Genomic DNA, 124,963 nt, shown 5'->3' with positions numbered 1-124,963 from the left:
TGGGGCTATGCCCGAAGCGTCCCTGGCTGCCCCCGGCAGCAGGAGCCGTGTTCAGAGCCGCCCTTGGCCCCGTTCCTTCCGGGGAGCAGAGGTGACTGCGGAGGGCAAAGTGCTGAGGAGCAGCTGCCAGGAGAGATCCCGTGGGGAATCTGGCTGGAAATGGGACAGGAGTCTGCCCTGGCATAGACCCTGCTGGGTTTGCCCTCTAAAACAAAACAGCTGGTGGCACTGAGGTACTTCTGGCCCCTCCACCTGACACACTGCCCACTTGTGTTTTCCACACCAGCTGAGATGTCTTCAGTGTATGTGAGATGGGAATTGATTAGATTGATAAGAAGGATCCAGATAGACTGAGTCCCACAAGGCTCTGCAGTGGTGTTTTATTTGTGCCTAACTTCAGGTGCCTTTCTCGGCTGTCTTCCCTGGAGGTTTTATGCACATGAGGGGCAAGACATTGGTTGCTGCTGGAGCACAGCTTCCACAAACAGCGTTTTCCTGGGCTCTGGGGTTCTTGCTCACTGTCACTGCTAAGAGCAGCTCCTGCAATTTCCAAGCGAGCCCTGCTGCAGGCTGTGAAATGCTCCATGGCAGAGCCAGTCCTTAGCCTGGGTTCAGCAAACCGGCAGCAGATTGACTCGGAGATAAGGAATCCGAACATCCCAAATGAGATGTGAGGGGAGAGCAGTCCCTGCCCCTGCATGCAGCCGAGCTGCTGCCTCTGCCCAGCTCTGCACAGGGAGCCAAGAGTTTGATTAATTGCTGAACACTGGACCTGACAAAGCTGGGTTTGGGGCCGGCTGCTGCCAGCCGAGCTCTGCCACGGTGCTTGCAGCTCCATGCAGAGGTAATATTTAAAGGCTGAGCCCTCCCAGGCTGTGAGCAGCAGGTCGTGTTTGCTGCTCCTCGGGCAGGGAGAGCTCCGAAGCACTGCAGGGGAAGGCAGGAACATGTTTGTCAGCAGATCCAGGACGTGAATAATCCCTTTTCTCTCCCTGGATGGCTGGAAAAGTGGTGACCCACTAAGATGATGCTGATCAGTGCAGACTGGTTTTTATTAATTTAGGGCTTGCAGAGCAGGAGGAAGCACGAGATCCTGTGCATCCAACAGATCCAAAGTGAGTTTTTCCCATTCCCGGTATTCAATAGTGGATCTTGCCTGTACAAAAGATGCTGATGCCCTTCCCAGGATTCTGCCCATTGACAGGAAACATCTTAGAGCCCAAATCCCTGCCTGACGTCCAAATCTGTCCTATCCAGCACCAGGCCAACCTTGGGTGGCTCTTAGCCAGGCTGCAGGTGCTGCCGTGTCCCCTCTGCTGTCGCCTGCAGCCTGGAACACAATCAACTTCTCTGACGTAGCAAAAAGCCACGTCTTTATCAGATCCAGAGGGGAAGCAGCAGTGGGAAAAAGGAGAAGGACATCTCATTTAACATCCCCCAGATGGCCTTTGCGCTGGTTAGGGGCTGAGTGACTGTTTCCAAGCTGACCATATCCTGTGTCAGTGATATTTGTGGGATGGGAGCAGCTGTGAATAACTCACCTCCAGGGAGTGACCTCCCTCCAGCAGTCCCTGCATCCAGCTGTCCCTGCAGTGCCACAGCAAGGAGGTGGCATCACCACCCCCACATGAGGTTCAACTCCTCTGTGCACCCCCAGACTGTGCCTGGGTGCTGGTTGTTGTTTTCAGCTTTTATTGGAAGAAAAGCCAACATCCATCAGTGCTACAGATCTTTCTGGGGTTGCCTAGGCAGAATATTTTGCATTATTTCTGTATGAGCTGATTCTCTTGTATTGATCCAGGGTCTAAGGGTGGGAGCAGCTGTGAATTGATGACTCTTTCCTGCTGTAGCCTCCATTTTCCCTGAAGAAAAGGGAAGCAAACGAAAGAACTTCAGTGAAACCAGCATTTTCAAAGCGTTATTAACATCAGGATTTGCAGGGGGCCAAGTTGAGCAAGGCTTCAGCAGCATCAGCCTTCTTACATCATGTCTGGTATTTGCTAAAAATTTGTCCAAAATTAAAGGGAAAACTTCCTCTTTTGTTCCTGCAGATGACCCACGTAGACTCTCCTCCCCTCTCTCTCCCATGCCCACTTACAAAACCTGAGGAGGAAAGGGGGTATTTCTCATTTTATCCTTTGCTGTGCTCCACAAGCTGCTGGGGGAAGGGACACCAGCCTGAGACTGCAGCAGGAGCCACTCCAGCCCCCTCCCTGCCGATGGTATTGCATCTCCTCCCACAGCAGGAAACCCTTCTGCTGCTCCTCCTCTCACCTCTGCAATACTCAAGGTGAAAGAGTATTAAACACTTTTTTTTGCCAGCACGTGGCAAATCCTAAATCCTCCTCTCGTTTCCAGTGAAAAGTTGGCTTTCACTGCACTGTGATGAAGCAGTGCAGAGTCACCTCTGCTGTTATCTGGGGATATCACCGGGGAAAGGAACATTTTTGCACGTGCAAAAGCAGCAAGTCTGTGGCTGTCTCCTTGTTCAGCTGATTGACACCACTCCAAGGACCTGATTGTAGTCTTCAGTTCCCAGAGGGAGCCTGAAAGAAAGATGGAGAAAGACTATTTGCAAGGGCCTGGAGTGAGAGGACGAGGGGGAATGGCTTCAAACTGACAAGGAACAGGTTTAGATTGGATATTGGGAAGAAATCCTTCCCTGTGAGGGTGAGGAGGCCCTGGCACAGGTTCCCAGAGCAGCTGTGGCTGCCCCTGGATCCGTGGGAGCATCCAAGGCCAGGCTGGACAGGGCTTGGAGCAGCCTGGGATAGTGGAAGGTGTCCCTGCCTGTGGCAGGGGGTGGGACTGGATGATCTTTAAGGTCCCTTCCAGCCCAACCCATTCCACGATTTCTCCCTTAGAAAAGCAACCCCAGTTGCCAGGACTGGAAGGTTTGATATATGGAGAGTATTTAGACATTTATTATTCTAATTAATTGCCAGAGGGAGCTCCTCTCTGAAAGGCTAGCAAGGTAAAGTGTTGTTTTCCCCTCTCCACAGCAGCAGGGATGGAATATGAAAGCACCTGGCAGCCATCCAGCCATTCCTCTGGAGCCAGGCTTCCCACTCCTTGTCTCCCTACCCCGTCTCCTTTGCTTGCAGCAAGACAAATGCCTGTGATGATGCCAAGGGAAGGAGAGCAGAGGGGGCAAACACAGCCTGGCACATTCTCTTCCTGCCGAGGCTCTGCGGGGAGGGCGAGATCGGTGATTCCCTGAGCAGGGGGAGCCCTGGGATGGGAATCGCTGCCCACGGGGAAGGAGTGCTCCTGGGAGCTGGCAACTTCAAGGGGCACCAGGAGGGAGAGAAAAGCACCTGCAGAGAGCAATCCTCAGCCTGAAAAGGTGTCCCAGCTCGGTGGATGAGTCACTCCCAGGAGCGGTGAAAGCACCTCCGCCCCACACCTTTGTGCCCCAGCTCCCTGACAACGGCAGGATGGGGTGAGTGTGATAGTGCAGGGCACTCGAGGTCCTTGCAGGAAAGGTCCAGACTATCTTCTTGCTGAGGAGGGGTTTCAAAACAGGGCCCTTCAGGACCTCTTTGTGGCAGGATTTCACCCGTCCCATCTCCATGTTCACATTTGTAACACTCACAAATCTTTGCATTTAAATAGCTCCAGCTCTTGGCAGTGGTGTGGGACATAACCCCACATATTTACAGTTCCTGTAAAGCAAAAGAACAACTAAAACATCTGAAACAAAACTAAAAATGAAACGTAATTTCCCATTTCCATAGTTCTTTGGATCTCACATTTCTTTAGCACAGGCTGATTTTTTCCTCCATCTTCTGGTCAGATGGGATTTCTGTTTGTGGGACATTAAAGTCACCCCATCTTTACATCCCAGGCTGTTTGGGAAGAGCTCCTAATGCAATGCTTATTAAAAATACTTCAGAGCTGAACATATTAGTAGGAGAAACAGATCTTTGCTTGACTGTCATGGCAAGGTTGTTGTCTGCAGCCAGTTCTGTTTCAGCCCTGTGTCAGTTTGAAGCTTCAGACCAAACCATTATGGAGGAGCTGGAGAAGCAGAGGGAGGGCCATGATCCATGTTCATGGTCGTGTGCCATGATCTGAGCACAGGATGGATTCCAGGAACATCGGAGCACTAAATATAGCAGCTGTGCTTGCTCAGCAGCTTTGGGTCCAGCAGGCCTAAGGGGAGGTGTAAAATTCAGTCTCAATCACCACATTAGCAACGCTTCCTGAGAATTCCAGGATCCCTCTTTTCCCTGGTTTATGTCTGGTTGGAATGCTGGAGAGAATAATGAAATCATCGGGGGGGGGAAATAGAACATTAATTTACAGATATTGGAAGCATGGGCTAAATTCTTCCTCTGTCCTCTGTCTTCCAGCAAACCTCACAGTGTTTGTAAAAGCATCTGAACACAAAAAGCATCATACAAGTGTAAATATCAGATCTTTTATTTGTTTGGATTGAATAAAAACCCCAAAGATCTGTTGGGTGCGTTGGGGAAATGCTGCTCCTGAGACACCTGTACAGACCAGTAAGCCCAGAATGCCTCCTTACAGGGTTTCCTAGGAAAAGTGCATGGAGGCAGGCAACTCCCTGAAGGGTTTCAGCTCAGGGTTGAGAGTATGGTCATGGTGTATCATCACTCATGATGCTTTTCTCCCCAGTTTTGCAAATTCTACCCAAAATCTCCTCCAGAAAGGGCGATGCTCTAATTACCAAGACCCCAAAATTCTCCATCACTTGCTGCTGCTTTCCTGCAGGTCCCTTAAAACTTTTAAATGAGCTGGATTAATAAAATATGCTCCATCTCTCTCATGCACACATTTTAAATTAATAATGGCAATGCTGCTGTAAATTCACGCTGGAACAAACCGGACCAGCATACCCAGTCCTCGTGTCCCCAGCCGGTGTGTCCCTGTCCAGCCCGTCCCTGCCCAGCATCTCCCCATCCCACATGTCCCCATCCCACCTGTCCCTGTCCTGCGTGTCCCCATCCTGTATGTCCCAGTCCCACGTGTCCACATCCACCTGTACCCATCCTGCGTGTCCCTGTCCCGTGTGTTGCAGTCCCACATGCCCCCATCCTGTGTGTCCATACCCTACTTGTCCATATCCCATATGTCCCCGTCCCGCCTGTCCCCATCCCGCCTGTCCCCATCCCGCCTGTCCCCGTCCCTCCTGTCCCCATCCCTCCTGTCCCCATCCCGCCTGTCCCCGTCCCTCCTGTCCCTCCTGTCCCCATCCCTCCTGTCCCTCCTGTCCCCGTCCCTCCTGTCCCCATCCCTCCTGTCCCTCCTGTCCCCATCCCGCAGCCCCCGGGGGGGCCGGCAGGGGGCGCGCGCGGGCCGCGCAGCCGGGGCGCTGCTGCGGGAGCGGGGGGGACTCGGGGGGGACACGGGGGGGGACACGGAGGGGACTCGGGGGGGACACGGGGGGGACACGGGGGGGACACGGGGGGGGCTCGGGGGGGACTCGGGGGGGACACGGAAGGGACACGGGGGGGACACGGGAGGGACACGGGGGGAGACACGGAAGGGACACGGGGGGGACACGGGGGGGACACGGAGGGGACTCGGGGGGGGCCCGGGGGGGATCACGGGGGGGGACACGGGGGGACACGGGGGGGACTCGGGGGGGACACGGGACCTTCCCCCGGCCTGCCCCGTCTTGACGGCCCCTCTGCTCCTGCCCCCTCTGAGCCGCCCCAGGTCGCGCCAGGTGAGAGCCCAGCGCGCCCCGCACTGCGGCTGGGAAGTGGCGGAGGGAGAGGGACGCGCAGGTGGCGATGGTTTCCCAGCGCCGGCTCTTCATCCGTTCCTGACTCGGGGAATCGGGAATGGGTTTGGTCCTGGGCATGGCCAGGGGATGCAAGCTGGGATGCAGGGCTCCAGCCACCTGTAGGAATGGGACTGGACCCTGCCCGGGCTGTGTGTGGAATGGAATGGAATGGAATGGAATGGAATGGAATGGAATGGAATGGAATGGAATGGAATGGAATGGAATGGAATGGAATATCCTAAGTGGGAAGGGAACCACAAGGATCATTCAAGTCCAGCACAGACACTCCAACAACCCCACCCTGGGCATCCCTGGCAGCGCTGTCCAAACGCTCCTGGAGCTCTGGCAGCCTCGGGGCCGTGCCCATTCCCTGGGGAGCCTGGGCAGTGCCCGATGCCCTCTGGGATGAGAAACTTTTCCTGAGATCCAGCCTGACCCTCCCTTGACACAGCAAGATTCACTGGCTCCAGTGTGACAGAAAACACAGGGCAGGGAGCCTGGGCAGTCACAGAAACTGCACCCAGCCTCTTCCTTCCTCCCTTCCGCAGCGCCGTGGCCGTGCTGGTGGCACCCAGTGCAGAGCCCAGCCCCTGCCCTGCAGAAACCAGTGCCATGAGGAGCACATCTCACAGCCCACAGCTTCACCATTCCCAAGGCCTCCTGGAGCCCAGGGTGTCCCACGGCAGAGTGGGATCAGCTGGATGCTCTGGGCAGGTTTTTGGGCACTCTGCTTCCCTGGAGCCTCGTGGTTGGCTGGATGTGTGCTTGTCCCAGACCTGCTGGGCCCTGGGAGCAGTTAGCAGCCCCTGCTGGTGTCACCTCTGCCTGGGAACCGTCCCCTCACACTTGAGACTGGATTTCACCCCATCAGCCAGCCCTGGTTTCTGACTTCCTCGCAGGATGCATTTCACAACCCCTGCCTCGGTTTGTGTCTCAGCTGTTGCTGTAGATACCACCAGCTTCTGCCTGTGCGTGTTTGCTTGTTTTTCTCATCTTTCTACAGCCTTACAGACACAAAAACTGTAGAAGCACATAAGTTCAGGGTTTCCAAAGGAAGCTGTGGTCTGAGACACGCAAAGAAATGTCAGTGGTAGAGAGTTACACTTGTGGTTAGTGACTGTTTATTTGTTTTGCTAAGTAGAAGCAGGTGTTACAGAGGGTATTTGGGGAAAGAGGAGAAGGGTTGTGTTGCTCAGAGGGTTGAAAACCTTCTCAGCAGTGTTAACTGTTGTTTTCAGACACAAAAAGGACTCTGCTTTGGTCTTTTGACATTACAATTAAAATCTTTCAACTTTCTCCTTTCATTTTCATTTTGTGTGTTACAACTTGAAAACTTTTTTATCAAGGACTGCACAGAGATGATAGTGAAGCAGTGACAGGAGCCCAAATGTGTTCACAAAACCCCTACAAGTGCTCAAGGAGAACCATGAGAGGTTACTAAAATGCCTCAAGGTGCTGCTGCAGGATTGAAGCATAGCACATGCAAGCCCCTTGTGTATCTAAAGGGTTACTCTCTGCCATTTACTATGGACTATTTTAAAATTTACTGTCTGACAAGGAACTACCAGTGCACTAAAAATTCTTCTCTGGAAAGCTAATGTTTGTATCTCTTGGCTGACACCGGTTGCTAACATGATGCTCAGTATTTGGTCTGTGCTGAAGCCGCCTGTATCCAGGAATGTTTGTCTTCATCACTCTTGAATGCTCCTAAATCGAGTTGGGGGTGTGCTGTGGGATCTGCCCAGAGCTGTCCAGGGAGAGCAGACAAGTCTGGTTGCATCTAAGATATTTCACCATGTTCAGGAGAAAATGCCTTGAACTTAAACCAGGTTATTTACATGGTTTCTCTCTTACTGTTTTGTTTTTTTTTTTTTTTAAATCAGGTTCACAGTTCCAATGGGTGCTTTTTGTGAGAGGTTTAATTTCCTGTGTCAGGATGTTTTTTGTAATTACTGTAACCAGGATTGGGGCAGGTTTCCATTCTTTACCTCTCCCAGGTAGGACGCTTCCTGCTCTGTGCTGGCAAATTGACTCCCCTGTACCTGGGCCCCAAATCAGGCTGACAGGGCAGAGTTCCCACTGTGGGCAATTTTCAGCACTAATTTTTGCTCTCAGCTTCACAGATCAGCTTTTTTTCTCCCTTCCTGCCCTTACATACTGTGAACAATTAACTCCTCTAAAGCATGTGAATTCTGCTGTTAGAAGTCCACCCCAGAGTGCATCCATATGCATTTGAAAAATGACTCCTTTGGAATAGAATGACTTAATGCATTTTAATATTTACTGCTATTGTTTCCTTGGTCGACAAAACAGAATTTGACATAGATACAAGGTTTAAGTCCAGTTCCCACTTTACACACTGAGCAGTTTGGCCTCTCTGCTGGGCTGAAGGGGCTTTTAACCAAGGAGAACTCCACAGGTAGGTCAGGCTGCAGAGTCAGTGTCTCGTCCTTGAAGACAAACACTGAGGTTGGAATTCTTGACTCACTCAAAGCTGTGCAAAGGAGGCTGAGTGAAAACCTTTGAGATGTGATGCTGCCTGTGTAGCTCTGGGGAGGACTGAGGCTGTCTCCATGAAAACACTTCATGAACTAAAGGTTGGAAGGGGTTTTGTGTCTATTTGGGTGCTCTGTTTGCATCAGGGTTTGCTGTAAGTGCTGATGGGGGAGGGGGTTCACCTGCTGGGTTCTTTGTGCTTTTTATATTGGCCAAAGCTGGGAACGGCTCTGACCTCTGTCAGTAGAGGCAGGAGGAGAAGGGCAGCAAACAGGAGAAGAAAGAGAGAAGTTCCCTTTGTGCCTGCAGACCCTTTCCAAGGTATAGTTTGTTTAATATATTTTTCTTCTGGGTGGGGAATTGCTGAGTGCCCGAGACGGGGGAGCTGCGCAGGCCCAGTGGGTCTCTGTGGACATGAGCATTGCTGAAGGTGCAGGTGGGGTTTGTGTGTGGGCACAGCAAAGCCCTGGCTGGGCTACGAGCAGCTGATGTTGGGCAGAAACACCGTGCTTGTCCCCACTGTCACCCATGGGGGAGGATGGTGGGGCCAGGCCAGCAGGGCCTGTGGGCCCCGATAGCCCTGGAGAGCCCCAGTGCAGGGCAGGGCTGTGCCTGCCGGGGCTGATAAGGCTGTGGTAGCAGCCCTGGGGCGTGAGGATGGTGCTGACACAGGGAGTGTTTGGATACAGTCATGGTGAGCTCAGGGCTCGCAGCAAGAGGAGGGGAAGGGAGTGATTTCAGGGCAGGCAGGGAGCCTGTGGCCTGTGGCAAGGACAGGGCTCTTCTGGGGTTCAGCTCCAAGCTGTTGCTCCCTGTTTCCAGTTTCCCAGCATTGCAGTGCTTGGCAAAGGCTGGCTTGTCCCCAGTGTGCTGCTTTTGTAGAAGCAGCAGAGGTACATCCCATCCTGCACCCACAGGGCTTCATCCCGTCCTGCACCCACAGGGCTTCATCCCATCCTGCACCCACAGGGCTTCATCCCGTCCTGCAGCGAGCCCGGCTCCCCTGCTGGGGTGTGGAGGGCACCTTGCTCTGCTCTTCCCTCCTCTCTGTGCCAGCTGGGCCCAGCTCTCACTCCTGGTTCTCCAATGTGGGAATGTCGAGGTGCAGCAGTTGCCGTGCCAGCTCCTGCCTGTGGACACGTCTGGAGCAGGAGGGGCCGTGTGTGTCACAGTGTCCTCACGTCACCCCTGTGCTCCGGCTGCCAGGGCCGGCTCTGGCCAGGACACAGAGCCATGGGATGGTCACTGCCAGCAGGGGAAGTGGGGTCAAGGACCTGTGAGGGGAAGAGTTTGGGCATCCAGAAGGCTGAGTGATAAAAGGCTCCTGTGGCAGGTTTGTCCAAGTGGCAGGGTCAGAACTGGACCTTTTCGTGTATCCCCATCCATCATTATTTAATCATTCATTTCCAGTCTATACCCACTGAGGGGAACCTTCCCTCCCCTCAGCATGGAGGTGGAGCCAGGGGGTTAGGGCACAGTGAGGGGAGCTGGACTGTTCCCTCCATCCCCAGAACAGTGCTTGCGAGGGTGCCCAGCAGGATTTAGGAGGGTGCTCACCTTAGGCAGGAGCATCCCCCTGAGCTTGTGCATGGGCAGCAGGGGGAATGCAAAGCCCCCACCCCCAGCAGTGCTGGTGCCCCCTGTGCCTGTCCCCTGCCATCCTCAAGCCCCAGGTGTAATTTCACAAACGGCCTTGGCTCTTCACTGCGGAATTTGGGTCTTTGTCTCATTTTGCAACATGCGAAAAATAAAAGTACCTGTCGCATCACAGCAAAAGGCAAAAGCCCAGAAGCGCTTAAAGTCCTGAATTGTGATGACTTCCCACAGCCCAGGCCCAAACCGGTGGGGATTAAAGTGAATCAGTGGAGCAGAGGCAGATGGGAGGTACCAGCCCCGCTGGAAGAACAGGTCACTGAAGCAGGAGCACGGGGTGGTGCTCAGCACCCCCGTTTGCCCTCACTCCACTCACCCCACCTCGTTGCTCTCAGGCTCTTTGGGGCTGGTTTGGGCTGCTCCTCTGCCAGGCTGCCTGTGGCCAGCACTCGGCAGAGGATAAAGCAGAAAAAGCGTTCACAACATTAATGAAAGCTCTGACAAAAGGAAGTGAGGGGAACTATTGTCTCCTTGGCATTCTCCTCAGAGTGTCTGTGTGTAATGAGACTTTTGGTTATGCTTGTGGCTTCTGTGACAAAGCTGTGATTTAAGGGCTGTCTGTACCGAGGCAGAGCTGCTCACACAGGCCAAAGTGCTGGTGAGTAATATTTTACCACAAATTGTTGTAACTGGAGCTCGACGACTGCAGTAGGAAGGAGGGGGGGGATTGCATTTGATTTATTAGATGACTTAGTACAATTTGCAGAGTGAGCTTTGTGCTAGTGTGGCCGTGGATTTGCAAAGTCCTGCAAGAAAAAGTCCATGGGAATGGGTCCGGGGAGGGGAAAGCTCTGTGGTTTGCTGCCATGATGTCCAGAGGAGGCCTGGATCAGTGGGAGGCACCGTGGCTGCCAAGCAGCTTTGGGGACCAACAGCAGCTGGGGATGCCCAGGAGCCCTCCCTGTGTGTGTCCAGTGGGAAGCAGGAGTCATAGAATGGAATTGTTAAGGTTGGAAAAGATGTCCAAAATCGAGCCCAACCTTAGATCAAACACCACCTTGTCAACTAAACCACAGCACTGAGTGCCACGTCCAGGCGTTCCTTGGACATCCCCAGGGATGGGGACTTCCTGAGCAGCCCCTCCCCATGCCTGACTGCCCTTTCCATGGAGAAATTAACTCTTCCTGAATTTCTTCCTGAAGGGTCCTGCCTTTTAGCATGGCCATCACGTGTAGAACAACCCCTCTGGGCAGCAGTGCTTGCTCTCCCCGCCTTCAAAACCAGCCAGAAGTTCAAGGGATGTTTTCCTAAACATGGGGGCTTTCCTAAACTCAACCTGTGAAGCATCTTTAGGATGAGTTTTGAGGAGGAAGGAGGCATGGAGGGCAGGCTGCTGCTGGGCTTGCATCAGTGTGAGAATTCAGGTCGTGTTTACTACAGGCAGCTGGAACAGGATGATCTCAGATGGTAACGAGTAACATCTGAGAGGACGCGTTAAAACATTCAAGCTGTTTTGTAAGCACCTACTTTGCTTTCTTTCCAAACCCAGTTTAGCTATTTGCAAGGATTCATTTGTCCCCTTAAGAACCTGGTGTCATCTTGTTGAAATAAGTGAAAAAGAACAAGAGGTTCCCCTTCCTTTTAATTTCAAATGGAAAAATGGTTTTTGTCTTTTTTGTTTGGTTGGGTTTGTGTTGTTGTTTTTCTTTTTTTTTTTTTTTTTTAAATTCTCCAAAACAACAAGCAAAGCCCCTCAGTCCAGCTTCCTTTCTGCTCCAGAAAGGAGAGATACCTACGGCCTGAGGGCTTCTGGCCTCTTGCAAGCTGACCTTGTGTAATTTCCTCTATTTACATTTGGCCAGCACTGGCCTCATTGACTACAAGAGTTTATACAACTCCTTTTGAGAGGAATACCACGGATTGCTGAGGCACGTCCTGCCCCACATTCTCCTATTTACCAGGGTGCTAAATAAATGAACAGTGCTACTGAATAAATATGTCCTTATCCTATTTTGTTCTGGCTTTAATGCCTTTGTACCAGGATAGCAGAGAAGGTCACAGGCAATTAATTTAAACGAGGTGGGAAAAACGACTCTTAAAATCTTTCTGCACAGGGAGACATCTGACAGTGCTCCTGTTAAATGTGCTTTTATTTACGTGAACTGTGTGCAGCCTTTGTAACGCCTTTTTTGGGGGAGGTTGTTTTTGAGGAAACTGTTGCAAATAATGTTTGTTCACTGCTGTAAATGAGCCAGAGTGGAATTTGGAGACAGATTAACTTCCCTGGACTTTGGTGTTGGCGCTCAAGCCTGCTCTGCTCGCATGCACGGCTCACCTCTGCTCCAGGACTTTTGCAACCAGAGTGAAAACAGCTTGTACTTAATACACATCAGTGGCGTGATGATTCCTTCAGCAGGCAGAGCATTTGCAAGCCTAATGCATGCAGTGATATTTGGGACGTGGCAGCACTACTCCTTGTAGGGTTTGGGGATGCTGGGAGTTATGGGGTGGGCAGAGAAGAGCGCATCAAGAAATTAGGTTTGAGAGAGAGAAAATTGCTCTTCAGTGTGATTAATCTGCTATTTAGTGGCTTTTGGGGGGTTTTTTAAAGTAGATTTTTCTGATACACGAGTTGCTTAGCCTGGCATGGAGAAAGTATTCAGCAATTGAGCGACGATAAAATAATTACATGATTGAGTGCTTGGTGAAGACAGGAGGGGAGGGTAATGCTCCCAAGTGCCACCAATTCAGGCACCACTCAGGAGAAGAAAAGGCTCCCTCTAATCAGGGCTCCCGGGGTAAGGGTTTACAAGAGCACCCTTGAGGTCAGCACTAATCCACAGCTTCCAGGCAGCTCATTTAAAGAGCTGGGATTGCCCAATGTGCGGGGAAAGCAAGCCACTTCACACTGGAGGAGTGGCATGTGACAGCTCGGGAGGGGAAGCAGCTCTGGACCCCACAGCAAACCCAGGGAATGCCCAGGGATGGAGAAGAGGGAAAGGAGAAGTTTCTTCATGGTGTTTATTATTAAAAAAGAAAAAAGGGGAAAAAGAGGAAAAAAACAAAGAAAAAAAAAGAAAAAGTTTATTGCAAATCTCAGTGTTTAAGAGTATTTCCAGAGTCCACTCAGTAACGTTACAAACAAATCAGTAAATCCTGCTTGTGCTGTGCCCTCACACACACACACTCACCACTCGCTCCCCTGCTCGTGCTGCGACACAGACAGGAACAGAAACGGACTGTGAGGTCAGTGACAAACGTATTATTTGATCTGTATTGGAAACTTGTACAAAAAAAAAAAAAAAAGAAAACCAAACAAACTAAATACAGTAGAACCTCGCAAATCTGCAGAACAGGGAGCTTCCACACACACGCAAAACCTGGAGGCCTTATTCCACTTCCAAGCAGTTGTAATAGCAAAGTGCTGTAGTGAGGTCTCGTATCACAAAGACTTCAATAACCTTACAAGGAGAGGCTACAGAACATTTACCAAAACGCTTGAAGTATCATAAATTAACAATAAATAAAAAGCACATCGTAATGCAACGTGGTTATTTGTTCAATGATCACTGATTCACACAACTCTAGTTCTCTGTAAGGGATCTTCCAGTCCTGGGTGCAACACAGCGAGGTTCTGCTGGCCGTGATAAAGTGCTGAGGCAGAGGAAGGACACGAGACCGCAGGTCCCGGGCAGTGAGGATGAATTGCTCCAGCCACTTGGTTGCAAGAGTGCCTGTTTCTTTTTTTTTTCTTCTTTTTTCTTTTTTTTACCTTTTTTTTTTTTTTTGGACATCTAAGACAGAAAAAACAAATCAAGCACCTTCCCAAAAAGAGGTTGTTCTTTTTTTTTTTTTTTCTTTTACAGATTGTCCCACATTTCTATGGCTGGTAAAACACAGACAGGTCAGCGTAGCAGTTAATGGATGATGCCACTTCCACTTAAATACACAGAAATGGTGGCTTGGGGTTCTTCCTTTCCCCCAAACCAGAACAGACTTGTTTGATTTGTCCCCCTGAGTTGCCTAGAGGCAAGAAGATGCATATAGGTGGGGTAAGCAAGCTCGTGTCACCGTGAGCAGGAATCTCTCCCGTTAAGACTGAATGAACAGCTCAAATGTTGTCTTTAATCCGTCCCTTCATGCACAGGCTCCACTTCATTTCTCACTGAAGTCAGCAGCAAAAAATAAAAAGCCCCTTGCTGACTTTCGGGGAGAGCTGGGGAAGGGCGTGCAGCTCAGCACAGCCACCCCAGGCCCCCGTGGCTGGCAGGGGTGGGGAGCAGAGTGAGAGGGGAAGGTCCTCGGGGAGCCACAGGCAGCCGGGGCTGCAGCAGAGATTTCCTTGTGCACCTGTGAGCGAAGGTTCTGGGTACATTAAGACATCCTGGGCCAAATCCTCCCTGCGGGTGGGCTGGTTCCGGCAGCGGTGCCAGGTCTGTGGGCACCAGCGGAGCCTTTTTCCATGGAAAGAGATGCTGGATCTGTAGTTCATTTTTTTTTTTTCCTTTTTAAATGACTGGGTTACTTAAGACTTACCTATTAAAAACAGCTACACTTTATGCTGTAAGAGTAATTTCCCCAACAATTTCACAAGCAATACAAGATAAGCATTGAAGAGATTGATGTAAAGGCAGCTTTCCGTTATGCAGAAGATCATTTTTCCTCTCCAGTTATTTAAGCTAACCTCCTTTAACAATATCAGAATAAATTAATAAATACTAGTTAAATTAGAAACAGTACATCAGATCTGACTATGAACAGAAAACAGTTCTAAGGATCCCGGTCAGGAGAAGAAAAATGATCTTATGAAATACGTGCAGTAATAACTGGCTGTAAAGAGACACGGAGCCTTTGATTTCCCAGCATTTGTGACATTCAAGTTAAGATCATTAGCAATGGTTTCTAATTGTCAGCTATCTAGCCTAGCCTCCTCCTCCTCCTCCAAGCTAAAACATGAGTCTGTATCCCTCCAGAAGAGGATTCAGTTGGCTACTGGTGGTGTATGAAATGCTCGTCTCCAGTTCGGATCATCGGGTTTTCGTCTGCGTGGAATTTGTGGTAGGGGATGGGTGACAGTCAGAGGCTGAGCTGCTTCTGCTGTTGCTGTTGTCAGTATTTATGGGATCAGTTGAACCTTTACCTATGCTTGTTATCAGGAAAGCAAGTGTGCATCACATCTTCATGCTAGACAGAAGTTATTCTTAGGTGACTATCCGTATTTTCTATGGAGCTTTCCATTGTTGGTTAAAAAAGTTCTGTCTAATATTAAAAAAAAAATAAAATTGTTGGTAGCAACTGTTCACATTTAAAATTTCACATTCCCTTTAGAATGGAGTTTTAAAACGTGGAGCAGAGCTGACATTTCCCCCAGCCTTACACTGAGTACATTAGATGGAGAAGGAACAGGGTTTTTTATACCACGCTGTCAGAGCCTTTTCCTGAATTTTCTGCTTTTCCAATATCCATGTCTATAAAGTCATCTGGTAGTTCTGGTGGTGGCCCCGCCGTGCTCTCCTCCACCTGCTGCTGCTGCTGCTGCTGGTGGCACAGCCCAGTCTTGCACGGCCTCACCAGGGCCAGAAACACAGCTCCCAGGACCATGCCAGCAGCACAAGAGTAGAAGGCTGAGCTGTAGTTCTTTGTCGTATCCACTAAGACACCTACAAAAAACATTCACAGCAGTTAGCCACAGCCCACTCCCCCCTGCCCTGCTCTCCTGGAGGGTTTTAATCTGTATTTTATCTGCAGCCAAAACTCGGTGACAAATGGATGCCATGTTAAAAAAGTAAACCCATTGTGTTCTGGGGTAGGCAGTGTCATCTTCAGGCGAGTCAGAAGCCCCTGGGCACCGCAGGGATGCTGAGCCCGAGATGCATCAGGCATCTGTTTGTTCTGCCAGACTTCACCTTTCTGCAGCGTGTGGCACAGGCACAGCGAGAGGGATTCGCCTCTGCTTGTGCCTGAAGTGATGCCAGGTTTGGGTTTCTAACAGGATCAGGGTAGCACTGCAGTATTTCCCTTCCCTCTGAGGTTCCTCAGTGCCTCATCCGTGGGACTCTGCAGAGCTGCATTGCAGTCTTCTGGCTCTGAGAGACTCCCAGTACTGGTTGCAGGGCTTTTAGGGGAGTGCTGTGATCAGTGCTGCCAGAACACTTTCTAGACAGAGACCAGCACCAGCAGCTGTCAAACACCTCCAAAACAAAATTAAGACCAAAGTTTTAGTTACCTGCAAGGGGTGGTCCAGCCAACCCAGCTAAGCTTTGAATGAAGACGTAGACTCCAGCTGCAGAAGACATCTTCTCAATGCCAACCACATCGTCTTCAGCCAGGAGGGGAATATGTGTGCCCGCTACCGTGCCGAGCATGAACCCAAAATAAACGCTACATATCATCAAGCCCCAGAATCCAGAGGCAAAAGGGAAGGCAACCAACGCTACCGACAGCAGGATGACGCAGATGAGCTCGATGTAGATCTTGCGGATCGGCTTCTTGTTGAGAACCCAGCCTGCAAAAATCCTCCCAAAGACCTCGGCGATGGCCATGGCTGACAGGATGTAGGCAGAGTGGTCTTTGCCGATGCCGAGGCTGCGGCTCAGGGGGATGATGTAGAGGGAGGGAGCGAAGAAGCCCAGGGTTGCAAACAGGCCAAAGAATGCATAACAGATAAAGCTATAGTCTCTCATCACAGAGAAGTCCAGTAGTTTGCTTTTTGGTTCTGCAGGGGTGCTGTTATTTTCAACGGGATTCTGTCCGTGTTGCTTTGGTTCTTCACTTTTCGGCTCTGCTTTGGTTTTTCCAGGCACATTGCTGGGTGAGGTAGTTATATCGACTCCTGAGTCTATGGACTCTATTGAGGTGCAGGTTTGCTCGTTTTCAAGCATGTACTTTGTCTCCGTGGACTCCTCTGGAGGCTGTGCTTTCACTTCTTCTTGCTCTCTGATGACGATGGGGCGCAGCAGCGATCCGCAGGCGGTGATGCCGAGCTGCAGCACCCCGACAGACAGCATGCTGTACCTCCAGCCAATCTGCTCCTTCAGGGCCGTGATTGCTGAGGGAAGAGGAAAAGTGTAACTGGGAAAGCCTGTAGTTACGCCAAGGGATTGAATTTACAGCCAGGGAAGTGACTGGACATGCGCCACTGGAGGGTTCCAGGCGTGTCTGGAGAAGGCTGAGCAAGGGTCCCTCCTGCCCAGGGGTCTGGCACCAACCTTCCTCCCCTCTGCTGCCGCAGACAGAAGCTAAAATCTGTGTTTAGCACCTGGCTAGCAGATGCCACCCCCTTGGTAGCCCCTTTTGAGATTTCAGCAAGTTTGGGGATAAAGCAGGTGCTGTTTTTAGTGAAGGAGAGCAAACTCAGTGCTTGAGTTTTCTTTCTCAGCTGCCCCCACCCTGAAACCAGCTAGCAGAGGAAGTCTCTTAGCCCTGCTCAAAGGTTCACGTCACTGCTTAACTACCAGCCTTCGTTTGCACCCAAAGCAGCTTTGCAGTGGGTATTAGCCCAGGGTACATGAGCACAGCAGACCACATAAACCTCCAAGGGCAGGCGGTGACAGGGCCGTGACGCCTGGGGACAGGTCCCCAAAAGGCTGGAGCACTTTGGCAGCCCGTGCCGAGCACAAGCCCACTAACCTTTAGGAGCAGTTCTGTGTACTGTGTGTGTTTTAAATAGCTGAAGTTGCTTGGGCTTATTTTTAGCCTGCCAGATCTATATAGGGAGCCCGCCGGGCTGCGTATCAGCCAGGCACGTCCTGCGCTGGCACAGCACACCGGGGGGGCTCGGGCAGCGTCACCCCAGCCCCTGGGACTGCTTGTCACTCTGCCTGCAGGGCACGAGTGCCACGGGCACGTGAGCAACCACCTGTGGGCACCGACTCGGCCTCTGGCTCCCGTTTGCTTGGGGAAAGGATGGCAACAGCGCTGTGCCTTGGGCATGGCACGTAAGGACTCCCAGCATGTGGGCACCGTACCTGGTGCGAAGGAGAAGACAGCGAAACATTCCCCTGTGGATGCCACCGCTGTGACCAGCGAGCGTCTTTTGTCAAAATACTGTGATAAAATGGTGACAGTCGGGAGGAAGGAGAGGCAGTATCCCAGGCCTGTGAATAAATGCCAAAAATTGCCATAACAACAAGTAAAGGAGGGGGAAACACCGATGCAAGAACATGTTAAGTCGGCTTTCCTGGTGGTCATTACAGTATCATTTCGGCCAACAGCAAGTCACCCTGGAAGAAAATCATTGGGGAAACCAGAATGTTATTTTTTTGTAAATTTGAGGGAGGAAAAGAAAAAAAAGAAAAAAAGGAAAGTAAAAACCCAAATCAAGAGTCCCAGCCTCCCAAACCTGCTAGATAATGCCTTCTGCTCCCAAACAGCCAGCAGGGCCCACTTTGAGGACCTCATCTGCTTAAAGTATTTGAGCCTATAGCAACTGTTCCCTTAAGCTAGGCAAGCTCCTGGCCACAGACATGAGCAGGACACCCAGGCCAAGCTGGAGAGGGGGAAAAGTACCAGGAAAAGAAACCAGAGACAGAGGGAGCATCAGAGAATTTGATCCCGGGCACAGCTTTGGTCTCCCCAGCAATCCCAGTCCATCAGAAGTACCGGTGCAGCTGCACGAGTGCAGGACCGGGTCCAGGGTGATGCCCGGGGTGAGACAGGGCACAAAGCCAAGCCTGGGGCCCATCCCCGCTCCGGGATCAGCTCAGGAGGGGCAGCAGTGCTAAGCACACCCCGTGTGTGGGGACCAAAGCCTCGTGGCTCGCGGGAAGCCGCAGGAGGGAGAGTTTGGCAGGTAGGGGACAGGCCAGGCCAGGGTGACTCACCGGAGACGATGCCGATGGTGACATACATGTCCACCACACTGCGGGCGAAGGAGGCAATGACCATGCCGGTGCTGACCAGCAGCCCTCCGGCCATCACCACCAAGCGGTGGCCGAAGCGGTTGCTGAGGACCGTCGACAGAGGAGCTGGAGAGGGAGAGAGCCGTGGTCAACACCCACCTCAGCAACTTCACAGCCACCATCTCTTGCAGAGACTCTTCTCATACTCCTGCCCAGGTCCGCGCGAGGTGCCACCTCCCTGCACAGCACAGCGTCACCCTGGAGCCACCCTTGGAGCACTGCACAGCTCACAGCATTTAGGACGTGCTAAAAAATCACCAGAACAGACTTAAAGACGAGCACGTGGCAGCCTGGGACAAATCTGCAGCCACATGCCCAGACACCACTGGATTTCAGCAAGGCTCAAGTTATTTCTAATCCTTTTCACTGCAAAGTTTGGTTTGAAAACTCTGGGTTTTGCCCCTTGCTGGTGAGACCTGAACAACTGGGTCAGGCTCAGTGACACGGACCATATCCCTGCACCATCCAAGGACATGAGTCGGGGCTCAAAGGGACTACCAGGGTGAGACTGATATTTCTTGGCATTTGTGGAGCAGCCTCTGAGCTTTATGGCTGTGATTTAATTTATAAAGGAGCCATTAGAGGCACAAAAGTCCTAGGTGCCAGGTCCTTGCGTGCTGAGTCAGCAGCACGACTGCCCCTTGCACCTGCACCGAACGCTTGCTCCTCTTACCTGTGAAGGTCTGTACAAACACACATATGGATATAATCCAGGATATCCTGCTGTTGGTTTCATCAAAGCTTTCCATCAGGTCATTAAAGAAGACTCCAAATGATTTTATGATGCCATATGTCAGGGCTTCCACAACAAAGAACGCAAAAGCGACTGTCCAGCCCCATCCTCCGTCAGGCACTTTAGTATAAACGTTTGCAGAGGTGCACGGCATCTTTACAGCTTTGACCGTCATTTTGGATCTGGAAAAGGAGGGGACAGGGAGCCAGGCATCAGTTTAAGCTGAATTTTGCTGAAAGAGGCACAGCCTGGGAGCTGTAGCACCCCTAAGGCACCGCGAGCCGGACCCTGTGCTGCCGAGGGATTGAGTGTGGGAGTTGGGCTGATGTTTCTGCCTCTGTCCCTCTGTGGGCTCCTTCCTGCTGGTGCCCTGTGAGCCCAGGACCAGAAACTCTCGGCTCAGCACCCGGGTGAGCTGTTCCCAGCAGCCAAGCCCAGGAGCTGGGAGCTGTCATCCGTCTGTCGGTGCATGGGGGTGGATAGATGCAGTTCGTGAAAGATCCACCGCGGAACCCAGCGCGGGCTGGACTGGTGGAGCTGCAGGAACCCCTGGGGCACCTGTCCTCCCCAGCCTGGCTTTGCATCCCCAAAATGGCAGCTCAGGGCTGCCCACACCTCAAAAAGGGGGGTGGGGACACCCCCGCTTCCAGCAGCTCCCCTGCAGCCCTTGGCACCACTGCCACCCCCCAGGGCAGGGGGGGTTGGAGGGGGATCACCCCATAAGACACGGGGTGTCCTCCACCCTGCCCCGTGTCACCCGGGGGCTGTGGGTGTGCAGGGGTGGCTTTGATCCCACATGGAGCTCCCCATGGAACCCCAGCACTGCCACAACTGCACAGGGGGGACAGCGCCGGTGTCACAGTCAGGGGGAGGACACTGCTGGGGTGACCGCCACACCCGCACAGGGGGGACAGTGCCAGGGTTACAGCTCTGGGCTCCCTGCCACACCTGCATGGGGCTCCGCAGTGCCAGGGCCACCGCCACACCTGTGCAGGGGGACAAATGCCAGGGTCACTGCCACACCTGTATGGGGGGCTGAGCCGAGGCCACTGCCCACCACACCTGTGCAAGGGGACAGTGACAGGATCACCGCCACACCTGCGCTGGGGGGACAGTGCTGGGCTCACTGCCACACCTGCAGGGTGCCATGGTCACCACCACACCTGTGCAGGGGGACAGTGACAGGATCACCGCCACACCTGCACTGGGGGGACAGTCCTGGCTCACTGCCACACCTGCAGGGGGTCCGCTGTGCCGGGGTCACCGCCACACCTGTACTGGGGGGACAGTGCCGGGATCACCGCCACGCGTGCGCTGGGGGGGGACAGTCCTGAGGTCACCGCCACACCCGCCCGGGGGGTGCCAGAGTCACCACCGCACACCTGCACGGGACACAGTGGAGTCAAGCCCCGGCGCTGGGTCCCGGCAGCCGCCCCGGGAGGGCACCGAGCGGTGGCCGTGGGCGGCCGCCCCGTGTGCGGCCCCGTCCCGCCCGGACCTGCGGCTCCGGCGTGCGCTCCCCCCGCGCCGCCGTCCCCGGCAGCCACCAGGCATTTCCCTCCTCCATTTTAGACTCGGCTCCTCGGCACCACGTTCTCGGCGCAGGGAGCCCGGGCGGCCCCGGCCGCGCCGCCCCAGCCCACCGGGAACTTCGCACGGCGGAGCAGGCGAGTGCGCGGCACCGGCACCGGGGCCCCGCGGGAGCTCGGCCGGGCTGGGAGCCCACGCGAGGGGTCCCCGAGCCGGGCAGGGGGGTCCCCACGCCACGCAGCCCCTCCTGCGGTGCCGCATGGCGGGTGCGCGGCTCCCGGGGGATCCTCTCTGCCGGGGATGGAGCGAGGCGTGGGATCCTCCTGCATCCCTGCGGTGCTGCCGCGCCGGGCTCTGCTGCAGCCGGGCAGGGCGAGGGGCACGGGCGGGACCCTCGGCGGTCGCCCGAAGTTTGTGGGAAGTGCCTGGAGACCCCCCGAGAGAGGGGACGGAGCTGCCATGAATTCCTGTGTCACTGCACGGGGAATCGGGGGAAAAGCAGATCGGGAGGAAGCACGCTTAGGGGACAGAAAAAAAAAAAAATAGAAAAAAGGGAAAAACAACCCAGCGAAACCGCAAACCTGGGCGTATGTTTTGTACATTTAAAGATTAAAAGAAATAATGATGGCGGGGGAAAAAATTGAAAATGAAGAAGCCGGAGCGCAGGGGCCCGGCGTGGCCCCCCCTTCCCTGCATCACTTTCCCAACATTTCAGCCCTGATTCCTGCATCGCCGGGGCCGCGGGCTAAAAATACAGGGATGCAGGCGAGGGGAGGTGGGGAAGGAAAACGCTGGAAAAAATGAAAAAATAATGTTAAAAAGAGCCCCAAAAGGGGAAAAAAAAATTAAAAAGGGAAACAAAGCCCTCCCCCACCCAGCTCCCCCGGAATCCCCGGGCGGGAGCCCCACTCACCCGGTGCTGCGGCGGGGTCAGGGGCTGCCCATGGCCCGGGAGGGCGAGCGGGCGACCCTCGGCGAGGAGGCGGCCCCGCTGCCCGCCGGCCTCCGGCCGCTGCTGCTCCCGCTGCCCGCGGCGGCGGCTGCTGCTGCTCGGTGCTCGCTCGCAGCCCTTTTATACCGGCTGGAGCCGGTCTCCGCCGGCGGCTCCGCAGCGCCCATGTGCGCGGCGCCGGGCCCGGCTCGCCCAGCGGCGGCACCGCGTGTGCGGGAGGGGCGGTGCAGCGCGGCCGGAGCGGAGCGGCCCCGGGGGTCCCGCAGCCCCCGCAGCCCCCGGCCCGCACCTGCCCCGCACGGGGCGCTCCGGCAGGTGCCGCCGGCGGGGTCCGGAGCATCCCCGGGATGCGGTGCCTGGAGCATCCCCGGGCTGGGCTCGCAGCGGTGGGATGCGGGGAGCACATGCCGGAGCCCCCCCCCCGGTGCTGCTTCTGGGGGTGGCACAATGTGTTTGTCCCCTCCGAGCTTTGGGTGCTGCGCGTGGTGCGGTTTTAGGGGAAATATGCCCCCTGCTTGTATTTTTCAGGACAAAACATCTCCTTTAGTTGCATTTCTAAGGAAAAACATCTCTCTGGGTTGCATTTTTAGGGGAAACCATCTCCTTTAGCTGTATCTTTAGGGAACACCATGTCCCTTTGTTGCAATTTTAGGGGAAAACACGTCCCTTGGTTGCATTTTGAGGGTGAATATTTTCCTTGCTTGAATTTTTAGGGGGAACCATCTCTCTTGGTTGTTTTTTTTTTAGGGGAAAACATCACCCTTAGTTGCATTTTTTTTTCCTTAGGGAAAAGCCTATCCCTTCGTTGTATTTTTATGGAAAACATCTCTTTTAGTTGCATTCCTAGGGAAAAATATCTCCCTCAGTTAAATTTTTAGGGGGAACCATCTCTGTTAGTTGCATTTTTAGGGGAAACATCTTGGCTGTATTTTTTTGAGAAACCATCTCCTTTAGTCAGATTTTTGGGAAAAACGTGCTTTTTTGTTGCATTTTTAGGGAAAACATCTCCCTTGGTTGCATTTTTTTAGGGAAAAACATGTCCCTTGGTTGAATTATAAGAGGAAAGCATTCCCCTTAGTTGCAATTTAGGAGAAACCAACTCCCTTAGTTGCATTTTTAAGGGAAAACATGTCCCTTATGTAGGAAGCTTAAAAAGTAGGGATTTGTGAGTCAAACAAAGCAGGAGAGACCGACTCACCACCTACAGGGATGGGCAGGGAGGGAGCAGGGGTTCAGTCATCCTAAAATTACAGAACATTCCGAACTGGAAGGGACCTACAGGGATCATCGAGTCCAACTCCTGGCCCTGCACGGACACCCCAAAAATCCCACACTGTGCGTCCCTGAGAGCATTGTCCAAACTCTCTTGGAGCTCTGGCAGCCTCAGCTCACTGCTGCTGCTGCATCCTGCTCCTGCTCTCCGTGTGCTGGCACAGATGGATGCTGCCAGGAGGACTCGGAGTCTTGCACCATTCATTGTGACTTGTGGGCCAGTGACTTTTACCTGCAGGGAGCAGCAGAGGGGTCAGAGTGGGTGGGTGACCACACCTCTCCTCACCTGCCCTCCTGGGATCTGCCCCCTGTGCTGGCCCTGGACCCCAGCACAGTGTTCTGGGTTAATGTGGAACCTGCTGATCCTGGTTCATACCCCTGGAAAAAGCACCCAGGTTGAAATGTTCTTGCACTGTAAGGGCTGCTGTGTTTGGTTTGGCCAGAGTCCCTTCTGCTGCTTTTCCCTTCCTTTGTCCCAGTGGGATCGCCGGTGGGGCAACACAGCCAAGGGCAGGAAGTAGCTGGGACAAAATTCTGCAAATTCCCCAAAATGAGACAAGTTGTCAGTTGCTTTGCTCAGGAACTTTGGGAAAGCTGCTGCTGGTTTCTCTTGGCAATGCTGGTCCAACAGCCACTGCCTCCAACAAGTGCTGGTGCTCTCAGGGAGGTTTCAGCAGCTTCACTCCTCACAGTCCCATCCTAAACAAGCTGAAATCCATCAGAAATCCATCAGAAATCCATCAGAAATCTGGGTACTCCGCTATGGAACTGTGCCCTGTGTGTCCTTGAGAGCCTCAATCTCCCTGTCCCACAGGAAACCCCTTCCTCCGAGGGAACCTTTGAGGTGGTTGCCCTTTATCCATGGCCTGCCTTTCAGGGGTGCAGATAAAGGGTGATCACCACTCTGGCCTTGCAGAGCCAATATCCCGTTATACAGGCTTTTCCTTGGGAACGGGTCACCCTCCGTGTGCTGAAATTCTTCCTGGCAGAGACAGTGCAAGTGGTTGTGGGACAACAAAAGAGGTTTGTGCCTCCAGGGGAGAAATAAGAATGCAAATATCTCTGGCATGAAAAACCCAAAGCGATTTGCTCCTTGGTATTTCTTGTCAGTCCTTTCCATCTGTCTCTGCCTCACCTTCCCATTCCTTTCCTTTGGGCTTTCCAAGAGCAATAAGGCTTTGGGGAGCGATGGGGGCTGGAGGGGCCCTGTGGGGGGACTGGGATGGTGGCTGCAGCCTCTCCAACTCAGGGCTTCCCAGCCCCCCTGTGAAATCCTTTTCCCCCCATACTGTTTGCCCCCTTTGGGGGGATTTCCCTGCTGCTTGGCTTGGCTGTGCCTTCCCGGGATTCTTTTCCCCAGCACATCCACTGGGTCCATCCCGTGCCTGGCAGCGCTCGCACCAGGACGTGCCTCTTCATCATCCCGGGAACTCCAGCAGCCCGGGAGCATGGCTGGTGTTTGAGGGCTCTGTAATCCACGGGGAAGCAGAGCAGGCGTCCTGTCTGTGGGCATAAATCAGCCGGGAGCTGGAGAACGGGGCGGGCTGGGAAGAGCAGGGGAGCGCGGGCCCCTGCGCTGAGCCGGATGGCTCAGGGACTTCCAGTTCATTTATTCTGCTGGGGTTTGCCCAGCCCTGCTCAGCATGTGAAATGTTTTCTCTGAAAGACCCAGCAGTGAGTTGGGTGAAAAACATTCTCCTGTCCCAGGAGCTGGCAGAAATCCTGGTAAATCTGCAGAAGTATGTTTTTGTCGGTGCTGCTTATTCTGTGAGGGGAACTAGTATAAACTCTTCCAGCAGAAAACCTTTTTCCTGGAATGAAGTCCTGACTCGGTTCAGAGCATTGTCAGGACGGTTGTGCTGGGAATGGAGCTCTGCTGGTAAACATGTCAGCACTGGGGAGGCCCAACGGGGCAGACAGAGCTCCTGCCCCCTCTGCCCCACGGGCAGACCCCTCACCAGGTACCTGCTGCCCTTCCCTGCCCAAATCAAAATCTCTGCAAGCTTGAATTGCAAACAAAACATAGATATATTTTTCTGCCCCCTAAAGCCTGTCTGCCCCGCCATCCACCCCCTCCAGGCTGTGGTTGGACATCCTCCAGTGGGGTCAGCACCAGGAACCTCACCATGGGGATGTGTCCCATCCCACTGTGGGATCAGCAGAGCCTGAGCCATCACTTCTGCTTGCCTGCCTCAGTTTCCCTGACTTTTCCAGCTGGTAAGAGGAGAGACACTGGGAGCTCCTGGTGTGGTCCTGGATAACAGCGGGTACCTGCCCCAGTTTGAATTTCTCATCCCTTGCTGTGTCCTTATATCTCTGCTCCTGGTGGCCAGGATGGGGATCCTGCTGGGGCTTTCAGCAGGGCCACTAGGGTGGGTTTGGGCTGGAGATCAGAGCTGGGACACCCTGGGTGGGTTATGAGCCCTGGGAGCTGGCAGGGAATAGCTTGGCACAGCTGGGTGTGCTTCAAAGGGCTGCTGATTTTTCTGGGCTCCAGCCACTGCTTTGCATTTTTCAGGTGTGAAAATGTGAAAGAATGTGAAAAATGTGAAAATGATCATGCTGGCCCCAAGATTCGTAAACTTTCTGGTTAATGTGTAATAAATTCATGACAGATACTGCCAGCGCTGTGCAGGTGACCCCTCTGTGGTGGCACTGCCAGCGGTGACATCCCAGAGAGGCATCTCCCCTCCTCTGCTCAGGGGCCAGCCCTGGGGTGTCCTGCTTGGAGAGGCTTTGGGGCTTTTCTAAACTGGTTTATCTGGTTTGGACTTCTCTGGGTTCCTGTGAAGCTCCTCACCTGGCTTGCAAAAGGCAGGTTATTTATTTGTTTAATCCTCCCGTGGTACAAGGTGCGTGCTGTGACTCCCAGGTGCGCCGTGTCCAGTCGAGAAGCACGCTGCCAATGCCGCTTATCTGGAGGCCTTGGATCCCGGGAGTGATTCCTCCCAGGTAGCTCATCCAGCTGCAGCCACCTGTGCAGTATTTCCTGCTTGGCACAAGGCGAGGTGCCGCAATGTTCCTGCCACAGGCAGCCTGGGGAATCTGTCCTGAGTCATTTTTATTTTTGCCAAAATAGCTAAAAGTTGGTTGGTTGGTGGGTCTGGCTGTAGCAGAGCTGGAGGGGAGCAGAGATGCTGCAGGTCCTGGTGCAGTCGTGAGCAGGGGCTGGGATTTATCCCAGGGGAGGCTCCCACCTCCTCCAGGGGGATGTGCACAGCGTGGGATGGGGGCACAGCAGCACAGCCTGGACTCACCTGGGAATTTGGTCTGAAAAGGGTCAGAGAGGGCTCAGAGTGCAGCAGAGTGGATGCCAAGCGATGGCCTCATGCTCTGCTGGGGTTTGGATGTGGTCTGGATGTGGATATTCCACGGGCCCTGTTCCGCCTCGCCTTCCAACCCCCTCTGAGCATCAGGGATCAAGAAGTTTTGTTTGATGCTAATGAATGAATTTGCATTATAAATAAAAGCCCTGGATGACTTTCCCTGTAATTTAGGGAGGAGAGAGTGTCCTTTGAAAACTGTGTGGATTGTTTTTGTTAGCTGTGTCATCCTGGCATCCCTCCGCAAAGCAAATGGAAGGGACAGAGGTTTGTGGGTTGTTCGGCTCTTTTGAGGTTTGCTGGGTTTTTCCGTGTGGCTGCAGGTGCAGTTGGGGGGGGTCCCTGGGGGACGCTGTGGGGTGCAGGGCCACCCCTCAGGAGCGGGACGGGGTCTGGGATGGTGCCGCCTGGACGATGTTTGGAGAGGCTGGGATTTGGCACAGAGACCACGCTCAGCCTGGGAGGGGCCCTGGATGCCAGCAGAGGTGCCGGAGGGCAGGATTAGGTGGCGAGTCTTCCCAGGAAGCCTGAACACCAACTGCCTTAGGGGCTCAGCTCAACTTTGGTGCTTCATTTTCTGCCAAACCCCAGTTCTAGCACAGGGTGATATCCTGCTCCATTGCCCTGTGGAGAGTCCTGGGCAGGGGACTGGGATGGGGCTGGGATGGGGCTGAGGTCTCCCTGACCATGCTGTTCCTATGAAGTTGGTGGCTCAATTCTGTGCTGTCCTCGGCCCAGCTGGGCTCAGCCCCTGAGGAGGGGGTGTTGGACCCTAGCAGAGCTGCTCCTTTCAAGTTCCCATCCATGAAGAAATACAAGGAAATTATAAAGGAATTTTTGTTTTGAAAATAAAGGCAACTTAGCTGCCCTCAAACATGTCCAGAGACCTAATCTCAATGGTTGGAGCTGTGGGGATGCAGGAGGGTGCTGAACAGGACCTGAGCTCATGGGCTGTGTTGGGGCAGGGCTGAGCAGCCTCTCCCACAGCTGAGCCCCCTCCCACGGCTCAGCCCCACAACCCAGCACATCCCACCCCCGTCAGCTGATGTACTGAGAGCCTCCAGGCTTTATAAATTAACACTCTGAGCTATGAATTATGAATGGAGCCACATCTCTGATCACTGCAATGCTCTGCTGACGGCCCAGGAGCTGCTGATCCAAGTGACAGCCCAAAGCTTTTAAAGATGTGAACAGCAAAAGCTGGGAATAATTTACTTTGCAAGCTACAAACCTCTTGGCCTACAGATGGGGCTCATCGTATTCCCTCTCCTGCCTCCTCCTGTCCTGTTCTTCTCTTTTGTTTCCCAGTATTGCCTTCTCTGCTCTCCCTCTCGGTTTGTCTTAAGGGATGTTGTCCTGCTTGGCTGTGTTGACCATCCCATGGGAGCTGCATCCTTCACGGCACGTTCCTGCCCCAAGGTTGTGGTACCAGCTGGGGACAGCTGGGTCCTGGCCATCCCCAACCCAGGCACAAATCCCCACAGCATCCCCACAGCCAGGGCAGAGCTCCTGGTGTAGGACCCAGTGGAATTTTGGCAGATCTCTGCGGCTTCATCCCCCTTTGGCCATAACTTCGTGTTCAAGACATTGTATTCCACAGCTCCATCTGCTCTGTGGAGCTCTGCCACAGCTCCGTCTCTGCCATTGGTCTCTGGGGGGTCTGTCCTTGAACCTTTCCATCTCTGGAGGCCAAATCCTGCCCTAAGCAGCTGGATGTGCTTAATCCTGGGTATTCCTGGGGTTTTTTGCCTTCTGGGTTATATGGATTCCTGCCTCCTCACCTCTGGGAGCAGCTCCCTCCGGCAGCCGGGCTGTGCTGCCTGCTCTGGCAGCCGTGGGACAGCGGGAGAACAACTAAATTTAGGCAATGAGCTTCCGACACTTGTCAGTTGTCACAAATGAGGGCAGGGCCCTGCATGGCCCCCTTGTGGTGCTGTGCCCCCCGCAGCGCTCAGGAGAGAGCCCTTGGCAAGCGGGAGGGAGCACGGGGTGGCAGGAGCACGGGATGGCAGGAATATGGGATGGCAGGAACATGGGATGGCAGGAACACGGGGTGGCAGGAACACGGGATGGCAGGAACATGGGATGGCATGAGCATGGCATGACAGGAGCATGGGATGGCAAGAATATGGGATGGCAGGAACATGGGATGGCATGAGCACGGGATGGCAGGAGCATGGGATGGCAGGAGCATGGGAAACCATCCCAGCCTGAGCAGTGGGTGAAGGGAAGGGGTGCTCCGTATTCCCAGTCCTTTCCAATGGAGCCGCTGTGAACCACGCAGCAGAACAGCTGCAAAGCAAAGCCTTGGTGTCTGGAGAAGGTGTTTTGCCCCAGGCTGGGGGGCAGGAGCACTCCCTGACTCTGTTTTTTCCCTTGCACAGGGGATGCTGTAAGGAGGTGAAGGATGGACTGACAGAGCCCCAGCAGTTTCTTCTCCACCCGAAGGCCGAGGGGCTCAGTCTGCAGGGAAGGAGCCGTTTTTGGACGCAAACATCCTCTGGCTGGGTTGAGGGGAGAGCAGCCACCGCTGCGGATCAAACCCGCTCCTGGAGGGGAAAATGCCGCTTCGGTTTGGTGTCTAATTAGATATTTACCAGGAAGGAAGGAAAGATATAAATAGGGTGACAGTGACTTCAAAGGGTGTTTTTTGACTTCTAAGAATAACACCTTTACTGGCGCCAGTTTCGGGAATATCAGCTGTGCCTGGGTGTGAAAGACGGAGGAGGTGTCGCAGCTCGGTCGGCAGCCAAGGGAGCAAACCCAGACCCCCGGCCCCCTGGCCCTGCCCCACCAGCTGAGGAAGGGACTGAGCCCGTGGAAGGCTCAGCTGCATCCACAGGGACACAGCAGAGGGAGTTCGAGGAAGACGAAGCCGCTGGTGCCGCAGCGCGGGTGGGAGGGGACGTGTGGCACCATGGGGACCCCGTCCCTGTCCCCGTGGGTGGTGCTGGGCCTTGCCCTGGTGCTGGTGGGACTCTGGGCTCCCTGTGTGGTGAGCATGCAGCCCAACTTCATCGTCATCCTGGCAGATGATGTGGGCTGGGGGGATCTGGGCGCCAACTGGGCAGAGACAAAGGAGACCCCGCATTTGGATCAGTTGGCTGCCGAAGGAACAAGGTAATGACTGTCCCCCTTCCCTGCCCTCTCCAAGCATCCCTGGTTACTCTGTCCTGCAGCACAGGGGAATTCAGCCCTGTGGGACTGGCAGGCAAAGGGATTTCATTGGTGTGGGTTTGGGTGCATGGGGAGGGCAGCCAGAGCCTGGTACCTTGGGGAGCAGATCCACCCATCCCTGCCAGAACCTTCATCTCCCACTCCCTGCCCTCATCCCCAGAGCAAAAGGGGGAGTGTGCAGGGCAGCAGGGAGGGCCAGGGCAGTCTTAGAGCACACAGGGTCTTGTGAGTTGAAGGGTCTTTTCATTTTGCAGGTTTGTGGATTTCCACTCGGCGGCGTCCACGTGCTCCCCGTCCCGTGCCTCGCTGCTCACGGGGCGCCTGGGTGTGCGCAACGGGGTCACCCACAACTTCGCCATCACCTCGCTCGGGGGCCTCCCCCTCAATGAGACCACCCTGGCCGAGGTCCTGCGGGAGGCTGGGTACAGCACAGGAGCTATAGGTAATGCCCAGAGTGCCCAGGGGCAGCTGGGGAGGTGGCAGGGGGTGACAAAGATGCCCTGGCAGAGGAGGGGCTGCAGGTACTTGGGTGAAACGCTGGCAATGAAAGGAAAATCTAAAGGGCCACGTGAGGGAGATTTCACACATCCCCCTTGGATTTTGCAATGCCAAGCTTAAAATCTTCCTTTTCAACGCTGCCGGAAACCCAGACTTCTCCATTTAATCTCTAATTGCTTTACCTCACGAGGAATGTGCTGGGTGTTCCCGAGAAACCAGGACTGTGCTCGGCGGCTCTGCCATCCTGCATCCCACACCACGGGCAGTGCCACTCGCCCCGTGGCTTCGGGCACCCTCCTGTCACTGTGGGTTCCCCTCAGCCAGCACAAACCCTTTGCACCTGCCTCTCCTGCTGTTGTGCTGGCAGAAAATCCCTCTCTTCCTCCATTCCCCCCCAGTTTTTGCAGTTCTTCCTCTTGGTTTGGTGCGTTCGGTGGGAGCAAGCGCGTGCCAGGGGTCAGAGGATGAAGCTGGATGCTAGGGAGGGGTTGGGAAGCCGTCTGCTCAGAACACAAACACATGAAAGAGCCTTTTAAGGCTGGAAACGGTCGCTTTGCACAGGCATGAGATACCTTATACATTTTTTTGGGGTTTTCTGCAAAAATAGACAGCATTCTGGAACCACGGCCAGCACAAACAAGGAGCCTTTCTTGTATCTTGATTAAAGCCCCCAGCGCTGTGGGCACCTCGTGGGTGAGGGCTGGCGGTGGCCAGAACTGTGTCACCTCTGAAATGATGTTCTGTGGCTTCCCCACAGGCAAGTGGCACCTGGGACACCATGGCCACCATCACCCCAACTCCCGCGGTAAGGGCTGTGCCAGCGGGGACAGGCCGAGGGCCCTGTGGCCACCTTCACCCCGCTGACCCCCTCGCTTGCCTCTCAGGCTTTGACTACTACTTTGGGATCCCCTACAGCCACGACATGGGCTGCACGGACACCCCTGGCTACAACCTGCCGCCCTGCCCGCCCTGCCCACGGCATGGCACCCCTGCCAGGTACGGGGCACGCGGGTTCCAGTGCTGGCACGGGGAGGTGGGTGTTTGCAGCAGTGTCCCCAGCCCTGAGGGCTGCCCTTGGCTGTGCTCACCTTCCCTTGTGCTCTGTGCACCCAGTTTTCCCCTGCAGGGTGTGGGCTGGGAGCATCCCGTGCCATGGGGACATTGGCACCGCTCCCTTTCTTGTCCCCTCCTCGGCTTTCCGGAAGCCAGGAGAACAGCCAGGCTCCATGGTGACAAGCCTGGGGTGGCTGTTCCCAGCAGGGAGGCGAGGAAGGACTGTTACACAGAGGTTGCCCTGCCTCTGTTCGAGAACGTCACCATCGTCCAGCAGCCCGTGGAGCTCGGCAGCCTGGCCATGCGCTACGCGGACGAGGCGTCGCGGTTCATCCAGCGGGCCAGGTGAGGGCCACCCGCTGTCCCCTGTCTGTCCCCGTGGCTGGGAGAGCTCCTGGGTCACTGCAGGACTCCCCCGCACCAGGGGAGATGGGTGTTGCGCCGGGGTTCGGATTTGGGGTGTCCATGGCTTGGCTTCCCGCTGGAGGAGGCGGCACTGAGGCTGTTCTGGTGTCCTCTAAAAGGGGGCGTGTGTTTTTAAAACCACCAGTTTTGAGGAAGGTCAAAGCCTTTGAGTGAGGCTGTGCCTCCTTGCTGGGCGGAACGTGCATGATGTCAAGGCTGGTGGGAATGGGAGGGAGGCAAACGCCGCCATCCCGTCTGTCCATCCCTGCATCCCTGCGGAGGAGCTGGCAGTGGGGTGGTGGAGGTGCCTCCATGGGTGTGAAGTGCTGGCAGGGGCGTGTGAGCAGGTGCTGAATGGTGCCCAGGGTGGGACCAGAACAGCACCCGGAGGTGTCTGAACACGCCCCAGGTGTGAGATTGGACCCATTTTGAGGATAAAGCACTCCGAGATCCTTGGGCTTCAGGATGTGCCTCCCCCAGCCCCACAGAACAGGAGGTGCCCGGGTGTGTTTGTCCCCGAGGAGCAGAGTGGCTCCTCCGAATGATGCCCCCGAGCCCTGCTGACGGGTTGTGTAATTTTAGTCCCCATTATTGGCGGATTACGAGCTGTGACTTTGCAAAATGCCTCCCTGCAGAGTGAGGAGAGGAAGCGCTGCCGGGCAGCCGTGTCTGAGCCCGTCCCCTGCCTGCATCCCCTGCCTGCGGGATAACGCAGGCCCGGGGAAGGGGGGTTCTCGGGGTAAGGTTTGTGTAACAGAGCGGAATGAAGGGCTGGGCAGGGAGCAGCCTGTGGGGAAATGGCTCTCTATAAACCTGGGTGCCGTTTTGTTGCACCATACCTGTAGTTTATCCCTTGTTGTCCGTGGGGTGGCTTGGCCACGTTTGGGATGCTGAGGATACCCAGGCTCTGGGCTGTGGGGCAGCAGCAACCCCTTCTCCTACCAAACCCGCAGCCCTCTGGGCTGCCAAGATGCTCTTTGGCTGTGAAGCCAAGTGTGTAAGCTCTGGGTTAATAGGAAAAACCTTTAAACTCCCAGAAGTGTTTTGAGGTTATCTGCGTTCATGGAGAACAGGATTAAGCAGGTGCCTGCCTTTTCTCCCCTTCCCTTTGATGGCTTATTCCAGTTTTCCCCTGGCTGACTCATTCATTAGAGGACAACAAAAGAACACTGGATTTGCCACCTTGGTGTTTTTTTAACCAGTCAAGGTTGAGCAATTTGTGACAGTGAGATGTGGCACTGCTCGAGCACAAGTGAGCGTGGGAGCAAAAGTCAGGGACTCCTGTCTTCAGTTATTGATTAAACGTTTGCTGGATCTTCAGGACAATTCCGAGATGTCCATGTGGCAGATGAGAGGGATGTTCAGCTGAGCATCACAGCCATCCATGAGTCCATCTGGATACTGGAGTGGTGCTTCTGAGTGGGATGTGAGCCAGGGGAAGTGGCTTTCCCTGCCCCAGCGTCTCTGGCATCCCATGGGAAGAGGTCTCACAGTAGCAATTTGCAAGGGGCACATGAGCTCTCCTGAATCCCCACGTCCTGCAGGGATGGGCAGGGTGCCAGGGGACACAGCCCTCCACGGGGCTCCAGCGTCATGAGGGGGATGCAGCAGCTCCGGGCAGGATGGGGTTTACTCATTTTCCATCCAGGTGGGTGACGGGCAGAGGAAGGAAGTGCTGAAACGCATGTTGGAAGGGCCCCCAGAGCTTCCAGGAGGTGGCCGGGGGAGGCTGGAGCCGGGCGCGTGCGCGGGCAGGGACACGTCCCCGGGATCCGGCCCCTCCCCGCCGCTGGCCATCCCACCCTTCCCCTCCGAGGTCCCTGAGGAAGAGCAGGCCTCGTTGGAGCAGATAAATATAGCTGTAAACAAGCAAACAGGACGTGTCCTGTGATGATTTAGGAGCGAGCAGGCAGCGGGGCAGCGCATGGAAGCGAACATGCCGCGCTGCCTGTGCGGGGCTGAGCGGCACTGCCAAGGCCGTGCCCAGGGTGGTGTGGGCATCCTGCTGTCCCCATCCTCTGCCCACATCACCAGCTGGGCAGGGGGACAAAGGGCCAAAATGGGCCCCCTGAGAGAGGGGAGGGAGGTGTGAGTGTGTGCGCCAGTGTGGGGTGTTTGGCCACTGGAGATGGAGGAAGGGGCAAGTCCATCCCAAGTGGGATAACAGTTGACAACAAGGGGACAATGGGGAGAGGTTTAAGTAGGAGCAGGGGAGGCTCAGCTCAGCCAAACTTCCTCCCTGTGAGGGCGGTGGGTGCCTGGAGAATTTGCAGCTGGGTGATGCACATGGGGTGTTTTCCCCCAAGGAGCTGCAGGGGCAGACAGGCCACTGGTTTATGTCCCCAGGCTCAGCAGTGCCACCACCCCAGTGACCTCGTGCCACTGCCTTCCCCTGAAGGCTGAACACTGTCCCTCTGTCCCCTGCGCAGTGACAGCGGACGCCCCTACTTCCTCTACCTGGCCCTGGCCCATATGCACGTCCCGCTGACCCCCCCGCTGCCCCCCGCTCCGGGTAGGGGCATCTACGGAGCCTCCCTGAGAGAGATGGATGCACTGGTGGGACGGATAAAGGAGGTCGCTGACAGCCACGGGAAGGGCAACACGCTCCTGTGGTTTGCAGGTACAGCAGGAAAACTGGGGCTGGGGGTGACGCTGGGGACTGCACCTTGGGGTAGGGCAGGACCTGTGTTTGTCCCCTGCCCTCAATGCTCCCATTGCTCTGTGGATGGGGAGTGGTCCCAGCTGGGGACGGGGGTCCTGGGCTGCTGTGGCCACTCAGCTGGGTGCCCACCCTGCCACCCCCCTCAGCTGCGGGGCTGAAGTGGTGGGGCCGTGACTCATTAAACCACAAATCCTCGCTCATTAAGAAGCCCAAATCCGCTCTCTGTCGCTGAGCAGCCTCCCTAATGAGGATGTCTTGCTCCTGATGACAGGAACTGCTCGCTCGGCCTCTCATTAACACCCCAAGCTGGTGGCACCGTGTCCCCCCTGCCCTGACCTGGCGGCACTCCAGCCTCTCGCCCTGCACTCAGCCCCTGCAAACAAACTTAAAAACCAAAATTCATCAACCAGCTGCTCTTGCTTGTGTGGGGAGGCATCACAGGAGTGGCAAGGAGGGATGGACGGGTCACTTGTCCTTGCCTACCCCACACGGTGGAGGTGTCCCCTCTGGTCTTGGTGTCTCTCATGGGGACATTTCTTTCTCTCGCAGGTGACAATGGCCCCTGGGCACAGAAGTGTGAGCTGGCAGGGCGCCTGGGGCCGTTCGTGGGTGCCTGGCAGAGGCAGCGAGGTAACGTGGCAGTGTGGGGGGGTCCCAGTCCCCGGGGGCATGGGGGGGGGCTGCTCTACAAAGCCCTTCACTGCCCATCGAGGGGATGTGGGCAGCATTCCACCCCAAGCCTTTCCCTGGCTGCTGCCCTGGGCTTGAGCACCCCAGAACACATTTTTAATTTCAAACAGTCAAGTTTCCCCCAAAACTGCTGCAGGGGGTGGGCTGGGGTCCCCGTTAACCCGGAGCTTGAGGTGAGTGGTGATTTGGAGATGGGATGTTGCCATCTGCCCCGTCAGGGTCTCACAGCCCCCAGCCCCATCCTGCCTCGAGCAGAGCACCCACCACCCTCCCTGCGCCCCGGGACTTTGCTTTTCTTTCTCTCCACCGTTTTGTTGGGTTTTTTTTGTTGAGGTTTTTTTTCACTCTTTCCTCCTTTTCCGGCCAAGCCATCTGCTTGGTGGGTTTATTTCGGCCGAGGCGGCCAGAAACATTCATGAGTCAGGCGTTTCCCACTTCTGCTTGTATTACGCGGAGTTAACGTGCCAGGCTCGGCTGCCCCTGCCCGGGGTCAGCAGCGAGGGGCTTCCTCCTCCGCTTCCTGACGCCCCGGCCGTGGGACCGCGGCCGCTCCCCTGGGCGAACTGCGCTGGCTCCGTCCCATTCCCAGAGCCTTTCCTTCGCCCGGCCCCGGCATGGAACCGTAACCTTAATTTTCTAGTAAACAAACCCCGCTGACGGCCCCGGGTTGTTGCTCTTGAGCAACCCACGGTCACAAGCCCGAGCAGATGGTACAGAGACTGCGGCGTTCGGGAACAGGCGAGGAAAACACGGCCCCTTCCCAGCCCCTCCTGCCTGCGGTGGAGGCTGGGGAGGAGGTCGGGCTGGCAGAGCGCTCCGAGCTGGCTGCAAACACTGGCGGCGAGAGTGACTTCGGAAATCCCTCGGCCGGTGGCTGCACGGATGTTTGGAGAGCCGGCCCGGGCTGGCACTGCCCGCACTGCCCGGGGCTGCCGGGGTGGGATGCTCGGCCTTCCCAGCCCCGGGGATTGTTCCCCGGCAGGGGAAGCCCCCCAGGAGTGGGAGGGCGGGGCAGGACGGACTGCTCCCGGCTCTATATGTTTCTATGTGTTTCTATGTGTTTCTGTAAGTTTCCTGTAGCTCAGTGTTTGTTTTAGGGTCCAACCCAAATTCCAGGGATGTTTTCCACTCATTTCAGGTGGTCACTGGAGTTGGGAGAGAGCAGCGTATCCGTGTGTGCTCCCCCTTCTTCTGTGCTTCCCACAGCCCCCAGCCCACTCCAAAAGCTCGTCTCCCACCTTGGGGCCAAGAGTCCAGCAACGGGGGGATACTGGGAGAGAGAGAGACATTTTGGGGATGTGGTGCTGGGCATGTTTTGGGGCAGGTTGGGGAAGTTCCAGACCTGGTGTCCCTGTGCTGAAGACCTGCTGTGTGTGTGGTGGGACCAAGGTTTTCATGCCGCCACGGGAATGCACAGTTCAGCTTTCCTGGAAAGCCTGGAAAGTCCCCACAGCAGCAGGGCTGCATCATCCCCACTCTGGAGAAAATTCCCTGGTTGGGTTTGGGTGTTTCAGCCCTGTTTACTTCCCAAAGTGTTAATGTGACCTCATTCCCAGGCTGCTCTGACCTGACCAGCCAGAGGTACTGGGGTGGCTTGGTCAGGAAATGTCCCTCTGATGTCCTTCCAGAGACCCCGACCATGCATGGAAAAACCCTGGAAATGCACCCAGGAGGATGAGTTTTTTCATCTTGTGCAGAGAAGGGGATTCATATTAATTGCTGTAATTGCTGTGATTTCCTGGGGTATCTGAGGGCAGAGGGGAAACACCAAAAGTTTGGGTGGGCAATGGGAGAGATCGGGGATGTGCTTGGTCCATGCCAGCGTCAGAAACCTTTTCCCTGGGCTAGTCCTTGTGGCACCCTGTGCCACACGTGTCCTTGTGGGCACGGCAGCATAGTCTGGGAGCATGGATCAGCCCGAGGCATCAGGCAGTGACTCCTGGAGAAGCCGGGCCGGGCTGGGGAGGCGCGGGGACTCTGTTGGCTGTGCCCGGAGGAAATGGCTCGGGGCGAGTGCCGTTGCCATGTGCACGCTGAAAGGCAGCGCACAAAGGCTGCTCCTGGGAAGTTTGCTCGGTGAATCGCGTTGGGATTTTCTCTTTGCCCCATTCCCAGCTCCTTCCCCCTCCAGCTGCCTGGGGCCCTTTGGGCTGCAGCCAAGGCAGAGGCTGTCCAACACCCTTCCAGCCGTTTTGATGCTTGGTGTTCCTATTTCGGGGCTCAGCACCCCAATTTTGGTGCTCAGCACCCCAGTCCCAGTGCTCAGCACTCCAGGCAGAGGAAGGGACTGGGCAGATCCCTGTGCATCTCAAATCCAAGGGCAGAGCAGGCGTGCACTGGGTGCTGTCAGGGAAACGATGGATCAGGGTCATTAACTGGCAGCAGGGTTATTAGCAGGATGGTATTTTTAATGAGGCAGGTTTCCAGCAGGTGGGGGGGGGGGGCTGTTGGTGCTGAGCCCTGCAGAGGACAGAAGCCCCTGGAATAAATTCCTACATTTCCTGCCTGCTCCATTCTCTCACCTGGCATCAAAAGTGGCTGAAAATGCAATGGCTCTGGCAGCCACTGCATTTCTCATCACTCACTGGAGCAGAGAAACACAAACCAGTGCCCAGCTGAGACCCCTTTCTTTTCCCTTTCCCTCTGAAAAACTCCTGTAGCTCTTCTTCCTTCCCTGGCCCAGTGAAACCATTCTCCTTTGGGGTAATTTACACCATCTCTGCCCTGCACAGTTCCTTTCCTGGGGAAACTCCGGGGTCAGGAGGTTTTCCAGTAGCAGCAGGATGCCCAGCGCTGCCCCGTTCTCCTGCAGGTGGGAGCTCAGCCAAGCAGACAACCTGGGAAGGAGGGCACAGGGTGCCAGCCCTGGTGTACTGGCCTGGCCGTGTCCCTGCCAGGAGGACGAGCCACGCTCTGCTCAGGTAAGAGCCCCTCGGGGAGCGGGGTGGCCCCATTTGGAAGGACCCCTGTCCCCGCACTGCGACCCAGGTCATCACCTGGATTTTGGCAGCAGCAGCTGCCTGCACTGGTTCTTCCCTGCCTTGTGCCAGACTGTACTTTTGTCCTCTCCCAGGACTTAATGCTTCAGCAGAGAGGAGCTGAAAGGGCTTTTTGTGAGGCTGGAGGGTTGGCGCTCGCAGCCACCGGGCTCCGTGTGCTCCTGGCCGCGGTGGCCAAGGGCCTCCCGATAATTAAAAGATGACGATGTTCTCTCTCCCCACCAAGGAGCAGGCTCAGGCTTTGTGGTCTGTGAATGGCTTTATGTGGAGGAGGGTGCGGTTGTGGGCAGGGCTGGCCGGAGAGATGGAGCTGGCAGCCCCTGCAGGATGCGGCCGGGCCGGGATCCGGCGGCAGCGAGGCCAGGGGCTGCTGCCCCCCGCCCCTCCTCGCTGCGGAGGGCGGCAGGGAGGGTCTGTATTGCCCCTCTCCATGCAGCACTTGCACCCCTCCATATGGAACTGCACCTCTCCTGACAGCCCTCCCTGGCAGCGGGCGTGGGGCACAGCCTGTGCTGGGGCAGGGCAGGGGGAATGTCCCCTTTCATCCCTGGGGTGGTGGGGCTGGAGGGTTGTTGGGCATTGGGATGCTCCGTCCCCTTTCATCCCTGAAGCACACAGGGTGATGGGGTTGGAGGGTTGTTTGGTGTTGGGAAAGAATGTCCCAGCTGCTGGAATCGAGTCCTGACTGGTGGGCCCTGGGGCAGCGTTGGGTGTTTCTAAGGTCCATGAGATAAGCTGGAGACACTCACTCGTTCCACGGCCCGAGGGCAGCTCTGGGAGCTGGATTTTTGCAGGCAAGGGAAGGTTTGAGCCATAAGCTGAGTCACTAGTGTCTGACAGAGGGGATGAGGCGCACGTAGCACCCCATGGTTTTGCCTCCGAATCCTTGCCTGCCGTGGGACGTGGGGCAGAGCTGCCAGACCCTGCCCACTCGGGCAGCTGGGGCAGCATGTGCAGGGTCAGTGCCCGTCCCCATCCCCCTGTGCCACCAGCCTTTCCCTGCAGCCTTGCCTCCAAGCCCAGGAATTCTGATTATCTAATCACAGACCTTATCTCCTGCATTTCCCAGCTCTAGTCTGACAGGTTGGACAGCTGGAAATCTAGAAATCCAGCAGAGGCACGTGCAGCACTCCAGGTGCTTGGAAAGTGACTGGAGCTCCCCAGAAGTCACAGAGCAGCTGGTGTCCCCCACATCAGAGCCTGGCACTGCCACGGGGCCATGCCCAGCTGTGCAGGGTGATGCCCTGGCATCAGGACAGGGCACCCCCTCTTTGGGAGGCAGCACAGAGCCAGCCTGGGGGGCGTGAGCAATGGGTCATGCTCAGGAAAGTGTCACCACTGTGGTCCCAGCCATGGCCTGAGGTGGGACAGGGAATGTGGAGGGACACAGAGGGACAGGGAGGTGCTCACAGGACAGGTGGCTTTTCTCTGTGCCTCTGTCACCCTCGGGGACAGCCCCCAAAGATGAACATGTGCAACAGGGACATTGAAATCCCCCCAATTGAAGGGGAAGACCGAGAGGCTGGGGAGGGAATGAAATGTGTGTGCAGGAGAGGCTGGGGAGCCCTGTGCACACGCAGAGGGACCTCAGCCTGGTGGGATCCCCGGGAAGAGCCCATCTGCAGGGATCTCCTCTTCCCCTGGGGTTATGGAAACACCTGGCTCGGGCAGGGAGGCTGCTGGGACTGCCCAGGACCTCGTGGCTCCGTGTCCTGCCTGGCCAGGGAGTGCAGGGGTGAGCGAGGGTGAGCGTGCCCAGGGGCAGGGAAGCTGCAGCCAGCAGAGAATCGCTGATGCCTCGCCACAGACCAGCACCTGCACGCCAGGCTCTGCACAAAACTGCCTTGTCTGCTTTTCTTAATTATAGTTAATTGCCAGAGCCACCCACTGTGCTTCTGCCCTTCCCTGCCCCAACCCAAAGTAGGGCACGGAAGAAGTAGGTCAGGAAGGTGGTGAAGGAGGAGATTGCACCATCCTGGCTGTGCCGGCGGCGTGGGGCTGGGCAGGTTGGCTGAGCTGCTGGGGTGTGGGGAGAGCTGCTGCAGCTGCCTGCAGCCTGCCATCGCCAGGCAGGGCAGGGTTTCCCTGCCACGTCATGCCTGGGATGCCGGGATGCCCAGCACCATGGCAGGGCAGTGCTCCCACCAAGTCCTGCCCAGGTGTGGGGGTGCCCACTGTCTTACAGGAAGGGAGCTGCTGTCCCTGGGCACTGCCAGGACCTTTTCCCTCGGTGTTCAGGCAGCAGCAGGATGGTGGAGTGGCTTTATGTGTTGAATCTTTCTTGGCAGGGCAGGGGTTGGCAGTGGGGCTTTCCCTCAAGCACGGCTTTCCCAGCTTGGCTCCCAGGATGTGCCCGCTGGCTTTGATGCCAACTTCCACCAAAATCCTATTTTTCATGCCTTTTCCATGGGTTACACCTGCCCATGGCTGGGGGAATCTTCAGCCACCTCTGCCCTCAATCATGTTGTACTCCCACCCTGGTGGTGCTTTCCAGAGGTCCCATCCACTGGTCAGGGCTGCTTGGGAGCATCCACATGCATTGAGGTGGGAGCTGGATCGTGGGGGTGCTGGGCAACCCTGGGACCAGGGACAGGCTGCCCAGGTGAGCTGCTGTTTTGGGGGACCTGCTGTGCCCCCAGTGAGGTGCTGCAGGGACTGCAGTGGAGAGCCAGGATGTTTTTGGGCACCTCCCGGCCGGCCTGGCCGTGGGGGCCGTCTTGGTGAGCGCCGGCCGGGGCTGCCTCGCAGCAGTGTTTGTTCTTATTTGTTCTCTCTGTCTCTTAGCAGCTGAATTAAAACTCGTTCAATGGGAAAGCTGGGGGCTGTTAAACCCAGGGCTCTTTCCTCTCTCTGCTCACGCAGCTGCCATCACACCCTGGGCAGGAGACACGCGGGGGCAGGGTCATAGTGGTGGCAGAGCCATGGTGACCAGGTCACAGTGCCAGGACCACGGCAGCACCCCAGTGACCCCAGTTCCTGGTGCTTTTGCCTCCTGTACCAATTTCCTTGCCCCAGCCAAGCCCTCAGAGCTGGCACGGGGGTTTTGTAGCCAGAGGGGTGAGGGTTGAGTCCCCGTCGGCAGCACTGCCAGCTGTCACCTCCTGTGCCACAGCCTCGTCCCCGAGGGCAGCGTTGGCCACGCTGATGTCCCGCTGTCCCCTGGGGCCATGGGACACCCTGGTGTGGGTGGTTCCTTTTAGAGATGTGGGGTCACCTTGTGACTACATCTGTGAGGGAGGGATGCTGTTGGTGGCACGAGGGGGACGGACACTTGTGCCCCACAGGATGTGGAGGGTGTGGACTGGATGTGGGGGCTGCGAGCAGGATGTTCCCATCCCACTGGAGTCGAGTCTGGACCCCTCTAGGACACAGGGCCAGCAGAGGGGGAGCCTGTGCCCAGGCTGTGAAGGGCTGGGAGCAGGGCTGGGTGATCCCCATCCCACCCCTCCTGCAGCCCCTCCACGCCACATGGATGTGCCAGGTGGGGACAGGCAGCAGGTGGGAAAGCAGGGACTGTCCCTCTCTGCATCCCCACGGAGCCAGCGGGACTTTGGGCCAGCTGCTCCTTCCCCGTGTCCCTCTGCTCCGGGAAGGACTGGGGTGAGACCCAGGTGCTCTGCTGTGGCTGAGGACCTGCACAGGCTGGAAAGGCTGAGGGGGTCTGTGGGACACGGAGCAGCTCCGCTCTCCTGTTCCATCCTGGCTCGTGCTGTGCCCTGCAGCAGCCACACCGCATTTCCTGGGGTGCCAGGAGCTGCTGGCACCGGCCTGAAAACCCCTGTGCTGGCACTTGGTGCAGACGGTGACTGACCTGCTGCCTTCCCGTGCCCAGGGGATTCAGGAGGGCGGGGGGGGCTGTGGGTGCAGGGTTTGCCAGGCACATCCTGACTGAACCCGAGCAGCTGGCTGGGGGTGTGAGGGGTGTGAAGCCAGGGCTTGCCAGGAACAGGGCTGGGTTCAGCCTTTTCAGCTGTTGGGAGCTCCTCTTGTGAGGGATGTGGGGCACAGGTGAGGTTGGGGGGACCCTCCATGGATTCTCACTCCTTGCTCTGATGACAGTCCCCTCTTTCCCCAGCGTCCTGGACATCTTCCCCACGCTGGTGGCCCTGGCTGGGGCAGCGCTGCCCCCAAACAGGCGCTTTGATGGCTTGGATGTGTCCCCAGTTCTCTTTGGCTGCTCGGATGTGGGGCACAAGGTAAGGCAGAGCCACCTCCCCGGTGACAGCCCCTCCTGACAGCAGGAGCCTGAGCTAAAACAGGTGAGTGGGGGTGGAAAAAGGCTCAGACTGGTGATGTGCAGATCCACGGGAGCGTCAGCCCCTGGCCTGGAGGAGGAGAAGGACAGCTGGAGATGGCCGGGTGCTGTACCAGGCTGGGCTTGGGATATCAGGGTAAAAGGGCTCTGGGCTAATGAAGATGGTTTTGTGCTTTGTTCACAAATCTGGGATTAGAAGTGGAAATGCCTGTGCCTGCAGCTTGGCACCTTCCTGCGTGCCTCAGAGCTGTGTCTGTGATCCCAGGGACTCCAGCCCGGGGATGCTCAGGCTTGTGGCAGCCTGCAGTGCCCAGCACAGCATCTTTCTCATCCCAAAAGGTACATCAAAAGGGGGAGATTCCAGGGGCTCAAACCTGGTTATACCCATTTATTTATCACACCAGATCAAGGTGTAACAAACCCCTTCTCCTCCCAGCTCTGGGGTGACAGTGTTCCAGCGGGACAGCCCAATCCCACATCCCGCAGCTCTGTCCATACAACCAGCTGCTGGCAGATCCTTTAACCCCAAAAACCACAGTTTGCAGGACAAGCAGGATGGCCACATGCTTGTCTCAGAGTTGCACGAGATTTTTGCAGAACCAAAGGAATTTTAAAAAGGCGGCTTTAATAGCAGTCCCATGGATAAATCCTGAGTTTGCTTTTAAAGTACACCCTCCTGCAAGCACCGCGAGCCAGCTCCCAGCGGGATCTTGGATTTGCTTTCTGTGTCCATCAGGGGTTTGGTATTTGCTTTGTATTTATGGAACCTTCTGCTGAACCGGGAGATGGAGCAGGGAAGGGGATGGGATGTGTCCAGCGGGCTCCACTCTGCTCCTTGGGATTAACCCTGCTCTGCACGGGCAGCGCTGGGAGCAGGGCACTGGGGGGCTGCTGGCAGCAATGGTTTGCTGGGAATGATGGTTTTCTGGGAGCAATGGCGTGCTGAGAGTGGTGTTTTTTTGGGAAGGATAGTTTGCAGGCAGCCATGGTTTGCTGGGAGCAATGGTTTGCTGGGTGTCAGGGTGCAGCCATTCCTGTGTGGAATTCCCCCCAGGGGGTGGGACCACACTGCCATAGGATGGGGTGACCTGGGAGGGGACACACAGCCCTGTGGGGTGGTCAGGAGCAGGTGTGTCCCCGCTCCCTCCCCTCCTGGCTTCCCCCCTCTCACCCCCTGCTCGCGAGTGGCCGATAGTGACCCCCGTGCAGGGTTTCTCTTGACACAAATCCTCCTGAAAGCAGCTCTCTCGCTCACTCCAAAGCCCAATTTCCACACATTCCTAATTGGGGTGGCTGGAGCTCCCAGCATGGGCTGCCCGGGTGACATTGTCCCAGTGTCCCAGCCTGTGCTCGGCACTGGCACAGCCGGGAACGGGGTTGGGGTAACACCAAGGTCCTGCTGAGAGCGAGGGCTGTTGTCAGGAAAAATAAACCACGTCCTCCAAGGAGCACCGAGAGTACCAGGGGCAGTAAATCCCTCTGTCCGTCAGCTGAATGTGAATTGCCCAGAGCACCAAGTTCAAGCAATGAATTTTCAGGGGAGAAAAGGCTTTTCCCCCTCCCTTCTCTATTTTTTATTTATTAAAATAATAGTCATGGATTAATGGAAGAGTTCCAGACCTGGGAATGTTTCTTGATTCAAAACAAGTTCCTTAATTACGCAGTAAATTATAACATATTTTCTAAATGTGGGGTTTTAAGAGGTTTAGGAACATGGTTGTTGGTAGGAAGGGAGGTTTGAGTGCCCTTGGCAGCAGCCCAGCTGTACTGTTTAAAGGTGTAGGCAAAGCTTTAAGGCTGGTGACAGATGAATTGGTTCAATTCCTGGTTCCTTGGCTTCACAGGGCCTTGAATATTTGCTGATTCCTCCTTTGGAGCTCTTTTATCCTGCCCGAGGAGTGTCAGCAGAAGGGGACTCTGCAGCAGAGCTTCCTCCTTGCACCAGGCTCACACTGCACCACTTCTTCCTCTTTACACCCTTCTTATTTCTCCCCTAAAACATAAAGATCCAACCAAATTCCAAAAGGTGATTTTTAAACAAATAATTTACCTTGCAATGGAGGGCAATAAAGGAAAGTGAGAGCATTTGGAAATCACCCCCTACCCTGAATCCTGGCATTTCTTGGATGAGGTTCCAACCAGTCCCATGAGGCAGTGGCTACATCTGGACCAGGCAGTGTGGGATGGACACCTCTGGGTGCCTGGGATCCCTGGAGTGCTCTGCCAGGCAGTGTGGGATGGACATCTCGGGGTGCCCGGGGTGCCTGGGATGCTCCCTGAGGGGCAGGGCTCTGTGCCGGGCACCTGCTCAGGCACTGCTGCGCTCATCAGCTGCGAGTGCTGTTACTAAACTTGGCACTGCAGCTGCCTACAACTCCAGCAGATGTTTCTAATTCTTAGCACAGTGGAAATTTCTTGAATCACTTTTAAACTCAAATTCCCGGGGAGGAAACCTCAAGTGACTCATCTCTCAGTGAAGGCTTTGGCTCCACGGCAGATATTATCAGAGAGAGGAGCCGCTGGAGTGTCCAGCTCACTTGTCTCCTCGCTCCCCAGTGCCAGAGCAGCTGTCCTGTGTGGATCAAGTGTCCTAAATACCAAAAGTGAGAGATTAGACCCACCCTTCCCTCCTTCCCTTGCTCCTCTGCCCGTTCCCTGGCTGTTGTCAGGGAAGGGAGCCCTCGCACAGCGGGGTGAGTCAGACGGACGGGAGGGATGTGGGAGCGATGTTCCAGCGCCTCACCTTCCCCTCTGCCTCGCATGAGCTCACCCGCAGCTCGTGGCTGTGCTGGCTCCCGGCTGGGGCTCAGCTCCCTTGGATGTCCCCACTGCTGGCTGAGCTGTGAGCACCCAGGGAGGTGCTGGGTGACACAGAGCACCTGAGACCACCCTGGCTCCCAAATATTACACAGGCATTCAGTGATAGGGCAAGGGGGAATGGTTTTGGAGTAAAAAGGGGAGATTTAGATTGGATGTTAGGAAGAAATTCTGAATTTTAAGAGTGGGGAGGCCCCGGCACAGGTTATCCCAAGAAGCTGTGGCTGCCCCATCACTGGAAGTGTCCAAGGCCAGGTTGGACAGGGCTTGGAGCAGCCTGGGACAGTGGAAGGTGTCCCTGCCATGGCAGGGGGTGGAATGGGATGGGCTTTGAGATCCTTCCAACCCAAACCATTCTGGGATTTTATGATAATCTGCCCTGCTCTGCTGGAAGCCCCCCCACCTTCATGAACACTTTCTTACCATAGAATCAGGAGGTAAATTCAGAGGCTTCTGCCAGGCCAGGAAGGTTCAAGGGAGATGCTGGTGTTTCCTGGGGCCCTTTTGCCATCATTCCACCCTTCAGCAATCACAGCTCTGTTGGTTGCCCAGAGTCCAAGGCCTGAATGGTGTCTGTGAATGTGTGCAGGGGTGGGATGTGGCTCACCTGGGGAGGGAGTGGATCTCATGGAACATTCTGTCCTTCCTGCAGGTTCTGCTCCACCCCAACAGTGGCGCAGCTGGGAAGGTTGGCAAGATCGAGGCCCTGCGGCTGGCTCAGTACAAGGCGTTCTACACCACAGGTACTGTGTCCCTACCAGAGGTTCTAAAGTCTGGGAAAGAACCTCTGGAATTCTTAGATCCCTGCAGGTGAAAACCCCACAGGTTAATTCAAGCAAGAGCAGACCCAAGGATGTGTTGACCCGTGTCTGCAGGATGGTGCTGCAGCCTGGGGTTGGCCTCAGGAACACCCTTGGAATCAGAGCTGGGATGGGGTGGGGATGGGCCATCCTGGGGGGGTGAGGAGCACAGGGGTGATCCCTGGACCCCTGTGACCCCAGGGGTTTTCTCCCATTTCCTCCCTAGGAGGGGCCATGGCCTGTGACGGCAGCACTGGGCCGGCAGTGCAGCACCAACCACCCCTCATCTTCAACCTGGACCGTGACATCCAGGAGCAGGAGCCTCTGGATGTGGCATCCAGAGAGTACCAGGCAGTGCTGCCTGCCATCAGCAGGGCTTATGCCCAAGCTCTGCAGGACATTGCAGCAGACAATGTCTCAGTTGCAGATTATTCCCAGGATCCAGCTGCAATTCCCTGCTGCAACGTGCAGCACGTGGGCTGCCGGTGCCGCGGGGCTCACGGAGCCACACTGGATCCTCGTGTGGAAAAGAGAACGCCATGGCTTTGTCTGTAAGCAAATAATTGCTCAGGCTGCTCCTTTCCTGAGCCTGGTGTCTGTGAACTCCAGGCTGGAGGTTGGCCATGGGGAGGGATGGAGGCTGTGGATCCTCTGCTCCGTGCTGGGAAGAGGGAGGTGAGTTGGATGTGGGACTGGGGGAGCACACAGAGGGTCCCCTTTGGACCCTGGGCATATGGAAGGCTTTTTGTAGGGCTCTTTATCTGGGAAAGAGACAGTTCTTGGATTAAAAGTACCTTCTGTGAGAGCTGGCTTTGGGAGAGGATTCCTCTGGGAAATTTCCTTGCCTTTCTCCTAAGAAGAGACCTTACAGGAGCAGCTGGTGGGAGCACAAGGCAGGGGAGGACAGGGCACAGCCTCTGAGCAATCAGCCCTTCTGGGGCAGAGACTCTGGAAGTTTGGTGGCTGCAGAGAGAAAATTCCCGGCTGGCACGAGGGGAGCGCTCTGGGAACGGAGCACCTGCCCTGCCAGCTGCCTGCTGAGGTTCATTAGGCAAGACCCAGCTGTCTGTGGAAGGAAGGAAGGAAGGAAGGAAGGAAGGAAGGAAGGAAGGAAGGAAGGAAGGAAGGAAGGAAGGAAGGAAGGAAGGAAGGAAGGAAGGAAGGAAGGAAGGAAGGAAGGAAGGAATTCGGAAGGAAGGAAGGGAGGGAGGGAGGGGGGGTCCTGGGCTGTCCCTGAGGGCTGCATCCGTGTGGGAAGGATGCTGAACTCGTGCTGCCACAGTGGGGCTCAGGGGCTGTGCTGTGCCATCCCAGGGTTTGGGAAAGGCTGTTCCCTGAGGGTGGCAGGGAGAGAACTGGGGCTGCTCCCCATCAGCTCTGCAGGAAAGAGAGAGGTGCAACTGTGGGGTTTTGGGGAGGTCAGGGAGAGGTCCCTGCCTGGGAGTCTCCCAGCAGATCAGGGCTCCAGGAAGAGGAGCTGCTCCTGCCGATCCCAACACAGGCACAGATGGAGTGAAACAGCTCCTGTGGGGTCATTCCTGGGCAGGTGCAAAGGCCTGGGGAGCTGCAAAGGCAGAAATGAAGGTGCAACTGATACTTGAGAAACCACTGGGATTTCTCAGCAGCTGAGTGAGGGTGTTCTGAAACAATTCTGGATTCTGATTTACACACCCACATCTTTCTTTGGCCATAAGAGGACTTGTGTGGACTCACCCATGTGGGCTGCCCTTGCCCCAGCCCCCAAAACCCCTCCCACTCCCCAAACTTAATCCAGACTGACACCTTTAGAGCCCCAAAAAGAACAGCAGGAGCTGCCAGGGACAAACTGTGACTTTATTCTGTCTTTCAACATAGCAAATGGCATCTTCTCTAATATCACTGCAAAAATACTTTGCCTGGGTTAAAATAGTCTGTATACACTGTACAAAGACATAAGTTTAATATCTCTTCCTGTAAGTACATTTATACACATAAAACAGCATAAATTAGAAAAGGGACAAATGGGTATATAAAATTCTGGTTACATACAAATCTGATTAAATTAGCATTTATACTGTGGTTCTAACATAGAGTTTGTTAAATAGAGCCATGTGCATACAGTACATTGACACCCCACCCAGACACAAATTGAAACAGGGGCCAGCTGTTCACTTACACAGAGGAAAAAGTGTGGCCCACCTTGGATTTCTATTTTTTTTCTCATCTCGGGGACTCACAGATCTGTTCTTCGAAACTCCTGGCTTTTCCAAAGCACCTCCCAGCAGCTGTCCTAAGCGTGGATGTTTTGCTTCTCCTCACGACCTCTTCGCCTTGCCCGGCTGACCTCCACGGCACAAGATTATCTACCAAAATCAAAACAGAAGGGCCTTACTTTTCCCAGCACCAGGGAGCGTTTCCAGTTGGTTTTACGCACACGGGAGGAGCAGGGGGAGGGACGTCCCGCAGTGTTTTCCTTTCCACTCAAAGGCAGATTGGTGAGAGGTTTATTTATTTGCTCTCCCCCTCCCCAAATTTACCGTCCTGGGAACAGGAACCATCTGGCTCAGTGGTAAGTGTGGCCTCTGGCTGGCACTGGGCTGAGCACAGCCAGGCTTTGGGGGAGTGCAGTCATTTGGGGTGAAGTGCATTTGCCTCACTAAGTGCTCCCAAAAAGCTCAGCTCTGGCATGGCTGGAGGGAAAAGTGTGTGCTGGGCATCCCTGTGTCACTCCAGGGTCTCTGGATGGACCCCAGAGTTAAACTCCAACGTATTAGACAGGATTAGGGGAGGCAAAGCCCAGCCTAAACACCAGCAAAGCCTCTGAGTGAAAGAGTAAAGCAGGAGCAGAGAAGAACAGGCAGCAGCAGCACCCTGATTCACCTCCCATTCGCTACTCCTGCCATGGAGACCCCGGGTAAAATGTGCCCCTGCTCCTGGATGAGGCATGGGCAGCCCTGGCACAGATCTTTCCCAGCTTCAGCTTCACCAGATCTGAGCTGGGAGGGATGTGAGCCCCACAGCTCCTGCTGTAGAGGGTCTCTGCCAGCTCCTCCTCCCAGGTCTGTCTCCATGAGCTGCAGGACCATCACTGCCAGGTTTCCAGGCACAAGCATTGACACTGGATGGCACAACTCCCAAGGGACCTCAGATAATGTACTGATAAGCTGAGCCTAATCCCGCAAGCCCCAGCTGCCCAAAATGCCAGTCTGAGCTGCAAGTGCAGGAGCCAGGTTCTGCCAAACTCACTCATCCCCTATGAAACATAATTACAAGTAGAGCCTCACTGGAAAACCTGTGGCCTTTCCTCTGCTAACAGCCAGCTGTTGAAAAATAATCACTTAAAATAATTAGTGTTCATATCCATGCCACAGAATGAGGGAAACACCATCCAGCGAACAGCCAGGAGACATCTGGGCCAATATTGGTTCCACGGAGCCAGAGATGTATCTGCAGCCTGGTTCCTTGTATCAAGATCTGTGGTCTGGGGCAGCAGAGGGGCGTGTGGACCCCATGATTTCTGCCCTCCATGATTTCTGCCCTGTTGTAGATCCCCCCAATTTTCTCCCTTCTACAGGCAGCAGCATCCTTTGGCAGCACAGAAAACTGCCCAAACCGTTTTGGAGCAGCCAAAAACCAGTGGGAAGGAGTTGGTTTTAAAGAGTGATGGATTATCAGTGAGGGGAAGCTGCCTTAGAAGAGCTGATTGCTGCGTGCAGTCTCACTTGACTTAATGAAATGGCTCCCCTGATAAAGCCTTCCCCTCTGGGCCCTGCAGCCAAGTGCAGGATGGATCAGCTGTACCTGGAAAAGCACTGACCAACCTGCTGGAAGAAATCACCTTTCCTACTGAATCCCAGAAGTTTTGGGAAGATCCCTTGGCTGCACTCCTCAGGTGCACACAGACCGTGCTGCTTGCAGAATCCTGTAGGATTTCTTCTGCCAAACCTCACAGCACTACCCCAAAACTGCAGTGCCCTGCCTGGCCCAAAACACACCCCAGCAGCTCCCGGCACCACTGGAAACCTCACTCCCTGCTACACCCACAAAGCAGGGGTGGTTTCTCAGGCAGGTGACCAGAAAACAGCCCAAACTGCCACAGTTTTGCAGCCAGAGCTGGGTTTGCTCTTCCCACCCTGTAAAACCTTCTGATCCCGCAGGGTGAGGACTCTGCAGCCTCCTCCTGGCACATCCAGCACGGCACCCACGGCTTCAGCCCCCTGTCCCCCTCAGTAACACCTGAGTCCTCCCTGCCCAAGATCAGCAGTGACTTGGGAGTGTTTAATGCACCCCATCCACGCAGGAGTTGTCACTGAACTGGTTTAACCTCTTGCCGCGGGATCCTTCCGCAATCCTGGCACCAGCAGCAGCAACATCCACGTTCCCTCTTGTGAGGCCACTTTTTATGAGTCCTCCTTGGGCTTCTCATCTCTTCTCTGATCTGTCCCTCCTTCCACTTAATGAACAGGCAGTGTTTGACAGATTTTATGTCAGGCTGAAACTGTTTTTCCTCACTCTTTAACAGCTGAGCCTCTGAAGTCTTGCTTGAGGTTAAGGGAAGACAAGAGGTTTCAAATGGGGAGAAACTGTGGGGTTTGAGCACTGCTGTTTCTCCAGAACCATGTCTGAGTTCAAAGCCATACCGTGGGCTGTGGGTGAATATTCCATTTTGTCACAAGTTTTGAGGTTTTTAAATGTCTTTTTGTTGCACACTGGAAAACAAACAAAACCCTTCCCATGTTTCCGCAAAGCCGAACGCTGTCAAAACATTTTTGTTGGATAAGGTCAGGTTTTCTCTCCCTCCTTCTCCACACAGGAGTGACCGATGCCTGAAACCCCCTTCACTGAGACTGAAGAGCTCAAGTGCTGAGAAAACAGCCAAGTTCAGTGAAATCCAGAGCATCCAAACATCCTGAGTGCTCCCACTGTGAGGGGCAAACCCCAAACCCAAGAGCAGGAGTTTTATCTGGAAGCTCCATTTGCTCAGCCACCGTTATCAGGGAATATTTTTGGAAAGCGCCTTCCCTTCCCACACCGCCTCCTCCCTAACAATACACATGTCACGGCTCTGTCAGGTTAATGACAGGATTTGGAGGGATCAAAGTTCATTTCACAAAGCACCTGCTGTGGTACAGCAGGGGTTTGGGGCTGCTTTCATCCAGCACAGTCCCAGCAGGAAGCCTCACTCAGGAGCAGCGTGATTCCTGCGTGCTGGCATTTGCTTGTCCCCAAACCACGAGTTCAAGAGCAGGTTTAGCAGAAAGAAACAAAGGGTTTCTCTCTGTCCCTGCTGCTCCTTCCAGGGGCCTGGGCCATCACCTTCTCCGTGGGCACACAGAGGGAGACATTTTAAATATCCTTCAATAATGGAGCTGGACCACTGGGAAATTCCTGCTCCCAGTTTGCAGCAGGGAACGTTACAGGTAAGGAAAGGAATAATCTGAGGGAGGGTTGTGTGAGTTGAGCTGGGTTCAGGTGGTGTTGGCTCAAAGGGAGTCATGAGCCAGTCTCCTTTTATCTAAGTAACACTTTGCATCAGCTCAGAGGAAGGTGCCTCACAGAGGTCAGCTCAGCACATGGAACGAATCCTGGGATAAGGTTTGTACTTCCTCCTTTTCAGGCAAAACTCCAGCAGCAGGATATGTAAAAATGAAGTAAGGAATTCCAAAAGCCTGCCAAGGCTGCAACCTGAAATCCATTACAATGTTCTGCTGCATTACTGCTATGAAGACACCACTGATTACAACCAGATCATAGCACAGACCAACATTTGTCCAATTAGGGGTTAGACACTTAATAAATGAGTGTGGAATAGGAAAAGGAGCTGGAAAGACACTGCCAGGCTGAAGTTAGATTGAAAAATCCACTAGCTCCTTCCAACGGTAACTGAGAAAGTGCCATATAAAAATCATAAAATGGTTTAAAACTCTGTTATTTCTTTCATCTTCGTGCTTGGAAAACGAGTTTCCTTCTCAGTTAGCTTGGAAATGAAGAGACTGGTGAGGTTCAGGTATGTTCCAGTTGCATTCCATGAACTAATACAACTGACTGAAAATGCAACGGGGTATTAAGTTTTTATTTCTAAATTGTTCCAATTAAAACTATTCCTGGTAATATTAGAAATCTGCTCAAGGCACAGAGGTTAGCTCTGGATCTGAACACCATTCAGCAAGTTTGTTCAGATCTATCTCTACTTAGGTTTGATCATTTCTGCCCCATCCCCAGCTGCTGTTTAGTGGGGGTGGCATTTTCCTGGCACTGTCCCTAGAACCCATTCAGTTATTTTAGGCTTCACAGTGAGCTGGGACTAGGAGGGGGCAATGGAATCTCTTCTGGGAGAGGTTCCTACTCCCTTCTTAGCATGAGGGCTGCACTGCAGGTTTAGGGGTCCCGAATGCTCACAGGAGGAAACTCATTCTCATCGTCCAGACAGACTGGGCCAGTTGCAAACTCATGCTCCGGGATAACCTCCCCCCGCAGGGCTCCGCCGTCCTCCGAGTAACCTGGACAGGGGAAAACACAAAGTGTTACTGCAGGAAGGGATGGGAGGAGGCTGCAACAGGCAGCAGACACTGTTACCACCTTTTTAGCACTGAGCTGCTTCCTCTGGCTTCCTGGCAGAGCTCATGGAGTAAGGAAGAGGAAGGTGTCTCCATGGACACTATGGATTATGGATGAACTACACGGTCATCTCCTGTGGCAGCAGCTTTCCTCCTCCTGCCATGAACCTAAGCACCAATTTCAGAGTAAGATCTACATTTGTATGTGGATCTTAGACTCGGGAATATAATGAGAGAGTCACCCAGTCTTTTCCTGCAGCACTTTAGTGCAAAGTGTACCAGCTTCAGAGACTCTGAGGCAATCTCACCGCAGAACAGTGAGCCCTGACTTCTATACCCACAGAAGCAACTCCTGGAAACCACCTGGCAGCAGCTGCTGCCTGACAAACAGTGGTTCCTGCTCTGCCCTGTCTGTGGCACAGCACTGCACAGGGAGCAGAGCTGGCACAGGGGCCCAGGTAGCAGAGCAGAAAACTCCTGGCCTATTTCTGTGGCAGGGGATGAACCAGGTGAGCTCCAAAGTCCTGCTGCCCCAGTGTGCAGTGCACACGAGGTGATCCTGGATGAACCCTTGGAATGTGGGACACTTTCCACTTTGCCCCAGGTGGTTTTGTGGCTTCTGCCCAAGGAAGGGCAGATGTGGTGCTTACCTGGCATGGTTGAAGTTGAAGGCACTGTACTTTGTCTGGCTACAGTTGCTGCATAAGATTGAGGTACTGGAGGCTGAAGGTCATTTTCTTTGTTCTCCTCCATCTTTCCTGAGCCAAGCAGACTAATGGTAGAGATCAAGAGAGGGGAGAAGAGTTCGTCCTGATCCCTGTTCCTCCCCAGCTCCAGCTAAGACAAGCCCATGCATCCACATCTCCTCGAAACACATCACCCATCCCCATCCCTGCATGCAGCAGCCCCAGCAGTGCTGTGGACAGGGGAGCATTGTGCTCCACAAGGAAAGCAGGGGGTGAAGAAGGAGATAGGGAAAGCACCACTTCGGCTGGAGGACAATGCTGGCACAGGAACAGAAGGGAACAGATTGACCACAAAAGCTTTAGGTTACAAAGGCAAACAGTGTTTCTAATCACAGAGGGGGCTCCGAAGGGCTTCCAACAGGAGCAGACTAGATGGGAAAAGCAGCCCTGGCTAGTTTAGGATGGAGTTTGAGCAGAGATACCGTATTATGTAATGTAACTCATGACCCAAGGGCCCTTTTCAGCCCTCTGATGCACAGAGGAGCCCACATGACGAGGCTGGGGGCTGCGGGCGGCGCGCGCTGGACAGCGCAGCTTTGAAGTGCTTTTGTTTTGTGGCTTTTCCAAAAGCTGCTGGCACTTTCCTGGCTGGCAGCCACCTCCCAGCCCGGAGCACATGTTACATCTCACCCCACCCCAAAGGCTTCACATCTGGAGCCAAGCAGCCCAGATGTGTGCGGGGGGGTTACGTGCTTAATGGGATTTGCATATGGACTGAACAGCGGCGGGGGAGGCTCTGTTTCCACAGAATCCCAGAATGATTTTGGTTGGAAAAGACCTCTAGGATCTTCGAGCCCAACCTTTGACTGATCACCACCAGCTTGTCACTCAGACCAGAGCACTGATGGCCACATCCAGTTGTTCCTTGAACAACTCCAAGAATGGTGACCCCACCACCTCCCTGGGCAGCCTGTCCAACGCTTAACAACCCCTTCCATGAAGAAATTCCTCTGCTTTGGCACTGGGCTTTTGTTTACAGAGCTCACAGTGTCACTTCACACCATGCTACCCCCAGCAAGCTCTCCAGCACCCACTCCAATCTGGAGAAGGTGCTCTGCTCTCCTGCCACCACAGTGGTCAGAGCTCTGCTGTGGGGGCACCTCCTAAGGCACAGCCTGCCCAGTCTAAGCTGGCATGTCCCACAGCACCCATGGCATCTGAGAGGTCTCTGGTTTCTGCTGCAAAAACCCCTGTGTCCCTGCTTCCCACCCACATCTGTCAGCTCAGGCAGCTCAAATCACAAATTCAGTTCTAACTTTCTTGCTCCTACAGCTCCGTTTTGTGCTGCCAGGTGAGATTTCCTTTCATTTTTTGAAAGATCAGCCTCTGTATGAGGTGTGAGAGGAGGAAGAGTTACCTGTGATTCTTAATTAAGACACACTCCCCTCCATCCTGCGGGTCCAGGTTATAGATGTAGAGATGTCCATCTGATGTCGTCACCAACAGCCGAGGCAGCTTCTGAATCCTGGTGGGAAAAGCATCCTGAGGCCAAAAACCTCACACACACAGACACAGCAGCACTCACACCATGTGCTCTGAGGCAGGGGCATGAGAGAAGGCTGGCCTGGCCCAGGGGGCAGAGGTCAGTAGGGTCAGTACATACGTGGAGAGGGCACAGATGTTCCTTTGTCCGGAGATGTTCAGCCGGACGGTGGCAAAGGCTCGGTCCTGGCTCATCATGCCCGACACCTGGGCAGGGAGGTAGTTGGTAGCAGCCTGGAACATCTTTCCCATGTAACCACTCCAGGTTGGAGGCTCCTCTGGCCGGCTGAGGGGGTCACAAAGCAGTGTCAGTGGGGTTACCATGATCAGGGTGACAAAACATCAGGGACAGACCAAATGATCCTCATCTCACACAGGTGAAGGGTTTTTTGGAGCACCTGTAAATTGTGCACCAGTGTGGCTGGAAGCACAGGGAGAAGGCAGGGGACAGTGGCACCTCATAAACCCAGAGAGGCCCAGAGAGCCTGACAGTAGGGGTGCAGTGTGTGGCTGTTCCAAGGAGTGAGTCCCTCAGGACACAAAGACACTCTGCAGCTGGTACTGGTCATGGAGAGTACATGGTGAGGACATGGGGAGCAGCTGAGTAAACACAGACCTTTGAAGCAAAGACAGCCCTGGGCCAGGCAGGTTAAGCCAGGCTAATCCCTCACCTGTCTGTGAGATGCTCCAGTTTGAAGATGTGCACGGTCTCCGTGTTGCTGGAAGCACAGAGGAACTGGGAATCCATGCTGAACACCAGGGAGCTGATGTTCACATATCTAGAGCCGAGCAAGGACAAGACTGGTCACTCCATGGCAATTCATGCAAGGGGAACTGCTGGGTTTGGCTCACGGGGAAGTGGATGGGGAGGAATGAAACCCATCCATGGTGAGGATCATCCTGCACAGCTGCTGCTGAGCCTGTGGGCTCACTGAGCAATTCCTTAATCCCTTTGTTCAGCAGGGCTGGGGGTAGCCTCGAGCTAGTGACAAACAGCCAGAGAGGTGGAAATGTCCTTGCTCACAGAGCTGCCTGTGGAGGGAACATCTGTGCCAGTCTCATTGCAGCTTCTGCTGCTGCAGAGACCAGGGAGGATATCCAAAGTGCTGAACAGTGGGATACAAACAGCATCTCCTGCACGGGTTCAGCAGGAATGAGGTCTCTGACAATTTTGGGGACTTCATTATTTCAAATAAGAAAAAAGAAAGGACAGAGTAAATGGAGTGACCCCATGTCTCTTCCCTGCTCTGTGACACACTGAAGGGAATCACTGAGCTGGGCACAGCCTGGCACAGTGACATTTCGAGCTGATACGTTTGCTCTTGTTTTCCTTCTGCAAAAGATGCCAAAGCCACCAGGATCTGATGTTGCCCTGTGTCCCTGTGTTTACATTTCGGCTCCGGGAGCCCTCTGTGTATGTGTCACTGCCAGAAGAATTAACTGACCTTTTCATCCCTCGCCGGAATTCATAGAGTTTTTGCCCCCCAGGAATGGAAAATACACGGATGACTGTGCCCTGCAAAAAATGCAAATGGAAATATCACGTAGGAGCAGGCCAAGGAGCCCGAGCCCTTTCCCTGACACACCCAGGAAACTCAGGATGTGCAAAGGCTCCTCCTGTTTGCTAGCTGGGCTCAGTCTGATCCCGATACACTGATCAGCCAGCAGTCCCTCTGTGCTGGCTGTATTTAAGGAGCAGCTCAGGGGTGCTGATGCAGCCCTGGGCAGAGGGAAGGTACTTGCAGCCACACTCACTCACTTTTTCAGAAGCACTGGCCAACTTGGAGCCGGTGGAGTTGAAGGCGAGAGCAGCCAGAGGCCCGTCGTGGGCAGGAATGGTGCAGGCGGTTTTCTGTAGGGCACAAGGTAACACAAGTGCAAAGGGACAAGCTGGTCCTTGGGCTGTGTGAGGGCAGGGCATTCCTGCCTCGCACCCTATCCAGACCTGCTGATATGGATTCATGGGATCATCCTGTGCTGATGGTATCCCTTCAACAACCTCAGCAGTTTATCTCTGCCCTGCCTTGAGTTCATTCCCCACCTACTACGGCCACTGTGATTACAGAACGTGCACCTCAGGGGCAGAGAACCTCAGCTTCCCACCTCTCCAGGGTTCGGGATTGTGCCTGCACCCTCTCCAAGACCTGGCACTTCTTTGCCAGGATGAGAGTGGGCTTCCCTGAAACTCTGTGCTGCACAGCAAGTCCTGCTGCAGTGACACCACCTGCAGGGAGCCCCAGCCCTCAGAGCACCTCTTGCAGCAGCAGCATTTTCCCTGTGCTCTGCTCCTCCCCTGCTGCAGATCCTCAGCTCCCACTGTACATACAGAGCCACCAGCCTTATGTAACCCAAAGCCCTGGCATAAACAGCAGATAATCATGACCCTGCATCCAGCCAGGGACAGATTTCCTAAGAGGACTTTGGACACTTTGCCCTCTCTGTGACTTTGGATCCGGCATCCCTTCCAGCCCACAGTGCGGCAAAGCGGCTGCTCCGGGTCCTGCGCTGTGCCTGGAGCAGCTCCAACCCCCCCGACCCATGCTGGTCACATCACTCCCATGGGATACGCTGCTGACGCTCCCGTAGCAACCCCAGTGTCAGCCTGGCAGTGGCCCTTGGGCTGCAGGGCAGTGGGTCACGTTTCCCCGAATATCCTGTGCTGGGAGATGCGTGCCCTGATCTCAGAGCTGTCTATTCCAAGCAAGGGGATACGTCCAGATGTACCTCCCAGGCAATTCCCTTGCACTCCAGCTCTGTGGAGTGTATTTATTCATCCTTCCCAAGGGCCCCGTTGGCTTTGCTGTGGCTCTGTTTGTTTTCAGCCCCTGACGGTATCCAAAGGCTGAGCTTCGCACTTACCAAAGTATTTCCGTCGTAAAGCGCGATCTCTCCGCTGGTCGCGCTGCCGGGATAAGCCAAGTAGGAGTTGGCGTGGTTGATGGAGAGAGCACACAGACCTGGCAGGGGGACAGGGACACGGCTGAGGCTGAGCGGGGGGGAGGACAGAGCGGGGCACGGCGGGGGTTCAGGCTCCGGCTCATTCTGGGGCTGCCCGGGCCCGGCGCGGAGCGCTGGGAATGCCTCGGCCGTGGGGACATCTGCTGGTACGGGACAGAACGGCGGCTGTGCCCTGCCACCCTCCCCGGTCCCCGAGCACAAGGAACCCAGATCCAGCTCTTCAGCACGCTCTGGGCTTTCCCCCTGCATTATCTCCCTGGAGAAGGCAGCAGTAGGTGCATGAAACAGCGAAGGACGTGTCGGTCGGAGGGCTGACAGCACTCCTGTCCAGACACATCTGGACACGTCCAGATGTGCACAGGGTGTAGGTGCCGGGTTGGAAGCTCAGAGGAGCAGCACGGCGTGGGTGCAGCCCCGTTGCATCCTGGCTGAAGGCAATGCCATTTCCTTCTGCTCGGAATGGAAAAGGGAAGCAGAGAAAGACAAAGGAAATGCGCCAGCTGTACAGGGAGTTTCCGGTGGACAAGGAACTTGAATGTAGCGAAATTTTAAGCACAGGGGGAATTCATCCCCGTAAGACCCATCTGGGTTTGTGCCAACGTGAGCACAAAGGTTCCCAAATGCTCCTTTCAAAGCGGGCAGGAATTACAGGATGAGACAGGGATGGATGGATGGATGGATGGATGGATGGATGGATGGATGGATACGTGTGTGGGTACATCCATCCGCTTGTCCCCCAGGTGACCTCGGAAAAGAGCATCTCTTCCTGCTGCTGGCTGAGGATCCAGCCCGGTGAATCTTGTCACATACGAAACGTGCCTCGCTCGCTTCCTGCCCCACATCCTTGCACTCGCAGCCCTCCCAAACCCGACTCCAGGCTCCAGCACGACCTGAGCTTCCTGACCCGCGGCGGGGGTCCCACCTAATCCCACGTGCGGAGGAAGTCGCGGGGTTAAAGGCACGGGGGACGCTGCCATGGTCCCCGAAGAGGCCAGCAGGACAGCCACACACCGCACGTAGACACACGGACGTGTCGGGCTGTGCAAGCCCCGTGTCAGGACACGGCCCTGGCCCCCGCCCAGCAGCAGCGGGGAAGGATCGGCCGGAGCTCTCGTTTTAGGTCATTGTTTATAACCAAACAAAGAGACCGCAGCGGAGCCAGGAGCTGCAGGATCAGCCAGAGGCCCCAGGGATCCGCTCCCCATCCATCCAGAGGCATGCACATCACGCCAAGGATGGTGCACCAGGAGAGGCATGAGGAGCACGGCAAATTGTGCCGTGTGTGCAAAGTGCAGGCAATTAAAAGGCAATTAAAGAGGGAGGGATAGAGAAAGGCAAAGATAGCCCAGAGACTCCGCTGCTGGGATGAGCATCCTGCCTTCTCTGGATGGTGAACCCCCGGCCCAGGCAGCATGGGGGGGATCAGTACAGCCCTTTCAGAGAGGATCAGGGAAGGCTGGAGCTAAACAAAGCGAGCTCTGAGCGCCGGGGTGAGTCACCCGCTCCCTCTGCTCCTCTGGCCGGGAGAAGCGGCAGGGAAACCAGGCCAGGGGAAAACACAGATGTGAGTGTACTGGGCTGACCTCAGGGACACTCAAAGAACAAGGATCACAGGGCCACGGGCAGCCTTTGAAGATGCTCCTCTCCCATCAGCAGCCCCCCAGCCATAATGAGGGTTGGTGCTCGCAGTGGTGGGCTCAGGAGGGAAGAGGCAGGCTGGCACTGCTCAGGATGGCATCTCTGGGAGTGCCACGTCACAGGTGGCTTCCTTGAGCAGCATGGAAAAATGTTACTGTGTCCCGGAAGCCTGGTCTTGCCCTCAGGCCAGCAGGTCCAGGCACATCCAGGGCTTGGGGGGAGCCACATGAGGTGGTTTCCAAAGCTGCAGTCATTCCCAAGATGTGCCCTCATGGCACACGTGTCACCACAAGCACTATGACCTCCTTGGTTCAAATCCTGCCCCTGACATGAATAACATGAAAAACAACTGATTTGGACACCATGGGTATTTTCCTCTCCTACGTGGAGGAGGCTGGAGCAGGAGCCAGGTGCTGGCCATGAACAGCCAGAGATCTCACTGTGACTGGCCAGTGTGGCTGCAGCAAACCCTGGTCCTGCCTGTGCTGGTGTCACCGTGCCCAGGGTACACACTTCAGGGGGGTGGCACATTTTCCATGTGCTCCTACATCCCCCAGCACAGATCCCCACTCCTAAACAAGTTGCACAAAGAGCAGTGAGACTGGACTGCCCTGACCTACTGGACACACTGTCCTCGGGGTCAAGCTTGGGACCAAAGCAGATGGCCCAGGGACAACAGGGGCACTGCACTTGTCACTCAGCTCATTTCAATGGCAGCTGCTGCAGTAAAAGGGGTTTAAAACACTAAGCCCATATGAAGCCTGTGATCTGCAGCATCCCAGTCCTGTCCTGGCTGATTGCTGCTGCTCTTAAACCATGACCTGATCCTCCAGCCCCTCTGTAGAACAGCTCCAGGCCTTAGTATCCCTGCCCATCCTGCTGCCAGGCCTTCTGGGGAAGGTTTTAAACTTTAATTATATTTGCAGCGTTTAGCATGTTTAATCCACACAGAGAGCCCATCTGGTGAGACCTGAAGTAGGTCAGGGGAACTGCTGGAAGAGCATCCCTTGAAAGCCCCGAGGCCAAGCGTGAGCACATCAGCAACTTCCCGAGCACCCAGCCATGAAGAGATGCTGCAGCCCGAGCAGGACAGCACAGCAACGTGGGCACCCAGCCAAGCTTCCCTCTCTGCTGCTAAAAATAGCTCCTCTCCCAGCAGCAGGAAAGCCGGATTCACCCTGTGCCACACACACAGGATCTGTGCTGCAGCCACCTGCCCTGCCCCTCGCGTTTGCAGCCTGCACAGAAGAACATCAGGTGGCTGGGAACTCCCTGGCAGGGATCGGTGCTGGGCCTGGCTCTGTGTTCTGCCTCCGGTGATCACCTTGGAGCTGACCCCAAGGGCAAGTCAGACCCGCTGCCCATCTCTGCTCTCCTTTGATGCATCTGCTCTGGACTGAGCAGGGGTTTGCTCCACACAGGGCAGGGTTTTGCTCAGGACAGAGCTGGGTCACAGCACGAGGCCTGACAGAGCTCAAGGAGAGTTTGGACAATACTCTGGGCACAGGGTGGGATTGTTGGGATGGTGCTGTGCGGGGAAAGAGCTGGACTCAGGGACCCTTGTGGGTCCCTTCCAACTCAGCTTATTCTGAGATTCTCCAAGCCTGACTGACGGCCGCCATGCATTTCTGGCCTCCCAGCGCTGGATTAGGCTACAAAAGCCATATGCTGGTTTAAATTCTAACACAATGCTGTGGCTCTACAAAGTTCAGTTTCACAGCTCTCCCATGCTCACCTGTCGCGTTGGGAGGTGTGTCCAAAATAGTCTTCAAAAGCTTCATGTCCTTGATGTTATGGATGTAAATCGACTCTTCCAGGCAGACCACCAGCCTCTGCAAGGACACAGGGGACATGCACAGAACCTCACCAGCAGTGCCTCTGGCTGCTGCTCCCACACTTCCCAAGCCCAAACCTTCACTGTCAAACAAACTCAACAGGCGCTTCCCACACACTGAAATGCAACAGAAACGTGATCTCTTCTGCTTCTCCATCCCCTCTCACACTTGGGTTTGTATGACTCTTGTTTTGAGAGTTTTTGCATCTAGTCTTGCTTTAGAGAGAAGATAAAACATCGTGACTTCTCTGCTCCTCTACATCTTCCACATCCCCAGGAACAGGAAGACCCATCAGAGTTACACCCCACCACGGGCCTTGATTGCCATCTATCCCTCCCCCAACTTTCCTTTGCAGTTCATAACAAATTACTTTTTGATCACAAAGACCTGGCAGCAGAGAGGCTGCAGTCCTGCTGGTCAGTGTGCCTCCAGCTGGGAACACAGGCCCTTTGCCCTGACTTCTTCCTGATTTGGGAGAGAACACGGAGGTTCTGGGCCTGCCACTGCTGCTAAACTTCATGCATCTGTCCAGCACAACAATGTTCCTTTTCCCATTTGGTGTCAGCAGGGAAGACTCAGCTTTATGTGCCCTGCAGAACTGCACGAACACAGAGCTGAGACAAATTTGTTCAGAGACAGTCACCCTTGCACCATCTTGGCTGAGGGGCTGGGATTTCCCATGTTCAGGTGCTTGTACCTCTTCTGCTGACCCCGTCAGGGACATCCACCCAGCCATGAGGAGCAGCCAAGCCATGGGGAGGAAAGGCAGAAAGGAAAAGGAAAGCCTGATGTTGTACCCTAAGCACTGGGCCACTGTGGACACTCAGCTTTATGTCTCAGCTTGGTCAAGATCCCTATGTGTCACCACGGAGGCTTTTTGCACAGAGGCTTTTTTTGGGACCAGGCTTCGGGTCTGGTTGAAGGGCTGTGCTTTGTAAGCCCAGCAAGTGCACAGCTCCACCTCCCTTAGCGTCAAGTGTCCAGAGGCACTGAAAACATCCCAATAAAAGCCTAAGCCCAGACCCCATCCATCCCAGCTGGAGCACCCGAATCCATGTACAGGAAGCCTCCACCTCTTTAGAAATGAGGCCACTTATTTAGTATCTAAATGTGGAGCTTAGTCACTAACTTGAAACACCCACATTAAAAATCTCTGCCTTGCTCCACCATTACTCTCAGATCAAACTCTTTCCCACTTCTATTCCTGCTAACCACAGCATCTGGGGCTGTGTCAGAGCCATTTTGCATTTCCAGGAAGACTTTGCCTTTTCTACAGTAAGAGCCATCCACTTGCAAGCAGAGGAATATTTATACAGCTGATTTGGGCAAAGCCACCATGTGCTTTCCCAGAACGGGCTGCTCTTGATGTCCAGGTGAAGAGAGGTTTCCAGATGATGGCAAAGCAGCAGCCAGAGATGCTGGCACCCACAGGGACAAAATCCAGGAAAGTTTGGGAGGCAAAGAGGCAAAGGAGGTCTGGACAAGCTGAGCATGAGCTGGAGAGGGCTGGTTCACCTCTGCTGCCCTCTGTGCAGCCCTGTGGCCAGGGGAGGGTCAGTGGGATGGAGTTTATCCTCACTGTGCACACAGACAGAGCCTCAGAGAAGGTGCTGGTGCTGTGATTGCTACACAGGGTCATGGCACTGCTAATTGTCCAAAATGTTACTGCTCACCAGCTTGTTCTTTAGTTTCACATGGATCAGGTCAGATGACTGAGCTGTATTTGGGGGCTGAAATGGGTTTGGACACAGCCAGATAAACACCTCAAACTTCTCCAAAGAGCTCAGCAGGTCTTCAGCAGTGAATGAGAACCCAGGAGCTTCCCAGCAGTCTCACAGCACAATCTGATTCCCCACTTTGAGACAAATCAGGATTTACCTTAACACACTTCAGAGTTATCATGAAGCTTGGAACTCAGAATTCCCACAACAACAACAACTGAGGGATTTGCTTGTTTGCACAGTGAGGACTTTCTCACAGAGAGATCAAATTGAAACATGCACCATTTGTTTGAGACCTGTTCCTGGTTAATTTGTCACCATCTTCCTGCGTTAATGCCTTGTCTGGGATTCGTCCTTCTGTGAACTTCCAATGGAGTTACAGCTTTCCTACAGCAGCCCAGGTAAGAGTTCAAGTGTCACATGGACAATCATGATGGCCAGTTGAAATCTTGAATGTAGATTGAAACAATGATTTCTCTTCAACCTACCCAAACTGGGAAGGTTTAGATTGGACTTTAGGAAAAAGTTCTTCATGGAAAGGGTTATTAAGCATTGAACAGGCTGTCCAGGGCAGTGGTGGGATCACCATCCCTGGAGGGATTTAAAAGATGTGTGGATGCGGCACTGGGGGACAGGGTTTAGTGGTGGCCTTGGCAGTGCTGGGGAATGGCTGGACTTGATGGTCTTATTGGTCTTTTCCTGCCTAAATGACTCCATGATTCTGTGTTTCTAAACATCTGCAGCATCTTCAAATCCCTCCAGGTGTGTCTGGGGCACAGCCAGAGGATGAGCTCAGCCCAGGATTTGAACCCAAGCTCATAATGCAGCCAAGAAACTGGGACTGTGCATCACCCTCAGGCAGCTCCAGAGCAGCACACGGGGAGTAGCCTGAACTTATTTTATTCACACTGATCTCCCAGAGCTGCTCAGCAGAACCTCCCTGTTTATTTTTACACACACACACATCTATCTGCAATTCAAAGGAAGTCTCTCTTTTGCCAGTTTCACTGTAAGCTTAAGTGAAAAAAATCAATTTAGGACAGATTTAATTGTAGTACAGGAACTCCTGGTCAAAGACAGCTTTACTGGAAGCTCAACCCAGAGAGACCCACTGCAGGTCTCACTGTTGCTAACTGAGGAGAGGCTGATTATATACAATTACCCAGACTGCTTATTTCTTCATTGTAAAATGTCCTCTGCCTCTTAGGGCATATACTTGGAAAATAATTATGGACAAAAAGATGACTTAAAATCCTCCAAAAGAGCTCAGGGCTGCATGAGGCTGTGTCAGTTCAGAGAATAACACTCTAAAAGCCTCATTCTAAGTGGCCTGAGTGGATTTTATACCTTGAAAACCAAAACAAGGCTGCTGGCAGTACTTGGAAAGCAGCTTTTTGCCTTATCCACAGAGTTCAAGTTACTCCTGGATTTTTGTAACCAACTCTGAAGGTCTCATTTACAACCAAGATGGCAGATGTGGGCCTGAAGTCAGGATGTGGAATCCAAGGGAAGGAGGAAGATGAAAAGGTGTTTTTTTGGCAGAGCTGTCCCCTGAACAGGCATGAGGGCAGATGACAAAAAGCCTTTGGGTATCTGCCACCAAAACAAGGCCTTGGCTTCATTTTCCTCAAGGAAACAGTGGTGGCAGATGACACCCACAGCCCTCCTGCTCCTGTGAGGGGCCTCTTGTGTGGGGCTGGGAGGAGAGGACAGGCACCCACCCCTCCAATCCCACTCACAGTCCCCCTGCAAACCTCCCCAGGATGGTCCCGGCTGGAAAGGCAACAGCAGCAAAGAGCCAGAGTGGGATAACTCTGGATAACCCCTCTCACCTGCCGGTTCAGCCGGATGGACAGGATGTGACTGGAATAGCTGTAGTTGCAGATCTCTGTCCCTTTCTTGAAGTGGTAGACATTCATTTGCTGTGGCTTGGCATGGCTGACCACAACCACAAGGCTGCTGGAGAACAGGCGCTCCACGATGTAAACATCTGGGATTTCATCTGGGCACACAGGGAGAGCAAGGCAGAGCCTTTAGCTTGGTTTGACTGAAGCAACAAGACTCAGCTCAAGAGGGGATCGGGTTGGAAGGCTCAGTGCTAAGGTGTTCAACATCTGTTTCTAAGAAAAATTGCTCATGCCTGGCACAAAGTAATTAGGTCAGAGCAGGAAGGGGTTAAAGAACCTTCCCCTGAAGGCTGAAATGAAGACAGTTCTCTTTGACAGTGCTGCTGTGCCTCTCTCTCCTGGGCAGGGCCCAGCTGAAGCTAATCCTCGGGCTCTCCAGCTGCCCTTGATCCTTTCGAAGGGGATATAAAGGGAGGAGCTCCCTCCATTTGGTCAGGGAGTGTGAAGGCTTTACTGAGGTGAGGTGTGAGTTGGCTGTGGCTCAGTGTTTCTTGTATGTGGTGTCTGGTTTCTCCCAGCCTCCCTGGGGAAGCAAACAGTGGCTGGTGTGCCTGGGATGACTCTTGCTGTATGGAGAAGGCACCAGTGCAATGGTCCTGTGGCCCTGCACCTAAATCCCCAGGGACTGCAATCTCCAGTGTGCCCAGCCCTGAGTGATGCTCAGTTTGGCCTGGGCTGTGTTGGAGGAACAAAGGCTGCCTCACAGTTGTCATGTGGGACTGGTTGTGCCTCAGCCTATCACCCTGAGTGTGTCACCTGCTTCCCTTTGCCTGACTCTGGGAAAGGAGCCTGGACCCTGCTCCAGATGAGGCAGCTGTGTCTGATTGCTGAGGCTCCTTCTGTAGCCACTGGAGAGGGATGAACACATCCAGCTGGGAAGTGTTATCTTCAGTGCATCTCAGCTGAAGCACTTCTGGCCTGAAGCAGCCTGGAGTCTGTGTTCCATGAGGCCAGGCTTGTTTTGGGCTGTTAAGTGTGTGTTGCATGCTGCTGTGAGCACAGCTAAGAGCTGCAGGCCTGCTGGGAATGACCCTCTTTACATGGAAAACCTGTTAAAAACATCTTGCTCATAAATACCACACTGGATTAAAAGCCTGGGAGTTATCCAGCAGCTGTGCTGGAAGCCTGTGGGCTCCTGCCCATGTACCTGAAACATTCTAGAGGGAAATTGCCTCTGAATGCTAGGCTGCAGCACAAACTGCTGCTGTCAGGGTGACAGCAGGGGAAAAGAAGCTGGGCTCTAACAAAGGTGAAGGATTCCCACCAGCTGAAAGCACTGCTGGTTCATATTCCTCCCCAGGGAAACAGGAGACTTACTGCTTTCATGGACCTGGTCCAGTTGCTCCACAGAACTTAAGGAGAAAAGTCTGTATCCAGTTGTGGTTCCAATTGCCAGGGAGCTGCAAAGAGAAAGCAAAAGCCTGATAGTTCTGAGCTGAAGGCCTCCAGGTGATAGCAGAAGTCCCTGCAGGGATGGTGCACTGGTTTTGACCAGGATGGGGGGTTTTTTTCCACATTAGCTTGTATGGAGCTGTGTTTGAGGTCTGTGCTGAGCACAGGGTTGGTAACACGGGGATGTTTTTGTTACTGCTGAGCTGTGCTTACACAGAGTCAAAGCCTTTTCTGCTCCTCACCCCTCCAGTGTGGAGGCTGGGGAGGCACAAGGAGCTGGGAAGGGACACAGCCAGGACAGCTGACCCCAACTGACCCAGGGACATCCCAGGCCATGCAGTGTCAGGCTCAGTGGATAAAGAGGAAGGGGAGGACATTTGGAGTGATGGCCTTTGGCCTCCCTGCTGTGTGTGATGCAGCCCTGCTGTCCTGGGGATGGCTGAGCCCCTGCCTGCCATGGGAAGTGGGGAATGAATTCCTTGTTCTGCTCTGCTTGCATGTGTGGCTTTTGCTGTAATTATTAAACTGCCTTTATCTCAGCCTGTGCATTTTCTTACTTTTACCCTCTTGGTTCTCTTTCCACCTCACTGAGTGAGGAGCTGGCTGGGGCTAAAGCCTGACATAGAAGAAATGAGAAGTTCCTGGCACAGCAGTCTCTGAAGGCACAACTTCAGTTTCCAACCTAAATAACACAGAGTAACCAACTCAGGAATTCAGTTTTCCATTGGAGGCTGTTGCAACCTACAGAAGGCAAGTACCCTCTGAGACAGCAAACTCATCCTCTCATACGGCCCTGTGGCTGCTGGAGGAACAAAGAGGTACAGATCTTCCTGGGAGGATCTGCAGACAGGACCCGTGGGACACAGAAGGAGCTGTTTCCTAAGCCAGGGCTGATCCAGCTGCACTGACACAGTGACTTATCTGGGCTGTGGAACCTTTGCTCTCACTGCTAAGGGTAGTGGGCAGAGTCCTGTCAAGTGCTGTCTCTGCCCAGTTCCAGATGTAGCAAGCAGCAATATCTAGGTCTTAAACTAGCAGCCAGCCCATAATAGCAACGCACAGCGTTTGTGCTGGCGGCAGTGACCAGCAGGTTCACGTCAGCAGCACATCCACGTCCCTCAAAGCACCCTTTGTTTGGGCATACTAATGCAAAGCAGGGCTGCAAAGGAAACGGCATTTCCAGGTGTGAGGCTCTTATCTCTGATTCTTATCTCGTTCCCCACGATCTGGGCCGATCCTGGCTCCAGGCTACGGCTGCCACATCCGTGTGTGGCTCGCTGCTTCGGGAGGTTTCTGGTGTCCCGCTTGGAAACGGTTCTTAAATAAATTGAAGCAGGTAAACCACAGGTTAGCAAGGGTGTGAGGCTGAGAGGCTCCAAGGAACGCGGGCGTTATCCCGAGGTGGGGCGGTGCTCTGGCACGGGCTGCCCACCAAGAGCCTCCCGGGGCGGTTTGGTAGCCCTGGGCAACGCCAGTCACCTCCGAAGTGGCCACACAGCGCTCAACAGACAAAGCCCGGGGAGAACGCCGCGGCTCTGGCCATCCCCAAACGCTTCCCGAGCTGCGGGGGAGGCAAAGCCCGGCGGTCGCTCTGAATTTGCCTCCCTCGGGCTCGCCGGGACGCAGCCGGGGGCCGTGGCGGGTGTTCACCGACAGCTGGCTGTGCCCGGCGGGGCCGGGGCCGCGGCGGTGGGGATGAAGCACCACGGCCCGTGCGTGTGTGTGTGTGTCGGTGAAGGGGGGGTTCTACGGGGGCCATCCCTGTGGGGACCTGTAGCGCCACGGGGGCGCTGGGACCCGCCCCGCTCCGGGCCGCGGGGCCGGACCAAGCCCGCCCGGCGCCGCCCGGCCGCCGTCGCCCCCCGCCCCGCGGCGCCCGCCCCGCTTACGTGCAGTCCTGGTTGTAGGAGAAGCAGCTGAGCGCCGCGGGGGCCTCGGCCGCGGCCTCCATGGAGCGGGCGCGGCGCCTCGGCCGCTGCGGGCGCCCGGCCCCGCTCCGCCGCCGCACGGGCGGTGCCGCCTCCCATTGGCTCGCTCGCCGCTGTTGGACGCGCGGAGCGACCTATCGGAGAGGGGCGGGCGGGGCGGTCCCGCCCCCCGGGGCTGCGGAACCGCCTCCCATTGGCTGGCGGCGCGGAACAGCTGCGAGTGGCCACGTGGTGATGTTGTGGTTGCATCAGACGGGCGCGGGCAGATGTTGGGGAGCGCGGCCGGAGCGGTGCTGCCGCGGCGGGACAGCGACAGGGGGCTGCTGCAGGGGCCTGGGGTGGCCTTAGGCAAGGCATGGGCGAGGGGATGGGGTGGGGAAAAGTGATGGTGACACCGTGGTGATACCGCGGTGATACCGCTGACCGGAAAACGAGTCAGCCCGCCTCTCCACTTCCTCGGCTAAACAGTGCTTTGGAGAGTTGTTTTTCCCTCTTTACAGCATTGGCACCCTAAACCTAACGGCATTTGTGCATGATTCCTGTGCTTAACATCGCTGCTGCCTTGGGGGGGAGGGTCAAATCTACCAGGGAAAACACAAAGGAAAACAAACCCCTGAGGCAGTCGCTAAATGACAAATATTCCAGGAGTCAGTGCAATGACATTACCAGTGCACAGAAACGCAGGGGCAGAGCCTACAAACCCCCTAATTAGATGAGTAATCCTCATGTGAGTGCTGAAGTCATTGGCCCCAGATCACTTGATGTGCACCACAGGACTTTTGGAAAAAGAGCCACATGCAATACCATCTCCATGAGGCAGATTCCATGTGGACACATATCTGTCTGGATTAATCCCCCTTTGTAGCGTGTGGGCCTTGGAGTGTCCGTAATATTCCCTTGTGAGGGAGTTTGAAACCTGCAACTGTGAAGATGATTGATTTTGGGGAGGAAGTAGGAAAACACACATCTTCAAAACACCGTTTTTGAGGGAGGTGGATGGTGGATCATCCCTAGGACACAAAGCACCTGAGTGACACCGCAGGGGTATAATTTTAAAGACATCATGTCTGGAGGGGAAACATCCTCTTTTCCAAGGGGCCTAGTAGGAAGTTCTAATAAAACCCAAATATGAAACAGAAAAGCTGTTTTTGAATGTCCTGAAATTGTCCCTGTGGACCAGCATAGTTCGATTTTGAAACAGGGATGTCAGACAGGAAATGGGGTTGTGGAGCAGGAAAAAGTTTAAAAACAAAACAAAGCCCTCCAACAAACAAAACCAGGGAGACAGTGCCTAGTGTTTAAAAAAAAACCCAAAAAAACGTTTTCTGAGCAATGGCTACAGCTGGATGTTTGCTGCTTGGGCAATCACCATGGTTTTAAAATGAAACCTTGATAAAGCACCCAAGACTTGGGTAACACAATTATTTTTGCAGCTTGACTGATGCAACCATGTTGGTCAATCCTCCTTTGAGCTCACTGCCTGCAATGACTGTTTAATCAGTAGAGGTGGGAGAAACAGGGAGTTCTTGTCCTCTGCTACAGCGTGAAAAGCACTGGTGGCCTTTGGAGCAGGTTGAGTCCAGCCATATCACCACGATGGATGTAAGATCAGGGCAAGCTGCTCCTCAGGCTGGAAAAGCTGCTGTGTGTTGGTGAAGCCCAGCCTCACAGAGCCCTTGGAAGTCTCAGGATCTGTGCTCTGGAACATTGCAGCAGTTGGGTGCTGGGTGTGAAATAGAAGCTGCGGTGCTCTGTGTGGAAACTGTGAGTCTTTCTGGTAAAGAAATGAGGTGTCTCAAACAAAGAAATAGCCAAAGTGATTTTTCAGGAACACAGCTTTGGAGGGAGGTGGTAATGAGGGTAGTAGTTAAATCCCAAGATATTTCTTGGGATATGAGTATATGTCACACCTGGGGAAAATGGTCTGGCAAGGACAGCAGAGAGCCCTGCCAGACACCAGAAGGACAGTCCTTGTGCTGATGCGTGTGTTTGCTGGGAAGAATATATCAGGAATTGGCCTCCCTTTCCTGACAATCCTGTGACTGCAGTAACTATTGACAGTAACAACCTCAACTCAGTCATTAACTCTAAACCCAGTCCAGAGTGTGACCATTTGATCTTAAATGTTTTCCAGTGCAGAAAACATGGTGTGAGGGATGTTGGTTTGTGATCTCCACCCTGGGTGTTTGTACTGAAGCCTTAAAGAGGAAACAGAGGTGAAGAAGCTGGGAAACCAGTGCTGTGCCCAGAAGGGCCTCTCCCAGCCATGGCATCCTGCATGCTGCCATTCCACGTGGGAAGAGTTCCATAATTTTTGAGAGCTTTTAGGCTTTTCCTGGCTCAGAGTTTAAATTCCAGCTAAGTTCTTCCCTCTCAGATAAAAGCCTGCTCCCACTGATAGATCTGGTATTTTAAATCTGCTACAGGAGGAAAAAAAGAGTTCTTGGCAGAGCTAAATCTGTTAAACATCTTTATATCCTTCACCGGAATTCCTGATAACCAGAAACCTGTTGAGCCTTGCAGGAGAAGAATAGGCAGGGAGAAAAAGGGAAAAGGTGAATGTGTAGTAAGGAGAGCAAGTGTTCCTCAGAGCAAGGAAACCACTTTTTCCTGTGGAAGAGGTGGCACAGACACTGCTTTGCTCTTTTTTGTTACCCTTGCCGAGTGTATCGTGCAGGTGGAGGAGCAAGAAGGGGCTGCAGCCCGACCTTTAGGGGCTTTAATACATGAAGTGTCCAGCACTGAAGTGCCGGTGCCGGCTGGTTTAGGATCTCAGACAGAATAAATGCTGCCATCTGGTGCCCCCAGCAGGCTGCTCACAGCCTTGGGCCGGGCCAGCATCACATCACACACAGCCGTGCCTCCGCACCGGGCTTGCTAAATCCTGCTCTGTGGATTATCCAATGGATTACCTGCACCTCCACCCGCAGGAAGGAGCACTGACGTCAGAGAGAGTCGAACAGCCCTGCTAAGAGAATGCTGGGGAAGGGAAAGTGCATTTTATACCTGCACTCTCCTCGTGCTCTGATGAGTTACTGGTGGTTTCTGTCAGGGCTGATAGGGAGATTTTTCCTCTTAGGCCATGGAAAACAGAAGAAAGCAGAGAGCTGCATTGATTGTCAGAGGCCATTCTGAGTTTGGAAGAATCCTGGTCACAAGATGTAGGTACTACAGAAGTCATCATTTCCAACACTTTTTTTCTCTCTCTCTCTTTTTTTTTTTTTTTTTTTTTTTAAATATATCATGCTTCCTGTATCAAATATAAAAATGTGGGAAAGTAAAAATGGACAGAACACATTTGTGACAGTCACCAGCAGACTGGCTTGTCTTTCTAAATTGTCTGGACAGATTCTAACGTGATGTGAGGAGGGGAAGGAGAACACAGTGGAGGTGTGTGTGCCATGTGCACATGGAAGTCTCATTGCCCTGTGTTTAGGGTACAGAAATTGGGAAAGATTCATGGAGAGAGACCCTGAGAGCTGTATGCTGGCACTGGCATCAGCCAGGACAAGGGAAGGACAGGAGCAGTCATGGCAGACTCCACAGCCGGGCTGGATGTCAGCAAGGCTTTGTGAGCTTTGCTTTTGGTACTTGTTCCTTTTCGGTTTCAGGTGCTGACCCTGTCCCAGATCCTCCCAGGGAGGGAACTGTGCTTGGAAGCAGCCCTTGCAGACGTGCTGTGATGGGGTCAGGGGAGAGCTCGCAACTGGATGTTGCATTTCCTTGTAAGTTGGATTAATGCTCCTTATCTTGTCCTTGCTCTGGCAAATACCCTGTTTCCCTAAGTAGCATTAGGACATCACACTTGCCCTGGTCATGGATTATCTCACTGGAGGCCTGACACTGCTCACAGGAGCGACACAGGCCAAGGGTGGCTCATCTTCCTGTCTCTTTGGGGTGTACACTGGACTCTTTAAAGTCTTGGAGTGTTTTCAGCTGAGAATCATAAGGCTTGTACTACAGAGAGCAAAAGGGTCAAAACTGGAATGGGGAAAGAGAAACTTTTGCCTTCCCTTTAACTCTTGGATACAGCACTAATTGTAATTCCTCTGTAATTATCTAAAGATCAAAAAATGTTCTGACGTGAGAGATCAGAACAAGTTGCATTGTGAGAGGGAGACTGAGAACACGTGGAGGTCCCGTCAACCAGAGGAACGTCAGGTTCCCACACAGCCTGGTGCGACCAGAGCAGGCAGCAGCTGTGAAGAGAGAACTTTGGGAGAGGCAGGCTCACTGCCCAAGCTCTTAGCACAGAAGATTTATGACCTTTCTCCTCTTTCATGCTAGAAGAGACAAGGAGGGGTTTGGAGGAGAAGTGGCACAAAACGTTGGTGTAATAAATGCATTAACGGCAGAGTTCAGACAGAGAATGCAGGGCAGCACCTACACTGTCCACAGCACCGTGGTGCCCACAGAGCCCAGGGAGCCTCCATCCATGTCCATGCAGCTTCCTGACTTCTTCCACCAGCCACACTGGATCAGTTTTCCTGTGACTGGCTGGAGTTTGTTCAAGCAGTTCAATTACTGATCCCCATTACTGGAGCATGCAAACCTCTCATGAGCTTGGATTCACCCTCAGCCCAGAAAGTACTTTTATCCTCATTGTGCTGGAGATGGAGCGAGGCTAAGTGACTTCCACAGGAGAGGCTGGAAATCAGTAGGAGAGCACAAAACTAGAGCTGCATCTTTTAATCATCTTGCTGCTTCAGATGTAAGTGTTACAGCTGGAGAATGAAAAAAGGCTCTATCGTTTTCCTGTGGGCACACAGGGCGGGCCAAGCAAGCCTGAGCTGACATTTCAAAGACCTTTTGTTTTTCAAGTGGGTTTCTTCCATCTGGGAAAATGCTCTATTATCTTGGGGGGAGGGAGGCAGCAACTTGCCTCAGAAATGGCTTGATCTAGCCAGTTTGTTAGATGTCGGTCCAGACATTGTTTGGATGTCAGTCCAGACCAAGGAGAGTGGATCTGACCAATGTGTTTACTTTGCCACCTGCTTTCAGAGAAAAGCACATAAGCAAATGACTGTTTTGAATGCTTTTATGTGCTCATTTATCTTGCAGGAGAACTGTGTCTCAGATGATACTCTCCCCAGACTATGTGAAAAGCTCAAGAACTGAGGATTCTTTTCAGTGGGGGTATTTACATTCTGTTACAAAAGAAACACAGGGAGTATTTCACAGGCATTCCCGGAAAAGAAGTCGGCAGTAGCTGCACACTATCTCAATGCTCTTTAATTTGGTTTGCGTCAGAGAGATCTCAAAGTCAAGAATCACATTTGCAGATGCTTGGCCAGTTCATGAACTGCTGAGGCTGCCCAGAGGTTGTATAAAGTTAATGGTGCAGAACAAAGCCTGTTCACATCTAAACTGCAGGAGGCACAGACCTGCTGCTCTCCCATCACCTTCCTTCTCTCTGGAGACATGAGCCTTGCAGGGGCTTTTTTTGCCCCCCTTCAGGTGCTGTTTTCTATCTCCCAGTTTTTGTGGGGCAGCCTAACCCTGCCCTGGAACTGTTTCCCACTGCGTTAATCCCTGTCCTCACCTGCAGTTGAGGAGAGGGAGAGTCCTTGAAGTGCTTGTGCACAGACACCTGAGCAAGGAGTTCCCAATAAATATTGTCAGGAGGGTGCTTAGAGGCTTCTTGCCCTGCAGTTGAGGTAGAGGTTAATCACTGATCTCGGACAGACCTCCCTAGGTCAGAAAAGAGGACGCTGAGTTCAAGTTCAACCTGGCTGGGTGGCAGGAAGAGCACCATTATCAGTGTCAGAATTTAACCAGGGTATCCTGGCTTTTTCAAAATGCCATGGAGCCTGTGGTTAAGCCAACACAGGAGAGCTGTGTGACATAGCTCTGATAATCACAGCCTCCCTCCCGCCGAGCTCTTTAGCACTGACTCAGGAAGTAAAATGTTCCCAGTGTTGCCCCTTGGGTGTTGGGAGCCTTCCAGCTGGGAACCACGCTGGGAGTCTGAAGGGCTGTGCTGCAGCAGGCGTGTCTGGCAGATGGACATGGACTCCCTGACTGGTCTATCTGTTAGATCTGGGCACTTCGGGGCATTTTTTTCTTGGCTCTTGGTTCCTCTGTTTTGAGTCTTACCAGTCATTTTCTTCTTCAAAGTAACATATGGAAATGGTTTGGGATCTGCCCATAGCAAACTGGTTCTGCACTGGGGACCACTGCACACAGCTGATGTGCAGCCAGACCAAAGCCTCCATATGCCACCTCTCAGGGTCCACAGGGGTTTATAGCCCATGAGTCATGGTGGGGTCAGAGCAGGAAGTTAAAGAGCTGTCTTTCAGACCGTTTTTGGATCCTATCAATTCCTTGCTCTGTTTTTTTATCAGCTTTCATGTGGCAAAATCACAGATTTTACACTGTGAAACTCATCCAGAGGCTCAGACTCCCTGGCAAACACTGTGCATTGCTGGGTGACAAGTGTCCTTCTGTCCCTGCATGCAGGTACACTGGGGTGTCACATTGAAAGCTGTCAAGCTCCTACAGTCAATTCCAGAGCTTGGCCAGGGACCCAGAAGTCCTCAAATAATCTATTGTTAAATGAGAATACATTTTTGTGTGTTTTGGTTTCTAATCTATGGATCTTCGTATGAATCACTGTGTGGTGCAGTGAGCCAAGGTATGCAGCAGCAAGAGATGGTTATTTTCAGTGCTAGTTAAAGCTTAAATAAAATACAAGGAGCCAAGCCTAAAGGACACAGTGTGAACTCTACCTCTGACATGTCATGGTCCACAGTGAGCTCGCAGGTATTAATTCCACGGCTGTTTGGGTTAATGGCAGCTTCTGTTTGTAGATTAAATATTTGTGTGCCACTAAAATGTCTTCATTCCCCACTCACCCCACCCCAAGACAGTGCACACACTGCAGCCACACTGATCAGGAGTGTTCCGGGTTGTGCTCTGCCTCTTTGAAACCCCATTTGTACCTCAAGGGTGATGGGCATGGCATGATTTAACACCTAAAACTCTGTGTGTGTGACATAACCATTGGCTGCTGCAATCTGCCACTCGTTTGATTCATTTGGTTTCAACCCCAGAGGCTGCTCCAGGATGGTGGCACCTCACAGAACATGGTCCTAAGTTGGGTGGTACCTTCAGTAGAAGCCCTGGCAGCCCCTGTGCAGCACCCCAGCTCCCCACAGGCACTGTTAATTTGGCTGTCACTGACGTACCTTTCAAGCAGCTCTTTCTGTTCCACGCACACAGCAGGGGTAGGTGACGTCTATGCTCTTATTTCCCACCTTGGCTCACACACGCTTTCCCCCTGAGCTCTCCTCTGCTCTCCAGCAGCCACAGCCCTGGGCAGCAGATTGCTCCATGAGAAACTGATGCATAAAGTTGTTTGAGATGAAAGTTGTGGGAATAGCGCTGACGGTAATGCGAGTTATTTACTCAGGAATGTTTAATTAGATGGTTAAGACCAGGATCTGACTATAATTCAGACCAGACCAAGTGGAATAGGGCTTTGTTTGCTTTTAATTTCCCTTACGTCTTTGGCGGTGTGAGAATTAACACATGGGGACGTAGGAGCATCAGCTTATGGAAGTGTGATTTAAGCTTGAAAGACCAACCAGTGCTGGCTCACGAGACTTCACAGAAGTCCAGTGACCCTGGATTGGCATCACAAGGCTCCTCCTGAAAGCTGGTCCTGTTCCCTTCCTTGCTCTCCTGGCTCCAGGAGTCCGGCAGGGATTGCATCAATGCTGTACAACGGAATACTTGTTTCCCTGAGAGAGAGAACGTTGCAGAACAGGTTTTACACACGAGGCCAAGCTTTGTTCCAGATGGGATCTATCCCAAAACAGCACTGGGACTTGTCCAAACAAGGAGTGAGATGTGACATTAGCAGGCAGCTCGTGAAGAAAAAAGGGAAGGTAAAAAGCCAAAAAATAAATGTGTAGGTGGGAACTTTTTGTGGTGTTCAGAAACTTCCAGTAGTTTTGAGTTACAGAAGGAACTGTTCTATAACCAGGTGAGTGAGTACTCTGGTATTCTGACGCTGTACTTTTGACAGTGTTTCACAAATATTAATGGCTATTACTTATATTTTTTGTAAAAATACCAGCTTTGGCCTAATGTCAGAAAATCCTGGACCCTGGCTTCTAATTAACCCGGATCAGACAGAAGTTACCAAACGTTTGAGGAATGTGAGTTCAGGGGCTGGATGGGGTCTGTCAGAAATGCAGGTCCAAGATCTACACCCAAGCCACTACTCTTTATTTCTTTAATGTAAGAGCTAACAAACAAGAAACCCCACAGCAGGTAGTTCCTGTTGGCTTGTGTGTCACTGCAGAAACACCACTATCTTCTTACATCAAAATGTACATTAAACTCTTGCTATTGAGAGTAATTTTCCTCATACGTGATTTTCCCATGTGAGTTATGCACAGGTGAGTGTTGGTTGAAATGATGTAACATTAAAAAGCTGAGTTACGTTCTGCGTTGCAAGATCAGCAAATGCACAATTCAGGGCTCATTTCTAGGGATCATTTCTCCTTCCCGAGCCCAGGTGGGCTCTGCCCCTGCCAGCACAGCCCAGATATTCGGTGACTTTTAAAGTGATTTCTTACAGCTTTGACAGACAAAGTGAAGGGAGTCAAAGGGCTCATCTCAGCCATAAAGACACATGAAATAATTCCCCACGCAGATTTAAATCGATTATAGTGAAATCTTCGCCAGACTTGAATATCGCTTATTTCCCTCCATCCACACCGATCTCCGAACCGGGTCCTTTCCAGGCCGGGGTCCACCAGCACCCGCGGCCGTGTCGGTGTGGAACTGATAACTCGGCGGGTCCCGTTCCCCTCAGGGTTTCGGGGTGTCCCATCCTCTCGCCATTCCCGCTCCCCTCGGTGTGCCCCACTCCTCTCGCCATTCCCGCTCCCCTCGGGGTGTCCCATCCTCTCGCCATTCCCGCTCCCCTCGGGGTGTCCCATCCTCTCGCCATTCCCGTTCCTCTCGGGGTGTCCCATCCTCTCGCCATTCCCGCTCCCCTCAGGGGATCCCGCGCCCCTCAGCGAACCCCCCCACCCCGTTCCCGCCAGCCCCGCGCGCCTTAAAGCCGCAGGCTCCTGCCGCGCTACTCTCTCGGCCGTGTCCGCGCCGCGTCCCCTGTTGCCCCTTTAAGGTTGCCGCAGCGACGGGCCCGGGCGAGAGCGAGGCGCATTGACGTCACGGCGGGCGGGGCCCGTCCGGCCGGTCGGTTTCCGGTGCCGCCGCTGCAGCGAGGCCGCGGCCGGGCCGGGACGGGCGGGGGGTCCCGGTGGAGCCGCCGCAGGTGAGCGGGGCGGGGGGGCGGCGGCCGGGCGGCCCCAGGGCGGCGGCGGGGCCGGGGTGACGAGAACCGGGCGGGGTGGGCGCGGAGCGGGAGGCTGCGGCCTTGGGGCGGGGCCGGTTCGGCCCGGCTCGGGCCGGCCGAGGGAGCGGGGCCGGGGCCGCGGCTCCGGGGCCGCTGCGGAGGCAGCGGCGCTTTCTCGGGCCAGTGTCCGAGCGGCCCCCGCGGGATGTGGGGCAGCGCCCGGCGGCGCTTCCGGGCCTTTGGGGCCGGTTGTGTCCCCTCGGTTCTCTGTTCCCCGCCCCGGGGGTACCGGGTCGGTGCCTCTCCGGTGGCCGCGGTCTAAAGCGGCGGCAGCCTCGCGCTGCCTGAGGGCCGGGCTGGGCTGGGCTGGGCGGGGCAGCCACGCCTTGGGGGGCTCGGGGGAGCTTTGGCAATGTGCAGAAAAAATGCCTCGTAGAAATAAAAGGAGTTTTCGTTTTGTCAGCGATACCGCATTTCCTGCACCGGTCTTGCCCTTCTCGCGTGGCCCGTGCCCGTGTTTGCTCACGGAGCGTAATTTGCGGGCGGTCACGGAGTCCCCGGGGTTCTCCGGGGTGTTTAATTAGCGCTGACCTTCACCGTGCGGGCTGGCAAAACAAAAGGGAGTAACTGGAGAACTTCTCGGGGCTTTTTCAGCCCGTGGGAAGGCCACGCTTTGTGTTTATGCAACGCACAATACACGTGTGTGTGTGCCTGGGCAGGGATTAAGTGTGACAAGAACGAAACCTGTTTGAAGTGTTGGTAATGCCATATTAACTCGAAGCCTTCTGTAATCTCCAGCAGCAGAATTCGGAGGGGCACATTGTTACGTTGTCTCTGTGCCCAGGATGTGACTTCAGTGACTTGTCATTTCTCAAAATTATTGTGACTGAATCCGTTTTTTCCCTTTCAAAAGCTGATCCCGGGATCAACATATCTTACTGCATATTAATAAGCTGTTGCCACACTCCCTGTACCAGGTAACTTCCTTTATATTTCATCAAAAAATGCCCTGAGAAATTCTTTCCTGTTTCTGTAACTCTCACAATGGTAATTTTCTTATGCAAAAAATGACATGAAACGTGTGTCTGTATACATTTAGACGTAAAAAATATATTTTAAAATGGTTTTTTAACCTTGTCGTGGGCTGAGCCAGGCTAGATGCTAAGCACCCACCAAAACTGCTCCATCACTCCCCTCCTCAACTCAACAACAGAAGGAAAATATAAGGAAAGGCTCCTGGACTGAGATGAGGGAGAGATCACTCACCACTTGTGATCATGGGCAAAACAGACTCGAGTCGGGGAAATTGGTAATAAATTAAACTAATTAAATTTGAGTAGGATAATGAGAAACAAAGCCAGATCTTACAAACATCATCCTGGCCCTCTCCCTTCTTTCCAGCCTTAACTTTATTCCTAATTTTCTCTACCCCACCCCAGAGGATGGGGATTGCAGTCAGTTCATCACACGTCTCTGCTGCTCCATCCTGCTCAGGGGAGGACTCTTCACACTTTCCCCATGGGAAACAGTCCTCTGTGGACTTCTCCAGCGTGAATCCTTCCTGCAGGCTGCAGCTCTTCATGCACTGCTGCAGCCTCATTTCCCTTCCATGGTCACAAGTCCTGACAGAAAACCACTGCGGCACGGGATTCCCATGGGGTCACACTCACACTCTGTGCATTCCCCTGCTCCAGTGCGGGGTCCTCCAGAGGGTGTAGGGGGATCTCTGCTCCCCCTTGGATCTCCAGGGGCTGTGGGTGGATCTTTGTTTCCCCATGGACCTCGCTGGGCTGCACGGCACAGTTGCCTCACCATGGGCTGTCTCACAGGCTGCCAGGCAGTCCATGTTCCAGGGCCTGGAGCACCTCCTGCACTGACCTTGGGGGCTAGGTTGGTTTTTCCCGTATATTCCCACTCCTCTCTCTGGCTGAAGTAGCCATTTCTCCTCCCTCCTTAAATACATTATCCCAAAGGCTCTGCCACTGCCCCTGATGGGCTCAGCCTTGGCCAGTGGCAGTTTCATTATGGAGCTGTCTCACATGAGCTCCAGCTGGCAGCAGGTTCTCACAGAAGCCTCCCTATAGCCCCCCAAATCTGGCTATGCAAACCCAATACAAACCTGAAAGGAGGGAAAAAACTGTTTAAGAACATTTTGAAAAGGTCACAGCTGAGCTGATGAAGTCTTTTGAAAACCTGGCATCCTAACAGATGTTTAAAGCTGTATTCTTTTTTATTTACAGCTGAAGAGGTATTTTTGGGATTGCAGTGTATCTGTGAAATAAGTGATGAGGTATGAGCAGGTTTAAATTACACAGGAGTTTTTAGGAGTGATGCCTGTAATCCATAACTTCCTTTAACAGACTCTGCCTTGACATTTGAAGAACCGGCTTTGGCTTCAACCTGAACATGTCTCACTTCCGAATACTGGTCATGCTTGGCCTCTCACATTCCCAGCTTCCACCCACCTCTCTCCTGGCCATCGTCCATCCCCATGACCCCACACAGACCACGCAGCTCCTGACGTGAGCCTCCGGTCCTACAAAATGCTCAGTTTAAGCAGCAGGAAGTTCAGGTGGAATCTTCTCTGGCTTGGACTGCTCACAGGGCTTGAATTGTTGGAGCTTTTTCAGCTCAACCAAATGCTTTTCCTTTTCTGCCTGTGGCTGTAGAGCCCCCAGAGTTTTGATTTTTGATTTCTTTCCTGGTGTTAAATAAGTTCACAGCATTTTCTTCAGTGTAGTTACTACTCTGGTAGGTAAAGGTGGATTTTTGCTGTGGTATCAGTAAGATAATGCAGCATAACTTTGTTTTAGGCAGCGGCATCTTTGTTTCCAGTAGTTTTTTAACCTTCTCCTTCTCTTCCCTTCAGCAATGGCAGCTTCCAGCAGCAGCAGCAGCGAGGAGGAGCGGAGCCTTCGGGAATGTGAACTTTACATCCAGAAACACAACATCCAGCAGCTGCTGAAGGATTGCATTGTACAGTTATGCACAGTCAGACCTGAAAGACCCATGGGATTCATCAGAGAGTACTTTGAAAGATTGGAGAAGGTAAAAATATAGAAATGGGAGGGAAGGAGAGTGGAACAAATTCAAATGTATCTTTGTGATTTAGGGGCTGAGCTGCAGATTTGACCAGTATCTGTGTTGGCTGTTTGAGGTTGGAAGTGGCGCTTTTGGAAGACAGATCCTGTTTCCCAGTAGTTTGTGCACCTCTGCCATACCAAAGCATGTAGGGCAGAGCATAAGTTGACAAGGAGACTTATCCAGCTGGGATGTAGATGTGATCCCAATCCAGTGCTTACTCATGGAAGTTGATACACAGCATTCATGGGTGTGTCTGGAGCTGGAGAACTGTGCAGTTTGACCTTGGCTGGATGCTGGTGATAGCATTTGGATTCTTATATTGATTTCCAGTAATTTGGGTAGAGCACAGAAGTGGTGCCAGTGGTATTATCCCAGGCCTGGTTGAAGTCAAATGGAGGTATTTGCATTCCAGGTCTCTGCAAGAATGAGCCTGTTTCTGCCTTCTCTCGGGAGTTCAGTGTTTCTGTCTTCTTGTGTTTGTCCTGAGGTCCCTTTGGTGTTTTTGTTGTTGTTGTTGGAAGCATTCTGGGATCTTGGGAATGGAAAGCATTCGTGGTTGAAACAGGGATTTCACACTCTTTTGACCTGTTAATTTTGTATATTGATATCTAAGCAGGTAGGAAGAGAAGCTGCAGTGGAAATGGGAAGAGTAAAGGCTTGTGCAGAGGAAAGGTTGGATATAACTGTACTCAGAACATGGAATTAGTAAATAATGCAGCTGTGACCTTGTGCAGCAGTTGTTTGCAGGTGCTGCTCTTAGTACTTGTATAGGCCAGTTAGATATTGATCTTACTTTCTTGTTCTAGTGAGTTACTAATTGCTGATGTAAAGAAGAAGGAAATTAACACTGGAGATCATAAATATGTCCGGTGGAAATTGTATTTTAATGGAAGTGTTCAGGATAAATACTAGAGAATAACCAAGGGGTGCAGACTACCTGCTGTAGCTCATAATGTATTTGGGGAACGTTTTGCTTATGAAATGAAGAGCTCTGACTATTTTTGGGGGGCATGTGTGAGTATCAGCAACAAACCAGCGAATAATGGGGTTCTTAAAAATCCTTTGTCTTTGCCTTTTACAATGCCTCCTTCCCCTCCCGGGATTCTTGAGTTTTGAAGTGCTGCTGGGTTGGGAATTTTTAAAACACCACCATGGGTATCTATAGACAAAATTTTACCAAGTAAATGGCATTAGTGTGCTTAGAATAAATCCTAAACCAATCCATATGTGGGGATATAAAATGGGATTATTTGGGTGCTTTTGTGCAGTGGATTTATGGTCAACATGCAGTATTTAGGAACTTAATTTGTTTTTTAGCAAGACAACAAGTCCAGCTCTGAATTTAATGACATGAATGTTGGAATTGAATAAGTTGATGGTTTTATTCTGGTGCACATTGGCTCTCTGTATACTCGGTCAGCCTACACTGAAGCTGAAAATAAAACTGGTTAGGTAATGTTTTTTCCCCTTAAATTGCTCTCACAATTTTGGTCAGGGTCTTTTCTCAGGGGTTCCAAGTGCCCTCTAGTGCAGCTGTAGCTACAAGTGAAACTGGAGCATTTTTTTCTTGCCTCCTAGGATTTAAAACTTGCTGCAGCTTCCTCTGGGTGGCTTCCCCACTCAGCCTGGGCTGGGCTGAGTTGATGCAGGTAATGTGGTACCTCCACAGCTATCAGGTAACAGAGCAGTGAACATCCTGTGCTGGGCAGGAAACTCCTGACATCCGTGTCTGGAGAGCACAAATGCTCAGTACTGTTATTAACCAGCTCCAAGCCAGTCCTCAGCTCTGCTACAGCAAAAATGCCTGAAACTCAGTCTGCTTCACCTCCCAAAATCCTGTCTTTTTCATCTGTAATAAAGCAGAGCAACTTTTCAATGTGCTTTCTGAATTTTCATCTCTTTGAAAATTATCTCAACTATCTCAATCTCAGTATCATCCAGTATTTTTTTTTAAGATGGATTTTTTGAAGGAATATCATTGGAAACTGAAGTGAGGTTGCTATTTTCTCTCTCATTCTCTTGACAAGTCATCTCTTCCACTGCACACAAACAGAGCTGATTCACTGGCATGTTATTAAAATACGTTGGAGAAATTTAAACATGCTTTAGAATCTCTGTTCAGAAACATTAAAATTGCTGCCTCTGAGATGGTTACAGCTACTATAGGAATTCAAATGTCCTCTTCTGGCTTATGAAAGCTGTTAGATGAATCTAATTACTACACATTGATTGTATAAATGGTTTTGTTGTATCTCTTTGTGGTGTGCTAAGGCCTCTGTTCTCTTTGCTGTGCAAACATGTCTGGTAATACCAATACCTGCTAAAGATGTAATAGCTCTCCAGTGCAGGGCTGGGCTGTGTAATGCAGCTTGAGCTATGGAAATTTAATGTAGATATCATTATTGCAGCCTGCTAGATGAATCCTGGCTGTTGGACATGACTGTCCTCTGGAATAAGTGCATGGTTGAAATATTGTGTGTGATGCAGTTATGTGCACATTGGGCTTTATAGAAAGCTGGAATTGGGAAGTGTGATGGGCATGTAGTCACTGTCCCTGTTCCCCACAACCTGCCCTGCTCAGATATCTGAATATCTGAATATTTCCCATTTTTCTGAGTGTTTCTTTTGCAGAACAAGCTAGTTTAGAAGGCATACTGTGCAATTGTGAGTTTATGGCAGAGCTTTAAAAAAAAAAGCTTTTATAGCTCCTGAGTGTTTGGTGTTTTAAAAATATGATATAAATGAAATACTAATTACCCAGAAGAAGTTGAGACTGTGTCTGGTGCAGTGACAATTAGCAGGTTTTACAGTGTACAATTCTGAAATTGTGAAGGTTTTCTTCAGTAGCTGATAAACTTAACTATGAGTATGTGAAGTGTCACCACTTCAGTATTACTTGTAATAATCTAAATGGACTTAATAATCATCTATTTGTCAGGAAAAAAGTAAGGCTTACAGTTTGTGACTGACACTAAAAACTGTGAACTGCCTCATCAGCTGAAAGATCAGGATCAACACTTGGATGTAACAAATAGATGAACTTTATTCCTAAATCTTTCTCAGATCCTGGGAATGGTTATATTGATGAGTACAGAGCAAACTGAGTGTCTTTATCCAATATATGTTTAGTGGTGAGGAGCTTCCAGACTTGGACAAACACCTTTTTCTCATAAACACTGGCTAAATCCAAAGGTAACTGAGAATAACAACTGCCTCTGTTTCTTCAGGCCCTACTGCCTACTGTAATTTTTCTCTGATCTGTTGGTGTAATAATTGTGGTTTAGTATCAGAAATTATAAAAGGTATCTGTTAGAAAGGTGAAAACTGAGATTATAGGATGTCACTCCATGGCACAGGGTTGTCTGGCAGTGTGTAGTATGAATATCTGGAGATTTATGGTTTAGTTGACACAGTGGTGTTTGGAGCTGATGATCTTGGAGGTCTTTTTTAACCTCATTCTATGGTTCTATTCTATGATTTGTCTCATTCAGGGAGAATCTTCTTGGTGAGCGTGTGTATGGGCTATTTAGAATAACTGGTATATTTTAAGTTTATACATTATCTTACCCACCTGGAACTTATTTCTGTGTCCATCCCTACCTTACTATACTAAAAAAAAAAGTTAACATTAAATTTAGATTCAGACAGGAGTTACCAGTTGTATTTTTTTGTGTCAATGCAGTTTCCTTCTCCCTGAGTAGGGCATTGCCCTGAGGAGTCTCTTGAAGAGTGTTTTGATAACAGCTCCCTCACTCGATGCTGCTGAAGTGCTTCAATCTCTGATCACAATATTTAATATTTTATGTGATACTGGAAAAAGCCCAGCAGCTGGTGTTCATGTATTTAAAAAGTGTCTATTTTAATGGGTTAAGTATTTTGTATGTGAACAAACATGTTCTGTGGTTGATGGTGAGGCAGTTTACACCAAACACTTATTACTGCTCAGGCTATTTTTAATTTCATCTCTGTTGAGACTTGTTCCTCTAAAATCAGACGACAGAATTGAGTTTTAAATACATTTTGCTCCCATGGCTGGGAAATGTAGCACCATTTTATCAATGGGCAAAGAGCAGGAAGTGAAATGTGAGGCGGTGGAGCTCCTTGGCTCTGGGAGAGGGGGAATGTAAACTCCCAGGAATGGTTATCCCATGGCCCTTTCCTCAGGCCAGTGCTGTTATCCAGAGCCTCACTGCCCAGCTGGGATCAAGGACACTGGGACAAACCCAGCTTTTACAAGGGCTGGAGCTCTGGGAGAACAGATGAGTCCTTGTTCTTTTACAAAATGTCCCAAACCCCTGTTTCCTTGCACTGGGAAAGTCATTTGACCTGTTATGATGTCCATGCTCTGACTCCAGGGTTGACTGGTTTGTTTTTAATCTGATTTTAGTTGATTAAGGTGAATCTTAGGAAGAATCAAGTTTCTGTGTGTCAAGTTAATTAGAATTTGTTTTATTGTAAGTACCCTGGTCTTCTACAGTATCACTACAACACAAGAAGTAACTGAGGGAAATAAGGAAAACGTGTAACCTTGTGCAAGGTTTGCATGTGGTTTGCATAAAAAAAATCCCACTTTGGCCTCCAGCATCCTTCCTCCAGCTCTTTTGAAAGCAGTGTTCATGTTTCTTTCTCCTAAAATAAATGTTGGTTAATCAGTATCAAGTTGGTCCATGACTCAACCTCTTTCAAAAGCTTCTCATGTAACATGGATTTCTGAGGAATTGCTCCTCTGTCTTTCAACTCCAAAAAGGCTTTAACACCTCGCAGCTGAGGGGAGGAACTGGGGGGTTTGCAGCTGGGGAAGTGCCTTCAGCATTTGGGGAATGCCTTCATCACCTGCTGAATACACTGGCAGAAAGTGGAATCAACTCGTTCACACTAATAGTTTAATAAATGGAGAATAACTCGATAAAATAAACACCATTGTGATGTGACTGGTAGGAATGAAAGGCACATCTACTATGTGTTTTGAAAGGCCTTTGATCTTGGATGCTGCAGTCTCCTGTTTGCCTTCATTTGGGAATAATGGTACACAGGAAGCTCCCTGGTGTTGGCAGGCTGGGCTGGAACATGATATATGGCTGCTTTTTTTTCCCCCTTTGGATTATGTGACACAAACATTTCTTCCTTCCTGTTTAGGAGGAAACAAAGCAGTTGTTGAATCAGCTGAAGTCTGGTTCTCGCTCCGACTCCCGGGAGGATGAGATCTCCCCTCCTCCTCCCCTCAACCCTGTGGTTAAATATCGATCACGACGTGGGGCCATCAGTGCAGAAGTCTACACAGAAGAGGATGCTGCCTCTTATGTTAGAAAGGTGCTCTGACTCTTTAACATTGCTAAAAATGACATCCACAATCCAGGAGTTTATCTAAACCCACCTTCTGTCCAGAGTATTGAGTAACACCAGGCTCCTGGAGCCTGTTATGTCATAATTGCTGGGAAAAGCAGAGCTGTGTGTGTGGCTGTTTAACTGGAGGACAGAATAACCTATCATGCAATTAAACCATTCATGCATTACTTAGACCTGCTCCCTTTGAAGTTGTGTGTATTTAGATGTGCATATATTTAGATATGTTATATATAATGTGCTTCCAGTTGTTTGGCAGCTGGAACAACATTTGGCCTAATGGCAGAGCAGACTTGCTGCTGTTCCCAGGAAAATACAGGTTGAACAGGTATTTGTCCTCTTGCAAAAAAAAAAAATATAAGCTGAGCATGGAATGGTGCTTTTCAGTTGCATAAAATACAAGCTTTTTCCTTGTATTTTCCTTGTGTTCAAACTGTCTGTAAACATTAACTATATTTGGGGTTGTATTTATAGTGCTTGAAAGAAAATGGAAAAACTCAGCCAGTGTTTTGTAGCAATTTAAGTTGTTTATTTACCATGGGAAATGCAGAAGTTTTTAATGAGAAAAATTACCCATTTGGTTTCTCTGATTCTCTCCTAGGTTATTCCAAAAGACTATAAAACCATGGCTGCTTTGGCAAAAGCTATTGAGAAGAATGTGCTGTTTACCCATCTTGACGATAATGAAAGGAGGTAGGAGCAAATCTTTGTGGGGTTAAGGTTTGTGGATGGGCAGAGTTCAGAAGAGCTAAATGTGTCACAAATCTGCAGTGACTCTGCAGTGGTCAGTGGGACCACACAGAGCTCCAGGAGCAGCCTTGGTGGGTTGGGGGTACTGATGTGTAGAGTTGTGCAGGCTTTTGTCTGATCTTGGTGTCCTCTCCTTCAGTGACATCTTCGATGCGATGTTCCCCGTCACGTACATCGCAGGAGAGACTGTCATCCAGCAAGGCAAGTGACAGTGTGTGCACTGGGGAATCACTGGAGGTGGGGAGCAGGCTCTGGTCTAGTGCTCTTGGTAGTTTGTGTTTATTTTTTAATATAAAAGTGGGGTCACTGCAGCCAGACAATTCTTGTTGTGTTCCCTGAAGCACAGCTCACACTGAAGAGAGGAGTGGGAGCCACTGGAGGAAGATGTGGCTTCCTTGAATGGATTATCTGTTGGGAATATTGTCCTTTGATGGCTCTGTAGAAATGTTATGTCAATTTATGGATCTGGTTCGTCTTTCCAGTAATCCTGGAATTGCTGCTGATCTCCTGGATACCAGTAGATGTCCCCTTTCACGGGGCTGAGAGGAATGTGAAATCAGCAAAATGAGACATTTCACCCTGCCAACTGTGCAAAAATTTGTCAGCCTTATTGGAGTCTAAACATCAAAGTTGGCAGAGATGCCAGTTCTTTCTTAATATATTCAATTTTGTGTATAATAATTTTTTTTCTTCTCTTCTTTAGGTGATGAAGGTGATAACTTCTATGTTGTTGATCAAGGAGAAATGGATGTAAGCATTCCTGGTAGTTTATTGATGATACATTCATTCCTAGCAGAAGAATACTCTGATATTTGTAGGCCTCTTCTACAGACCCTGCCTTTAGCAGCCTTTCTCATTTTAAGTTCTTACTTATAGAATTTTGTTTTGCTCCTTAATGCCTCAGTCTGGCTGCACAGAGTGAGTTTCAAAACGAATTATTTGGACACAATACAGATGTTTTATGAGCGCAGGGTGGAGTTGAGGTGTGGGACAGGCTTTAGGAACAACCAGACTTTATTTTCCAGCCCAGCTAATTCATAGCTCTTTATGACACAGACCTTGCTGAGATGTTATTCCTCAGGAGGCTGTGGGTGCAGAGTGTGTGCCTGTGGTGTAGAGGAGAATCCCTTTGTCAATTAAAGCACAAATTGTGCTGGGGTTGAAGCGTTGATAAAACCCTGAAGTGATCAACTCTGTACAGATGTGAGAATTTCCTTTTGCTCCCAAGGGAATGGAGAGCAGCAGGAAGCTGAGCTGTGTCTGACCACGTTCTGCCTTGCAGGTTTACGTGAACAGTGAGTGGGCAACCAGTGTGGGTGAGGGGGGCAGCTTTGGAGAGCTCGCCCTCATCTACGGCACCCCCCGAGCTGCCACCGTCAAAGCCAAGACAAACGTCAAGTTGTGGGGCATTGACAGGGACAGCTACAGAAGGATCCTGATGGCAAGTATCCCTCATAACCTGGAATTGTGCTTTGGGCTTTATGTATCCTGTGTATCTGACCTTCTGCCTGTGCCTGTCCTTTGCTGGAGTTATTTATTCCAAATCCCGCTGTCTCTTCTGTAATCAGAAAGCTGATTACTCAACGTGCATCTCTCAGGCACAGGGCAAGGGGGAATCTTGCATTAGTGAGCAAAACAATACCAGTATTAAACTGAACTGAGAGTGTAACAAGGCTGCAATAAATGCTGAGTACTTTAGGAATGTTGCTCAACTGGAATATTACTGAGAGAACTCAACTTCAAACATTTCGTCTTGTGGGTTTGGGGTCTGTAAGACAGAACACAGTGTGTCTGGTTAAATTTGTTTGTGTCTTGAGTTTTATTTGGAGTAGAAAGAAAACTTACTTTGTGTGCTGTTTTTTTTTTTTTTTTTTTGTAGGGAAATACTTTGAGAAAGAGAAATATGTATGAGAAATTCCTTAGTAAAGTATCTATATTGGGTAAGTGAGAAGATTTTTGTTCTGGAGTGGAATCAATTGCCACATTGTAATGAAGCTGTTGCCCAGCATTATGATGATTACAGGCTGTCGTGGTAATTCATCACAACTGCTTCTCTGCATCAATCCAGAATAACTCTAATTCAGGTCTTGATCACTGATGCATAAATGCAGCCAGAAATACACTGACCTCTGTATAAATACAGAGCAAAAGGTGTAATTTGTGCCTTGAGAAGACACTGCAGTAATGAACTCTTAACTCTGTAGAATCTCTGGACAAGTGGGAGCGTCTCACTGTGGCTGATGCCTTGGAACCGGTACAGTTTGAGGATGGGCAGAAGATTGTGGTCCAGGGAGAGCCTGGAGATGAGTTCTTCATTATCTTAGAGGTAAGTAATTAAAAAATTAAAAGCTCAGAACTTGACTTTCTTTTTTATTGTGTCCCTAAGTAGGCACTTGGAGAAGAACAAAACATAAGAATGTACTTCCAGAGAATCCCTAAAGAAATATCATCTTGCTGGGCATGCAGTAGCTTGGATTTAGTTTTGCTGTTTTCACAAATGGTACTTGTAGGAAAAAACTGACAAGTTTCTGACTGAAAGCAGTTTATCTTTTTCAGAGGACCTGTTCTAGATAGCTGGTAATGCCTTACTAGTGGTGTCATTGTCTTCTGGTGGTTTGTGTTTTTTGTGGATTTTTTGCTAGTCATAACATAATATTCCTGCTGTTATGAGGAAAACCAGGAAGAAGACACTGCTGTGGATATGTAAATGTTCAAGATGTTTTATGCTTAGAGAGGAGAGGAGCAGTTGTTCTTATACAGTAGTTAGGTGAACTGTACAAGGACTGTGAAGTGTTTTTTTAACTGAGGCCTCAGAACAGTTATCTGCAAAGCAGCTGATTGTGTGTGAAATTCAGTGTTTGGAGTGATGCTGGCAATTCCAGTTGTTTGACTGCTGTGATTTATTGAAGGGCACAGCTGCAGTGTTACAGCGTCGGTCAGAAAATGAGGAGTTTGTTGAAGTGGGCAGACTGGGACCTTCTGATTACTTTGGTGAGTTATGTTGTGACAGCTGTGGCTACAGACACCACTGTCACCATTTTGTCTGTGCTGTGTCAATGGTAGAGATGAGATGGATTTGCTTAATTCCTGTTTTGGGCTCATGTGGTTGCTCTCAGTGTTGGGTGAGTATCAGAGTCCCTTGGCACTCAGGTGTGCACACAGAAATGTGATTGTTCCACACTGCTTTAATGTAGAAGAGGCCTGGTGATGATTTGGCCTGACCTCCCTGCCCTGAGCAGAGCTAAATTTGAAATGACATCATATTCCTCAGGGCTGTGTCCAGTTGAGTTTCTTGTGTCTCCAGGGATGGAGATCCAACAGCCTCTCTGGGCAGGTTCTTCCTCTGTCTAACCAGCCTTGTTGGAGAGGTTTTTTACTTCATGCCTGACAAGAATTTCCTGTTCTGCAGCCTGTTGCTTTCTCTCCGTCTCTCACTGTGCAGCCTGGGTTTGTCTTTGTAGTTACTCATTACACAGCTGAAGACAGCAGTCAGATAAGAAAATTCCTTCCTTGGCCTTCTGTTCTCCAAGTCAGAAAGGAACCTGGTCAGAACCTGCTGTTTAATGGTTAAATACAGCCCTCTCCCTCTCAAAACCCCAAATGTTTTCCTCATGTTTTAAGTAGTTCCTCTCTTTCCTCTTGCTAAAACCTTTTGGTTGTCCAGGTTTTCAGCTCTGTAGATGATGTAAGCAGCAGATCCTCTGTTGCAAGGCCTGAACTGGGATGGACTCGAGTGCATGGGCTCTACCCAAAGGTCTGCTTAGCTCAGGATCTAGGACTAGACTTCATTCCATCTGTGTCAATTCATATTTTCTAATATTTCCCTCTGTTCTCTTGAGTTTCCCACTCTAAAAGGAAATACTATCACAGTCATTGTGTTCAGGTGCTGCAGACCTTTCCTTCAGGGGTTTAACTCTCCCTTACAAGCTCCTTATTCTTTTGCAAGCTTCTCTTTTGGAGGCAACTGAGTTCGGGAGTTTTAATTGGGCACAGAGGAGAAGCTTTTCTCATTTCTTTTGAACATCCCTTCTGATAATGCAGGCAGAAGTGTTCTCCAAGGAACAGTGAGTTCTTTCCTCAGTCCTGAACATGGAGAGAACTCAACTTAAGTCCAAAACCAAGCAAACAAAACCCAAAAGTTGCTGCTGTGTTTTCTTCCATGCTTGTTGCAGGAATGTTAGGGGTTGTTTCCATTCCTGATAAAAGGGGCTTGTTGAAAACTTCATTTCCAAATACGTTGCTCAGCAGTTGAAACAAAGCTTTTGGCATGTTTGTGCATAACTTAAGAAATGGGGATCCAGTGGGACTTCAAAGTGCTCATTTTCCACAGCCCTGTGACAAAGTCAGAGTCTCTGTTCTGGCCAGCAGTGGGTCAAAGGCTTCTCTCTGGTGCATGAATGTTTTATTTGTTTGTGTACTTCAGAACCATGCTCTTGTTGTCCTGAGCTTCCTAGAAATACCAGAATTGAGCAGTACTATTAGAAAAATAACTACTTGTTGGCTAGGAAAATTACATGGAAAATTGAAACATGACCTTTCCTCAAACAGACACAGTACTGAAAAACTTTTAGGCTTTTTTTTCAGAGAGACTTGAATGTGGACAGGCTTTTTAATAGCACAATCATCAAGTAGGTTGTTGGTTTTAAACTGCTTTCACAGTTGCTTCTAACATAACTACCAGGTACTTGTCCTGAGCAGTGCTAAAGCCTGAATTACCTTCTCTGTGATTTGAAATGGAGCCAGGGTCACTTCTTTGCCTCTTTTGCCTGCTGATTGGTAACTCTGTTCCCTGTTTGTGCTGTCCCAGGTGAGATTGCTCTGCTGATGAACCGTCCTCGTGCTGCCACCGTCGTGGCTCGTGGCCCCTTGAAATGTGTGAAGCTGGACCGGCCCCGGTTCGAGCGTGTGCTGGGTCCCTGCTCGGATATCCTCAAGAGGAACATCCAGCAGTACAACAGTTTTGTATCACTGTCTGTCTGAAACCTTCCTCCCTGTCCAAGCTATGCTTCATGAATGCAGACTGCTTTCTTTCCCTCGTGCAGAGCCACATCACCACTGGCATTTGCAGCTTCCTGTCTGGTTAAAAACAAAAAAAAAAAAAAAAAAAAGAAAAAAAAAAGAAAAAAAAGGAAAAAAAAAATAAACTGCTTATCATGGCACTGTCATTAATTTAGAGCATATTATTTCTGTGCTCTCTGTCCCATTAAATTAATAGAAAAAGTTCAATGGAGACGTTTGCTTCTCTCTGTGCACCAGTGTCCAACTCAGGCCAGTGCAGCCTTGCTTCAGCGAGGGAGAGACCTCCTGGCACCACGCCATTGCCATAGAGTAAGGAGGTGACAGTAAAGGGGGGAAAAAAGTTCTTTTAAAGGTGTTTCTCAAATTGTTGGGCAGATTTTAAGGCTGTGGTCATCACCTGCTGTATTTCTTTTCACATGAGAGCTACCCTTGTAATTGAGCTTCTTGGGGCTTGGGGTTTTCTGGGTTTCTTTTTCATTTTCTGGGTACTGTAATCCTGGGTTCAATCGTGAGGCATCAGCTGCTAAGAAAGCCACAGTTGGAATTTACCAGTATAATTGTTCCTGTGTCTGCTGGTTTAAGATTGCTTAGTTCTGTTCTTGTCAAGTGTAAATCAAAAGCTTTCCAGGTTAATAGTTCTGGTGAACTACTGCAGTTGTTGATCCATTTGCTGACTTGCCGCAACTGATCTTTTTCACTTGTTCTTTCTCCAGCCATAGATTTGCCATTTAAAACTCTTCCTGTTCCAAGTGGCAAGAACCAAATGCTACATTAAATGCCTGACTTTGGTCTCTATGTACTAGATTGGTGTAAGCTAGATTGGTGCAGCTGTCCAGCTGTTAGTACTGTTCGAGTGCTTAGATTGGTGTAGAAGCCGAAAGCAAACATTTGATTTTCCCTGTGAATTATTTTGTTAATCGTCAGTTGACTTTTAAAAAATCACCATCAGTTCAAATGACCCTTTGTTACCAGGGAAAATAAATGCTGAGTGTTTTGGCCAGCATCAGTTGCAGGTGATAAGATGCTGGTCTGTAGAGCTCCATTATTCTTGGTACAGAATGTGAGGCAGAAAAACTGAATGTTTGTTTGAACTTTCCTGCAACACTCAGTTGTTTTTAAGGTTTTAGAGCTGTCAGTTCATCACTTAAAAAATGGTTCACTATAAATCTAGTTCAAAGCCAAGAGGTGTGTTCTCTTTTCTTGCTTATGGAATTTCCACCACACTCATTTCATCCTCACTCTTTTTTTTTCAAGTCCAATCTGTTGCGGAGTCTTAAATGTATTTCAGTATTTCCCAGCTTTGTGTTCCATTACTCTGTGCTCACCAAGACTTCCCAAAAGTTTTTACTGAATTCCACGGTTCAATAATTGTAGGCAATTTTTAAGGTTTCCTTTAAACTGTAATTTATATCAAGTAGCATAGGTTTGTATTTGGGAGTGACAGCAAGCAGTTTGGCATTTGTTGTGCAACTACTTTAATGATGGAGCCCTCGTTTTATTTCCTTTCTGAGGTGGTGTGGATTCAAATCCAATGTTTTCCCAGGCATGGAGAGAATCAGGAAGAGTCTGCTAATTGATGCAGAATAATACTGAAGGTATCAAGCCCTTACAAGAGGTTTCAGGGTATTTCTGAAACTGAAATCCCAAGAAGGGGATTGAAATGCTTGTGGTTTGAGTTCTCTATTGAGGAGATGTTGAATAGAGGATTTCTGCCAGAGTCCTTAAGGAATAAGCAAATGCTACCTTCTTTTGGTTCTTTTTTTTTTTTCTTTTTTCCTTTTTTTCGTAAAACTTTTTTCTTAAGTTTTAACTCTGCAGGTTTTTTTTCTTCATATGTGTTCTTTGTGTTACATTAAAGCACCAAAAACTGTGTAAACCAGTTAGAGCTCCACAAAAAAAAAATGCACATTTTTTTTATATAAGGCTTTCTAATCAAGTTTCACTACTGCATCTTTTTAGCTTGCTGTTTACTCCCTTTTGTAGTTTTACCTACAAGATTTTAAGATAAATCAGCTAAGTCTGAGTTAAATATTAAACACAGTTATAGCTTTACCTTTGTGTGCAATTTCAATATGTTTGAAACCACAATTGGCATAGTTTTGCCTTAGCTAACATTCAGGGCTTTAGAAGTAATTTTTTGCTAGTCTATCTTCAGCAAATTGATGAAGTCTATTGCCCTAGGAAGCTATAGTCAACCAGAGGACCATTTTTGTATTGTTACCTGACTCTATAAGTCTGATTTACTGTATGTGCTAATATATTATATTATATTCCTTTTGTTATAGATTGTCCTAATGGCAGGTAAAGCAATAAAATGATTTAAATTCTTAAATGCAATCAGCCTCTTTTATTTTATTCCCCACCCCTGCCTTGTGTTTTCCTTTGGCTTTAGAGGGTTTGTTATGAATGAGGCAGCAGAAAATAAGCAGCTTAATGGATTATCCTGGTGTAAACTCCAGAGGGGTGAGTTCAGGTCCTGGCTTCCCCCTGGAGCCTGGGGAGAGCTTGGTCTCCACGTGCCAGCCTGGGAATTCCTCTGGAGCTCTGGCAGCAAGAAGGTGCCTGTGTCCTCTTTGGCTCCTGGCAACTTGTGCTGCTTTGATCTCTCCAAGTTGGTAATTCCCAGCCCAGCCATGATTCTTGGAGCTCAGAAGCCTTTCCAAGTCAGCTGCTCCCATCTCTGCAACCCCTTTAAAGAAGGTTTTGAACATGTGATGGATAATCATGAATAAGTTGCTGTGGGAAATGGAAAAGGGTTTTCAACTGTGATGAAGTAGGAAAAAAATTTGAAGAGTTGACTTGAAGCAGCTCAGACTTGGATGTGTTTTACATCCAGCTCCAAGAAAGCTGAATCACCCAGCTTTGAAGGTACAATAAAAATGGATCTATCATGTAAAGGAGAACAAAAATAAGAACCCTGTTACTGGACCAGCCATTTAAATATCCGTGGGTTTGCTTCCTTCACCCTGCCCTCCCTTTCCCAATCCTCCCCCACTGAAAAAAAACAGGTTGAAACCAGAATTTTATTACCTAAAGGGAAACTTTAAACCCTCCTCTTCCAGCCTCATACCTGGAAGTATATACTCTAGAACTACAACTTTAATTTAAGCTTATCTTCTGTTGCCATGTGCTTCCTGGTGAAGCAGCAAACGGTCACCATTCCATGGCAAACGATGGAATTAATTCTGGGTTTGTTCTGTGTGGTGAGAGCACAAAAAGTCACCGGTAGAGGGAGATAAAACTTTGGGAGTTCATTGTCCTGGACAGAAATAACCAACACAGCTGAGAGGGAGTGAAATCCTCCTATTTTCATCTGTTCTCTGTCCCCAAGAGTGAAAAAGTCAAGAATTCTCTTAGAGACTGTTGGAAATGCAAGGACTTGTCTGAACCACAATTTGGGACACTAAAGGAGCCTGGAGTGGGGTTTTTGGTGGGGTTTGTGTGGGGGTTTTGCTAACCTTTGTGCCTCAGAATACTGGAGGAATTTCTTCACTAAGAAACACTCCAAACTTCCTCAAACCTACAGCTGGGCACCTGTAGGGCCACACCCAAATTAGAACTGCAGCCTCTCCTGTGGTTTGCAGTTTGGGAACAGGTGCATTGTCAGATTATTGTGGAGTTAAGTGAAGCACCAGCACAATCCCCTGTGGAAAACAGCTGTGGCCAAATGAGCTTTGTTCCTTCCTTGCATCATCCACGCACTTGTTGGTGTCACTGAGTTCCCTTTAGGCTGGGCAAAATTCCAGCCCATGGGACAAGGAGCTGGTGGTGGTGCAGCAGCCTGCTGGGATCCTGTTAAAATGCTGCCTGACAGCTTTTGTGCAGGGATTTTGGGATCCTCTGGAAGGTCTGCAGTGCTGTAGGTGGGTTTTGTTTAACTTAAAGGTTAGTTTAGAATGAGTTTCTGGTAGATTGGTTGTGGTGTGGGGTTTTTGTTGGCTTTTTCCCCCCTTAAGGATGATAAATTATCAGCAGAGTTCTCAACTGCTTTCCCCAGGCTTCCAAAAAGTCTCAATGTAATAATTCCTAACAGTTGAAGGAAAAAGCCATTAAAGAGAGCTTCACTAATCCAGTTGTTCTTGAACCTTGTTGGGAGGTGAAGGCTGAACTGGGAACTGAAATACCCACAATAACTCCCTCCCCACACTTTTTTGGTCCCCAGTTTCTGTTGCATCTCCTCAAAATGCAGAGCTGGAAAGGGGGAAGAGACTGGGATACCATTTCTATTTTCCAGCTAATTATGACAACCTAAATTATTTTAAAAGATGACCTGAGATAGATTCCCCCCACTCTGGCAAAATGTTTTCCCCAGAAATGGGTGGGTTCTTGAGTTGTAAATACACTTGTGTGTCTCAGAGTGGTTTGATTTTGGTTTTTTTTAGTTTGGGTTCTTTTCTTTGGGGTCTAAGGCAACACTGCCTCTGCTCTATATCCACACTGGCTCTTCGGGCAGGTAAGAAGTGGTTTTACTGCCCTGTGAGGCTTTGTGTGACGTGCACAGGTCGATGTGGGGTGACACTGCTGCAGCACAGGCCTGACTGCGAGCACGTGCAGATGCCCTTTGGTCTGAGCAAGCTGGATCAAAGTCCTGTCTTTGTGCCAGTGGCAGGGGCTGCCCTTTCCTCAAATACACGCTCCTGATAGCAGAACAAAGACTTAAGAAGAAAATGCTCTTGGCATCTCTTTATTCAACCCTCATCCTCAGGTCAAGTTCGTGTCCTTCTCTAGCAAGACCAAGCCCCCATGGATGTTGAGCAAACCAAGGTCAGGTGTTCCCCCACCCTCCCAAGGGCACGGCCAACTCCAGACCTGGAGATCACAGCTTTTGCAGCCCAGAGCTCGTGTTTGGGGTGTAAAGATCTGCTGCAGTCACACCAGCACACTGGCCGAGCACAGAGCTCTGGTTAAACACCAGCAGAGGAGCCCAGAGTGATTCTTGATCTTCTGGAGTTTCCCCTCTCAGTCTCTGCAGGTGTTTGTAGGTGGAAATGACCAGTTCCTGAAGCTGCCACTTGCCTTGCAGGGTTTTCCCTGGCTCTGAGCTCTGTTTAAGTGTCCAGCTTTGCTCTGTCTGCCGCAGGGCTCTGGGGCTGCGCGCTGTCGTTGGCCACCACCGTGGCTTCTCCAAAGGTGTCGATGCACTTCCCCACGGCTTCCAGGATGAGCTGTAGCCGTCTGTCCAGGGCCAGGAGATGGGGCTCAGTGAGCACAGGGGCCAGGGGGTCCTGCAGGAGGGACTCCCTCATCACGTCGCTGAGCCGGTACTCGGGCTCTGCCAAGAGCTGCAGTCGCAGTAACGTCGTCCTCTTTATTCTGGAAAATAAACAAATCAACAACTTAGTGGCTCCTAGCAAGAGCAGCTGAGCCCCTTGGCAGCAGGAGGGCAGAGATGGGTGAAGAAATGTAAAGAACTTTGCAACAAAAGTTCTTTAATTTTAATTTTGGTAATGAAATTCTTTGCAGAAACCTCTACTTCTGCCTTTGTTTTCCCAGAGTATTTGTACTGCAAATTTCTGTCAGCAGAGAGATAAAGATGACTGAAGTTCTCGGTAATGAGTGAGTCAGAGGTGACCCAGTTCCCCAGGTTCCTGCAGGGTGGTGCCATCCCCCAAGGACGACATTTATGAGACGGGAGCAGAGGGGGAGGTAAATAATAAGGCAAGAATGAGAAAATATCTTTTGTCAAAACTCTGAGCAAAAGAAAGAGGGAATATTTCCTGGAACTGATGTAAGTGTGACTTTTCACCTTAAGGGGTACTGAGATTCAAATATGATTTGCTTTGACAGAAAATGGGATGAAAAGCTGCAATCTTGGACTGCTTCTGGGCATGAAATGAAGTATTCTGAAATCATTTGTTTAATCCTCAGCAGAAATGTATTGACTTCAGCGTGTATAATACTGAAATGAATCAGTGGTTGTAGTCATTGCCCTAAATCTTGGAAACAAAGTGGTCCATGTGTGGGGAACCATTTGGATTCAGCCGAGCCAGAATTTTCAGGTGGAAAAAGGTGTAGTCAGATCCATTTTAGCCAACTCCAAAATTTGTCTTTCTGTGGCTGTTGTTTACCCAGGACATCCACTGGGAATGTTCATCTGGATCTCTGCAGCTCCAGCAGGCCACGTGCTGTTTGGGAAAGGGTTGTGGCTGTACCAGGTGCTGGGGACAATCACTAAGGTAGGAAAAGGCCTTTAGGATCGTCAAGTCCAACTGCTGTCCCAGAACCATCAAAACATGCCCTTCCAGGGATGGCGACTCCACAATTTCCCTGGGCAGCCTGTGCCAATGTTTTACAACCCTTTCCAGGAAAATTTTCCTCTCATATCTAACCTAAATCAGGAGTAGCTGAGTAAGGTGTGTGCCTGTGGTCAGTGTGCGTGTAGCACGAGGGAAGGAGGATGCTGCTGCCACAGGGGCAGGCATCAGCTTCCTGCACTAATACCGCTGGAAAAAATAAAATAATCAATTGATCAAGTATCAGGGCTGGCAAGGAAGCCTTAAACCCCAGCTGTGAGCTGCTGCTGCTGCTGCTGCTGCCCGGGAAAGCTGTGCCCAGAGCAGATGTGAAGGAGCATCTGTGCGCTGTCCTTCGAGGCAGGGCTGGCGCAGGAGCTGCTGTGGGTAAACACCAGCTGTGTTTGCTCTGGTCCCAACAGCGACGGTGCTTGGAGGTGGAGAACGGGCTGCTCTGACCCCGTGGGGAGCAGCTGATTGAGTGCTGGAACAGTTACACAACAAACAGGCAGAGCACGGAGAGGGCTGAGATGGAAACGCTGCCCTGGCCCCACTCTGCTCCCACTGTGACCCTGTGGCTGTGCTGAACTGCTGAACGTTTCACCCCGAGCCTTCCAGGGACCTCATCAGGCTCTCCAGGGCTGTTTTCAGGCCTGGCTGTGCCTCCAGGAGGGTTCGGATGCTTTCAGGGAAAGGACCAGCTCATGGCATGCCTGGATCTGTGCCAAGCACTGTGCTGGGAGAGGAGACCTGCAGGCTTCGACGTGTGGGACAGGGGCTGGGCTGGGAGCTGTGAAAGGCAGCTAAAAATACAGACCCAAATCTGCTGGAAGCCAGACTTGGAGCAGAACTCAGCTGGGGATGAGGTGGGTGTGTTAAACAGGGAAGGAAGCAGGCTGCCTGCAGCATCCCTGTGCTCCCAGAGCTCCCACGTGGAGTGGCTGGAGGAGCTTTCCTGCTCACGTGGCTCAGCTTGGTGTCGGAGCAAGGAGGTGACTCGGTGGGCTGAGTCCAGGCTGTTGGTCAGGGCAGGCTGAAATTTGTGGTCTCCATGTGCTTACTCAAGTAAAAACTCTTCTCTTCCTTTCCAAGTGGTTTTTAGGTGCTCTCCCACTCCAAATGGATCGGCTCTTGTGGGAAATGAGGGTTTGCGTGTCTCCCTGAGACAGCACGAGTTGCTTTTATGCTGTTCCTGGCCCTAGGTTGCTTATGACAAGGTGTTCAGGTCCTCTTAGCACTGCCTTTCACAAGAATTAAATTAAGAGTGGTTTCTGGGAGGTGGACCTGGAAGAACGGGAACGATGTGACCTGTGGATATTATGGTGTGCAGGTCAAATTAAGAGGCAGAGTTAATTTCAAACTGCACAAAATTTCAAGAGAAGGATTCCCTGCGAGCCTGCAATTAGAAATGAAAAGACTTGCTGAGTACAAATAACAGTTCTTAAAATTAAAGCTGTGTGGGGAGAGTGCAGTTACCACCCCGAGGGGGACAAGGAGCAGGTACAGCAAGGAAAAAGGCTACACATCTCCTGAAGAGAAACCCCAGGGAAGAGCAGCTGCTTCTGCCTCTTAAATTTAACTCTCAGCTGCTGATTTATGTGAATTAATTAAGGGGGAACATAGGGTTAAATTTATGAGCTTCTCCTTCATGCCATGAGAAGAGGAAACCTGATTAACTGCATTGAAGTTCCACCAGGATTTTGGGTGGAGATTTGTGCTTCCTGATAGCACCTCATGTTGATGGGCTGGGAAAGGCTGTTAGAACTTTCTGGAAGAGTTTGATCCAAAGGACAGTGCCCCCTGCTCTATCAGTGAATACTCTTCCACTTGTGATTCCCATGCTCCAGCACCCAGCCCGCCCCTTGGCTGGGATTAGCGGGGTCCTCCTTGAGCTGCTGGATGGAGCCAGGCCTGGGTGACTTCCCATTGACAGCAGGAGCACCAACATTCCTGGGCAGGAAGGAAGGTGGAGCTGGGACTTACATGCAGCACTGGGAGAGCGGAGCCAGGATGGAGATTTCATCGTGGGAATGCCGCCCAAACCTGGGGGGTGAAGCAGAGTTCAGTGGTGCCCTCCTCCTTCCCCCCTCCCGACCTCCTCCCCCCCACTGCCTCACCCTCGGGCATTGTCCAGGTGCAGGAGGAAGCCATCGTCCCCAAACTTGGTGAACATCTCGTAGTGGTGCCGGTCCATGTTCCCTGCAAAAGGCACACAGAGAGACAGAGTTTCCCCTGCAGGGAATTCTCAAAACTATGCCAAGCTTTTTTTCAGACTTGCATGGAATGTTTGTTGCTGGGCTGGAAGTGTCTGCAATGGTCAGAGCTGCTGCTTCCCCTTGCTGGGGAGAGTCTGGGGGCTCCCCTGTGCCCCCACATTGAAGGGGCTGTGCTGGCTGTGGGGAGGAAGGGAGGGAGGAAGGGAGGGAGGGAGGGAGGAAGGCAGGAAGGCAGGAAAGAAGGCAGGAAGGCAGGCAGGAAGGAAGGAAGGCAGGAAGGCAGGAAGGAAGGCAGGAAGGCAGGAAGGAAGGCAGGAAGGCAGGCAGGAAGGCAGGAAGGAAGGCAGGAAGGAAGGCAGGAAGGAAGGCAGGAAGGAAGGCAGGCAGGCAGGCAGGAAGGCAGGAAGGCAGGAAGGCAGGAAGGCAGGAAGGCAGGCAGGCAGGCAGGAAGGCAGGAAGGCAGGAAGGCAGGAAGGCAGGAAGGCAGGAAGGCAGGCAGGAAGGCAGGAAGGCAGGAAGGCAGGAAGGCAGGAAGGCAGGCAGGCAGGAAGGAAGGCAGGAAGGCAGGAAGGCAGGAAGGCAGGCAGGCAGGCAGGAAGGAAGGCAGGCAGGAAGGCAGGAAGGCAGGCAGGCAGGCAGGAAGGCAGGAAGGCAGGAAGGCAGGAAGGCAGGAAGGCAGGAAGGCAGGCAGGAAGGCAGGAAGGCAGGAAGGCAGGAAGGCAGGAAGGCAGGCAGGCAGGAAGGAAGGCAGGAAGGCAGGAAGGCAGGAAGGCAGGAAGGCAGGAAGGCAGGCAGGCAGGCAGGAAGGAAGGCAGGCAGGAAGGAAGGCAGGCAGGAAGGAAGGAAGGCAGGAAGGAAGGCAGGAAGGAAGGTCCTTTCCCCCTCCATCATTACCTGTTAGGAAGTCGAATATGGCCATGTCCACGATGTTGAGCAGCCGGTTGCTGTTGCTGTAGGGGTAGATCTCCCTCACTGTGTTGCAATAGAGAGGATTCACTTCCCACCTGCAGGAAATGGAGGAGATGCTCTCAGCTGCTACTGCCATGTCCCAAAAATTTCCCCAAACCCATCTTCCATGTGAAGATGTAGAGGAGGAGGAGATAAATCCCCCTTTGTGCCTGCAGGAGACTGGATTCAAATGCAGCCAATGCCCAGGCTTCAAGGGTCATTACACTAATTATTACACTAATTACGGGCACCCTGAGCCTCAGCCTTCCTCCGCCTGGAATATTTCTGCAGGTCTGTCCGTGTGTCCGTACCCTGCAGTGCGGGTATGGGATGCAGCATCATTTACCCACTTACTCCTCTTTTCCATCGAACGAGTAGGAGCGGATCCATGGGTTGGGGATGGAGAGCCGTGGGGCCAGGTTGAGGGATGGCAGGAAGGCAGAGAGGGAGCCTTCCAGGAGGTGAGGGTTCCCACACACGGCGTACTCTGTCTTGCACATGTACGGGCACTTGGCGAAGAAGCAGACGTTGCTGGCTGGGAGGAGAGCAGAAAACAGGGAAAAGGGGATGTGATCTCCAGGAGGATGCAAGGTGGCCTGGCCTGAGCCCTTCCCCACCATGGGACAGTGACTAGTTCTTGTGGCAGGGGTAGTAAAGGGAAGGGGAACAGACGTGAAGAGTCCCAAGGAGCTGCAGATAAGTGCAGAGCGATTTGAAACCCCTGTTTGATGGCTGTTCCTTGGAAACGCTCTGGGGAACCCAAGGAAAAACAAGGTCAAACCCAAAGCATCCATCTCACCGATGTCAACCTGCCCAATCATAGATTTGGGTCCTGTGCTAAGGGAAAGGTTAAGAAAAAAGGCCAAAGGAGCAGAGCTTGCAGATGATTCCAGCTGGAGTTGGGAGAGGGAACCTCTGCTGTAACCATGTCTTTGTGCTTGTTTTACCCAGGATCTTCATTTCTGCACCACAGCACGAGTCCTGCAGCCCCTCTTCCTGCAGCCCCTGCCCTTCCTCCCACCACGGACCAACACAGGGTGGGATTAGGTGTGAAGAGACCTTAAAGACCATGGAGACCATAAAGGGCCTCCTCCCAGCTCACGCCAGCCAAGCCCTCGCCCACCTGGTGACACGAAGAAGACGCTCTGCAGGACCTCGTTCTTGGTGACCTCCAGGATCTCCTTGGTGACATTGATCAGCCTCCCCACTGTGGGCGGCACCCTCCGGAAATCCAGGATCCTGCACGGAGGGGACAGTGGGTGGTGCCAGGGGATGTTGCTGCACAGCGGGGTGGCACGTGCTGCCCTCGTCCCTTCCATCAGTGAACCAGGAGCCTTTGCATCACTGCACCCAGATTCTTTCCAGCAAAAAGCCACCCTGCCCCCTGGGCCAAAATGCAGCTCAGTTTGGATTTTGGTATTTTAATAGCTGCTGCCTGGAACAATCTGGATGTTCTCCAGGATTCCTGTCTCTTTCCCTAACATTGCCTTGGTTTCTCCCATCCCCTTGCACACACACAGGGCCCTCCAAGGGCCAAAGCAGCCCTTCAGGCCCTTCCACAATGTTGTTTTGACACGGAGCAGGGATGTTGATCCCGGTACAAAGTGGCTGAGGAGGCACTCACCCTCCAGAGGCACTCATGCCCAGCTAATTCCTCAAAAAAACTCTTAAAAACCTCAGGGCCTGGGGCAGGAAAGCATTCCTGGCAGTCAAAGGGAAGCTGCTGCAGATTGCTGAGTCAGTAACACGGGGTGAACTGGCTGATGCTCTGTTTGGCTCCTTGGGTAATGCCCTCTGCTCCTGGGAATTGGGCACAGAACAGGATTTAGCCTGTTACTTATTGAGCAATGTTTAGAGAGAAAAACCATTTGCTTTTATCCAGCATCTTTCAGCTCTAAAAACCACAAAGCACTTCACAAAAGCAGTCTGGCCTCATTTTTGTGGCGGGGGAGCTGCAGGGGCGAGGTGGTGGTGGCTGAGTGGAGCAGAGTCACTGTGGGGATGGTGGGGCAGAACTGGGAAGGGAATTCAGCTCCCTTCGTTGCCTTTCTCGGAGTCTGAGCTACAGGACTTGATTTAGTCCTGCTTATCCCACAGAAACTGGAGACCCCCACCTGCCCATCAGGAATCTCCTTCTCTTGGTGTTCAGTGCTCATCCCACCGAGGGGAGAAAGGCTGTTGCCCTCATCTTCTGAGAAGGGTATTTTTGATTTCATTAAACACAAACCCTGCTGGGAAGAGGTGCCAGGTTAATTGCTCATTATCTGAGGGCTTAAAACTGCATCGCTGCAGTTTATCAACCCAAAGCACACCTTGATTGCTGATTGAGTGTGTGCCTCCCTCCCCAGGAGGGCACCCAGGCTGTGCCCAGAGCTCAGCTCTGCACTTGGATGCAGAGGAGGGACAATGTGTGACAGCCAGGAGAGAATCTGACCTGTTCCAACCTGGACTTCATCTCTTCTCAGGCAAAGCTGGCTCTGGGGTGTCAGATGAGATCCAGAGCCACTCCTTCCCTAAATGACACCTCAGTTCCTCGGGGGTGCTGCAGAGCAATCCCTTCCCAGAGCTCTGCAGGGCTCTGCACGGCTTTTCCCAGAGCTCTCGTGGGCAGAGCAGCAGGCGCTGGCCCAGCAGGAGGAGGCAGGGGCAGGGCCTGGCCTTACCTGTCCAGGTGGAAGGCGGCGATCTCGGCGTTGTGCCGCTGGAAGTCCACGAAGTAGAAAAAGTCCTCCGGAGTCTCCTCCTCACGTTTCTGCCTGGGAGAAAGCAGGGGGTGAACCTAACCAAGCTGCTGGGCAGCCCGGACACTGAGTGGTGGCACAAGGACAGTGCACCCAGGCCAGACCCAAAGTGCTCAGTGCTGAGCTGGAGCCATCTCCCGCCGTGCCAGGGAGCAGCACTTGCACCCTGGTGGTGCCAGGTGGGTGAGGGAGGCAGAAGGGCTGGCTGGGGGCTTTAAATCTGCTTGTGCCAGAGCTTCGACCCCCTGAGGACAGAGTTTCAGGTGAGTGTTTGTCACATCCCCTGGGGAGGCAGAGGAGGGCTCTGGTCCAATGCTCTCCTATCCCTGAGGTGGGAACTGCATTAAATTGAATTTTCTGGCTGTCACACGGTGCCCCAGTATGTGCAGCACGGGAATTTGATGCTCATTGTCCCAGGCAGCTGCATGACACAGGAAAGCCCTCCTGGCTCAGCAGGGTGTGGACGCTTTCCTTCCCCTCCAGAACCTGATGGACACTGGGCAGAGGTGGATGGAAACCAATGGGGAAGGAGCTGGCTGCCTTTTGGGTGAGGATATTATCCCAGTCCATGTGCTGCCAGCTGCTCTGCTCACACAGGGACAGCAAACTGAGAGGGAATAGATGTGAAGAGTCCCAGGGGGCTGCAAATGAGTGCAGAAGCAATTTAAACCCTGTTTGATAGCTGTTTCTTGGAAACACTCTGGGGAATCCAAGGAAAACCAAGGTAAAACTCAAAGTCAGCTGGGGAAAAGGTGGCAATGAGCAGTCCCTCATGGCAAAGATCTCAGGAGAACAAGTGTCCCAAGGTCCTTCACCACCTGGCACCCATGAACTGAGAAATTTCCAACACCAACAGCGGTGTGGGAATGCCAGTGTTTATCCACGTGTGTTCCTGGGATGGTGTGAGCAGCCAAGAATAATGAAAAATAATGGAACCTTTCCAGCTGCCCAGGTAGCTGAGGGCAGCAGAGGGAAGGTGTGGCTGTGGTGTGGCTGTGGTGTGGCTGTCCACACCAAGGATGGTCGCAGCCCTCCCTGCAGGGGCTCAGGGGGCTCTGCTGGCCTTACCTCATGGGCTTGAACATGGCTTTCCCAAAATCCTGGAACCTGAGGACCAGCTTCAGGTGCACACCGCTGGGCTTCACGACTGGGAGAGGAAAGGGGATGTTAACTCCTGGGAAAGGGGATGTTAACTCCTGGGAACACCCCAGTTACACACCCCAGCACGACCTGGCTTTCCAACCCTGTGAGTGCATCCCATCACCCCTTCTAGCTACGCCTCTCTCTCTTTCCAGTTATTTTCCTTCTCTCCCTTGTGCCATAGAGAAGGTTTCCCTCCAGTCCCTCTCCCAACAGCCCTCTGTTACTTCCCCTTGGGGACTTTTCCCTCCCTCCCTGCCCAGCAGGATCCAGTGGTGTACTGGTGTCCTGATACCCGCACTGAACAGGCTGCTCATGGAAATGGTGCAATCACCATCCCTGGAAGTGCTAAAAAAACGCGGGGATGTGGCATTTGGGTTGGGCTCCATCATTTTAGAGGACTTCTCCAACACAAATAATTTTATGATCTGTGATCCCAGCCTCTGCTGGGGTTAACGGGAGGGAGCAGAGCCTGGCTTGGTATTTCCCTGGCCGAGGTGAGGATGGAGGAGTTGGGGACTGGGGCCAGCCCAAGCGATGGCACACAGGGACAAGCTGGGACCCCACGCGCCACACTCACTCTGGCTGCAGTCACAGGCTCCCAGCAGCGCCTTCTCGTCCTGGCTGTAGTCTGCAAGGGCAGGAGGAGCAGTGAGACCCCGCCAGGCTCCATCTCTTGCTGCTGACCCCGCTCCCGGGCTCCAAGAAGGGACCTGTGGGGCCCGGAGCCCCCCTGCCCCACGCAGCTGCCCCCATCCCCATCCCTGTGGCAGGAGGCTGCTCACCGGCGCTGATGATGGGGAATTCCTGCATGTCCCGGAGCAGCCTGGTGACGGCGGGGCTGGAGCGGGGGTAGAGCCCATCCCGGCTGATGCCCAGGTGGAACTGCAGCCAGCTGGCGTCCGGCCGGAGCGGCAGCGGCGCCGCCGGGGAGGTCAGGTTGAGCTCCTCCCTGTAGAGCTTGTGTCTCCTGGAAGAGAGAGGTTCTGGGGATAAGGATGAGTCACGGGGTGGAAAACCTCCCTTCTCTGAGCCTGGAGTCTGCTGGGGAGTGGGGAGGCTGCCAGGAGCAGAGCACGGGGTGGATACGGGGAAACTGAGGCAGGGAGAGATGGCTGACATGTCAGGGTCTCTGACCATCTCTGACAGAGTTTTTTCCTGAAGCTGGGAAAGTTTTTTCCCTGAAGGTCCCAGAAAGGGGAAAAAAAGGTCACTAAAAGCCACAAATTGCCTCTGTGACCAAATTCACAGTGAGCAGGGATGCTATGAGGTCGTCTGGCAGCATCCTGCCCATCACCTCTTAAAATCAAGGTTCAACCCCACCCTTTTTTTGGTGGCTGGAGCTGAAGGAGCCTCCCAGTTTCAGTAATAACCCCAAACCATCTCTGCACTCAATCAGCATTTTCCTCAATCTCGAGACCTCCAGGCTGGGACTGTGGAACTGAAATGTCGCTTGTTCCAGTCAGCAGAGGACGGAGCTGTAGGGTCTCACTAACACTGTCCGGCCTGTGCATGGAGCAGCCAGTGCTGATAAAGGGAAAATGCAGCTCAGGGTACACTGAAAGGGCCACGATCCATCCATGAAAGCAAACAGGACCTGGGGGCTGATAAGGAGTAGGACATTAACCAAGGCTGGGACGGAGTGGCTGCAGAGCAGGAAGGGCCACACGCCCAGCCAGACCCCATTCAGAGCCTGAGCAAGTGAGGTCTGACCATGCATTTATTAGCCAAGGAATGGCACTGGGGGCTGGCAAGGGCTCCTGGGTGGTGGTGGCTTTTCTCTTTCCCTGCTCAGCCCAGCAGCTGGGCTCTGGTTGGGATTTTTCCATCATCCTCCATCCAAGCAGGCTGAGCCTGGTTAGTCCAGTCCGGCTGTGAGAGGGGATGAACCTTCCCAGAGGTATTCCAGTGGTATCTTGGGAGACATCTAGGAACTGGAGGGACAGGCTGGATGTGCAGCTCATGGGAGCCTGTTCCCTCTCCCAGTTTGTTTGTCTTTCCATTGGATTGGGTCAGCCACAGCATGAACTCCACGTGTGCATGGTCAGAGGGAAGCTGGAGCATTTCTCTCCCAGTCCAGCTCTTTGCTCAGGCTGCCTGCAAAGGAGGCAAAAAATTCCCTGTGCCCAAGGATGTGGCCCTGGCATGCCACCAGCTCCAGCAGAAGTGCCCTGAGCCCCCATCCTGCTGCCCTGCACCAGGTTTCCCGTGGATAAGTGAGGCACAACCTTAACCCTGCCACAGCCAGGGACAATAAACCCCAGTGTCATGTACAGGAATGACTCAGGATTTTTCCCTAGGGAAGCTGCCCAAATATTTTACCATATTTGCTCTCCTGCCTGCCATACACACAGGCTGTTCCCCCGGGGTGGCAGAGAGCAAGGGATTACTGAGGGGGAAAAATATGCAGTGGTTATGCAAGGGGAGGCAGATCCCAGCCCTGCACCCACATGGTCCCTGCTCCGGCTGAGCCAGGCCCTTCCCAGCCTTTCAACCCAAAATACAGTTCTCTCTGCCTCCCTGCTTCCTTCAGGATTCCTGAAATATTTCCCTGGAAAAAAACAGATCTCTACAAAAAGCATAATGATATAAAACCAGGGTTCATTTCTACCCTGCTATAAATAGCCCTGGGGTTGCCCTGGCTCCCAGCTCTCTGCTGGGCTGGGGGGGCACAGCATGGGGTGACACTGCCTAGGCCACCAGAATCCTGAACTTGGGGTTTTGAAGCTGCTTCTTCAAGGATAAAAATAAGCTCTGGAGTTTTTAAAGGATTTTTTTTGTTTTGTTTTGAAGAGGTGTGGATGTCTTGGGTTTTTTTTGCTGTTTCCTTCCTGCATCACCATCAGTCTCTCCAGCTGGTTCTGCATCCTGCAATCAAACTCCCGGTCCTGATTGAAGTGCTGGGAACAGACAGGACAGGCAGCAGCCAGTTTGCAGGGAGCACCGTGGAGGAGGACAGGTTCTGGCCATGGGTATTCCAACGGGACGTGTCCTGGGGCTGCTCCAGCTGGCCGAGTCCCTGTCCAGCTGATGTCCATCTGGCCGCAGAAATGAAGGCAGACACGCTGTGCTGGAGGAACGGGGTTAAACTGCAGCTTGTTCCACTCAGAGGAGTGTCCTGCTGCTCCCAAAGCTGCTCTGCCAACAGTTGGATCCACAGGCAATTGAGAAATCTGCTGTCACCGTGTCAGGCTGAGGAGAGGCTGCCCATGGACACACAGCCCTGACCCTCTGCTGCCTGCCTCTGGATGTGGAGCTGCTGTGGACTCAACAGCAGCAGCAGCAGCTTTGTTGAATCCATGGAGTGGGAGAGAAAGCCATGGATTCCTGAGTCCCACGAGGACCCTGCCCTGGGCTCCTTCCCTGGCTGCACCAGAGAGGACACGGGCTCTGCAGTGCTTCTGGTGAGGCAGAAACTCCTCTGTGCCCACAGCAAATTAACAATCTTGTAAAATCCACTAGCCCTGGCAAGTGCCACCTGATTATGCACTCAATTTGCAGCACCGATGGTTGCTGGTAGGTTTTTGCAGGAGGGGTTGTGTCACCTCAGCCTGTGCGAGCTCTCCGGGGGTTTCACCCACTTATGAGCACCATATATTTATTTCAAAGTGACTGAGGAATAATCAATACTCTGCCTTCCTTTCCTTCCTGGAGGTGCAAAGCAAAGTCAATCAAGGACAAATGGCATCGCCGTGTTCCTCCAGCTGCACCACAACCAAACCTTGGGGCAGAAGGCAAAGTGGAGCCATGACTTCATCACAAATCCCATGTTTCAACAGAGTGGCAAATAAAATTGGGGAATGCAGACTTGTTACTGTCCTGCAAGTGAGGCTGCAGCAAGTGCTCAGGCTTCTGATGGTGCCATCAAGCCGTGTCCCACTGGGATTTCGCTTGGGAAACATCCACCTGGTACCCAAATCCTGATGTCTTCAGAAGACATTGCTCAGCTCTGAGAAGATGCACCAAGATGGGTCTGTGGCACAGCCAGGGATACCCAAACCCACCATCCATGGATTCCAGGTGCTGTGGCAGAGGAATCAACAGGATCCAGACGGGAGTGAAGGAAGAGCCTCGCAGGGGTGACCCTGGCCGAGCACAAAAGAGGTTCCAGACTCTGGTGCTGCTCAGGCCGTGAAGGTCATTCTTTGTTCCTTCCATTTTTGCTTCCCATCATCTCCTCCAGCAAATCCCACAGGGAACCAGCACTGGGTGAGTCCCACAGAAATAGGAGCAATATGCACAGAAGTGGAGAGAGCGGGAGCTGGGGAACGCTGCCTGTGCAGCTCAGCAAACACCACACAGGTAACGGGAGGAGCGGGGGCCGCTCCCATGCTGGAAACCAAACCTGGGCAGTGGGGAAGTGCCAGGACAGGGATCCCTGGGATGGTCCCCAGGACATGCTGTCATCCCCTTGCAGGTGTCCTGTCCCACAGAGGGGACAATGAAGTGACACCAGGAGCTCTGTGCTCTGTTGTATCCGAGTTTGTGCATGGATAGAAAAGTTCTTGGGGTGCAGGGAGGATCTCGGTGAATGTTGGGGGGTGCTGGATGTTTCCAGCTTGGCCCCAGCCCTCGTGCAAAGGGGGTTAGATCAGGGAGTCAAGGTGCAGATGATCGATGCCTGGAGCTGAGGGTCACCGTCCCCCCCGGGGGAGTGGCCACAGGGCAGTGACAGTCCCACCCCAGGAGCAGGACCAGGAGCAGGAGATGAGGGAGGTTTCTTGTTGCTGGGACTGGGAGAGGCAGCAGGAAGAGGGCTCTGAGCTGGGGGTGCCTTTCTGTGGGGCTCTGATGGTGGAGCAGAGTGGGAGACACCCCAGGAAGGAGCATCCCAGCAAAGTCCCCTCAGCCCAGCCCAGCCTGACGTGAGGGGCTGGAAGGGTGAAGGGCAGGGCAGTGGGGCACAGAGCCAGATCGTGGGGGGCAAGCTGGACTGGGGATGCCAGGGTATACCCAAGGGTTCGTTCCCAGGCAGGGGGTGCTTGAGCAGGGGAGGGGTGCCCAGGAAAGCTGCCCAGAAAGGGGGTACCTGTGGGGTACCTGAGAGTGGGTGTTCAGAGAGAGGGTGCCTGGGGGTGCCCATACAGGGAGTGCCTGGCGAGAGTGCCTGGGGGATGCCAGTGCAGGGGTGCCTGTGCAGGGGTTGCCCAGAAAAGGGGTGCACAGGAGATGCCCGTGAAGGGGGTGCACTCACAGGGGGTGCCTGGGAAGGGGGTGCTCAAGAGATCCCGGTGCAGGGGGAGTCCAAAAAAGGGGTGCCCAGGACATGCCAGAGAAGCGTGTCCCCATGCAAGGGATGCCAGGAAAGGGGTGTCCAGGAGATATCTGGGAACAGGGTGCCCATGCAGGGGCGCCCAGGGGACACCCGGGAAGGGGATGGCCTGGAGATGCCGGTGCAGTGGGTGCTCAAGAAAGGGGTGCCCAGGAAATGCCCGGGAAGCGTTGGATCATGCCGGGGTGCCCGTTAGGAGGGTGCCCAGAAGATGTCCAGGAAAAGGGTGCCCTGGAGATTCCCGGGAAGGGGGTGTCGGGGAAGGAGGTGTCCAGGAGATGCCCGGCAAGGGGATGCCAGCAGATGCCGGGGTGCCCAGGAAATAGCCAGGAAAGGGCTACCGGGGAAGGAGGTGCGCAGGAGATGCCCAGGAAAGCGGTGTCCAGGCGATGCCCGGTGCGGGGTGCCCAGGAGCTGCCCGCGCAGGGGATGCGCGGTGCGGGGAGCCGGGCGCGGGGGTGCCGCGGCTGCGGGACGCACCTGTTCCAGCGAGCCGCCTTCCGCCGGTAGTAGCGCAGGGCTTCGCGGGCGCCCAGCAGCGGCTCGGCGGGGCCCGGCGGGGCGGCGCGGTACAGCGGGTGGGCGAAGAGGCGGCGCAGCGCGGGGGCGGCGCGGGGGGCGCGGGGCGGCGGGCGCGGCGCGGGGGGCGCGGGGCAGGGGCAGCCCGGGGAGAGCCCCCCCAGCTCCCGCCGCGCCCGCGGCCAGAGGTGGAAGTAGAGGTCGGCGGCCAGCAGCGCCCCGAGCAGCAGCAGCACGGCCGGGCGGTCCCGCCGCGGCCCCGGCATGGCCGGTGCGGACGGGGACGGGGACAGGGACGGGGACGGGGACAGGGACGGGGACGGGGACAGCGCCGGGCGCGCCGCCGCCGGCTCCCGGGGCAGGGCGCACGGGGGAGCTCGAGCGGCGGAGCCGGGGGGTGCGGGCACCTCGGGGCGGGGACCGGGCAGGGCGCTCGGGGCCCGGGGCGGGGGAGCGGGCGTGGGTGGGGGGACGGCAGCGTGGGAGCCTCCCCCGGACAGGGTCCCGGTGCCGGTGCCGGCGGGGACCGAGCCGGACAGCCCCGGGCTCTGCCGCCCGCCCCCTGAGCGCCGCCCGCTCGCCCAGCGCAGCCCCCGCGCAGGTGGCGGGTCCCCCGCCCGCCCTCGTCGCCAGCTCCTTCGGGGCTCCGTCCCCTCTCCCGAAAGCGAAAGTCGGCCCGGCGAGAGCTTTGGCAGGAGCTGGAGGGTGCTGGGTGTTGCTGGTGCGGGCATGGGATGCGGGGGTGCTGTGTGGGAACGGGGCGCGGGGATGGGGTGCTCGAACCCCTCCGGGTGTCTGCGGGCAGGGCCCGGGTGGGCTCTGTCCCCCCTCAGCTGGGCTTGCAGCCCTTCCGCGGTGCTCGCTGGCAGATGATTCAGACGCCACTTTTTCTTAATTCCTAAAAAAACCCCCTATAGTTGGGGAAACTCCTCCCTGCAGTTTGCTGGGAGAGGCCGGGCCGTGGGGTTGGGATTGGGCTGGGACTCATCGCGCTCGTCCTTGGGGCACGGAGAGCCCGGCTGCGAGCGGGGTGCGGAGCCCGGCTAAGGACAGGTTGGAGAGCACCGGGCCAAGGGGGGCGAGCAGAGGAGAAACTGGCTGTGCGCGGGGGGAGCGTGACCAGACTGGCCTGGCTCCGGCACTGTGCTGAAGGGAGAACAGAAAATAAACTGCAGAAAGGGGGAAAAGTCGGTTTTGTTTTCAGCTGGCTGGAGCAGGGCTCGGTTCTGCGTGCAGCACTGCGAGGGGAGGCTCTGGGAAGTGCGCTGGGATGGGGGGTTTGGACTGAGCAAAACGGCATCGGAGGGGCTGCTGGACGAGCATCTGTCCTGAAGTCTGAGATGCTGCTTTGATCCGGGGCGGGGGGGAGAGAAAACGATCCCCTGGGCTGGGCTGTGGCTGCAGGGACCTGAAGCACATCTGTCCCCTTGGTCTCCCGATCTTTGGAAGACGGTTCTTAACTCTCCTTTAGAAATGCAATTTCAAAATTGCTCAATCTTTTGATATTTGAAGAGTTTGGGTTTCAGGTTGGGGGGTTTTGGCTCTGAACTTCTTTTCTGTAATACCAAATTTTATGTGTTTTCCACAGAGAAATCATAAGCACAAACTGCAGCTGGTGCTGCTGTGGGCAGCAAGGATCACTGGGAGCAAGGGATGTGCTCCCCACATTGTTGGGCTTCTGGGGACACCAGCTGTGCCCCCCTTCTGTGCCCTTTGAGGACAAAACTGGTAAAATTATTGCACTTGGAGCCCTTCAGGCTCTAAACCAGACACGAGGTGCCAAAAGGGGAAATTTTAGGGTCCTGCCTGTACTGGAAAGGCCTGGGGGGCACTGGGCAGGCAGGGGCACTGCTCAGAGGTGCAGGGTTGGGGTCTGCAGGATGGGAAGCCTCAGAGCTGATCCTCCTCAGGAGGAGAGAAGGAGCTTTCAGGACATAAAGTTGGATGTAAACAGGGAGAAATGACCGCCAGCTCGCTGGTCGGGTGGCTTAGGGGAGAGCAAAGGGGGGTGTGCTGCGGCTGCACACTCTGCCTGGGGACACCCCGGTCCTCAGCCCCTGCACGGGCTGGGTGAGCTGGCAGCTCCCCCAAACAGTGACATCATAAACCCGATATTAGGCAACAGCCTGGGACTAACAACAGGATTCTTCTTACTCTTTTTTTTTTTTTTTTTTTTTTAACTTACTTTAGAAAAGATTACCCAGGTGAAGTTAAACCCCAGAATTCAGCAAACCCGGATGAATGCCCAGGAGCAAGCCCCGCTCCGTGGCTGCTGAAGGGAGCTCATGGACTCACTTCAAACTCCAAGAGCAACTTTTGACAAACACTCCATCAAAAACTGGCTGATACTTGCTTGGTTCCTAATCCTCCCTGAGCTGTTTCCCCGTGTCTAATCTCCCCCGGGAACCATTAATAAATCTTTCCTGGTTTGCAACGCTAATTCTGGACAAAGGCACCAGGAACCAGCAGTGCCTGAGCCCGTGTCCCTGTTGTTTGCATGCTCTGCAGGAAGATTGTTCAGCTTTTAATGAGGCTAATTAAAAAGAAACAAAAAGTAATAAATCAATCCCATTAATCTGTAATAAATTGAAGTGCTACAGTCCTTCCCAAAGCATTGGGGACTGCCAGCTCCCAACAGGCTGCAATGCAAAATCACTGTTATTATTATTTAGAACAACTCAGTGATGCCCCATAATGCCACCGTGCCAGCCCAGCGATGCTTCCCTGCTCATCCATGGCTTGGAGTCCCTTGGAGCAGGGGGGATCCCACTGCAGCTTTTCCCACACACATCCCTGGGCATCTCCTCGTGTTCTGCTTCCTTGGTTCATGGCTCTTCCTGCCCGGCCAGGGTCCCTGGGCTGCAGGCGAGCGTCGCTTCCCAGCCCGGGGCTCAGCAGAGCTCATCCCAGCCTGCTGGAAGGGGTGGATGTGTTCCTAAAATTAACCTGGAAATATTGCTTTGATAGGCCACTGACAGCTCCAGCAGAACCAAATTACCGTTTGGAATTACCATGAGATAATTGGCCTCATTTACTATTTAAAGATGGGGGGAAAAAAGCTCCTTCTTCCAGACAACTGCAGTGGAGAAATGTTCAGGCATAGATGATGTCCCAAAACATATCATTAAAGCTTTAAATAAACGTACGATGACATCTCAGGTTAAGAAATACTTCCTTTGTATTTCAGATAGGAGCCAGCCAGCTCCTTTCAAAGTCATTTTTTAATAAACAAAGGATAATTCCTCTTGCTTTTCCAGACACGCAGCTTACAATATTTGGAGTCGTAAGTATGTAATTTAAATTCTTTCACACAGTATGGATTTAAAACCATCTTCCTTAGAGACGCCTTTTACTTGCCAAAAGGTAAATGCCTCTGTCTGCTGCTTTTTGTCTTTTTAATTTGAAATGCTGCAGAGCTGCCCCGGTCCCACCCTGCAGATTGTAATGTTTGCAAAAGAGAGGAGATGAGCATTATCCCTTTCTCACTGCTGTTAATTACGAGGATTAAACACCAAGGCAGCTACACAACATTACAAAGAAAAGAAAAATATGAGTTGGAGGAGCCAAGTTCTGCCTTTGCTGCTTCACTGACAAGATGTGCCTGAGCACAGACATGCCAGGAGCACATCCTGCAGCTCTGCTCCTGTTCCTGGTGCAGCTGGGACTCAGAGCAGCAGGTCCGTGTTCTCCCTGCGTGGTGGTGGTGGTTGGTGGTGGTGGCGATGGTAGTGGTGGTGATGATGGTGGTGGTAGTGACGGTGGTGATGGTGGTGGCGGTGATGGTGGTGATGGTGGCAATGGTGGCGATGGTGGTGGTGGTGGTGATGCTGGTGGTGGCAGTGATGGTGATGGTGGTGGTGATGGTGGTGGTGATGGTGGTGATGATGCTGGTGGTGGCAGTGATGGTGATGGTGGTGGTGATGGTGATGGTGGTGGTGATGGTGGTGGTGGTGATGATGCTGGTGGTGGCAGTGATGGTGATGGTGGTGGTGATGGTGGTGGTGATGGTGATGGTGGTGGTGGTGATGATGCTGGTGGTGGCAGTGATGGTGATGGTGGTGATGGTGGTGGTGATGGCGGTGATGGTGATGGTGCTGGTGATGGTGATGGTGGTGGCAGTGATGGCGATAGTGGTGATGGTGGTGGTGGTGGTGATAGTGGCGGTGGTGGTGGTGATGGTGCTGGTGGTGGCAGTGATGGTGGTGATGGTGGTGGTGGTGGTGGTGGTGATGGTGGTGATGGTGGTTGTTTTGGTTGTCATCATGGTCCCCAAAGGCCATCTCCCACCCAGGGCACAGCCTCATGCCAGGACTGGGGTTTATTTTCCTGGCAGGTGGCACCTCTCACAGAGGGTTCCCCTCTGCCTGAACCCCCCAGGGCTGGGGCTTTCCCACCCCCAGGATGGTGTGAGATCTCTCCCTGGGATCGGTGGGAGAAGCTCTCGCTGTTGCTCTGGGCTGTCTCACGCTCTGTCTCAGCTTGTAATTAAAAACAAAATATTTAGGCTAAGTGCTTAAATTAAGAGCACATTTTCGATAGCTGACAATACCGAAGAAAGCCCTGGAGACCCTGACAGGGCAATTAGTGCCTCTCCACTTGCATTGGAGAGGAGTCTTGAGAGAGGAAGTGCATTCACTCCAGAGGGTTTTTGGTACAAAAATGCAATTATAGGGTATAAAAGGCAATGTTTAGGAACACGCAAAGCAGGAAGGAGTCAGGAGCCTCCTTCACTGCAGGACAGGGAAGGCAGAAGGGAAGAGGTGCCCCAGGCATGGCACCTCTAACACTTCCCCATCCCTGGCAGCAGCTCCATCAGTGGTTTCATTTCCCTCCTTCCATCTACCTCTCCTGGCTGCTGTTCCAGGCTCATCCCTTGGCCTTGGTGAGCTCCCAGCTGCTCAGGGCTCAGGAATCTGGGCAGATCCTCTCCCACTTGGCAGTGAACTTGCACAGCTAAGCACAAACAAGAGGAAAGCACCTCCATGGTCCAAGTGAGCGGCTCTCGTGTGCTGAGGCCTCCAGCACAGCTTTGTTTCCCCCCTCCCTCTCTCCCTCTGAGCATCCCTGGAGCTGGCTGAGAGCAAAATCCTGGGGAGCTCTGTCAGCTTTCCATGGTCAATCCCAACACCAAACCATCCTCTTCCAGGAGGGTGGGGTGAGTCATGAACCCTTGTGTGGTGTGTGGGGGCTGAGAAGGCTCCACCGCGCTCCCAGCACTCCTGTCTGAAATCCAACAGATGGACACCAACCCTGGGAGCCTGGAGAAGCCCTACAAGCAGAGCTGGTGGAGAAGGGTGCCCTGCACATGGCAGGGCTGCCTGCACATCCCTGCAGAGCGGGTGACACGGGGCTGTTTGTCTCGGACACGCTGGGACTGACCGGAAAACGGCGCCAACCTCTTGAGCAACACCGGCAGTTTTTGGCCGGCCGGGCAGGGGCTCAGCCTGTGCTGAGTTTGTGGGATCTGATTTCCAAGATAGAGAAAACAAAACAATCCCTCTCCAATGGACTCGCTGGCTGGAGCCACCCCTGCCATGGAGACAGGAACAGCCCGCTGGTGTCATTAAAGGTTAAATTACAGCAAATCACATTCCTCGTCTGCAAATGACGCCGGGCTGTGCTCATGCACTATTTAATGAGTATTTAGTTTGTGGAATTACTTTTATTGGTAGTTAACTGTGTAGTGGTCTCCATGGGATATCTGGTGCACCATTTGAAAGGAATATTCCTCAACCCTTGCTGAGTGAAATTGTTTTTGTGGACAACTGGAGGCTTTGGGGCCATTAAGAAGATAAAACACAGATTGCTTGCAGAGGGTTTTTATTTTATTTTAATGGCTTTTGAAGAGAGGAGCTTTTATTATTTTATTTGTCTATTGTTAGCAGGCAGTGCAGTGGAAACCAGGCAGAAGGGCTGGGAAGAGGCACAGATGTTCCTTTTGCTGTTGGCTGGGCCAGACCCCAAACCCAGGGCAGAGGGGTTGAACCTCTCTTCGAGCTGCTGTAACATTTTCCAAATCTTGAAATAGCTCCTCTGCCCACCAGGTTCTCAGTAAAACCTCAGTAAAACCCCCACTGAGGGCTGGGGTGGGGACTCCCTGTATAATAATTTAAAAGCTTGATAGCGGATGGGACAAGGATTGTGCACAATCCAGAGAAAATGAAGGGCTTTGTGCTTCCTTCCAGTGATGGGAAAGGCACAGATGGATCCCAAACTTCCAGCTCTCAGCCCAGCACTCGTTCATACAGACCACAAAAGAAAACAGCCAATCTCCAGTTTTGGGGCGTGGCAGGCTGTGGTGGACATTGGGACATCTTTATCCTCAAAAGCAAATACTCTGAAGAAAAGAGCAGCATTAATTTCCGATAGCTAATGAGTTGCCTCTGGAGTTAATTGTACATTGTGTCTCTCTGTGGAGGAGGCTGCCCGACTCCTCTGTGTCTGCAGGAACACTGATTTCAATTATTTAGAGGAAATTCTATGACCTGGTTGCTGTTTGCTCTTACGGTGGCACATCTTGTCCCAGGGAAAACCACAGGCGCACCCAGGCTGGGAAATGAGGCTTTTAATAGGAAGATAAAGTGAAACTGCTAAAGCAGGGAGGGATGGATGCTTGTGTATCCTGGGGGCATGTTATGGGTGAGAGCAGGGATTTGGGAAGGACCTTGGATGGCACTGGAAGTGCCAAGGGATCAGTTATGGGATGAAGGAGAAACTACCTTCCCCTTCCCTTTCTCCTTCCCTTTCTCCTTCCCTTTCTCCTTCCCTTTCTCCTTCCCCTTCCCTTTCTCCTTCCCCTTCCCTTTCTCCTTCCCCTTCCCCTTCCCCTTCCCTTTCTCCTTCCCCTTCCCCTTCCCCTTCCCTTTCTCCTTCCCCTTCCCCTTCCCCTTCCCCTTCCCCTTCCCCTTCCCCTTCCCCTTCCCCTTCCCCTTCCCCTTCCCCTTCCCCTTCCCTTTCTTCTTCTTCTTCCCCTTCCCCTTCCCCTTCCCCTTCCCCTTCCCCTTCCCCTTCCCCTTCCCCTTCCCCTTCCCCTTCCCCTTCCCCTTCCCCTTCCCCTTCCCCTTCCCCTTCCCCTTCCCCTTCCCCTTCCCCTCTTTTCCTCTCCTTTTTTCCTCCTTCCCTTTTCCCCTTCCCCTTCCCCTTCCCCTTCCTCTTCCTCTTCCTCCTCCTCCTACTCCTCCTCCTCTGCTGTTTCATTCCAGCATCTCTCTATCCCTTGACTTTTGGGAAAACACCCTCACGTTTCAGAACTGCCAAGGGAAGAGAAGAAAGGGAGTGAACATGTCAATCCCAAACTGGTTTTCAGTGTTTGCTATACCAAGGGGAGGGGGAAAAGCCCTTTCATCCTCAATCCAGAGTGGAAATTGTTAGTTTAAAAGCACCAGCAAACTGGGATGGTCAAAAGCAAACTGCAGAGCAGCTGGGCAGGTGTGTGTGAGCAGTGTCAGCCTGTGGGGAAGATCCTTCCTCTTCCCAGGCAGCCTTTGGGACACCACGGCCCTGCTCAGCTTTTCCAGAGGTTTTTTAGGGTGGGTGTGTGTTTGTTTTTCCTCCTCCTGCCCTTATTAATCTCTGCTGTCACCAGGGTCACCTTAACCTTGGCTCGGTGCTGGCCACAGGAACTGGTGGCAGTAACTCTTGTGGTGGGGGGTGTCTCTGTGGACACAGGGCTGGGTAATAAAAGTACACAATTTTGGGACACAGTGCTCATGTAGGGATTCATTCAATAGCTTATTCCGCAATAAATGGGGCATAAATTAAGAAAGAAAACAAAAAAAAAAAAAGGAGGAGCTGGGAAGGATCTCGAGAGAGCAACAGCTCATTCCTAATGATGCCAGGCTGGATGTGGCTGCAGGATCAGGGTGATCACAACCTGAGCAATCACCTGCCACCTCCTCTGGCTTTCTGACCATCACACTGTTTGGGCCTTAACTGCTCATCAACTTTGCTTCCAGTTTTCTCACTTCCTTGGAAAGCAGCGCCAATGTTGAGGTTGTCTGCCAGTAGAACATAATCCAAGGAGAATCCATGAATCCCTTGCAGTAACAGAATTCCTGCTGAGCCTGGGAGTGTTCTCCCAGGAATCTGTGTTTGTTTCCAGCACAATCGTGTGCCCAGATAAAATGAAAATGAAATTACGATGCTGGGACCCTGTGTAGGTTCAAATGTCTCTGTGTAAAATGCCCCCAGGATTTTAAACATGAATTCCTGTGCCAGAGCAATGATCTTGGGCTGAACCTGCCCTCCAGTGCTGCTGTAGGGGTCAATTACCCTTGGTTCATCCCATTTCACACCAGAAAACTCCCAGTCTTGCTGGAGATCTGGCAGTAAGACATTTTTTCAAGCAAGAAAATAGCCAGGATAGTTTTAATAAGGCTCAGAAGGAGGGGTCTCTTATCAGCAGAAAATTCAGCTGTTTTTCAGCTCTGTCCTTCCCTGACATCCTTATTGACCCTTTGCCACCAAGGACCAGTGAGATCAGGGGGCACCTGGGCTGCAGGTTCTGGTGTTTAATGCCTGTTCTCCTTTCCTAGCGCCTCCAGGAGTGGAAAACATCTCTGACCTTGTTTGTCTCCATATTTTCAAGTCTCTGCAGTCCATGGAGAAGGACACAGGTAGATTCTCCCCCCCAAGCCCAGTGTTCTGGATGGAGAAAGCCTTGGAGAGAGCTGGTGCCAATTTTAGCACAAGTTCCTGCAGCAGAAATAGATCTTCCCGAGCTCACATTTAAATCTTAGTAAATTATATCTCAGGTTAAAGTATTTATTCAAGTGCTGTGGGGGAATTTTGAGCTGGCTGTGTACCTCATCACAGGAGATGGGCTGGAAATTACAGTCATTTGGAAAGAACATGGATTTGAATCTCAGGGCCCGTGGTGAAAGTCAGTGCACATTGAATTATTCCTCTCAGTTCCGGTTCACACATGGATTCAGCTGGAGCCAAAGCCATTTCCAGAGAATCCCATTTCTCCAGTGAGCTACAAGGGCTCTTGGGGGGATTTTGTGCTTGTCCTTCTGTTTTTCATTCCTCTGCCCTTGCTGCTCATCCAGAGGCCAATGCCAGTGAGGTGGATTTGTTCATCTGCTGTGTGCAATAACCACAGAGAGAGATTTTTCATGCTGCCCTTGGTAGCCAGGCTTCTGTGATGGTGGGAAGCAAAAAGCTGAGGAGTCCTTGTCATTTGTGTCCTGCCTGGTGGAACTGGTGATGTGTGGGGATGCCTGATATTTATGTAAGAAACTGTCAGGGCAACTCTTCAATTGGCAGTGAGAGGAGCCCCAGCTGTTCCTGCAAACTGCTGGAATCGTCTCTTTGCTTTCTGCTGCTCCAGATGTTCCTCTGGGTCACCCTGCAGCCATCTCTGAGGGCCACAGAGTGATGGGAGAGGGACAGTTTGGGCTCACAGGGGTGAGGGACCTGCCCTTGGCACTGCTGAGCTCACACAAAGTCACCTCCCCTCTCTCCTGTGCTCCAAATCTGCTCAAGAAAATGGGATCCTGTCTCTGACATGGGAAGTGTCTCTTTGAGGGGGTTCAGAGGTTGGTCTGCACCTTCCTCATGGGATTTGCAGCTGCGTCAGCTCAGGGAAGACACCAGCTGGCCCAAGCACTTCCAGAGTCAAAAATAAATCACAGAGGGAACCAGCTGATGAGCAAAAATCTGTTGGATAGCTGGAAGTGATCACCTTCTCCATCGGATCTGGGTTGTGCCAGAGGTGTTTGTTCCTCTCCTCCACCCTGGCACTGTGCTGTGTGGGTTGGATGGGGCCTCCTGCATTTCCAAATCACCATTTTTGGTGTTTTTCACTGCACGAAACATGAAAATTCAGTCCATGCACTCAAAATGAGTTCAGAACAGCAAGTTTTCCCCTTGGCCATGGTGTGGGTGCCCTGTTGGCTCTGATTCCCACACTCGGGGAGCTCTTAAAAACATCTGGGAACCAAATGGCTCAAAGAACAGGAGGAGAAAAGCCTCGGTTTTAGTTGTGGTTGAAGTCTTCTCTCATTTTCTAAATTATCCATTTTTCTGATGGGGGGGGGGGGGTTGGGGGGTGCAGAACACAGGCCCTGCACTCCTTCCCTCTTTTTGTTGTGTGGGGCCTCCACAGGAAAAATGTGAAGGTTTTTTGACAGGAAAAGTTCGAAAATGAATATTTACACAGCACTCAACTGCTGCCCATCTTCCCCATCAAACTGTGAGCATTGATTGCAGCTATCACTGAATTCCCAACTTATTCATGACATGCAGATTACGGGGCAATAATTACAGCTGAGGTTGCTGTCATTTTGCTGGATCCCTGAGGATCCACATCTCCTAAGGGCTGGAATTTTTTTTGCCCGTATGGCAACGTTTGGCTTTAGCTGGAGACGAAGTTAAGTAGGGGAAGCTCAGTTGCAAAATGTCCTTGAAAATAAGGTGACAACTGAGCTCTTTCTTTGTCTGGCTTCTCCCATTATATTCTGGATGTTCTTGTGGGAGCTGGCACAGGCTCCGAGGGGCATTAACAATGCAAAAATAGCTCTGGGCTTGGCCACAGCCCTTTGTTGTTTAGGAGCCTGCTGGAATGTGGGTGATGATGGAGAGGAAGGGCTGGACATGGCCAGAGTGGGAGGCTGGGAATTCATTCATTTCTGCTCAATGTGGGATCTCACATCAGTAGCTTCTCCTGTTATTAATGACAGCCAAGTTACGGTGCAGAAAGGGACATTAGAAAGACAGGACAAGAGGAAGTGGCCTCGAGCTGCACCAGGGGAGGTTCAGGTTGGAATCAGGAGGAATTTCTTCCTGAAAAGGGTGGTCAGGCCTTGGAAGGGGCTGCCTAGGGAAGTGGTGGAGTCCAGTCTCTGGAGGTGCCCAAAGCAGGACTGGACATGGCACTTAGTGCCCCTTCCCTTCCCTTCCCTTCCCTTCCCTTCCCTTCCCTTCCCTTCCCTTCCCTTCCCTTCCCTTCCCTTCCCTTCCCTTCCCTTCCCTTCCCTTCCCTTCCCTTCCCTTCCCTTCCCTTCCCTTCCCTTCCCTTCCCTTCCCTTCCCTTCCCTTCCCTTCCCTTCCCTTCCCTTCCCTTCCCTTCCCTTCCCTTCCCTTCCCTTCCCTTCCCTTCCCTTCCCTTCCCTTCCCTTCCCTTCCCTTCCCTTCCCTTCCCTTCCCTTCCCTTCCCTTCCCTTCCCTTCCCTTCCCTTCCCTTCCCTTCCCTTCCCCCCAAATCCCTTATCTCTGTTCCCTGCATGAATTAGTTAAATATTTACACACACTTTTAGAGTCAGATATTGTGCATGAACTCAATTTTATCCAAAGTCATTAAATTCATACTTTAAAGCCCATTTTTAATGGCCCCTAGTGGGGACATTAAAAGTGCATTTTGTGGAGTTGATAGAGTTGTAGGCCTGTGCTACAAGCAAGAGAAGGGGGACTCAGGCCAGGAGCTGGGGACACAAACAGGCAGATTTTAAACACAGAAATGGTCAAAGTGAAATGTTTAAGAAGAAAAGCAGCAGCTTCTTGAATGGAATAAGGTGAGTTTGACTGCAAATATGATTTTTTTTTAAACTTTGTCTTTCACATAAGCTGTGATCCAGAATGGTGGTTTCCCAGCCTCTAAGATGTTCCAAACAAGCAATATTAATCCCTGGGAAAAAACCCATCCCCCTCTCTCCCAGGTGCCCTCTGCAAATTGAATTCACAGCCCTGAAAACCCAGAGCTGATGCCAAGCATTTTAATCTCACCGAAAGTAAACAGAGAGCACCAATTTACATAAAAATTGGTGTGTAAATTATTTCAGTGTTCACTTTGTGACACCCTGAGTGTACGGGGTGACTTTGGGGCCACTCAGTGCTTTTTGAGTGGATGCTGCTGCCACAACAGAGGCCGGTCGTGTTTCTTTGCAGAAGTTTGGAGGAAATTACTTGGGGAGAAAAAGCTCTGCTTTGCTTTAGGAAAAACCCAAAGGAAAATGGAATAAAAAGAAGGAGCAGATTCTCCAAGGACCACTGAGTTCTGGAATTCTTCCTGGCAGGATGATTTGAGGAGGGTGGGGGGTTTGGGAGCCTGGAGGATACTCCCTGTGGCTGCTGGAGCTTCCAGGGCACGTGGTCCCAGTGAGTGACGTTTGCTGGCCCTGAGGCTCCCCAGTGTTTGCTCACTCAGTTTTCTTCATGCTCTTCTCCCTCAGCTCATTTTCTCAGTGTTGTCTGAGAAGTCTCTGGGAAGGAAAATGGGAGTAGAAGTTGTTTGTGAGGGCAGGGAGTGAATTCCTTTGTGGGAAAGGGCCCTGGCTCAGCTGGCCCTGGCCTGGGGAGTGTCACTCATTGCAAAGCTCTGAATTATCAAACCTCCAACCCTCTCCAGTTATTGGATGAAATATTTTAGCTTGTGGTGAAAAGAAGCTCAGGGAAAATGCTTTAATGACTGCTTCTGATCTGAAAACCAAATATTCCCTGAATGGCTGCCCACACCGAGAGAAACATCCCTGAGCTGTGCTGGCATTTACTGCATGAGGATGTACTGAAGTTTATCCAAGCACAGAGTCTGCATTTTCAGACCTTTGGAGATTACTTTTATCTTCTTTCCACTATTAAACATAGCTCAGCTCTGCTGCGCTTTCCCACAAATAAAATTTACTGGTGATTACTTCTAGGAATCATCCATGGAGTTTTTTTAAGGAGCTGTTCAGCCTTGTGTTTGTGCTGGATGGGATCAGTGCTGTGTAATCTGCAGTGCTGCCTCTGCACTGTGATTATTTTCTGGCTGGTTTATGTGGGAAGAAACCTTCCCTGCTTTGCCACTTTGCCTCTCCTTTAAATCTGAACTTGCTGTGGGTTCTCTGGGGAGAAGGTTATGTGGAGACTCCAGGGACTCTTCATCAGGAATTGTAGGGACAGGACAAGGAGAAACGGGCTCAAACTGAAAGAGACCAGGTTCCGATGGGATATTAGGAATAAATTCTTCCCTGTGAGGGTGGTGGGGGGACTGGGATTGAATTCCTGGAGAGGCTGTGGCTGCCCCATCCCTGGAAATATCCAAGGTCCTGTTGGATGGGGCTTGGAGCAACCTGGGATAGTGGAAGGTGTCTCTGCCCATGACCTCCAGGAAGGAGATGATCTCTGAGGTCCCTTCCAACCCAAACAATCCCATGACTCCTTGATTCTCTTATCTGGAGCTCTGGAGCTTTTCCCATGGCTGGGAGCATGGAGGGGACAAGGTCAGAGATAGGGAGAAGGCCGCACACAGGGATTTCTCAGGCTGGAGGTGCTGGTGGATGCTGCAAAGTGTTGATTTGTGTCTGGGGGTGCTGATGGGATTGGGGGATCAGCTCCTGGTGTCTGGTATCAGCAGAGAAAGGTCAGGGGAAGGGGAGCAGCTCCTCATCCCTGCTGGGGGAAGGATGCTCAGCTCATCTCCTCCCGAGGAAAACCACCAGAGGAGGAGGAATCACACATACCCAGTGCCAAATGGCATATGATGACTCAAGGGGAAAAAAATCACACCTCTTTATTACCCAGATTTATCTCCCTGTGCATGACAAGCACCACCAGATGCTCCTCTCCTCAATTGCTTTATTGGATTCTGGGACATCCTCGTAATTGCTCTAAGTGGGAGATGATTCCCCAGCATCTGGCATGTGCTCATACTGATCCTGGGCGCTTCTCAATCCACTTAGGGAAGCACAGACGTGCTCCCTGTGCTGCCAGAGGCAGCCTGGGAATCCTAAAGCCTCACTGGATCCTATTTTTCTTCCTTTGAGTTGCTGCTGAATGAGTGAGGCCTCACCACTGGATCTCCAGCAGGTTGAGCAGTTACAGGTGGATTTGCCCAGATTTCATCCCCATTCCCGAGGCTGGGCAGGAAAGGACCATCCCAGCCCCCAGCCTTGCCCCCAGGCTGTATTTCAGGAGCTGCTGGAATGCTATCCCTGCACAAGCTGCCCCTCAACTCATGGAAGTGCATTTAGCACCTAAGGCCCAACAGAAATCTTCCAATAAATTAAAATTGCTTCTGTTTTAATTTTTGGTTTAGGTTCAGAAGGTCTCCTGCTCCTTTTGGGGCTGGTGGCAGATATTGGTGAGCAGCTCTTGGGCATCTTTTAATGGAGAAGGGAGCCCTGCCTGCTGGATTCCCCAGATGGGTGGTTTTCCCTGGTCAGCTCAGAGTGAGGAAAAGACAGGAATAAACTAAAAGCAGATATTTCAAGAATTGCTCCAAAGCTACAGTTTCCATTCCAGGCAGGAATGAAAATATAGGATTTAGGCAGTTTAAAAAACTTTTCTTTCCCTGCTTCCTTCCTCTGAGCAGCCTGGCTGGGTTTGGTTAAACCAAACTTGATGCTGGCATGTG

General features: G+C 52.5%; 5 protein-coding genes and 1 long non-coding RNA gene across 10 annotated transcripts; 3 read left to right on the top strand and 3 right to left on the bottom strand.

Annotated features, from left to right (window-relative positions):
* Positions 1-12,910: 12,910 nt before the first annotated feature.
* Positions 12,911-22,064, bottom strand: SLC16A6 (solute carrier family 16 member 6). 2 transcript variants are annotated; one of them, XM_069032453.1, is made up of 6 exons: positions 21,921-22,064; positions 19,418-19,659; positions 18,667-18,810; positions 17,812-17,940; positions 16,071-16,892; positions 12,911-15,504 (listed from the first exon to the last, which is right to left on the bottom strand). In XM_069032453.1, exons 2-6 carry the CDS (start codon positions 19,650-19,652, stop codon positions 15,257-15,259), a joined length of 1,578 nt encoding a protein of 525 aa, XP_068888554.1. In that variant the 5' UTR covers positions 19,653-19,659; positions 21,921-22,064; the 3' UTR covers positions 12,911-15,256. The 2 variants fall into 2 exon arrangements, with proteins under 2 accessions (XP_068888554.1, XP_068888555.1); XM_069032454.1 differs by lacking the exons at positions 19,418-19,659; positions 21,921-22,064 and having other exon boundaries at positions 17,812-18,066; positions 18,667-18,751.
* Positions 20,769-46,713, top strand: ARSG (arylsulfatase G). Of its 2 annotated transcripts, none has more exons than XM_069032452.1 (12): positions 20,769-21,144; positions 28,939-29,674; positions 29,986-30,173; positions 30,987-31,034; positions 31,114-31,225; positions 31,490-31,627; positions 34,117-34,307; positions 34,899-34,979; positions 37,852-37,960; positions 42,114-42,234; positions 45,763-45,853; positions 46,137-46,713. In XM_069032452.1, the coding sequence occupies exons 2-12, from the start codon at positions 29,472-29,474 to the stop codon at positions 46,463-46,465; spliced, it is 1,611 nt and encodes a 536-aa protein (XP_068888553.1). In that variant the 5' UTR covers positions 20,769-21,144; positions 28,939-29,471; the 3' UTR covers positions 46,466-46,713. The 2 variants fall into 2 exon arrangements, with proteins under 2 accessions (XP_068888553.1, XP_068888552.1); XM_069032451.1 differs by having other exon boundaries at positions 31,487-31,627.
* A 1,009-nt stretch (positions 46,714-47,722) lies between these two features.
* WIPI1 (WD repeat domain, phosphoinositide interacting 1) lies at positions 47,723-68,133 on the bottom strand. The gene is made up of 13 exons (XM_069032265.1): positions 68,015-68,133; positions 66,051-66,133; positions 64,659-64,828; positions 61,006-61,102; positions 57,534-57,631; positions 56,434-56,526; positions 56,120-56,190; positions 55,346-55,453; positions 54,796-54,960; positions 54,550-54,657; positions 53,097-53,218; positions 52,289-52,389; positions 47,723-48,252 (listed from the first exon to the last, which is right to left on the bottom strand). Exons 1-13 carry the CDS (start codon positions 68,074-68,076, stop codon positions 48,205-48,207), a joined length of 1,326 nt encoding a protein of 441 aa, XP_068888366.1. The 5' UTR covers positions 68,077-68,133; the 3' UTR covers positions 47,723-48,204.
* Positions 66,103-74,796, top strand: LOC138119944 (uncharacterized). Its single transcript, XR_011155682.1, has 5 exons — positions 66,103-66,182; positions 66,718-66,875; positions 71,133-71,214; positions 71,665-71,778; positions 73,115-74,796. It is a non-coding gene; the product is annotated as an uncharacterized lncRNA (long non-coding RNA).
* Positions 74,797-77,239: 2,443 nt separating this feature from the next.
* On the top strand, positions 77,240-93,894 carry PRKAR1A (protein kinase cAMP-dependent type I regulatory subunit alpha). 3 transcript variants are annotated; one of them, XM_069032210.1, is made up of 12 exons: positions 77,240-77,345; positions 78,280-78,343; positions 80,236-80,414; positions 85,587-85,760; positions 86,395-86,486; positions 86,683-86,744; positions 87,247-87,293; positions 87,826-87,984; positions 88,423-88,483; positions 88,748-88,869; positions 89,453-89,534; positions 91,351-93,894. In XM_069032210.1, exons 3-12 carry the CDS (start codon positions 80,238-80,240, stop codon positions 91,521-91,523), a joined length of 1,149 nt encoding a protein of 382 aa, XP_068888311.1. In that variant the 5' UTR covers positions 77,240-77,345; positions 78,280-78,343; positions 80,236-80,237; the 3' UTR covers positions 91,524-93,894. The 3 variants fall into 3 exon arrangements, with proteins under 3 accessions (XP_068888311.1, XP_068888312.1, XP_068888313.1); XM_069032211.1 differs by lacking the exon at positions 78,280-78,343 and having other exon boundaries at positions 77,243-77,345; XM_069032212.1 differs by lacking the exons at positions 77,240-77,345; positions 78,280-78,343 and adding an exon at positions 79,771-80,117.
* A 2,336-nt stretch (positions 93,895-96,230) lies between these two features.
* On the bottom strand, positions 96,231-110,999 carry FAM20A (FAM20A golgi associated secretory pathway pseudokinase). Its single transcript, XM_069032978.1, has 11 exons — positions 110,593-110,999; positions 105,626-105,810; positions 105,421-105,471; positions 104,769-104,847; positions 103,623-103,715; positions 102,083-102,198; positions 101,314-101,494; positions 100,906-101,015; positions 99,913-99,994; positions 99,779-99,838; positions 96,231-96,875 (listed from the first exon to the last, which is right to left on the bottom strand). The coding sequence occupies exons 1-11, from the start codon at positions 110,895-110,897 to the stop codon at positions 96,611-96,613; spliced, it is 1,527 nt and encodes a 508-aa protein (XP_068889079.1). The 5' UTR covers positions 110,898-110,999; the 3' UTR covers positions 96,231-96,610.
* Between the last annotated feature and the right edge of the window lie 13,964 nt (positions 111,000-124,963).

The sequence above is a fragment of the Aphelocoma coerulescens genome, chromosome 18 (assembly GCF_041296385.1).
Source record: "Aphelocoma coerulescens isolate FSJ_1873_10779 chromosome 18, UR_Acoe_1.0, whole genome shotgun sequence".
In the NCBI taxonomy this organism is placed as follows: domain Eukaryota; kingdom Metazoa; phylum Chordata; class Aves; order Passeriformes; family Corvidae; genus Aphelocoma; species Aphelocoma coerulescens.
This window is presented reverse-complemented; position numbering and strand designations above follow the sequence as displayed.

Coding starts and splice junctions, on each gene's coding strand:
- SLC16A6 (XM_069032453.1), bottom strand. CDS start 19,652: ATGACGGTCAAAGCTGTAAAGATGCCGTGCACCTCTGCAAACGTTTAT. Junction 17,941..18,666: donor CACCATCGGCATCGTCTCCG/GTGAGTCACCCT, acceptor ATTTATTCACAG/GCCTGGGATACTGCCTCTCC. Junction 15,505..16,070: donor GGCTGGACCACCCCTTGCAG/GTAACTAAAACT, acceptor TGTTTTTTGTAG/GTGTCTTAGTGGATACGACA.
- ARSG (XM_069032451.1), top strand. CDS start 29,472: ATGGGGACCCCGTCCCTGTCCCCGTGGGTGGTGCTGGGCCTTGCCCTG. Junction 31,035..31,113: donor CCATCACCCCAACTCCCGCG/GTAAGGGCTGTG, acceptor CTTGCCTCTCAG/GCTTTGACTACTACTTTGGG. Junction 34,980..37,851: donor TGCCTGGCAGAGGCAGCGAG/GTAACGTGGCAG, acceptor GTTCTCCTGCAG/GTGGGAGCTCAGCCAAGCAG.
- WIPI1 (XM_069032265.1), bottom strand. CDS start 68,076: ATGGAGGCCGCGGCCGAGGCCCCCGCGGCGCTCAGCTGCTTCTCCTAC. Junction 66,134..68,014: donor TCCTACAACCAGGACTGCAC/GTAAGCGGGGCG, acceptor TTCTCTTTGCAG/CTCCCTGGCAATTGGAACCA. Junction 54,658..54,795: donor AACATCTGTGCCCTCTCCAC/GTATGTACTGAC, acceptor TTTTCCCACCAG/GATTCAGAAGCTGCCTCGGC.
- PRKAR1A (XM_069032210.1), top strand. CDS start 80,238: ATGGCAGCTTCCAGCAGCAGCAGCAGCGAGGAGGAGCGGAGCCTTCGG. Junction 87,985..88,422: donor GCTACAGAAGGATCCTGATG/GCAAGTATCCCT, acceptor TTTTTTTTGTAG/GGAAATACTTTGAGAAAGAG. Junction 88,870..89,452: donor AGTTCTTCATTATCTTAGAG/GTAAGTAATTAA, acceptor GATTTATTGAAG/GGCACAGCTGCAGTGTTACA.
- FAM20A (XM_069032978.1), bottom strand. CDS start 110,897: ATGCCGGGGCCGCGGCGGGACCGCCCGGCCGTGCTGCTGCTGCTCGGG. Junction 103,716..104,768: donor GCCATGTTCAAGCCCATGAG/GTAAGGCCAGCA, acceptor GCTTTCTCCCAG/GCAGAAACGTGAGGAGGAGA. Junction 102,199..103,622: donor GCCGCCTTCCACCTGGACAG/GTAAGGCCAGGC, acceptor CCCTCCGTGCAG/GATCCTGGATTTCCGGAGGG.